The sequence below is a fragment of the Tiliqua scincoides genome, chromosome 4 (assembly GCF_035046505.1).
Source record: "Tiliqua scincoides isolate rTilSci1 chromosome 4, rTilSci1.hap2, whole genome shotgun sequence".
In the NCBI taxonomy this organism is placed as follows: Eukaryota; Metazoa; Chordata; class Lepidosauria; order Squamata; family Scincidae; genus Tiliqua; species Tiliqua scincoides.
Window position 1 is genome coordinate 173,851,351 of NC_089824.1, and position 144,179 is coordinate 173,995,529.

The following is a 144,179-nucleotide window of genomic DNA, read 5'->3' on the forward strand; positions in this document are numbered from 1 at the left end:
CATGACATCACTTCTGGTGGGTCCTGGCAGATTCTGATTCTAAAAAGTGGGTCCTGGTGCTAAACATTTGAGAACCACTGGGCTAGAGAATGCCTGTTTATAATAACTCAGCACCATTGAGAATGAGACTATCAATTACATGCACAAATATGTTTGTTAACCTGGCCTTGATACAGTGTTGTGAGACTCTGGAAATTACTGGCTCATACAAATTCACTGATGGTAGCAAGCGGTTCTCAGAGGAATACTGTATAGGTTTCATGCAATAGAAAGATTGGGGAATTCAGACATCTTTATATTCCTATGGACTTTTTTGTTTCTGCTTTCTAGCAATGGAAAGTCTCCATGCATCTGGGAATTCTTCAGGACACAGTGAGTTCAGTGGAAAAGAAGAAGTGAATGACCTGTTCCTGAAAGCAGTTATCGCCCCACAACATGATGAACTGAGGCTAGTAGCTGATTCTCTTCAAGAGGAAGAAGGAACTTCAAGAACACATCCTTTAGAGACAGGCCAGAGCCCCAGTAGTGCAAGAGAGAGCCAAATCCTAGAGGCTAGTCTCCCACAAACATCTCAGCAACATGTTGGAGACCACCAGTTCAGAAGTTGTCTCCCCACTGCCTCAAATTCATCAGTATTAACTATGGACATTCCAGAGGGACTGCAGGAGAGTGAATTAGTGGCAGAACAAGAAGACACTTGGTGCCCTACTTGCTCATCCTCTTCAGAGTCTGACTCTGAGCCAGAAGGCTTCTTCTTTGGGAAACCAATCCCAAAGCCTGGGGCCAGGCGCATTGCTCTCCCCTGTACAGAGCAGCAGCAGGCACTTGTCAAAGGAACAAGATGGACAGCCCGAGTGCGAGCCAACAGCAAACAATGTAGCATATGCTAAGGTGACAGTTGGTAACAGACAGCTGGAAAGAAGAGGGGAAAGGATAATCTCACAAGCAGGCAACTTATGTAGCAAAGCATGGGGGTGAGGGCAGCATCTTCCTATAGAACAAAGGAACAGACCAAATGAGCCCAGGATAGTTAACTCAAGAAGAAATTGGCATTTTTACTTTTGATGTAAGACGTAACGTTTAGAGCTGCTTAGTTTGCATTTCCCCAGTAATCAGGTTCTGTATTTCAGAGCCTTTGTGTTAGCAGCTTGCTTTTCTCTCCACTACCTGCAGGTTGCTTTATACTTACGTGATGTTCATGCCAACAAGCTGTTCTCTGTAGTAACCATTCATGATAGGACTTTTAAACACTCTCACCCTTTTCTGGGGGACAGAGGCTCAGCTTGTCTTCTAGGCCCAGTATTTCCATGGAAGTATGGAAAGCAAGGACAGAGGCAGAAGCTATTTTAAGCAGTTGGCTTTGGAATCCACCTTGGAAATCTCTCTGCTGAATTGGCTGTTCAGGTAAGGGTGGGAGGGTTGCAAGTGCTATGGTTTGCCTCTGGAAGCTGATGTTCTCTGCTGCTCCCTGCTGGCAGCATGTTTTTGTGGCCTGGCAATACTAATGTTAGCAGAAAATGCTGGAGACAAATAATTTGAATAATTTCAGGATCATGCTCTTTAAATGCTAGCCTCTGGTTTAAATACTTAGTTGCATGTATGAGTGACTTCTAAATCAATGGAGTTAAACTCTGTTTAGGATTTCAAGTAGCAGTAGGTGCTACCACTCCCAAATCCTAATACAATTAGGATAACATGAGCTCTACCCTGAATTGTCATCAGTTTAAAGTTTTTCATTTTAACACAGGTCCTCCTTCCTAAACAGCTCCAAACATTAATCTAATAATATTGTGGTGCTAAGGGACAAGCCATTACAGCATGTAATAGCACTTAGTTGCTGCACAAACAGATCAGATACAGAGAAAGTAAGCTACACTTCTCTTTGAAAAGGAAAAATTACAGTGACTAATAAACAGAGCCACATGACTTGTAAGACACACTACAGCAAGGATAAAACGACCTCCTGGAAAATCAATGCCCAGCACACACTGTGGATGTCCATACAGGGTAGGGGTTGCAGGCTCTTCTGCATGTGTTCCAAAACCTACCTACATATGCTAGAACACACAGTGGGACAAGCCCAAGATTTCCCAGCAGACAGATGGAGGTGGGTGGCGGCTGGCAATCTGCTGTCTGAAGAGACTGCTTCAATCAGCCTCATAGATGAGTCAGCCCAGCAGCTCTGTATTAAGGGGCAGAACCTCCTGCCACAATTTCCCCTACGCCTTCACCAAGTGCATGGAGGCCCAGTCACACTTCAGAAAAAGGCTACAGTGGTGGAAAGAATATGAAACAAAATTTTAGCCTGTATGCTGTTCTCTTCATTTTTTGTCAATTCTATGACGCCTGAGATGATTTCCATCTCATTACCAACTCAACCTCTCTACTCATGTATATTCAAAAGGTGCACAAGTAAGTAAACAGGTTAATGCTGCCTAAATCTTCTGATTTGAATGTGACTTAAATAGATGCTAAAAGAATGTTACACAATTATTACAGCTATCAGAATACTGACAGTATAAGGAAAGCACACTCACCAATAAAGACCACTTCAAGAGATCTCTCTCTCTCTCTCTCCAGTGGATAGTTTTATTTTTTATAAAGAATTTTTGTAAACAGTTTTCATAAAACAAATATTAAGACTTTCAGATGTCTAAGGCTGAAGTTTCACAGGACAAGAACCCCTTTTCCATTTGCTCTCTGCACACACCAGCAGAAGAGTTGGAATTCAACACCATAAATGCAGAATTAACTATGCTGCTATAAATCTGGGTCCGCCCAGGGTCCCTTTTTGGGAGAAGGGCAGGATAAAAATAAAGTTTTATTATTATTATTTTATTATTATTATCTGGAGGGGAGACCACAGGGCTAATCTTTTGTAACAGGAAGCCTCACCTACCAAAGCCAATTTAGCATTCTCATCCCAATTATTTTCCCACTGAGCTTCTTGGCCCCCTCAGGAACTTCTATGCCAAAAAGAAGTTCCTGCTGCAAGACTTGAGTACCAAAAAGGTTACTTATTATCTCCCCACATTCTAATCTCCACTCTTTTCCCTTTGTTCAGAACTACTATATTTTCAATCCTTCCGGCAACTGCCCTCATTATTTGACAGATAAGCCTCATTATTTGGGGCTTCTCATCTCTGCCCTGCCAGCTCTCCTGGCAAGAGATGGCTTCCCTGATACCATCCCTTTATCACTAAGTTCAAAAAACATGCCACTTCCCACCCCATTGATTCAGTCTTCCAAAAGTTCCTAGCCACACCAGCCAGATCTCAAGAATCTTCAGCCAAGTCAAAATGGTCAATGAAATCCTTCAACTTGCATTCGTAGTAGTTCCCAAACCTCCTCAGGGTGGCCTGTAGTGCTGCTTCCATTGCTTCCGTCATGCAGGGCTGTGTCTCCAGCAGCATGGTAGCTACTGCTGCAAAGTTGAGGAGAACCTGCTGGTATGCCTGTAGGGAAGAAAAAAAAGGCTATGTTAGGCACACAGACAACATCCAAGGACACATTCCAAAATACCACATTTCTCTCTATATACTAGCTGTGAGCAGACACTGTGTTGGTTATTAGTCTTAGCAACAGGCAAAGTACAAGAAGCAGGTAAGTGATAAATGCATCACCAAACAAATGCTGTCAAGATAGGTGCCGTTTCAAGCACAACTTTAATGCCAAAGCAGAATGGGTTTTCCATTGGTCACAGCTTTCTATCTTAAATTGCATGACATGCTCAAGATCACAAACCACCCGTCATATTTATGAGGGTGGTTAAAGAGGGACAGAGGTGGACTTGTCACATAATTTCAATATACAGTCAGCTTTCATCTTATGTGCAACAGACTCGTGCAAATTCAAGTATTCCGCCTGCTATTTGAATGTTTATACTCAGAGCATGCCTTGAAACAGGAGAATGGAGCTGCTGTTCCCTCAGTCTCCATGTGTCTCTCTCATACTGTGCCTTTAATTCTCAGTTGTTGGGCTTAAGGGAGTTTCAACTATAGGTGATTTTGGTTTTCGCACTGTCTTTGAAACACAGTCCTTGTGTAAGACATGGGGCCACTGTACCTTCATGAGTGGTGAGGATTCCTATCTATTGTAGTGATGACAACGACTGGGAAACCAGAGGATAGTAATTATATTTACAGAGACTTCCTCTTCAAAGGCCTATACCCTAATCAGTTCAAGGACATTCTTGTTCCAAATGTTCCTCCCACTTCAATTTCAGCAATTATAGCCAGCCTTTTGCATGTTCCCATTCTCAGGAATGTCTTTTCTAACCTCACATGAACTCTAAAATGGAAGGAAAAACAGCAAAATATTCTCGTGCAACACCCTAAACTAGATTGAAAATATGCCTGTACTGTTTCCTATAGGTTATTACTATCCCGTGTTGTGAACAAATGGGTGGAATATCTGGCTGCTGTTTCCATACTCTTGTATCCTTATTTCTTCAATTATAGGTCTAATTCTTTCAACATCCATGGGACCCCTTAGCTGTCTCCCTATACAGGGCCAGAGACATACCACAAACATACAGCACTAAAGGCCCAATCTTATGGAGTGTGCACCAGCTCACTGCCAGCACGCACTGTCGCAAACATGCTGTAAGGTGCATTTGTGGGCCCTAGCACTGGTGGAGCACCAGAGCTCCGCTGCTCAGCAGTTGCACAGACTGCTGAGCAGTAGGTAGGGGTGGGGGGAACTGGAGGGAGGAGGCATTCCGGGGGGAGGGAAGGAGACGGGATCGGTGGAGCTTTGCTCCACTGAATCCAGAGCCACTGTGTTGGACCGGCCGCTCAACATGGAGGCTCTTCATTCTATGCCGACCTTTGGGTCGCCGTAGAATCGACCAGGGGAAGGGGACAAAAGTCCCCTTCTCCAGAGGAGGTGGCGGCGGCTGCCTACAGCATGCAGGATACAGTGGCAGTCATTTTCGGCATCGTTGCAGCCCCGCACACTGGGCAGCTCAGGATTGGGCTGTAAATTTGTGCATCATGCACTTGCCTTCAGATATTTATACTGCTCTATTCCTCCAATATTTTGCTATTCCCTATGTTGTCAAGAGGAAGGAATAAAGGAACACTGCTTCTCATCTTCATTTCAGAGCAGGAGAAAAATATCTTTTTTAAACTGGAGTGCCCTCCTCTGTCCACTAGTCTCAGTTTGGTTATGGTTACCTGATGACAGATGAAGACTGACTGACTCAGTTCTGAAGCACGCAGGTGGGACTAAACCCTTCAAAAATGTAGCCTGGTGTCTTGCAATAACTAAGCCCAGATCGCAAGGTTTTTCTTGTCATCTTATTTAAGAAGTTAGGAAAATAGGAAGCTGCTTTATACTGAATCAGATTATTGGGGCATCTAGACTGGCAGCAGCTCTGTGGGGCTGCAGACAGAAATCCCCCCCCCGCCCTACCTGAAGATATTCAGGATTGAACCTGGGATCTTCTGCATGCAAAGGGCTTGCTCTACATTGAGCTACAACCCCTCATATTGTTATACAAGTCTATGATGCAAAATGAAGACAATCTTTCTGTGGTTAAGACTTTTTTATTTGGGAGGAAATAAAGCAGGAAACATATACTTTACACTGCTTTTATGTGTCCACCTTTCAACAACAGTATGAATACCCCTAGGAAGCAGCAGTACAAAAGGATCCAGAGATTCCCTCCCGCCACCTGCTTTAATGAGTAGAAATGGTAGAAAGGAATAGGAGGAGATTGTAATGTACCATAAAAGGAATGATGATTGAAAGCTGAACAAAAGGAAAATGAGGAGTAGGTATAATATTTGGATGTGTGTAATTTGACATTTGTTTGCTCAGTCAAGGACAACAACAGTTACCAGAAATATGATTGTGAAGGCAAAGGGGCATTCAGGTTGGGTCACCCTGGGTTTCAGGATGTTTGTCCTGCCTGCTTATGCACTCCACACTTGCCATAAATGAATTGGTTCTTGATTAAGATGACATTCCTCACCTTTTCAAAATGTGGCTATTGTTCCTCTGAAGAAAAAGGAACCTCTTTTTTCCTGACCTTCAAAAAGCCCTTTATATCATTCTCAGAAAACAGCATTACATTATCATAAGGCATCACCATAGCATCTTTGCCAATGGCTGCTGCCTCTTTTGAATGTTTTTTTTAAATATTGTGAGCCCTTTGGGAAAAGGAAACCATTTATTTAGATATGTAAACCGCTTTGTGAATCATTTTTGTTGAAAATATACTTTATTAATCATCCAATTCCAGAACTCCACTTATTCTATACACAGATAGTCTAGCACTATTGGGGAGCTTTGCTTTTTTCTTTACCTGCTCAATCTCTTCCTTCCTTGCCAGTATGGCTGTAGTACGGTCACTGGGAGTCCATGATTGGGCAGACGAACCAATTTCATCTCTAGTATGCTGGCAAGGAAAGTCTGGGTCCTCACTGCCAGCTGTCACCTGGATCTATAAGAGAGTTCCCAATGGGATGGGGGGAGGAGTTAACTTGGCCTAAGAGTATGCAAGGATTGCAATTTTGCTCTGCATCTTGCACAAGAAGAATGAGGACACTAATTATTCACCTTATAACAAAATCAAATTAAATGATCTTTCTGACCTTAGTGAGACCACAGGCAGTTCTAAAGTAAAACAGAAGTGGTAACTTTTCAGGAGCAGTGAGTAAAATCCAGGTATCACATTAATTACCACATAGTGCTTCATTAAGCCATGTACTTGAATGGATCATGGAAACAGTCCTATAATCCTTTGCATACACACTTGGCCCTACAGCAAGCAACTTCTGTATCAGGTAGAAAGATCTTAGAGATTGACAAAATGCATCTAAATGGGAAAAGGAAGGCTAAAGAAAGGGAAGAAACTCTCACTATCGTGGAGTGTGGATAGGCCAACTTCAAGATCAAAATACTTCTTCCTACCAGCTCAGATCCTTTTCTTCTCACAGGCTGTAAGTTTCCTGTAGCTTTTGGTGGGGTGGCTGCTTTATCAGCTGAAGACAAGTTGTCATGACTTTCAAGGGCTCGGGCCTCCTTAGCTTTCTTCTTGATCTGCAGGTATTCAGGAACAAAAAAAACAAAAAAATAATTGGTTGTGTATATCTGCAGCCAAAACTGGATTCTTTACAAATTAGTCCAGCAGGATGCAAAACAATTCATGAACTACACAATCCTTTACTGCAGGGGTACCCAAACTCTCTGGCGGGGGGGTGGGGGTGGACATAATCTCTTAGACACTGTGTTGGGGGCCGGAAAAGAAATAATTTAAATTTCAAATCTGAATAAATCTATATAAATGAATATATTAGAGGTGGAACTTACATGAATGAATGAAGGTTTTGCAATAGCTCAAGGCCTATAAAAGGCCATGCACAAAGCAAGGTTGACCTTTCCTTCGCTGCCGCTGCTGCATCACACATGTGAAAGAGCAAGCAGCGGAGGGAGCCCTCGTCCCACAGCTCATGGGAGAGGTCAAACAGTTGGCTGTGATGCTGAAAGCAGTTGCTTCAGGCCCACATTGGCTCCAGCAAGTGTCCGGCCAGCGTGGAAGGCCAGAGACTCATTGGAGACCGGGGACACCCTGCAGGCCGCATTGGGAGTCCCCAAGGGCTGCAAGTGACCCCAAGGCTGGGGTTTGGGCACCCCTGCTTTACTGTGTACCAGTCCTAAGCTCCTTGAAGGATGAGACAAAAATGCAACTATCAGTACAAAAGTATTTGCTTCCTGGTTGATTGTGTCCTAGTCAAATATGTGCTGTTCATTGGCTTCCCTGGACATTGGCTTCCCTTTTTTTTTTTTTTTTGCATGCATCCTGGTTATCTGCATCGCACTGTAACTGGGCAACAAATCCCTTGTTATATATCCTAAGCCTCTTATCCCAGCCCCAACCCTACCTTTGCGTTTTAAAAAGAAAAAAGTACATATATTGGGAAATAAATTTCTGGGATGTAATAACACAGATGCAAATGTCCAATACCGGGATGCATTTGACCAGGACACAGTTGCCTAGGATGCAATCATCCTGTCACTATAAAATCCTTGCAATACACAATATATATAATCCAATATAAAAACTATATTGCTCTAATTGCCTATCACAAATGCTGCTGATGAAAAAATGTGGGAAACAAAATGGTATTTGATGAGTGGAAAAGCAAGATAGCGAAATAGTTAGACTTTGCCCAGGAAGCTCAAATCCCTATGCAGCCACAAATGTCACTGGGTACCTTGAGCCAATCACTCTCCCTTAGCCTAGCCTAACTTAAGAGTTGTTGAGAAGCTAAAAACAGTATAACTCATATCCATATAAAACATCCTGAGCTCACTGGAGGAAGGGTGAGGAGATACATGTGTGACCAAGAGTGGTGGAGGAGAACCTCAAACTGCATCAACGCTCCCTAAATGGTCCTGTCCCTAAAAAGAACAAAATTCAATAATTTTATGATTTATGTCCAGAACTCCTTCAGCAGACACAAAGGATATTGATTTTGTTGCCAGTAGAGGTACCCCTGCCCAAAATTCCAGTATCATTACTAGTTTCCAAAACAAATGGCTGAATCCTTTTTTAAGAAACAAGAGGGAAGTTGAGTGTTGGTGGGCAGATCTGTGAAGTCCTTGGAATACATGTAGAGTGTGCATAGGTATAAAAGTATTCCTAGCTACAGTTTTTAGGAACAGTCACTCTTTCTGTTGCTGAACCAGAATGGGAGAGGCATGAAGTGTCTTACAGATTTTTCTTAAAATAACCCACGGGACAGATAGCATTTAGAAAGTCTCATTTGTCAAAAGACAAACACTCGCCCACTCCTTCCCCACAAAAATGCAAGAACTTGTCAACTTACATATAGTGGTACACATAGTACCACAAAGGGGAAAAAGGCAGGCACAATACCTTTCAGCCACATAAAATTATTGCTAGAAAGATAAATGCCAAACTCAAAAGCTCCACAAAGAATACCTGGACTGCAGTTATCTTTTTTCTTTCCTCTCTGGCACCATTACCCAGAGCCTACCTCCCATCAAGCACTTAAAACCATTTCACTGGATTGACCAGGATGACATACACCCAGAATGAAGCCACATCATACATTCTCACTTTCAGGGAAACCACTAGAAATGAATGCCCTTTTCCACCTACCTTGAGTGGCTTTGTTGTTTTCCCTGAAGTTGTTCTCATCTTTTCAGTTACTTCAGAGCGTATTAATTTTTTCTTCTTTTTCCCCTGTAAATTGGTTGTTAGTTTATAGGGCAAGAAGAAGGAGAGAGAGGAAAAAAAAAAGGAGGGTGGGGGAAGTTGCATCCAGGTCCTAAAAGAATGTTCTGAAAAAAACCCACAACAAAGACTTTGTATGGCAAATGGCACGCCCTTGAAAAAATGGGACTACATCAGTCCAACAGCAGTTATTGCCCAGGTTCTCCTGTAGATTGAATTTTCCAACAGTAACAAAGATGGATTGTAATGTTGGCCCTAGAACTGTGAATGCTCAGAAACGTATTTCTTTTAGCAAAAAAATCAAATATCACTTATACAGAAATAATCCCACTGCAAGGCTATGCACATCTTCTCTGATAAACCAAAGACATGTTAACAGTTTGAGCCCATGCCTGTTTCTGGGAAGCAAACACATTATGACCATCTCCTCTTACCGCTGTGGGGCTCTCCATAGAGTAGGGATGTGGCACTCTGTAAGATTTGTTCCTTCCTGCAAAACAGAGTAAGAGGAGTCAGGCAGCTTGTGGCTGTGTGGATGAGGTGGAAAGTCAACCCTCTCCTTACTGAGGAGGTGGGTTTAAGCATAAGAGTACAAATGGTGATTGTATTTAACAATCCCAGTAATACAAACATTAAACAAAGGGATGAAATTACACAGGCCTGAAATAATGGGCAGAACATCCTTTCATGCAGACTTTTGACCAAAACCTCTAGTCTAGTGTGGGTGTGGGCAAACCTTGACCCTTGGGCCATTTGCAGACCCCCAATCCAGCCGCAGAGAGTCTGGCCCATCGGAGACTGTTGGAGCCCGCGCCGGCCTGCAACTGCTAGTCTTGACCACCAGATGCGAGCTGAGTTAGAGCAAGGCCTTTTATAGTCTCTATGTGTTTTCTGCTTTTCCCTGGACATTATTTTAACACACACACCCATTGCTTCTAAATAACTTATGTCTCCATGTGTTTCTGGGTTGGCCTGGCTTGGTCTGCATGTTTTCACTGTGCAAGAGGTGTGTGGCAAGCAGTCCATAGTTCTCATGTGGTTCTACATGCGTATTACAAATAAGCTCAGTAAAATTCATTCATTCATATAAGTTCCATCTCTACAGTACTCATTTATGTAAATTTATTTAAATTTGAAATGCAAATTCCTTCCCACCCCTGACAGTGTCAGAGAGATAATGTGGCCCTCCTGCCAAAGTGTTTGACCTCTAGCCTATTCCAGAACACTCCTAACATTCACCTAATAAATTTACACAAGGCCCTGGTGTCAGCCAGGAATCTGGACCTGCATTCCTTTCTGTCACTGTGGAGCTTGCTTCCGTATAATTTAGCATGTCAAGCAAAGAGCATTACTTGGGTCAGAAAAGTTTGGTTTATGTCTGACAGGATGCCCCCAGGATTGTCATCTTGTGGTAAGAGGTTCCGGTCCAAACAGTTTAGCCTATTTCCTTCAACTGGAACACAAAGACTTAGGCCTAAATCCTAACCAACTTTCCCACACTGATCCAGCTGTGCCAATGGGGCATGTGCTGCATTCTGTGGTAGGGGGACAGTCACGGAAGCCTCAAGATAAGGGAATGTTTGTTCCCTTACCTTGGAGCTGCATTGCCCTTACCCCAGTGCTGGAAAGTTGGTTAGGACTGTGCCCTTATATCCTCAACTGCATTTGATACATAACATGAAGCTTATGGGGAAAAAAAACAACAACAAACCTTTGGGGGAATGGTGGTGATGCACTTTATGAGCTGAATACAAGGAAGGGAAATCTCTCTCTTGGCACCTCTCATGGGCTGGTTTCCTGAAATATTTAGAGTGGCAAAGACAGCAAGAATCGTTGCCAAAATTGTCTTCTCTCCTACTGTGAAAAGAAGCACACAGTACACTTGAGCAGCAACACTTATCTGGATTCAATGCAGTATCAATTAAGTGCACAGGGCACGAGCTGTTAAGAGCCTGACACAGGGGTTATCTACATTTCAGATGTATATTGTTTTTGCTCCTTCACAGTCAAAACAATTCTAGAAAATGTAATTTCATGAAGAGATGGGGTGGAGGGCTAAGGCTCTCTAACAAAAAGTTTGCAACACTCTGGCAAAATTAATTCCCGAGATTCATTGAGGGAAAGCCAAAAAGCTAAACTAGCTTAAGACCAAATTTAGGTCTGTGGTTCAGATGAAGCCATAGGTTAAGCCTGACACTAACTCAGAATATTCCCAGCACTTGCCACCTTGAATCTATCCATCTTCCCATTTTGCTACACAAGTCTCAATTTTCTAGGGCTCATTTCTTAATCCTTCCTACCCACAAGCACTGCACTGCAAAGAAGGCACAGGTTTATACTAGCTAACTCACTCTTCTTGCTTCTCCATGCCTTGCACCATCACCATTTGACCTGATCCAAGCACTACTCAATTGGTAAAACATAACAATAGCTACCGAGATGATCCCCACAAGTCCCTGAAACGGCAGCAGACTTGTCTTGGTGGGGATTGTGGTGAGCCCCCGTCTCGTCTTGGTGATGATCGCAGTGGACTCCGGCATCGTCGTGGTGGGGATTGTGGTGAGGATCGCTGTGGACTCCAGCCTGGTTGTGGTGGGGATTGTGGTGGACCCCAATCTCCTTGTTGGGGGGATTGTGGTGTGGATTGCAGCGGACTCCAGCCTAGTCGCAGTGGGGATCGTGGCGGACTCCTCCCTCGTCGCAGCGGGGATCGTGGCGGACTCCTCCCTCGACGTGACAAGGATCGTGGAGGACTCCTACCTCGACGTGACAGGGATCGTGGAGGACTCCTACCTCGATGTGGTGGGGTTCGTGGAGGACTCCTATCTCGTCGTGGTGGGGTCTTACCTCGTCGCGGTGGACTCCTACCACATCGCAGTGCACTTTGAACACGCAACTCCTTTGGGGCCCTATTAGTGTTAGAATGCCTTGAATCACTGCCGTAGCGATGCTTTGTTGAACATGAACAGCCATCAAACACTCTTCTGGTATCAGCTTTTTTATCATAAGCGACATGAGTACATAGTGGCACCTGGCAAGAGAGGTGAGCAATCAAATGGGACACATGGACACTTAGTCTCTTGAAAAGGGGTGGCAAACCTTTCAACTTTAGGGCTCTTGGACCTTTAACAATTGTGTAGAGAATTTCAGCAGGTGCAGCTTGTCATCTGTGAGATAAGCTGCACTTGCTAAAATTCCCTCGTACTGAATTGTTAAAGGTCCAGGAGCCCTAAAGTCTTTCAACTTTCAGTTGGTCACCCCTGCTCTAGAACATTCAACAAGACCTTCAAGGGGAAGTCCAAAGTTAATGAGATACACCTACACCTTTCCTAACGTGGACAGGACTTTGCTTCAAGGACTCCCTATTGCCTGAGTGACTGTCTTCCACTTATCTACATCCCTGTGACAGTTGTTCCCCCCCCCCCCAAACATATTTTCCTTATCTCACTTGAGGTTTTCCAGTTTAAGTTTCTCATTCTTTCCTTATAAAGCCCAATGAGGCCTTCTATTTACTATCAATCCTGTCTATTGACAAAAGCCATGACCATCTGCCCACTCTCCCGTTTCTTTATACAAACTCCAATTAACTTCCTTTACACAGCATATTTTCCTCTTCTTGCTCCTTTCCTGGCAGCTCTCTTCTCTGCATGCTATTTTCTTCCAATACTCATTTCTTCTTCTCCTTCCCTAACAGTTTTCACAATCCGTTACAACCAACTTACCAAGTCTCTGTCAGCCTTTCTGTCACACTTGTCAGCTTTGTCCACACACCGAGGTGGCTCCTGATAATCTTCCGGTGCCCATCCTCTGAGGTGCTCAGCATGTAGAGAAGGAGTTTCCCAAAAGTCAGTCTGAAGGGATGAATTGTATCAGAGAGGAATGAGGGCAGCAATGAAGCAAGCACACAGCAATGAGCAATATGCTCCTGGCTGGATCAAGGAGCTTCTGAATTACCATCATGCTTAATACCCTTCACAGAGAAAGGGACCAGAGGGCAGTAGCAGGTGCAACAGGCCCAGAAGATTTAAAAAGCAGCTATAGCTCCTGAGGGATGGGGAACAAAAAGGAAATTATAGTGGACCCCTGTTTTACGATGGGTTCACCATAAGATCAAATCACATTACAATAGACCTCCTACTTGCTTTGCAGGTAGGGCCTTGTCAATCAAAGAGGACTTTATATTCTCTTTCAGGGGTAGACTTCACCCAAGTGTGGTCCTGCTTGCTTTCCAGCAACAGTGTTCAACAAATCCTCTGGGTGGATTCCCTTCTTCCCTTTCCTTTCTCTGTTCTTAGTTGTTGGGAAAGAGAGGAGTACAATTCAGTTTTTCCCCATGGTTTATTTTCTCCCTCTTCAGCTCAATTTGCTGGGCACACTTATTCTTTAAGATGGGGGGAGAGAAACACTTCAGGCATGGATAACCCTATCACCACCACCTCCATCCTTCATCCTGTCACTGCTGACTATCTTGGCCCCTGTGCTGCCCGGGAGCAGGACTGCAGAATACCGTCCCCTCCAGCTGAATGCGACCCCACACTGGAGGGGCCTTCTGAGGGATGGAGGAGGCAGTGTGTGGTCTCCTTGGGTCCTCACAAGTCCTCTGGAAAGCCTCAAACGCCACTTCCTGTTTACATATCCTTGACTCCCCCCCCCCCCATGCCAGTAGCTGTCATGGCAGGGACTTCCATTACTGCAACAAAACACCACCACCCAAATTCCTTCCTTATGACAGGGACTTCCAATACAAATTTCAGGCCGGCCACAACTGCAGGATTTCAAATGAGTCTTTTGAGGGCTGCAGATACTAATGGATAGTAATCTGTGCTCTGAGTCATGATACCAGCCAGAAAGGAACAACCAAACTGGCCTATGCAATCCATATTTTCCTCCTTCAACTGGGGATAGCAAGTCCTCACAGTCCAATTTTTGATGGAAGGAAGGAAAGGAAGTTGGAAGGACCTGCAAACAGTTGGAAAATGTTCCCCATGCTCAAGCCCAGAGAAAGCCATTCCAACAAAAAGAAAAGGCTCTTCCTTTCTGTTTCTCTTCTCTTTCACTATTCAGAGACGCATTCTTAAGAAGAGCCAGCAGGTGGCACCCCTGATTCATAGGAAGTAGCAAGAGAACTGCTTTTAGCTCTCCAGTGCTATTCAACCTCTTTCATCTCACAGCACACTGAGAAGGTGCAAAAACTGCCACGGCACAGCATCAGTTGTGTTTTTTTTTTTGACAACTGACAAGGCACACCGCACTGCTGGACAGGCGCTTACATCCCCTATGGCCTGACTAATATACAACCCTCCTCCAAACTCCCACAGTACACCTGTAGAACGTTCACAGTACACAAATGTGCCGTGGGATAGTAGTTGGAAACCGCTGCTCTACAATCTCAGAACAAGATGCCTCACTTGGTCATGTGTGTCCTCAACTATTGAGCATTATTGATTGAATGAATATTACTCAGCATAAACTGCTATGTAAGGGAGCATGATTGAAAATGTAAAGGCAGGCAGTGAGCAATCCAAATCAGGATAATAGGTTTTTACCATGCCATAGCAGGATACTTTCTCCCTCAGTGGAGGTGGGTAACACAAAATGTTCCTTTGAGAACCATGAGGTTTTTGCCTCCTTAGCTGATAGAGGATCTCCTGCCCCACTCAGGGTTCTTCCAGTACATGCTGACCTTGTGCATTGGAACCAGGCTAAGGGAGTGAGCTCCCACGTTCTGCAGTTTACTTTGTTCTTATGGGTATGGTTATCCCAGGACATATTTTACCTTTTTATTTTATATTAATTTTTTAAAAACTTTAAAAACCCTTTCCCATCAGTTTATTATTCTACTATTTTCTTAACAGAAATAACAGTTCTTGAAGTAACAGTAATAACAGTTGTTTCTCTTTTTCAATGTCTTAGGTTGCAATCCTATATACATACATACATATAAGCCCCACTGAACTTAAAAGAGCTTACTTCTGAGTAGACATGCATAGGAGTGTCCTGTCGATGCTGCATTTTTATTCATTCAGAGACATAATTCCTACACTGGGACTGCCCACAACTGGGTTGACTCTAATCCTGAAGGAGGATATAAAGCTATCAGTGATTGACAGTGTCCTACCTGCAAAGCAAGCGGTAGAGTACCCTACAGGAGGAGGAGGAGGTGGTGGAAAAACCTTAATGGCAAATCATAAGTGCTTTTCCACGCTAATTATTCCTTCAGGATTTGCCACTCATGACACCAGGAACTAAGAGGTTATGATCCTAAGAACATTTATTTGGGAGCAAGACCCATTAGACCCTATTCACTTCTGGTCAAACTCAGATAGGACTTCACTATAAATCTCTATAAACATGAATGGATTCAGGATTCAAAAAGTTAACCCCACTATGCCCTCAAGGAACCAAGATGCATGAGGCTCCCTCATTTTTACCGAGGGAGTTTCTTTTCCTCTCACTAGCACGGGCACAGAATGAACATTGCTGGTTGTAGTCAGAAAGCCGGAGGACCCACTAGCCAGAGGTTTGACAGAGGTTTGATTATGATCTCCATCCTCATGATTGTCTGCCATTTGGGTCTGCAGAGATTTCAAAGGGAAAAATCAGAGTTAGAATATTCTAGGAAGTATGATCGGTTAATGGTACACAAATGAATGGCCTGCACAACCATTGCCTCATTTCTAAGATGGTCCAATCCCTTTTGCATATTGTCTTCCACAAACTCTTTCCTCTCAATTATTCTTGATCCTTCCTCTGCAAGCGGCTGCTTTTTTGCTCCAGGGGAAGTGTATGGCTGAAACACATCGAGGGGAAGCCAACAGTGATGCAGTGCTGGGCAGGTAACACAAGGCTTGCCAAACCATCAGCAGATCAGAGTGTGACTCAGTTATAACAATGTCCACCACTCAGAAGGCAACTGCTGGAGCCTTCTGCAGGACCAGCACCCTGGGCTGGTCTCATTGGTCAATGCTGATGACCAGAGGAGTAGATTAGGGTATACTAGAGTATGAACAGGAATGAGGGAATACAATTAAAATCAAGAAGATGCCCCAGTTCTCAGAAAATGCTGTACCCCAAAGTGTTCACTTCAACTGCACATGACAACAAAGGTCTCAATGGCAAATAGGAACATAATTACTGACAAAGTTTTTTTGGGGGGCGGGGGTAGCTGTTTTTGCAGTGGGCTTTTGGTACCAAGGGCATCCTGTTATTGAAGAGAATGGTCACATCCAAGTCAACAGCAGTGAAAAGGCATCATGTCAGAATTCCACCAAGTGCAACTGTGTGCCTAAGATTATTGCTGCAAGGCATTCACAAACACAGCATTTCATGCAGTTTGCTGATGTGCAAAAAGATCAAGAGAAAAGGAAAACAATGGTTCCTGCTGTTTAACATAAGCTAATGTAACAGTCTCTGCAAATAATTATTTTGTGTGTCTGGCAGGGCCGGCTTTATGGTAATTTGATAGATTTCACCAAGTTGGGCCATGTTCCTAAGGGGGTGTAGGAGAAATCAATAAATGGTCAAAACACATACTGAGGGAATGATACACCAGTGCTACACCAGGAGATCATTGGTTGAGAGATTATTTCCAGACAGCACAATGCCAAGCCACCAGAAGAGATGCTGCCTGGACAGAGGAAGCACTTGCAGAGCCTGCAAAGGCAGCACACGTGTCCCGCCCAGCTCCATAGCCTGTCCCTTCTGCTTCCACTCAGCCCTGTCAGCTGGAAGGTTTGCGTACACACACATGGACTGCACATGCGCTCAGTGTGATTTACTTTCTAAAGCAGCACTATCGCTTGCTCTGCACACGCTGCCTCTGCTCCTTTTCCACCTACCCCTCCCGCCCCAGCTGCCAGTGAACCCCTGTGCTGAGGTGGCGACAAAGGTTCTTTCTGGCTGCCAGTTCAACATGAGGGGAAGGGCTGCGGGGGGGGGGGGGACACAAAGCCTCAGGAAGGAAGAAATCGTGTCTGGCATTCTAGCCCAGTCTCAATGAGTCACACCATCAGCCACTCCCCTCGCTTCCAAGCCTCCCCCCTCCAAGCTCTGCCTTGTGCTGCTTTCTTTTCCCTGAGAAATCATTCAGTTGTTGGCAACCTTCAGTCTTGAAAGACTATGGTATCGCGCTCTGAAAGGTGGTTCTGGAACAGCATCTAGTGTGACTAAAAAGGCCAATTCGGGAGTGACAATCCCTTCCACACCGGGAGCAAGTGCAGTCTGTCCCTGGTCTGTCTCCCTGGCTATGGGCCTTCCTTCTTTGCCTCTTTGCCTCAGACTGTTGGCCAAGTGCCTCTCCAAACTGGGAAAGGCCATGCTGCACAGCCTGCCTCCAAGTGGGCCGCTCAGAGGCCAGGGTTTCCCACTTGTTGAGGTCCACTCCTAAGGCCTTCAGATCCCTCTTGCAGATGTCCTTGTATCGCAGCTGTGGTCTACCTGTAGGGCGCTTTCCTTGCACGAGTTCTCCATAGAGGAGATCCTTTGGGATCCGGCCAACACAGTCCTGGAACGTGCTGGAATCCCTAGCATGTATGCACTGCTGAAACAGAGACACCTGCGTTGGCTCGGTCATGTCGTGAGAATGGATGATGGCCGGATCCCAAAGGAGAAATTATAGTGCCTCATAAAAAAGCATCCATCCCTTCTGGGCTGAGTGGAAGCAGAAGGGACAGGCTGTGGAGCTGAATGGGACACGTGTGCTGCCTTTGTAAGCTCTGCAAGTGCTTGCTCTGTCCACGCAGCATCTCTTCTGGTGGCTTGGCATCGTGCTGCCTGGAAATAAGTGCCTATGAACAGGAACTTTTAAAGCCCTTTGAGAGTAGTCACAGGGGCAAGCAGGACCCTCCATGTGTTTTGAGCCCCATGGCCACTCTTCATGGGGGGTGGGCAGCTATGGGCTTCTTGCCTTTGGCCAGCAAGCCTCACCATCCTTCTTAAAGAAAAAGAGGGTTCATGGAGAAAGAAGAAAGCAATTGCTTTAAAAAGAGTCTTGCAATTTCTACTACTCAAGCTTATTAATACTTTTTGATATGTATGGTGCTCATTTTTGTTGTTGTCAGGCTTCCTTCACAGGTATAACCCAATTATCTCAAATCAATGAGAGGGTCCCTTTAAATTAAAGAAAAAAAGTCATTTTAACAACAGCCTCAATGCAAGAGAGAGCATCCAGGTAACAATCATCCTCTCTCCAGGCACTTAGAACAGCTTCACTCAAGGTAAGTGACTCATCCCTTCCCCTTGAGCAGGTGAAAGAAAGATAATCACTTTGCATTTTTTTCCCCAGCACTGTGGTCTGGGTGAAGGGAGGGGTTGCTGGTTCGGAGTGAAGCCTTTCTAAGCGCCTAGAAAAGACTGATTGATTGCTTGTCTGCCTACATCACAAAGGTCAGCAAGGCTGTTTTTGAATTGCTTAGCAAAGGGACATTGTTTTTTAAATGGATTTGCTTTAATGTGATTTTTGCCATACACTGAGTTCTGGGAACAGAACCCTCATGAATAATGAGACTCAAGCTGCACTTTCTTTCTCAAATACAGAGTTTTGTATTTCAGTCCCTATGGACCCAAATAACTTTGGGGAGTTAATAATAATATTAATACTATCTGTTAAAATTAAGTTACTCATAATCTTTGTGATTATCTGGTTCAGGACTCCTCATCCCTATGGGATGAGAATGGGAAGGTTAAAGAACAACAAGGTAGTGACAGAGTAGAAGGAATTGGGGATGGAAGCATGATGGGAAGCGATAGATGATTCCGCACAATGAGAGATTACAGGAATAAAGGAGCTAATAAGCAGCCTGGAGGATTCCATGTACAAGTGCTTTTATGCAGATGCCCGAAGTCTCTGAGCAAATACGGGAGAACTGGAATGTTTGGTGACTAGAGAAAACTTTATATAGTGGGCATAACAGAAACCTGGTAGAATGGGGAGAATCAGTGGGATACCGCAATCCCAGGCTATAAATTCTACAGGAGGGACAGGAAGGGGTGTGTTGGAAGTGGGGTGGCCATCTATGTTAAAGAAGGGGTAGAATCCCACAAAGTAGAGATTGAAGGCTGGTCCGACTTCACCATAGAATTGCTGTGGGTTAAATTACCAGACTCGACGAGCAATGTAATACTGGGGCATGCTATCGTCCTCCAGACCAGAAACCTGAATGGGACCTTGAAATGAGGAAACAGATCAGGGAAGTGTTGAGAAGAGCTAGGGTTGTAATCATGGGGGATTTCAATTATCCTCATATTGACTGGGTCAATTTGTGTTCTGGTCATGAAAGAGAGAGCAGATTCCTTGACTTGCTAAATGACTGTGCCTTAGATCAGTTAGTTATGGAGCCCACCAGAGGACAGGTGACCCTGGATTTAATACTGTATGGTACTCAGACTTGGTTAGAGATGTAAATATTACTGATCCGTTGGGGAACAGTGACCATGCTGCGATCTGTTTCGATATGCACACTGGGGGAAGAATACCAAGCAAATCTGACACAAAAACCCTTGACATCTGTAGGGTGGAATGAGGAGGCTAGTCAGAAGGAAGTTGAAAGGGAAGGTAAAAAGAGTCCAATCTCTCCAGAGTGCATGGAGGTGCATGTTAAAACAACGGTAATAGAGGCCTAGTGGAAGTGTATACCATAAAGGAAGAAGGGCTTGACTAAGTCCAAAAGGGGCCCACATGGCTAACGAGCAAAGTCAGAGAGGCTGTAAAGGGTAAGGAAGCTTCCTTTTGTAAATGGAAGTCTTGCCCTAATATTATAATGCCATTATACAAATCAATGGTAAGGCCACACCTGGAGTTTTGCGTCCAGTTCTGGTCGCCACATCTCAAAAAGGGTATTGTGGAAATGGAAAAGGTGCAAAAAAAAAAAGCAACTATAATGATCATTGGGCTGGAGCACCTCCTTTATAAGGAATGACTGCAGTGTTTGGGGCTCTCTAGAATAAAGGCGCCTAAGGGGGGAAATGATTGAGACATACAAAATTATGCAGGGGATGGATAGAGTGGATAAGAGGTGCTCTTTTCCCTCTCACATAACATCAGAACCAGGGGACATTTGCTAAAATTGAGCATTGGGAGAGTTGGGACAGACAAAAGAAAATACTTCTTCACTCAGCAGATACGTTCAGAGAATTCTGAAAAAGACTAAGTATAGTCCACTTTGGGTTCTCTATATATGCTCTCTATCTCCAGGGCAAGAAGGGGGCAATCATATAATACCAGTTCAGTTTCTTCAGTTTTCTCAGATTGGTAATCATCTGTGGTATCAAACAGGAATGGTACTTCTGTAAGTACTGCTGAGCTGAAATCATGTGTAGGCTGGTTGGCTTCCAGCTGCAGAGAAAGATCAGGAGAAAGAGGAGAAATGAGAAAAAGATCAGGAATGATGGATGTGCTAGAATCAGGTTCATAATTATGGCACAATCCTATCTAAGAGTTGCACAGGTGGCGCACGCACTCTACCAGTGCGAATCATTGCAAGAGTGCTGTAAAACACTTTACAATGGCATTACAGTTAGGTGCACTGGCAGGAAAGCCAGAGCCTTCCCTTGCATGCATAGGAGAGGACGCCCACTGGAACAGGTAAGTCCTGTGCTGTTCTGTGCAGGGATGGGGGAGGGCAGTGATGGGAGCATATCAGGCCCAGGAGGGCGCCCCATATCTTATCTCCCTTCCTGATTCTGATCTACTGATACGGATCAGTGTGGACTTGCTCCAGTAATATAGCTGGCGCAGGACTGGGTTGACCCATGGAGGCAGCTTGGGGCTTTCTTAGAGGCAAGGGGACAAAATGTCTCCTTACTCCAAGGTCACCTCCTCCCTGCTAAATCCCCTCAAGGGATGCAGCATAGCCTGTGTTTGCACTGCTGCATTGGCAAGGGAATTTAGGCAGGATTGGGCTGTAATTGACCAATAACTACCTAGTGAAAATACAAAATCTGAATGGTACATGTATGTACTCCCAACAGTCTTGAATTGCTAGGAAGTGAAAACAAAAAAATAAGCCTTCACAAAATTGTAGCATGCAAAACTCAAGCCCCTTTTGCCTTTAAAATTAGACCCCTCACCTTGTTTTCTATGCGACTGAAACAGTTCTGAGTTTAAGCTACATTTGTTAAAGTTTAGAGGGGACAAAGCTCAGTGGCACAGTACTTGATTGCATGCTGAAGGTCCCAGATTCAATCCCTGGCATCTCCAAGTAGGGCTGGGAAAGACTAGCCCTTGAGAGCCACTGCCAGTCAGAACAGATAATGCTAAGCTAGAAAGATCATTGATTTGACTCAAGATTCAGCAGTTTCACATGTTAAAAAGTTAGGTCTTTGCCACAAAACAATAAGGGTCTAACGTCTGATTTTTCTATAAGCAACCGGCCTAAGAAAAGCAACCAAGGCTGCTGATGAACAGACCATTAAGGATTTGTACAAAGCTTCCCAACAATTGTCATCTTATTCCAAAGTTTATCTCTACAATTTCAAGGACTAGAAATGTCCCCACTCTTAAGTGAATCTGTCAAACAACCTGCTCATTCCTCTTTTGGATTATTCCAAAGCACAGTACATTTTCCGGGGGCACAAATAATATTGGCATCAGTTACCTTGAAATCCCAAAGCTAAAGCATGAATACCCTATGTCAACATAATCTTGATAAGCAGCAACCACTAAACTAGTACCAAAATGCTAATAATCAGGAACTCAGAAATTCTCATTAAAGACACAATCATATTAACTAAGCCTCAAGAAAGCAGACTGGCCACTGAAAAGAACATGTTGACATGTGTATCTTTGGAGATACAGTAGTCTTCTGCAATATGTCACTACACCTTTTAATGCAGGGGTGTCAAACTTGTTTCATATCGAGGGCAAAAGTTAGCTTTCATGATACCTGCTGAGGGCCAGAAGTGACATCATTGAGCAAAGAGTGACACCTTTAAGCAGATGATGGCCAGAAATAAGTACTTTGTTCTCACACTGTAACTCATTAGCTGCAAATGACAGAAGAAAAACGTGCAAAATCTTGTTCATAGTTTCAAAATATAAAAGAGCCCAATTATCATGCTGGGACAGCCTAATTATAACAAGGGCCAGATAAATTTCTTCTGAGGGGCTCCATTCAGCCTGCAGGCCTTACGTTTGACACCCCTGTTTTAGCACATAACTCTATTGCCTGTAAAAAGCATTTGAGAAGGGGGAAAAAAAAAAGAGCAGGCTCGTCTTATGTAGAATAGGCAAGGCACCAAATTCATTCTAGCCTAGCCCACCAATGTGCTTGCCTGGCAAAAGAAGAACAGCAAATTGTTCATACCAGCAAAGGCTCTTCCTTTTTCACAGAGTAAGAAACTTCTGTGATTTCAGTTGGTTCTTGCTCTTTTATAGGTGCTTCAGAAGATGGAAGAGAGGCAGTTTGGTGAGGGAGGTCTTCAGCAGCCTGAAGCTTGAGGAGGAAGAAGTAGGAGAAACACACAAAGTTATACAACACAAAGTCTGGAGATAGAAAATTGTTCTGGGTTTATTAAAGCAGTGCTGTGGTGAGAGCCTAAAGCACCGGTCCAAGATTCTAGGGTTCAAACACTTCTTATAACACAAAGGAACAAAAACCAGAAGAGAAAAGCATACCTATCAATCACCATAAAGCAAGCAAATGGAACATGATCCCAAACAGTTTGTTTCTTGTTTCCAATAAAAGTCAACACATTTGCCAATAAAAGTTCTTGCAGGGCTAGGAGCATCAGGAAGAAAACATGAGCCACAAGGTCCTTTTATAAACCCAGACAGAACAGCTGAGCACTCTTGTTCCACCCAGCAGGGCCACTAGCATTATGTCACTCTGCCTCCTAAAGTGAATGGTGGTTTGATGGAGTTTGAGACTTCAGCATTTTAGCACAAGGAAAAGGGCCTAAACACAGCAGCAAATACAACTTACAAAGCAAAAATAAAATTTTCACCATCGAAGAGAAGGCAACAACACTGCAGCTGCTTGACCAAAACTAACATCCACCAGCCTGGTCTGAGCCCTGTGAGCTTGCCATCTTCTGGCTAATTTAGACCAGGAGGCAATAAGAGCTTTTAACCAGGGTAACAGGTCTCACTAGAGAAGATACAGCATAGCAAGCTTAGAGCAAGAGTCTATATGAGATGCTGTATAGACTCTAGTAAAGACATTGCACCATCTTGAGCCAAATAGGGACTGCGCAAAGCATTTGAAAAGAACAAAAAAATATACCAATTTCAGCCTAGCCTAGCTTAAGAGCTTGCTTAGCAAACAAGAGGTTCATACCTGCACAGGCTCTTCTTTTTCCATGGAATGAAAGTATTTTGCAATTTTAAATGGTGCTTGCTGTTCTGTAGGTCCTTCAACAGATGTCAGAGGAGGACTGCAATGGGAAAAGTCTTCAGCAGTCTGACTGCCTTTCAGGTGAAACTGCAGATTTTTTTTAAAGAGAAGAAAGATTCTGATGTATGGTCCTAAGGGAGGAGAAACTTCATCTGACAAGGCTCTATGAAAAAGACTTTTTTTTGTACCAATGCTCACTGAAAAATCCCCAAGAGTGGCTGAAGTCTTCTAGCAAATAATATTTCTATATGTGATGGAAGTTGGTTTAATTGGGAAATTAAAAGATATTTTAGATTAGAAATATGTGAAAGCTTGGAGTTGTTGTGTTCATTCATGGAAGTGAAAGGATGCTATTGGCTTTGAGTTGCAGAGATAAGGAAATGCTGGCAATTGTTCCCAGGTGCAGGGAGTTACAATTAAGACGATCAGCTGTAAGTGCAATTGGAATTTGGATTAGAACATAAGCCTGCATCATGATGATTTGACAAATCTGGAGTAATATCATTGGTCTAATAAGGCTCATGGAGTCCTTGGGATACAGCCATAAATTTAGATTAAGTTTTTTGCTCATCTTCATCAGGGCAGCTGACAGCAGACAAGAAGTGCCAGTATGGGCAGGAGGTCTGGTCTTGGGCAGGAGGTCTGGTCTAGAGGGTTGAGCCTCCATTTGCCTGAAGATAACATCAGAAGGTCGCCAGTTCAAGGCCACCGGCACCATGCGACCTTGAAGCAGCTGACAAGCTGAGCCGAGCTATTCCATCTGCTCTAAGCGTGGGAGGATGGAGAACAGAATGTGCGACCAGATCAAGAAAGAAACATTTGAATGTTGTGGTTTCTTGAAAGGTCGAAACCTTCTTTCAAATTGTAAAAATCCCTACGGGGATTTAAATCGCCTGCCTATGTAAACTGCCTTGAATAAAGTCTAAGGAGAAATCTGAGGACCAAGAAAGGCGGTATAGAAATACCTGTATTATTATTATTATTAATCCTGATATGTAACTTGCCTAAGTTTTAGCATTGTAGAACAGCTAGGTTTTTTGTTTTGTAAGTTGTGCCTTTGTGTACTGACTCTGAGCAAATGCCCACTGAATTGCCCTTTTCATCAGGTGAGTGGTGTTCTGATATGATAATCTTCTGTCTAGCTCTAAATAAAATTTTCTCTACTTGAATTGGTTTGTTTCTGTGGGAGAGATTAAGCTCATTAGAACCTGTTTTGTGCCCTTGAATGGTGCTATTTGCTTTTCTCTTCCTTTACTCTGCCCTTTTGAGTTGAGGGAGGAGGGAGCAATTGGGAGAGTTTTATGTGCTGGGAGAGTTGTCTACTGAGAAGGTTAGTGAAACCTGAGGTGGGTGGTCTACCCCTCAAAACAAACACCTCTGTCACACTCTACTCTTAAGAAACTTAACTGTCTTGTTACTAATAGATAAGATTAGTATCTATTCCTCTCTTTAAGGATACCCCCCTCACACATTCATGATTTACACTCATTATTTATCCCTTGAGATAACAGTGCATAAAATGATCGTTTGTGAGCACCAGCTCCTCTCTAGTTTCTTATATGGAAGCCAGCATTGTGTGCGTCTCCATGGACCTGTTAGTTCAGGCTGGCTTTTGTCCAGACAGCTACGCATTTTCTTGGTGTTGGCTGTCTTGGACATACCATTGCACAAAGAGTGTGTGGGTGAGAAGCACTGCACTCTCTCCCTGCCTACAGTTAACCTTCCTGATTCCTCTCACTTAATGCTTTTCTTTCACCTGACACTGAAGCAGACCTGGCTTGTCCACTTGAAGGGGGGGGGGGGGCTGAAGGAAAATGGGCCACAGAAGAAAGGAGAATTCAGCTCCCCTCACCTGTATGGTCCTTTCACTTGTAAAACTGGATCCTCTAGTCACCTTTTGATGCAAGCTGTGCTGATGCAAGCAAGCTGCATTGCAGCAGTGCAGGGGAATTTGCACTGGATTGGGCTGTAAGTGTCCCTTGTACTGTATAAAGAAGTCATGCATGCCTCATGGCAGTAGCATAACTGAGAAGAGGTAACAGGATCCCAGGCAGCACACTTCTGGATGGTGGCAATGCTGCCCCTGGCGGGGTCCTGCCCCCCTCGCTTTCCCCTGCATCCCTTCTGAACGCAACCAGAGGTGTTCCTGATGTTCTGGTTGTGCCTGGAGTGTGTTCTGAGGCCCAGGGATGCTGCCTGCTGCCTCCCTGGGGCCTTGGAAGGCCTCCTAAGTTCATTGGGAGGCCTTATGATATCCTCCCGAAGGACTTAAAACATCATTCACAGAACAGGAATAACCGGAAGTGACATTTTACAAGGCTTTCCTGGGCCTCAGAAGGCCTTAAAACATAACTTCCAGTATTGCTAAAAAATACACGCAGCCTCCCTGGACTCAAAGCACCCTCCAGGCGCAACCAAAGCACATCTCTGGTCATGTTGGGGGAGGTGTCCAGGTCAGGGGGAGGCCCTGGAAGGTGTGCCCCGGAGCAGTACACCTTCTAGCTACACTGCTGCTTCATGGGAGTACGAACAGGAAGCTGACTGATGGAAAGGCCTCTTTTCTAATTCATCCAAGTCAGTCTTATTTATACATATGCACACAGGTTGCTTTGACTTTATATTACTGATACAATATCACCTTACAGCCACAAACATGTGTTTGATGGTTAATGGTGACGTAGATTGTGTATTCTGCATTTGGAAGAGAGAACTGGCCAAGAGAAGCAGGGTTCCTAATTATGAATGTTACCAGCATCATTATTTATCTAGTTCAGAATACTAGTTTGCTGATCTCATAATACTCAGAAGAAATACAAATAAGTTCATTATTTTCTCAAAATTATTTTCTCAAAAGGTACCAATCTGGAAGTCCAGAATGTAACTATAGCATATCTATACACAACCTGAAACTGTGAAAAGGAGGAGAAATAATGTGTTAAGAGTAGTGGAATAATAAGTCAATGGGGCAAAATTGTTGTTTATTCAGCATATCCCACAAAAGACATGACTGGGGAGAATGTCCTCAAGTAAAGAACATCCCAAAAATATCTGCTAGCTGACAACAACTGTTTTCACATTTTCTTTCAAAAATCCAAAGGATGCTCAGGCAGAAAAAACTGTTGATTTAATGAGAAAGAATCAAGATTCCTAACTTGTACATGTATACTCCAAAAATGCATGTAGTTTAAAAAAAAACTCAATTCCAAAGAAGATTATATAGAAGGTGATCTCTCACCTCTGTCTCATTACGGATGGTTTATTATTATAAACTCTCTTTAATTAAAATCATATGATCTCATAATGCAAAGGAGAACACTTGACAACTACAGAATTAAAGAGAGCATGATGAAATCCACATACCACAGGGAAAATGAACAAGAACCAAGTTAAATATACATCCAAATACTGTACAAAAGAATGAAAGGACTGAAGGGGAGAAGCAATGAAAGCAATGTCATAGCATTCTTGGCTAAGGACTTCCTGACATCATGAACCTACTTCCCCAAGAACAGTTTTTAAGCTCTTTAAAAGGAGCTCCCCCCCCCTTCCATAAGGCAGCCAAACAGTGGCGTCACTAGGGTTTGCATCACCCGGTGTGGGATGTCACCCCTCCGTGCAGTGGGCGGGGCAACACCCCAGGTGGTGGGCATGGTGATGTACCATCACTCCGCCCACCCTGATTTTTTGGCTGTACCTTTTGATAGAACAAAGCTGGTTCTACCCAGTGCCCAGTTCAATTTAACAACTTCTGTTTAAACCAAATCACTGTCAGGATCCACCTGGCTTTGCAAGTCCCCAAAAAAGTTCACCTTATCAGCTGAAGCCTCTGTTTTGAGCCTTTTTAGTGGGGGGGGGGAGACTGCCTTCTGGAGCACTTGTTTAGCACCCGGTCCAAAGGATCAGGACCATTCTGGTAGCCTTGTACTCTCCTTCACCTGATCTTCCACACCAGCCAAGGCACGTTTGCTTACTCATGAGTAAATGTGACCGTGATGCTTAGTTTCGCTTTCCATGGGGCTCAATACTTTTATCTGCTTGGAGGACTTCCTTCTCAGGTGTTTTTGGGGGCTACACTCATTGGATCAGAACCATTCTGGTGGATTCCTCTCAGCCTGCCCTTTCTGATGGACTAAGGCACGTTCGCTTACTTGCGAGTAAACGCGTGATACAGTTCACTTTCACTTTCCATAGGGATCCATGCATTTTTTGTTCTCCAGTTTTTTGACCATTCATTTTGATAGAAAAGAGATATTTCACTTTGGTTTTTTGCATTGCATTCTGCTGGAAATTCTGCATCCAACGGTATATAATATGATGGGTTTACTCCTAACCACCGTGACTTTAGCATGTCACCCCCCAGTGCATTTCACCCAGTGCGGCCCACACCCCCTGCACTTCTCTAGCGACACCACTGCAGCCAATACATTTAAATCAGATCACTGTACAAGTGACATTTTAAAAAAAACAGCAACTTCCTAAAACACAGAGGGAGGTGAAAAAAGATTATTCAAACAACTCCTTATACTTAAAAGTACATCCATCAAAGGTGGGGCAAAAATGGTACAGTGGGTGGGAAGGCTAGTTTTATGGAAGAACAAAAATAAAAGTACTAGAAGTTCTTCATTTTTAAGATCACTTTTGTACGCATCTCAAGTTTCCTAGACTGCAAAATCTGTTATTGTAAGAAGAGAATTGTGTGTTTTCTTTTCTTTTTTTAAATAATGCAATACACAATCTAATGCTCATCTCCAATCTCTCTGGACATTAACAGACATCTGTTTATAGAAATCACTATCAAGAACACAGTTTCAATTCAGCATGCGGGGAAAAACATGCTTGTAGCTCACCATTCTTATCCTAGTTTCCCAAGTCTTGCTAAACAAACTTTGTTTTCAGATCAAAAGCAATCTGGACTGAAGATGCAACCTCAAAGACAGTTGATGTGAAGTAAGAGGGAGCAAAAAAGCAAGGCAGTAAAGGATGTGAAAAGGAGAGGAAACCCCTATAGAGAGACTTGGGAGGAGATGCAAAAACAAAAACAGGAGGATACAGCAAGGCTTCAGGAGGGAACTGTTTAATTGGAATTCCTATGGGCTTTTCAAGTAACTGGAGATCATACACAACATCTACTGAAGGAGGGCATTAGGGAAAGAGAACAAGTTTTCGGTTGTTTGTTGCTTGACATAGCAACAAATCATACATGCATGTGGCAGTAACTGAACCCTCACTGTTCAATATGTGAAGAATCCAGAGCTCTCTCTAGAAGTGGAAATCTTTAAAACGACTTGGGAAAGCCAGAGCGTTCTGGAGACCAAATTCCCCTCTCCCGGAAGTAGCTGATGTTTATCTGAGCCACACGGCTAAGTATGACACTCCAGTCTTCATTATATAATGATCTATCTTATACTAGAGCAGTAGCTGTTGCCTCTGGCAGACAGAAAGTCAGTTTGCTGTTTTAAAATATTCACATTTGGCACTTGTAATAAAATAGGCTTGGAACATGAAGGTAAGAGGACTGGTTGGAGATGAACTATAAGTCTATAATATACAGATGAACCCTAGATGTCCCTCTAGGGTGCAATCCTAACTTTTGTTTAGGCCAGCACAAGTCCCTTGTGCCGGCCCAGGAGGATCACAAACATGCTGTAAAGCACGTTTGCGCCTCCTCGGGAGTTGAGTGGGCCGGCACAAAGATGAACACTGGCCTGCAGAGGCTGCATCCAGCCTCTGTGCCGACTTGGGCAGGGCAGGAGTAGGCGGAAGGGAGGTGTTCCAGGACTGGGGGAGGTGGGGCTGGGAACCAGCTGTTATGCCAGATCCCAAACCCATTTCCGGAGCAGTGCGGAGCAACTCCAAGCCACTTTGTTCTCCTCGGACATATGCCACCTCCTGAGGTGGCGCAAGTTTGAAGAGACCCATTGGGGTTGTGGTGGCTTACCTAGAGGTAAGGGGAAAGAGCCTTCAGCTTGCCTTCAGCTGAGCCACTTCTGGCCTGGATACAGCGCTGGATACAGCGCAGGCCTCCTAGCCTGCCTGTTCCAGCACAAGACAAGATTGTGCTGCATGTTCTTATAACTACGGGGGGGGGGGGGGGAAGGAGATGGTCTCAGTCCCACTACACCAAAAGCTCACATATCTAGCTCAAATGGGGGTAGACATCATGCTTGACTTACATCAATATATGAAACTTATATGCAGGCTCTGCAATTCAGCAAGCAAAAATGATAGCAACTTTCTTGTAAGTTAGCACAGTAATTTTTAACTTTTTTAATCTCACAGCACACTAACAACTTACAAAAAACTAACTAACAATGCTAAAATTTTCAGGGCACCCCATCAGTTTTTTGACAACTGACAATGCACACCATGCTGCTGGTGGGGAGCTCACATCCCCAAAAGCCCTAATAACTTACCCTCCCCCAAACTCCCATGGCACACCTGTGGACCATTCACAGCACACCAATGTGCCACAGCACACTTGTTGAAAATCACTGTGTTAGCAGACGATCTCATGCACAACTGTACGGTTGTTTAGGAAATCAAGATTTATTTTGCCAGTTTATATAAGTTTTTAAATTTAAAATTCTAAATTTGTAATTGAAATGGTAAAGGATTATCAAACCACTGGTCAGTCAGTCCCTCTTACCAATGAACTCCCAGGTCAAAAGACGCATAGCTGGTAATTGGGACAGGTTTTTTTCTATATATTTTCTAAAACATATTCTGCACTGTTTCTAGTCAAGCCAAGGCAGAAAAACTTTGGAGGTGTTTTTTAAACTAGTCACCATCTTATTGTTTAAATTCAAGTTTAACCTCTTATTTGTTGACTAGTGATATGGGGCACAAAACTTCAGGCACACAAAAATTAATATGCTAACATTATTCAGTGCCTCTTTTTCCTCTTACAATTAGAATATGAAGGAAGTGTATACTATTGACTTCTCAAATCCTAAATATGTGTAAGTTTTCCACTTATAATTATTTCCAAGCAAAGCTTTGAACTCGTTTGAATGCACAGGGGATACATTCCAGTTGCTACCAAAGACACCCAAAACCACGAATACTGTAGTAGCAAACCCTATTCAAATCCCCCTCCCATTGTGCTCATGACTCACCATTCTTTGCAAAAGGCTACTTTTTCTTCTTCGTTTTGGAAAAGGAAGCAGAGGGCTGGAACCTAGACTTGTAGCTGCCAAAAGCACACTAGAAGATGCAACAGTGAGAATGCTAACAGGAAGTGGAGTCTAGTATTCTCACTGTCTGTTTCCTGTGTCATCCAATTCCTGTTAGTGTTCTTATGGTTATTGTTCTCACTTCTCCACTAGCATTCATTTCGCAGCTACAAGTCTAGGTTTTCACCCTTTGCTTCCCTTTCCAAAACATAAGGAAGAAAATTTTGCCTTTTACAAAGTATTTGCAAATGAAGAGAGAAGAGTTATGAGTGCGAGGGGGGGGGACGAATTGAGAACCATGGAAAAGCAAAATCACAGATATGGGACCTGTGAAGGGGGAGGCAACTGCCTATAATACTACTACTTAGCTTTTGTAGTGTTTTTTTGACTGTGTTAAATATTTCACACAGATCAGAAAATAACATTTAGGCTGCAATTTTACACAGTTTCCTTGAAGACTTACTGAACACAGTGGAACTTACTTCCAAGTATACATGAATAGAACTGCGGCATTAGAATGATGAAAAGACTTTTCATTCCAGAACTGTTCGTAGCAGTGTTTCTGCTGTACACACACACAAGCACACACACACACACAAAATAAATGAAAGCCTACCAATGCAGTTTTCTGTTTTCCTAAGGAAGGAACAGCCTTTCTGCCCTTAACAGGAGCAGGTGGTTCAACTACTGACGACAAATTAGTCACACTGGGGCGAGTCACATCTTGTTTGGTTGCTGCCACCTGTAGAATTTTCAGAATAGATGATGAAAAGGGGAGTTTGCGCAACACTCAAAACACAATAGAAACCTCTTGAAGTACCAAATTTGAACTACGTTACGAAAATGAAGAAAGAATATATACATTTTAATAATAACAGAGGATGCTCAAGTCTGGTGGAAACATCACACTTATGCTGTATTCTTATTCTGAAGTTTTTTAAACTGATTATGAAAAAGCAGAAACTAAAAGCCACTTCTATAATGAGCAAAAAACAAACAAAAACTCAAAACAACTTAAGCAATTACTGAGTTTAAGTAATTTCAATGGGACTTCTCCAGTCTCAGTTTCCTCTACATTGGATTCAACCAGTTTTGACATTTTTATTCTCTTTTGTTTTTCTGAAGTTTGAGCCCATATTTCTTTATGGACATTTGTAGCAGAAGATTCTCTGAGTTTGTTTCTGTTCTTGACAATTCTTGTTCACCAAGAAAGCAATTAGGGAAAAAAACTAGCAAAACAATTGCAGTATGTGGTTTATACCGGCACAAGTTCTTCCTTCACTTTTGTGAGTTGAGATGGTTGCTGTTGCTCTGAAAGCACTTCAGCAGATGGAAGAGAGGCAGTCTGTGTGGAAAGGCCTTCAGCAGCCTGGACCTGCAGAGATTTTTAAGAGTGGTGGATGAGTTGGGTGGATGAGTTGTGGTGTCCCAGAGAAAGGTGAGACTTGGCCCAATCAAGCTTTAAAAAAAAAGAACCCCCCCCCAAGAACCTTGATACTCCAAGAAATCTTGTTCCTAATGGATAAGATTCCTTTTACCTCTCTTTAAAAGACAACCAGATACACACACAAGACTGAGACCTTGAAGTCAACAGTATGTAAACTTGTGGCGACCAGATTCTCTTAAGTTCTTTTTATGGAAACCAGTATTTTTTGCACCTCCATCCACTTGTTAACCCAGGCCGACTTCTCTCCTGCTCAGTTCATCCCTTTAGCAAGGCTACTATCTCCCATGTGTTGCCTGCCTTTGAAATACCATTACACAAAAAATTTGATATAGAGTTCAATCTCAGAACCTGTTTTCAGCATTAAGTTGTGAAGCAATAATAAATAGAAAAGCTCTCTGAGCATATACAAAGTAACTCCCCTAAATAAGAATAAAAAAGAAGCTTCTCTCGAGAAGTCAAGATCAGAGAACACATGGCTAGAAAAGAAATGGCATTTGTTGGGAGTGTTAATGGAAGAGATACATTTCACCATATCTTCCCCCAGAAAGAATGAGAGCGAACACCTCAGTTTGTATTGGCACAATTTCCTCTTCTTCCTTTATTGGCCTAAGATTCTCCAAGGTTACAGATGATGACAAGGTCACTGCTAGAACACAGGGTGTCTGACTATGACAATCTTCAGCCTTGAGACCAGCAGTTTCCAGTTCAACCTACAGAGATTTGAGGAAAAGACATTAGTCCTCACAGTTCATTTTAAGGAAAGAAACTGGAATTTTTACAGATGACTCTCATAATCCCAACGCCAACAAAAAAAAAGGTAAAGGTTGTACTTTTAGACAAATGGTAGCCAGGGGAGGAAAGCATTTCCTCCCCCCACCCCCTCTGCACCCCAAGGAATCTGGCTCCTAATTGGAGCCAGGGGTATGTCCATGTTACATCCCTGTCGCATCACCTACATTGGTTCTCTGTCCATTTCTGAGGACCATTTAAAAGTGATCTATAACACTCTTACAGTGCAATCCTAACTTGTGCTGGAACAGACAGGCCAGCAGACCTGCGCTGTACCCAGTGCAAGTTTGGGGATGGCTGTGGCTCGGCCCGAGGAAACAATTCCCCTTACCCTGTGTCGCACTGCAGCAGCCCCAATGGGGTTACTCAGATCTGTGCCACCTTGTGAAATAGGAAGCACCATGATACAAATGTTGTAAAATAAATACAGGTGTGCCCCCTTATCCGCGCGGGTTCCATTCCAGAATCTCCCCTCCCATGGATAGCCCAAACCATGGATTTGGGCAAATGCCCATCCCTGTGGTCTAGACCTTTTGGAGGCAAGGGGAGCCTGGCCCCCCGCCCTTCTCCTCTGGGTCCTATGAGCTCAGCAGAGGTCACAGACAACCGTCCACTGCCGGGCTCAGACTGATCTTGGCAGCTAAAAACATGTGACTTCTGTTTCACGGAGAAACCAGAAGTGACATTTTTAAATGCCTTATAAGGCATTTGGAGGCCTGGGGAAGCCCTCTGGGACCCAGTGCCCTTTCTTTTAAAGTCTTCGGAGTATGAGGGGACAAGGTAGATATCCTGACTTCAAAGGCTAACAGACCAGAATGCCCCTTTTTCTTCACAATTTTATTTTATTTCTGTGTGACTAAGCAAACAAGTGCCAACTTACTCTATTCCTTTTTCCAAATGTTAAGAACATAAGAACAGCCCCTCTGGATCAGGCCGTAGGCCCATCTAGTCCAGCTTCCTGTATCTCACAGCGGCCCCACCAAATGCCCCAGGGAGCACACCAGGTAACAAGAGACCTGCATCCTGGTGCCCTCACTTGTATCTGACATAGCCCATTTCTAAAATCAGGAGGTTGCACATACACATCATGGCTTGTAACCCGTAATGGACTTTTCCTCCAGAAACTTGTCCAATCCCCTTTTAAAGGCATCCAGGCCAGATGGACATAATACTCCAGGTGTGGCCTTACCATCGATTTGTACAACGGCATTATAATATTAGCCGTTTTGTTCTCAATACCTTTTCTAATGATCCCAAGCATAGAATTGGCCTTCTTTACTGCCGCCGCACATTGGGTCGACACTTTCATCGACCTGTCCACCACCACCCCAAGATCTCTCTCCTGATCTGTCACAGACAGCTCAGAACCCATTAGCCTATATGTGAAGTTTTGATTTTTTCACCCCTTTAATATCACAACTAACTCTCTTTTTCAACCATACTCCCTTGCAGTGTATTAAACTTCTATTCCATTCTTTCCCCCTACACTTTCCACTCTTAAAAGCGGACAAGGAGGAAATTTTAGTAATTTGTGCTAGTATTTCCTGGAGGAGAAATTTACTAATTGATTTTAAAACATCTGCATCCTGCCTTTCCTTTTTGTACCAAACAGCCCAAGGCAGCCGCAATACACACACTGAAATACAATAACACTCAAATACAGAAACATCTAAAACAACAAAAAATAGCATGACAAAAACCACATCATAACAGCAAAAAAGTGGAATGAAACAGAAACGAGCCCCCCACCTGTAGGGAAAGTTCTGTTCTCAACTCAACAGGGAGGGGACTCCATAACTGTGGAGCCACTACAGAAAAGTTCTCTCTCTTTGCTGCTCCTAACTGAATCTTGGAAAATGACAACACATGCAGGACTGTATCCTGCATGTGGAAAATGACAACACATGCAGGACCTCAGGGAATGGGCCGTCTCATGTAAGAGGTGGCAATCCTTAGATACCCTAGCCCAGGGGTGCTCAATAGGTGGATCGCGATCTACCGGTAGATCGCGAGGCAAAATGAGTAGATCGCGGAGTGCCGACCCCCCCCTTCAGGTGCCTCTGGGAGGAAACGCCAGGAGTAAGGCCCATTGTACTCAATGGGGCTTACTCCCAGGTACGTGTGGCTAGAATTGCAGCCTCACAGCCTAATCCTAGGCATGTCTACTCAGGAGTAAGTCCTGTTATACTCAGTGGGGCTCAAGGTACACCAACATACATTGTACACATAAATGTTATATGTTATGATGGCGCGAACATTGTAAAAAAACTCTGGTAGATCTCTGGGCCTTGCTGGGCTTCAAAGTAGCTCTCGAGCCAAAAAAGTGTGAGCATCCCTGCCCTAGCCCCAAGCCAAGAAAGGATTTAAAGGTCAAAATCAGCACCTTGAATTGCACCCAGAAACAAACAGGCAGATGGCACAGTCAAAGCAGCTGCAGTCTGACATATTCAACCCATCTAGTACCCATCACCACATGGGCTGCTTTCTGCATTATAGAAGGTCCTCTACTTATTATGTAAGTCTAGACATAATTACTTATGTAATTTCAAACTTAAACAAAGCATTCCATAAGCCATAACAATAACAAACCCTTCCACTGAACCATGCATGTGCAGAAAGATCAGACTTACATAAGTGTGGCTAGAACAGAACCCTTACGTATAGGGAGTGCCTATAATTACAATTTCTGAATGATTTTCAAGGGCAGCCCTGTGTAGAATGCATTACTGTAATCAAGTCTTCATGTTACCAATGCATGGACCACTGTGGTCAGGTCCGACTGCTCAGATATAGTTGCAGTTAGCACAGCAGCTCAACATGGGCAAAAGCCCCCTGGCCGTTATCACCACCTGGGCATCCAAGAACAGCAAAGAATTTAAGAGGACCCCAAACTACAAACCTACTCCTGCAGAGGGAACACAACCCCATTCAGAACAGACTGATGATTCAATATCCACATGACTGATATCCACAGACTGATGATTCAACCCCACAACTCAAGAACCATCTCTTGCCAGGCAGCCAAGCGTTCTCCCATAACTACCTGGCATGGATCAGATTGCTTTGCTAAAGCTGCAGAATTCCTTTGGTCTTGTTTAGTTTCCTTGGGTGCTCCTGATGGCGCTTTAGGTTTTTCAAAATCACTTCCCTTTTTGTCTGTCTGTAACAGAGGAAGAGAAAGAGAAGTCTTTCAAGCTAACATACAAAAACTTAGCAGGTGAAGCTTTTTAAAAATTGTGATGAGGTGATGGAAAAAGTAAAGCTAGATGGTGTTTCTCTAATATTCTCCTGACAATATTTGCACACTAGACAGTTGACTAAAGGAACAGGAGTCTTGCTTGGAAAAAAAAATGCTAGCAAACCTACAACTGGATCTTACAGTGAGTTGTCATAAAGAGACACAGTAACAGACTACCTATGGAATGCATATGCATAATCTATGTTATTACTAATTCATCACACACACAAACCATGTGACCAAACTCTTGTCACATCAGACCATTCCTTGATTTCTACCACAAGAGAAGGAGATCTGGGGCAGTAGGTCACACCCTTACTGTAGAAACAGCCAGCAGAGGTTCATCTCTTACCGTTACACTGATTAAGTTGGAGGTATGTGAAGAGTTGCAGGAATCACCAATTTCTGTAGACATAGAAATAGGATGAAATGAAAATACTTCCACTGCACCCCTTGAGCTTGAACAACATTGCTCTATTACTCTTTTCAAGATAAGCAGATAAGTACTGGCATTTGAGTGATAGACTGATGACATGTTATTCTGAACCCCAGTTACAGGCTCCCTCCAAATCTAGGACAGTTTTCAGCAACCATATGCCCCTAGGTCCTCTTGCCTTTTGTTCTGATCACAGGCTTTGATCTTGGAGTCTTATTTTAAGTACTGTATACTGCTTCCCATCTAAATAAAAATATATCTACAAAAACATCTACACTTTGTGCCACAAAGATTTACAAAAGATCTACAAAAGATCTTTTGTAGTTGCCACAAAAGATGCCACAAAAGTGGCAAAGATCTACATAAACATCTACACTTTGTGCCAGAGCTCACCAGGTCCCTGCTCCAGAACATTTGAGGAAATAATATAGGAGAGAAGTTTTCAGTAAGCTTTTGTGCTTTATTATGAAGTATCTGATTGGATGAGGAGCTTTAAGGTAGGTTTGAATCCCAGAACACTCTTTATGAATTGTCTGCCACTGACTCCAGTTGTAAATCCTGAATCCTATGGGCCAAAGAAGTCCGTCTAGCTGGCTTGCCCTATGACCACTGCGAACTACACTTGTCATAGTTGGAAGCTTTTCCCCTAAATACCGCTGAAACACAGAAGCCTGGGAGCTGGCATTTTTGTCTACCTCTGAAGAAGTTTCATGCAACATAGTTTATTTATTTATTAAAATTGTATTGCCCACTAATTCGGCTAAATAGAGGCTCTACTGTATACCATTCTCCTACCCCCAAACAAACCTTTTGAGAAGCTGCTTTTAGATCCTTTATGAAAACGACCACAGTGGTAAGATTTCTGACGAAAATTTCCTTTGGGACGTCTCCAGTAGGAACCTCTGTAGGGAACTTTGCCCCTGTAGTTGCCACCACTTTCAAAGTTTCCAGGAAAATTATGATTGTAATAGTTGTCAGGTTGCCTGCAAAAACACAAACAGAGCCTCTTGTCTAACCTGCCTTCATTTTTGTTCATAAAGAGCAGCCAAAGGTCTCGACAAGGATCCTTGTTGGTGTGCAATGCAACTAAAAATGTTCCTTCTCCCAAATTTCTGAGCCTTCTCAATAAGGCACTAACAATTAGGACATTAACCCCCTCTTACATATTTCATAATTTTTGTGCCCAACCCATTACTGTTAACTCCATCTTTTCACCTAGCACAGCCCTATATTCAAAACCTGTTCCTTACATCCATGCACAGTAACTCTAGAACCCCCAAATCAAAGGGCTAAAGTAACCACCCACTGTCTGAGACAGGAGTAAAGAGCTGAGCAAGGCAAACTTATCAGAGGGTCCAGACTTGTTGCAAGAAGTTTTATACATCAAGAGAAATGTGATGAAGCAATGAAGAGCTATCAATAACTGAGTTTAAATGGTTAAAATACAAAGAGCGCATTCCAACGGGGATTCCTGTACATATAAACAGCCCTAGGAATTGGGGAAACAGGCATAATGAATAACGAGGTTACACCAGGAGTTCTTAAGCTTCTCAGGAGTGAAACTCCCAAGGTAAGTCTTTGTGCAGGTGGGGAAAAAGACGCGATCCCCCAGAGCATGCTGCCGTGGGAGCAGCTGTGTTTTTTTAAATGTAACTTACCTCCTGCTGGGGTCCAGGGAGCCCCATGGAGTGCTCTCCAGGGCTCCCCACATCTTGTAGAAAGTGAAAATAGTGATCATGACTCACTTCCAGGGATTGCATCACTGCCTTCCCCCGCCCCTTAAGGAGGCAGAGGCTGCAGTCCTCAGGCTGGAGTACCACAACGCCCCAGTTTGAGAACCACTGGATCACAGTCTGTATGTGAGCAACATACAAGAAGAGCAACAAGGAGACATGACAGAGACAAGATTTATTTTGATCTTTGCCTTTTCATATTGAAGGAAGATAAGAAATAAAGGATTCGTTCGGACATTTTGATCGGCTATTTGCCCTGCTTAGTGAGGAAAAACACCATTTGAAAGCCTATGGGTGGAAGCTTAGGCTTGTTTTATTGTTCAATAGCTATTGGCGCCGCAGATTGTAAGAAACTATATGGTTTTATTGTCTTTGTAACCTTGTAGTACTTTGACTATAAATTTGTAAGTAACCTTGAAAATAATTGTAATTAAAAAGGTGAGATAGAAACTTATTACAGCAATACCTTCACTTTCGTCCACTTGACTTTGTCTCTTTGCTCTTTCAGCTGTTTTTAATTATTGCCACAATTCACGTTTTGTCCACATGCCTTCCTCTTTTGTTTGATCATTGCTAAGTGCAGATACACTCCTGCAACCCCATGAGGTCTCAGCAAGGGAGGGCGACTTCAGGTACTATTTCCCTTAGAACTGGTCTTGGCCTCAGCTACTGTACCAGCATGAAAAAAGGAATAGGTTCAGTGCACCAACTGCCCAAGTGCCAGGGAGCATCAGCCCCAAGTCCAACTTCCTGGGTGAAGAGGGAAAATTGTGGCTGAGCTAAGACACAGGAGCGACAAAGCTCTGAAGCAAGCAGCTGAAAACAGCCATGAAGAGAAAGCCGAGCTTGGAAAGGAAGGGTGATACAGCAGCCAGGGCACACCTCAGTGGATGCCTAAGGCAGACACCTCCCTAGAATGCACTGCAAAGCTAAGAAAGCAGTGGCTGTGGTTCGCTTCTGGAAAAAAGCACTGGCAACCACTGCACAGGCCAGGCTACATCACCGAAGCCAAGAGCTGGCTGAGGCCACAGGCCCCCGGCAACACAGCTTCCAGGGCTGGTGACAGAGCCACTGCAAGCAGCTGAACAGATTCAGAGGGCTTTAATATATTCATAATGGGTCCTATGTGTGATAAGACAATGTTCTGACATTCATTTTTTTTATTTTCGTCCATGCTCTGGTCTCTAACCAGACAAAAGTGCAAGGTATTGCTGTATATAAAATAAATACATGTGTCAAAGTCACTTACCACTGTGAATGCTCCCATTGTTGTTCAGGGTAACACTGGTCCCACCTTGGATGTGGTTCATCTTGGCAAAACAGTTCACGTGGCCCATCTCGCCAAAACAGTTCACGTGGCCCATCTCTCCAAAACAGTTCATTAGGCCTACCCTTGACAAGTTAAAATATTTCAGATTGTTAGCACATCACAACGTACAAAAAAGTCTTACAGAAAAGTTTATCTATATTTATAAATGTCTATGCCACTTTACAGTGGCAACACCCAAAACAGCCTACAATTTTCAATCAAATAATGAAAAAGAGCAAAATATTAAAATCAGCACAAAATTTGTAGAGTATGGAAACTAATACTTACGACTGATTCTGAACACTTCCCACTGTGCACTGAATTAATCTTTATTCAAGCCAATGCCAATGCAGGAACCAGGTAGCTGGAGAGTTGTGAGCATGTTGTGGGCACCCTCAAACATATTCAAGGCAGGGTCTTCTATGATGTAGGGTTACGGAAACTATGTGGTAACGGAGTGAAAAGGCACAAAGAGACTTGGGGCCCAATCCTATCCAACCATCTAGCACTGGTGCAGCTGCAATGCAACCCTGAGGTAAGGGAATAAACATACAATTGGGCCCACAGAGGCTCACGCTTGGATGCTATCAGAAGGTTTTACTGGGAAGAAGATTTACAGAGAGCGTGAGGATCCAGTTGAGTGAGGATCTATTAGTCTTCACATAGCAGAACCCAAAATGACCTCCCTTGGCTTGACTCACACAGATGTCCATTGGTTTGGAGTGCAGCCACTCAGAGTGCCCTTCCTAGGGGCTACTGCTTTACCCCTAGCAGTAATAGTCCAGGTGAGAAGTGTTCCAGGCGACAGCAGTAGCTGGACACCACTTATTAATTTTCATAAAGACAATGCTCTGCCTCAAACCTATTTTTATTGTTTTTAATGTGGTAACTGCTATACATTAATGCTTAACTGCTGTTACTATATGTTTGTAACCCAACATTTCCCATTACACTCTCCGGGGGGGGGGGGGTAGGGAGAGAAGTTGGTGGAACTTGGAAAAGCAGCAGCCTTCAGCAGGCATAGCCTGCACAAATTTTGCAATCCTCTCTAAGAAGTAATTTAACAGGGCTGAAAAATCCCAGTAGTTTGATCACTTTACCCATTGCTAGACAACATGCAAGGAAGTCTAAATCAAGCTACAATCATTTTATAGAAAGATTACTCTTCCTTGGAGATGATACAGGCAGCAGCAGACAAGAGTAGAGGATGAAATGTATGATGATGAGTAAAGTGCCTAGGAACAGTAAGATTAAGGACACGGTTTCAATTACATAAGGAAACAGCTTCAGCATTTTTGCCTGCTAAATACAGTATTGATATTTAGGCTTTACATACTCATTTCTGATTCAGTGAACAGATTTTACCTAAACAGTATAAGCTAAATACGTGAATGGAAGCATGTATGGAATAGATAAATAACCTGGCCAAAGAAGATGCAGACAGAGGAGACACAATACAGATAAGAGTCATGACTGATAGAAAAACATGATAAAGAGTCTGAGATCAGAGTGTACCACTCAGGAATGTGACTACAGATAGTATCTATGGTTATGGAGCAAACGACAAGAGAAGAGTATAAAAGGTCTACTCTTTTGACTGTTTAGTGGAGAAGCCCCATATCACCCATGGTCATGTATGCTTCCTACATGATTTCTGAACTTTCCAATGAATTCCTTCAAATTTCATGGACGATGGGAAGTACAGAAATCTTGAACCCTTGGCACTCGCAAATCACTTTGTTGATTCGTTCAACAAGATAGTCCGTCACCAGTTGCAGGAGAGTACCAAGTATGTTGTAGTGAGCACACACAACAGTTCTGTATAAAACTGGGACTAAGAAACTAGGCTATCACAAGTTTTGCACAAGGTGGGTGCTCAAAAACCTCACAAATATTCACAAGAAGCAGCAAATGGAGTCTGCATTGATGTTCTTTAATGACTGCATATAAAAGCTTGCGCCACACTACAAGTGCCTCCATTTGGATGGTGATTATGTCGAGAAGTAGTGTTGTATAGTAAGTATATTTTGTGCATAATATAATTGTTTTCCTTTATTCTTCTTTTTTTAGCCAACTGTAGGTTAGTTTCTGAATAGCTCTTATATCAGATTCTGTTGCTGTCTACAATTCTCACCGCATCCCTGGTGAGAACAAGCTACACACAGTTTTACATAACGATACAAGTGGCTGGCATAGCAGAACAAGAACTTTAAAAATGATTTGCTAGATTAAGCCAAAGGTCCATCTAACCCAGCACTCTGCCTCTAAGTGGCTAGCCAGATACACATCCAGAAAGATGGAGACATCTATTCCTTGTTGCTGGATTCTAGAATGGTTCTGAACACGGAGATTTCATTCTGAGTTATAACTGTTAATAGTAACTGATTAACTGGTACTCTAAATTCTCTAATAAACCTATTAAAAGGTGCCAAGTGTCATAAAACATCCTGTGGCAAAGAATTCCAAAGGTTAAAGTGCATTTTGCTAGTAGTTTCTTAGTTTGTCCTATGCCTATGTAATCAATTTCACTGGGTAGTCCCCAACTGTTATTAGAATAAAACTAAACATGACTCTAAACACACCACTGGAATATCTGTGAGTTATTTTGTTTGTTGAATAACATGCATGGGAGGGTCAAAGTGGTCAGAAACTGCAGCAGTGGGCTTAGTACTTTAGCCCCTGCCGTGATTCTGATTTTGTTTGCACCACTCCCTGCAGCACACTAATTTTAATGGTTAAAAAAAGTGTCTACTGCTTTCAATGGAAGTTTTTTCTCATTAGAAATATTAGAGGGAGGCACACAGCAGGACAAAGTACTAAAGAGCCACTTACTCATCACAGTTTTAGGCCATTCTGGTCCGTCCCCCTCGTCGATGCTATGCGGGGGAGGGAGGAAGCTCCAACATAGTGTCTAGTATGACCTATTTGGAGATCTGGAGAAGAGTTCATTTATTCTCCCTCCCTTACCTGGGAGCAAGTCCCATTAAACACAAAGGGGATTACTGCCAAGTAGATAAGCATTGGATTGCACTGTTAATGTCATAAATTTTAAGTTTTAAAAAAGTTTATCTTCACAGGTTACATACAAGCTATGATGGGTATGTACAGTCTGAGATTAGCTGGTAGGAATTTTTTTCTGTCATCCGAACTGGCCATGGATGGCAGTTTTATCACCTAGACTGGCGAGGGAGGGAAAGTATGTTCAGTAGGTTTCAGGCATTAAAAATTGGTCACTTGTGTTTAATAAAGTGGCCCAAGTTAAACCCAAGTGTAGTCTGGGGTCTTCATTGGAGGAGGTGAGGGTAAATAAAATGCCAGATGCAGGAGAGCAGCAGCGAGATGCAAGTAAGCATCTTGTGGTCTTGTGTGCTCCCTGAGGCATCTGGTGGGCCACTGTGAAATATAGGAAGCTAGACTAGATGGGCCCTGGGCCTGATCCAGCAGGGTTCTTCTTATGTTCTTATTTTTAGATCAAAGCCTTCATATCTTTTTGGTGTTGCATTGACATTTTCCTATCATCACAGGGCTGAAAATGTGCTTTTTAATATGTAATGTCTTATACCATTCACTGGTGGCATGTGAGATTTTTGGGGTGGCATTAAAAAATAACAGTTTAAAAGCAGAAAATGTCACCTGACTTCTAAATTTTTGAGCTGGCTCTTAGATTCCAAGCAAACCTGCAGAGTCATGAATTAGGTGGCAGATAGTAAGCACCATACAAGCCTTTGCCCCAGGGGTCACAGGAACCTGGCACCAGCACCAAGCACACAGTAAAATATTTTAGTACAATACATGCATGATTTTTGGATAGATGCACAAATAAGTATCTGGTTTATGCTACTACAATGTCAAACAGCATTACACTTCCCTTATCTTGGATTTTAACAAAGATAACACTTCACATTAACAGAAATTAAACAGTTGAAAAATACTGAAAGAATCTATGGCTTGCTGGCAGTCCACCTTGAAAACAAATATACTTTTTCTTTTTTCAAATCAAAGAGAGAGTACATTACAGGTATAACTTTACAATCACAGAAGCAGAGTACAAGCTCTCTTAATTACCGTAGATACTCTCCTATAAGTCGACCCCACAGATAAGTTGAGGGCAGGTCTTGAGACAACAATCATGGAATTTTCTATGATTCTCGGGTAAGTTGGGGGTTAAACTTAGAGGAGTGTCTGACTATAGTTTTGTCTGATTTTACCCCAGGCCAGATCCTGAAAAATAACCTACCACTAAATGTTACCTAAGAACTGTAGCCTCTAATTTATTAAAAACATAGTAAAAGATCATAAGATACATTTTTATTCTTTTTAAATTCTGGTCTTCACCACCTTTTTGTAAACACTATCAGAGTAAGTGCACTGTAAACAACATACCAGTAGAACAGTGGGTCCCAACCTGCTATTCATGTACTCCCAGGGACACTCAACAGGACCTTTAGGGGTACTTGAAAAAGAATGGAATAATGGTAGAAAAAGGTAGGTCATGCTCCAGAATGCCTTGCAAGGACCAGCAAGGCAGGAAGGGAGGTAGCTAGTTGGCTTTGAAAGCCCCACCAACAGCTAGTTTTTGGTCATCAATTCATCTATGAACCAATGATTGAAAACCAGCACAGTAAAAAAGCTGAAACATAATATGGAAAGTGATCAATCACCCAGAATTTCTCAGTACACTTCTGGTGCAAAACAGTGCAAAGGCAGAGTCTTCTGTTCCTCAAACAGATAAAAAGAGAAAACACTGTGATAAATTCATGAAGTCTGGGTTTTCATAGAGAGGAGATGAGGGCTTGTATTATTACAAACATTTTGCTAATATGAAGGGTACAATTTATTATTGCCAAGGGATATGCAAGTGAAAAAGGTTGGGAACCACTGCAGAACCATGAATCAAATCCACCTTTAAGGTGTCTGGTGTGTTAAGCCAGAAGCTCTACATACAACATATAACACATAACTGAAAGTGTGCAATTCAATTTACAGCAGAGAGATGCAGCTGTATATATTTGCAACCCTTTTTACTCAGAAGTAGACCCACTGCTTTCCATGGGTGTTATTCTTAAGTAATGCTGCATTGAATTGTAGTTTCAAATGGAAAGGGGATCCCATCCTGGTATTGGAAAAAAAGACCTCTGCCTTTGCAAAAAGGAATCAGGTTGCAGCAGCAAAAGGGAATGGAGGGGAATAAAAGGTTAACTTTGGCTGGAACTGTTCAGAGTTGAAAGACTCTGCCCTCTGATTGACCCCGAGATAAGGAAAAGTGAGAATTGGAGCTTGATTACTTGGCAAAAATTTCATGTACTATACCTGAGTATCTACGGTAATTAAACAACATACATCACCTTGTAAACAAAATATTACACTCAGGTTCCTAGAGAGTAATGTTAATATGAGCTAAAAAAAAGATATGCTCCACTTCACCCCAGGTTAGTTTTCTGATTATAATACAAACAATAACTGTCAAAAGCTCCTGAGACTATTTACAACAATTGAAAAAATGTTCAATTGAATGCTCCCACAATGGTTGCCTTGGTCTTAAAATATAAAAAGAAGGTGGTGGACCTTAATAAAATGAAACAAGAAGGAAGCAAAAGAAAAAGCAGTGAACAAGCTCTGGGCCCTATAACAAGGCTACTACACCCTATATTACATGAGGTTGGGGCCATGAGCTACTGCTGCTGAACTGGGACTAGCAAGAATACTACACCAAGTAGTCAAAAAGACCTACACAATTGTCATCCACCAAGGAGAAAAACCATGTTTCTGTTGCTACAACATCCAATTTTAGATCTTCATTTCCTTTCACAACACAAGCATATGCTCAACTCTAACGTAAACAAATTCAGAAGAGGCAAGAATGAGGAAGAGAAACAGCAACAACTTACAGGCTCAGGAAACCAAGGATCACATCCTCTCCTGGGGTACATCCCCAACGGCTTGGGAAACTCTGTCTCTGTATTTCAATTCCTGCAGAGAAGAAGAGAAGAAAAATGATATGGTTTTTTCAGGATGCATTTGGCAAGACTAATAAATAATCGCCTTTCAGCAAACAAGCCAAATGGTTCAGCCCAAAACTCTTTCCCTTGCTCAGCTGCTGCAGGAAACATTAAAAAGTCATTACACATCTACCAAGAGCTGGTGAAACTGTATGTAGTGTATGTGTTAATGACTCATGACTAAGGAATCCATGCAGGCTGAAACTGTATTTGAAATTGTTCTAGGCCTAGGGCAGGGGTGCTCACAGTTTTTTGGCTCGAGAGCTACTTTGAAACCCAGCAAGGCCCGGAGATCTACCAGAGTTTTTTTTTACAATGTTCGTGCCATCATGACATATAACATTTATGTGTACAATGTATGTTGGTGTACCTTGAGCCCCACTGAGTATAACAGGACTTACTCCTGAGTAGACATGCCTAGGATTAGGCTGTGAGGCTGCAATCCTAGCCACACTTACCTGGGAGTAAGCCCCATTGAGTACAATGGGCCTTACTCCTGGCGTTTCCTCCCAGAGGCACCTGAAAGGGGGGGGGGTCGGCACTCCGCGATCTACCGGTAGATCGCGATCCACCTATTGAGCACCCCTGGCCTAGGGCATCAAATCAGAACAATCAAAGAACCCTACTGATCACAGAAGAGGTGCTAAATAATGTCAATATTCTCCAGATTCCAGTCTTTTCAAACCAGACTCTCCTGATAGCTTAGGACAAACAAATGTCTTTTGGTATTGCCAAATAATTCTGCACTGGGCTGACTATTCTGCTGATGCTACTCCCACCCCTTAACATGTCATGGCTCTTTAATCAAAACAGGAATTGCAGAGCACAGTGGAAGCAATCCCACATTTCCTGTTTCAGTTAAAGAACTGCAGAGGAGGGAGTCAGGTTAGTGGGCAAGACTGCTGCATTCTGATCCTCAGAGCATGGTAATCTGGCCCCCTTTCCTCCTCCAATGGGCTCTTTAAGTCATTTCTACGACATGTTGCATATGTGCAACAGGGATCAAATGTGTATACCTGTGGGCTGGGCACAAATGGGTTAAATAATGTACTGCTTTGTTTAAAAAGTTCAGTGGAGGAGTATGGTGAGGGTTAGAATGCAGTGATCTCACTCCTTCCACTGTGAGGGTTCTTTCAACAACGCAGGAACCAAGAGGTGCACTGGTTCATTTCAAGAGCCCTCACGGAAAAAGAGATGGGTAAGGAGGCTGGCTCTGTAGGCAGTGCACATCCATATGACATCCCCTGCAATCTGCCACTGATGTGGACAGCATCATTTGGCCTGCTTCTCCATGCCTAGTAAATCTCATATTAGAACAATACTTTGTCCATGCCACTTGTAAACTCCTCAAACTCAGCAGTAAACTCAGCAAAATAAGATGTAATTTAGAGCAACCATGAAATGAAAACTCAATGGAGTCTGACTACCATAACACAGGGCCGTGTGGTGCAGGTGAGGCAGAACTACCCCAGGAAGATTCATTCTGAAATGTTGTTGGTTCTTGAAAGAGAGAACCTCTATGATTGTAAAAATCCCCTTGAGGGATTTAGAAACGCCTGCCTATGTAAACCGCCTTGAATAAAGTCAGAGGAGTAATCCAATGACCAGAAAGGCAGTATATAAATACCTAGTTGTTGTTGTTGTTGTTGTTATCATCATCATCATCATCATAGTTCATGGAAAGGCACTGTAGCTGCCCTTATACCCGAAGAGACTCTCCTTATACCAGCTTTCTCAGGTTTAAGGAGAGCCTCCTTGGGCATAAGTGGGCAAGGCAGCTTGGGGTAGTTCTGCCTCACCTGCCATGATACCAGGAAGTAGACAGACAAATCCTGGCGCCCCCCCCCCCACACCAATCAATAAATACAGATCCTTGCATTCAGCTTTTTTCTTCACCAACTAGTGCTGGTCTAGAACATTACACATTTTTTCTTATCCTGTTACAGTATATTTTATACTGGTATTTTACTCGTATACGAGTATATTTTATACTTGTATTTTAAAAGCCGTATTTTTACATATGCATATTTTAAAAGGTTCCTCTTCAGCAGAAAATGTCTGCAATCTTATTTTAATAACCTTTTCAGGCCTATTTCCTCTTCTGCATAACTTTACTATTTCTAAATAAATATGGAAGGGAAAGTAGAAATTTTTAAATAACATTCTTAAGAGGTAAAAGGTAAGAAGTAACAGAAATTACATGGCGCAGGGGAAAATAAGACTACTATATTATTGATATTCCCACCAACAGCAGAGTAATAGAAGAACAGAACAAAATCAGAATCAGCTGGGGTTATTTTTAACATACAGCCCTATAAACCCTACAGTCTACAGCAGGGGTGCCCAATATGTCGATCGCAAGCTACCAGTCGATCTTGAGACGAAATGAGTCAATTGCAGGCTTCTCTCCCATCCACGCATCCCTAGGAGTGAGCCCCTGGCAGGCTTGTGAGCCCAGGGAGCGAGTCCAGGGAGCCTAGGGAGTGAGCCCAGGGAATGAGCACCTGGCAGGCTCCTCCCTGGGAGGAGCCTCTGGCAGGCTTCTCTCTCTCCCGTCCATGCATCCCTGGGAGTGAGCCCCATTGACTCTACTGGGGCTGACTTACCTTTCTCCTGTTTTTGCAGTGGTATGTATGGAGATCTGCCCCCCCACAACTTCCATCTGTTGGTTCTGTGTGCAAGGGGTTTTGCACTGGTCTTGCTGTGATGTCTATACAGAGATCTTCCCTCCCCCACACCTTTCCCCTGCTTTTGCACTGGTATATATGGAGATCTGCCCCCCCCCAACTTCCATCTGTTGGTTCTGTGTGCAAGGGGTTTTGCACTGGTCTTGCTGTGATTCTATATAGAGATCTTCCCTCCCCCACACCTTTCCCCTGTTTTTGCACTGGTCTGTAGGGAGATCTGCTCCCCCCCCCCACTTGTATTGGAACTGAGGAAGATCTGTTGAGGAGGTAGATGTGGTGTCAGCAGTGGCCCCTTAAAGGGTAAGGCCTGGCATCCAGCAGAGTGTGCTGCACAGCTGCAGCCACTTGAAGGCAATAGGGCCCTCAGGGATATAAGAGCAGGGTATAAGTGGAGCAGGGACCTGAGGCAGGAAGGACGCCACTTATTTATGTGAGTCAGCCTTTTCCTACATGAAGATAATTAAGTCCAAGTACCATTCCACCATGACTGATGAACATTTGGAAGTGTGCTTGAGGCTGGCCGTCAGCAGCTACTGCCTGACTATGCATCCTTGGCTGATTCACTTCAGTCCAAGTCATCAAAGTAAACTCAAGTAATTACAAAAAATGTTTATAGTTAATTATGCTGTGTTGTGCAATATTGGCTCATGCGGTTATGCAAGGTACACCAACATACATTGTACACATAAATGTTATATATTATGATGGCGCGAACATTGTAAAAAAACTCTGGTAGATCTCCGGGCCTTGCTGGGTTTCAAAGTAGCTCTCGAGCCAAAAAAGTGTGAGCACTCCTGGTCTACAGATATTGCAGAGCGGAAGTTACTCAATCAGTTCCTGACCAGCCTTGCTTGTTTTATTGTTTCTTTAGTTGGCCATGTTGGAGATTAGCATTCCTGCCTTCAAGCTGTATGACACACAGAACTGTTTATCTTTTAGATGAGGTTTATCAGTGCACCAAGATGTCCTATATCTCCTGTTCGCTTTTGTTACCTTCCCCCACAGTGCTTGGCTCCCATCTCCCAGGGAAAAGACTTGAGAAGCCTGAGCAAACTCACACATCCTGAACTTGTCAGGCTGGCACTGGGATTCAAGGAGGGGGAAAGCATGTACAGTATGCTGGCCTGAAGTTTTGGGAGGCTGCAGTGGATAAAAATAAGAGTACAAGCAAAACAAACAAGGGGCTTGCTGATTGGCTGCCAGCCCCAAGTGGTTCAAGTAACCATCTAGACTTCCTAGTTGCTGAGAAGACTTGCCTTAACCCATTTTTGCCTGGCCTATAGGTACCTGTTGCATATTTGCAAAGTTGGGCAGAAATGGCTTAAAGGAAGTCACAGAAAGGCTTCTGACATAAGAACTCATTCAGTCAGGGTGACCAGGCATCCTCTTTTTCTGGGTCATATCCTCTTTTTTAGCCTCCTGTCCTGGAAAAGAACTTAATTGTCCTCCTCCTCCCTATGAACAGCCCCTGCAGCAGTGCATAGTCTTGTGATTAATAAGATTAATCATTAATTATGACAATGTCATATATTTTTAAATTTAAATAATAAGTTAGTGTTTAAATTAACCAAATGAAACTAATAGATGAGTGTGTTTAGCTTTTATTTTGTCAGGTCCTACAATTTTCTTGGCTGTTCTACATTTTGGAGTGCCTCATCCTCCTTGGCAGTTATGACATCTGCAATCAGTTTGGCTAGATAACCTCAAAGGGTCATGCTCCTGTGTCAATCAGACACAACCCAATTCCATCTGGTGCCTGTGCGTGTGTCAGACACAACCCGGTTCAGTCTGGCGCCTCTGTGTGTGTGTAGATTTCAACACCCCATGTGCATGCAACAGTGGAGAGGCCTGGGCAAACACCACGTCTTTCAAGTTTGCAGTCAACTCCTTCCCAGCTCCACAAGAGTCAGAAGAAAAGTGCACCTGGAACAAGCAGCACAACCAGCAGCAGAAACTGCTTGTGGCCGGGGGACAGTGAGCAGGAGGCGCGGGCTGCGCTTCGCAAGCTCCCCCGCGCGCGCGCTGGAGAGCGGGGCTGCCCCACAGGCAACCTTCGTCAGGGTCGCCCAGCGCTCCCCCCACAACCCAAGTCCATCCAGCGGGGGTCGCGTTGCAGCTCGCAGAAGCCCCTCCCGGAGCAGGAGGCGTGCAAAAGCAGCCCCGGTCCGCCTTACCTTGGCTCCGGGCTCCGCCGCCTGCAAGCGGGAGCGGGCGTGCGAGGGACCGGGCGACCCACCGGCGGTGACAGAAGAAGCGGCAGAGCGCTCCCGGCCCAGACGCTCGGGGACTGCACAAGCCCGAGGCGGGGGAACTCGTCTTCCTGCAGGGGCGACGACCGCCCAGCACCACCCGGCTGCGAAGCGGGTACTGGCGCGCTCGCGTCTCGCCGCCCAGCCCGGCTGCTGCGAGTGGGACGGGCGGGCAGAGGCGCCCCGACGGCTGCGGAGCCCGGCGCCGGCGCCACCAGGACTCGCGATGCCTCTTGCAACAGGCAGGTGGCTCTGGAGCCCGCGCAGGCCGCAGGTGAGCTGCGCCGCCGGGGGGGGGGGGAGCTCGCGCCCTACGCTCTGCTGCAGTCCTAGCCACGCTTTCCTGGGAGGAAGCCCCACTGACGAGAATGGGGCTTACTTCTGAGTAGACATGCATAGGGCTGGGCTCTTAGGCTACAGTCCTAGCCACACTTTCCTGGGAGGAAGCCCCATAGACGAGAATGGGATTTCCTTTTGAGTAGACATGCACAGGAGTGGGTGAGGCTACAGTCCTATCCACTTTCCTGGGAGGAAGCCCCACTGACTAGAATGGGATTTCCTTCTGAGTAGACATGCATAGGATTGGGTTCTGTGCCTGCAATCCTATCCACACTTTCCTGGGAGTAAGCCCCATTAACTATAATGGAATTTACCTCTGAGTAGACATGGACAGGATTTGGCTTTCAGTGGGACAGCAAGTTGGGCTGCAAACTACTGCACACAGGACAGGAGCGAGGCTACAATTCTATGCACCCATTCCTGAGAGTAAACCCCACTGAAAACAATAGGACTTGCTTCTGAGTAACCAAGCATAGGATTGTGCTCTAAGATCCACCAGACAATTGGCCTGACTTCTGAGTAAAGATGCACAGGATTGCTCTGTCTGTGCATAAATTATAAACTGCTTTGTGAGCCTTTGTAGAAGAGTGGTAGATAAATACACTTAAGAACATAAGAACAGCCCCACTGGATCAGGCCATAGGCCCATCTAGTCCAGCTTCCTGGATCTCACAGCGGCCCACCAAATGCCCCAGGGAGCACACCAGATAACAAGAGACCTCATCCTGGTGCCCTCCCTTGCATCTGGCATTCTGACATAACCCATCTCTAAAATCAGGAGGTTGCGCATGGCTTGTACCCCATAATGGATTTTTCCTCCAGAAACTTGTCCAATCCCCTTTTAAAGGCGTCTAGGATAGACGCCAGCACCACATCATGTGGCAAGGAGTTCCACAGACCGACGACACGCTGAGTAAAGAAATATTTTCTTTTGTCTGTCCTAACCCGCCCAACACTCAATTTTAGTGGATGTCCCCTGGTCCTGGTATTATGTGAGAGTGTAAAGAGCATCTCCCTATCCACTCTGTCTATCCCCTGCATAATTTTGTATGTCTCAATCATGTCCCCCCTCAGGCGTCTCTTTTCTAGGCTGAAGAGGCCCAAACGCTGTAGCCTTTCCTCATAAGGAAGGTGCCCCAGCCCCGAAATCGTCTTAGTCACTCTCTTTTGCACCTTTTCCATTTCCACTATGTCTTTTTTGAGATGCAGCGACCAGAACTAAACACAATACTCCAGGTGTGGCCTTACCATAGATTTGTACAACGGCATTATAATACTAGCCGTTTTGTTCTCAATACCCTTCCTAATGATCCCAAGCATAGAATTGGCCTTCTTTTAACATCCTTCTTTTAACATCCACAAGGTCGCCAGTTCGAGGCCACCGGCACCGTGCGACCTTGAAGCAGCTGGCAAGCTGCAGCTGAGCTGTTCCATCTGCTCGGAGCGTGGGAGGATGGAGGCCAGAATGTTAAACCAGATCGGAGTGTAACACCTTGAATGTAGTGGTTCTTGAAAGAAAGAACCTTCTTTCAATTTGTAAAAATCCCTGCGTGGATTTAATAAGCCTGCCTATGTAAACCGCCTTGAATAAAGTCTTGAATAAAGACCAAGAAAGGCGGTATATAAATACTGTATATTATTATATTATTATTATTCTTCACTGCCGCTGCACATTGGGTCGACACTTTCATCGACCTGTCCACCACCACCCCAAGATCTCTCTCCTGATCTGTCACAGACAGCTCAGAACCTATCAGCCTATATCTAAAGTTTTGATTTTTTGCCCCAATGTGCATGACTTTACACTTACTGACATTGAAGCGCATCTGCCATTTTGCTGCCCATTCTGCCAGTCTGGAGAGATCCTTCTGGAGCTCCTCACAACCACTTCTGGTCTTTACCACTCGGAAAAGTTTGGTGTCGTCCGCAAACTTAGCCACTTCACTGCTCAACCCTGTCTCCAGGTCATTTATGAAGAAGTTGAAAAGCACCGGTCCCAGGACAGATCCTTGGGGCACACCGCTTTTCACCTCTCTCCATTGTGAAAATTGCCCATTGACACCCACTCTCTGCTTCCTGGCTTCCAACCAGTTCTCAATCCATGAGAGGACCTGTCCTCTAATTCCCTGACTGTGGAGTTTTTTCAGTAGCCTTTGGTGAGGGACCGTGTCAAACGCCTTCTGAAAGTCCAGATATATAATGTCCACGGGTTCTTCCGCATCCACATGCCTGTTGACCTTTTCAAAGAAGTCTATAAGGTTCATGAGGCAAGACTTACCCTTACAGAAGCCATGCTGACTCTCCCTCAGCAAGACCTGTTCGTCTATGTGTTTTGAGATCCTATCTTTGATGAGGCATTCCACCATCTTACCCGGTATGGATGTTAGGCTGACCGGCCTATAGTTTCCCGGGTCCCCCCTCTTTCCCTTTTTAAAAATAGGCGTGACATTTGCTATCCTCCAATCTTCTGGCACCGTGGCCGTTTTGAAGGACAAGTTGCATACCTTAGTCAAGAGATCTGCAACTTCATTCTTCAATTCCTTAATAACTCTTGGGTGGATGCCATCAGGATGCCATCTTTAATCTATCAATGAGGTCTGAAACATCTTCTCTTTTAACCTCTATCTGACTTAACTCCTCGGTTAGGAGGGGCCGTTTGGGCAGCGGTATCTTAATGATACCTTTTTGATAACATTACTTATTGATAACACTTAATGATAACATTACTAATTGCTAATTAATATGCCTGCCTAATTTCTTCCAATAAGTGATTGATGCAGTGTGTATTTATTGGTGTATTTATTAACTGGGTCCCTTTGGGGAGAAGGGCGGGATAAAAATAAAGTTTATTATTAAAGTTTATTATTGAGTTGTATAGTGCCATCAGCGTGCATGGCACTTTTACAGAGTATGAAACATCAGTCCCCAGGAGTTTGTAATCTAAAATTTGGAATAGGGGAGCAGGGCTGCTCCATCCATGAGGCCAACTGAGGTGGTTGCTCCAGGCAGTAATTGGCAGGGGTACCCACGACCCTCCTCAGGGCTGGCCCATCCATGAGGTGAGATAAGTTAGGCTGCCTTTGGCTGTGGATAGGCACAGATGGCACCCAGCGTGCAATGGCCACATCCATAGCCACCTCACCTTGCTCACACCTTCCTCCTCTGTTTTCGTGCAGCTACTCTTTAGAAATGGAGTAGTAGAGGAAGTTGGAGATGCACTGCTCCATATTCAAAACAGGAAGTTTCAAAACATCAGCACAGTAAAATGAATGAAGATTTAGGGCAGGGGTGTCAAAGTTGTTTCATTCAGAGGACCGAAGTTAGCATTCAGGGCTCCAGCTGAGGGCCGGAAGTGATGTCATTAAGCAGAAAGTGACATCATTAAGCAGCTAATGGCCAGAAATCAGACCCTGTTCTCATATAGAAATGCATTATCTACAAATGACAGAAGAGAAAGTATGCAAATTTTGATCTTATTTCAAGATTTGGGAAAGCACAATTTTCATGTGGGCTGCCATTTCAGCTGTAACACCTCAGAAGCTGAGAGCCAGATAAAAAGCTTCTGGGGGCTGCATCCTGCCCCTGGGCCTTATGTATGACACCCCTGGTTTAGGGTAAGGAAGGGCTGTGTGTGAGCAGGCAATCTTAGCGGGTCTGCTTCCAGTCCTGCTGGTGAAAACTGTGGCAGTGAAGCAGGAGAGAGGAAGCCACTGATGATACTGTCAAACTGCTGCTACCTCCTCTTCTCTTCCACAGGTTCCTATAAACTAGCTGGAGGGATCTGACCACCTCAGAGGAGGCAGCAGTGGAGGGGGGCATGTGCTAATTAGTGTGCCAATAAATTAAAAAGTAGACCTCAAGCACCCTGGGCCTGTTTATCTGCATGTGCTACCAAATGCCAGGGGTACTGGTGTACATCTGCAGTTGGGGGGCGGGGTAGAGCATATCAACTAGGTCTGTCCCCACCCATCTGCCACTCAACTTCATTACTCCTCTTTCTCTTCCTACTCTGTATGTCAGCTATGCCGGCTCTTCTGAAGGATCAGGAAGGGTAAAATAAATACAGTTCCAGCCTTGTTATACACAGATTTTTTTATACATGAATTTGACTCAACACAAATGGCTACTGCAAATGAGAAGGAATGTGCTGATCCCTGGAGAAGGGGAAAAATGCACCCCTTTAAAATCAGTTTAAAAAACTGAACAGTCCTTTAACAATAGCCTCCTTAATGAGAGAGAGAGAGAGAGAGAGAGAGAGGGCAGCTGGCTGACAATCCATCAATCCTTCTCTCTCCAGGGGACCCTTCCCTTCCTGTGAACACCTGAAGGAAAGGTGATCACTTTGCATTGGTGAAGGGAGGGACTAGCTTGGAGGAGGAGTGATTGATGGATTGTTTTCTTAATGACTCTTATCTTACATCACAAAGGTCAGTAAGGCTGTTTTTAAATCTCTGGAGCAAGGGAACTTTGTTTTTCAAATTGACTTGCAATCCATGTGAGTGCTTGGAAGGCAACCCACTCAAATAATGAGGTTCAACCTGTACTATAAGATTCTACTATAAAATACCAGTATTTTTTTAAAGTCACTTCACATGTAACTTTTATTGCTTCGGCCAGGGGTGTCAAACACATTTCATACAGAAATAGCATTCATGATGCCTGCTGAGGGCAGGAAGTGATGTCATTAAACAGATCATAACCAAAAATAAGCACCTTTTCTCACTTAGGAACTTATTAACTTCAAATGACCAAAGAGGAATTATGCAAATCTTGATCATATTTCAAGTTATAGGAGAGCACAATTTTCATGTGCACTGCCCTTTCAGCAGTAACACCTCAGCACTGCTCAGCAGCTGAGAGCCAAAGGGCCAGATTAAAAGCTTCCATGGGCTACATCCAACCCCAGGCTTTATGTTTGACACCCCTGGCTTAGGCGCCTTGCCTAAGCTCTCACCAACATAAACAGCGCTTACCATTCTTTGCGGAACCTCTGCAAAGCCCCTCCCTATGCTCCCAATTTTTGCCCCAGACAGCTGCTTCGGAGTTTTGTTGACCCAGCAGACATTGCACCAGGATTTCTGACGAGACACAACTGGCTGGCGCAAGGACTTGGGATGCACAGAGGGGCTTTGTGGAGGCTTCTTGGCGGAATGGTAATCACAGTTCACGCCAAAGAAGCCTTTGTCAGCCCCTTTGGGCCTTTGCTGGCTCAAAGTGGAGACCACTGTCTTAATTCATAGAAATTATGATATAATGATCCTATGAAATTATGGCTCAATGGAGAAGGGTCCCAAACAAACTTTGTACCCCCTGATAAAATTTCTCTTAGAAGCTCTGGCACATCACCAGTAAGAGGAGGGTGTAAACCAGCTGTTGAATCTCCTGAACCAAACTTTGGTGACTTTGATACAGTGACCTTGGACCCCAGGCTGTGACTTCAGGTAAAGGCTACAATAGTCACAAAAGCAAGAATCATAGGCTGCTTTAAAAGGAACCAAAAAGCTGCTTTGCTGTGTTACAGAAAACCTTGGCTTTGCAAACTGGTCCCACAGTGTTTATGTTAGGCAACAGGTGTGAAATGCAAAAGATAACAGGAAACCAGGCAACTGTATCAGGCCACACTAAGGAGATGGGCCTGACGTCCTGCCAAAAAATCTTATCACTTATGAAGTCATGTAGGTCTCCACGCCTGTCTTTGAGTATTTTGTGTTATACTGCTCTCTGCTGACTTTTGGAAATTTCTAGCCTTGAATATAGTGACTTATGGACTTCCAACTTATGGACTTCCAACTTACCCCCTGTAACGAACCTACATACCATACCTGAATGCTCTGTGTTTGTGACTGACAATACTCTCTCACTGTATGTAGCCATGTTCTGGGATCTTGTATTTGCTATCCAGTTGTTTTCTGCTCATGAAACTGAAACATTCTCTAATAAAAAATTAATCTGTTTTAAGAGTAAATCCCACCTATTTCCCACTTTTTATGTAAATTGTAACCTATCAGGTGTATGTGCTCATTTGCTTTGAGACTAGAGTCCTGTGAGCACGTATTTTATACAACTGAATACAGAGCCTGCAAACTTTCACTCCTGGTACCAAGTCAACCTTGCAACAACTTATGTCCCAGAATTCTGAGTTTTGCATATTCTTTAACTCTCACTGCTGTCTTTGTGCACAACCCTAACCAGGTCTACTCAGAAGTAAGTCCTATTTTGTTCAATGGGGCTTACTCTCAGGAAAGTGTGGTTAGGATTGTACCCTTTGTGTCTTAAGTAGCCATTCCATTCAGGTGAGCCTAGCATGTAGTACACTGTGACTTCTTCCTGACTGGCCTTGGATACAGGCAGTCTGCTTTAAACATCTGCTTTTCCAGGTTGGCTTTGGAAAGGGGTCCTACCTGAAGATGGGAGTCAGCAGAATTGCCTGTCTGTGTATCCTTTGTTCATTAATTGATAAATCTAACTCTACCTCTGGCTATGTTCTTGCAGCTGTCTCTTATCCTGTCATCTTTTTCTTAATACAGGTTGAGGTTCATTATTCACATGGGTTGGCAAAAAACTAAATCTACACTAAAGCAAATCCATTTAAAAAACAAAGTTCCCTTGCTCCAGTGATTTAAAAACAGCCTTGCTGACCTTTGTGATGTAAGATAAGAGTCATTAAGAAGACAATCCATCAGCACTTCACTCAGCCCCTCCCTTCACCAATGCAAAGTATCTTTCTTTCAGTGCTAAGGGGGAAGGGAGGGGTTGCCTGGAGAGAGAAGGATTGAGGGATTGTCAGCCAGCTGCCCTCTCTCTCTCTCTTTCATTAAGGAGGCTATTGTTAAAGGACTGTTCAGTTTTTTAAACTGATTTTAAAGGGGTGTGTTTTTCCCCTTCTCCAGGGATCAGCACATCCCTTCTCATTTGCAGTGGCCATTCCTGTTGAGTTAAATCCATCTATAACAAGGCTGGACCTGTGTAGCCACTATCCTGTATTCCAGCAGATGATTTATGTCTTCCTGGTCCCAATTATAATTGTTCTTTGATTGGTCCTGCCCCTCAGACCCTACATATATAGAAGTCATGTATTCTGTATATGTTGGTGTCATAATTCCCACCCACATGGGAACTCTGTTCAAGAGCGCTCTTATTAAACATGACTCAATTTTTTCTTCAGCCTAAATTATTTCTCCTGCACTTGCGGTGTCTCATGGGAAGCACCTTCCTGTGTTGGTAGCACTTCCCTGTGTTATCAGGAAGGCCAACCTTTGTATTTCAGAAGACAAGGGATGTGGATGTCCTGGTGCTGGTGAGAGCAGGCCCTGTGCTCTCTGAGAATTGGCACTCTCAGGGCCTTTTTGGCAGAAGGGCTTTGCTTCAGGTGCTAATTATAAGTTTTGTGTCATTTCAAATTTAGGTGACTGGAGTGTGTGTGATAGTTATTCCAGGTCAGAATGGGCTCATAATCCAATGTTGAATATGAGCTCAAAATGTTAGGGTGTCTCAATTAAGTGGCGATACCCTTTCTCAAGCATGTGTTATGGTACAGTATTTTTTATAGTCCCTTAGATTAGAGATAGGGGTAGATTAAATGATATATCTTATCTTTTCAGTTAGTGAAGTTTTAACTGCAGGCCCTCATTTAGGTCTATTGGAGGCTTTGATTCCCTCTCTTTCTCCCACTATATACTGGAGCACCCCTTCCCTAAGAGTGAGAGAATGTAAGTGGTGATGTAAGTCAGAATGCAGGAATATATATGTCAGTGGTATTCAAACTGGGGTATCGCGATGCCCCAGCCTGTGGGTCCTGGCCTCTGCCCCCTTAAGGGGTGGGGGCAGTCAGGAGACAGGGGGAAGGCAGCAGTGTGATCCGCAGGATTGCGCCACTCAGGGGGGCTGCAGGGGCTTGGGTGCACTTGCCCAAGCCTCCTGCAGCCTCCTGGGGGTGCGGGGAGCCCTGCGCAACCTTCGGCAGGGCTCCCCAGGTCAGGAAAAGTTAAAGCGGAGTGATCGCGCCCCACTCCGCAAAACCGGAAGCGAAGCACGATAGCTCCGCTTTCCCTTCTGATGGGGCTGCAGGGACTGGGATGCACCCTCCAGTCCCTGCAGCAGCTGTCCCTGTGTGTGGGGAGCCCTGCTCGAGCGCCTGCAGGGCTCCCCAGGTCAGGGAAAGGGAGAGTGGGGCGATCGTGCTCCGCTTGCCTTCTCCCTGCCGCCTCCCCCCCCAAATACTGTGGGTTTCAAACTCCCAGAGAGTTTGAAAACCGCAGATATATGTTTATATGAGAGGATCACTTCAACCAATTTATCTCCACTGGAGCCTAATTACTTTCTAGCTACAAGGAAGGACAAGTTACATCCACTCCTGTTAAGCATTGCCTGGAGCCCCTTATTTTTCCTGGGAGAAGTTTCACAGCACAGTGTATTTAACAATCATCTTTCACTTACAATTATATGCTGTTTCTTTTATTATTTGATATTGTTGCTTTTAGTCATAATAATTTTTCTCAATACACTGTTCGTAACTAAGTAAATTCTGAGCCATTTCCTATTCTCCTTCTAGTCTTATGATGACAATTTGTGGCTCATGTGCATCATGACCACATATAAGGTATCTAGATGTGTAAGTTTGGGGGCAATGCATATGTCTCCGTAGAATGTATATTGACAGGGGCCAGTATTTGCTACTCTGCCTCAGGTGTTGGGAGGTCTTGGGCTGGCTTTGGAGTGAAGCTAACAGAAAAAGGGACGTAGGAGTAAATAATGGAAGACTATGCAGTTGTTGCACCTACATAAACTTAGGTTTCTTATTACAATAGGGCAGTGATTTTCAACCTTTTTCATCTCATGGCACACTGACCAAGTGCTAAAATTGTCTGTGCACACCATCAGTTTTTTACAAGTGTGGCTGAAAAGGCCAATCCGGGAGTGACAATCCCTTCCACACCGGGAGCAAGTGCAGTCTGTCCCTGGTCTGTCTCCCTGGCTATGGGCCTTCCTTCTTTGCCTCTTAGCCTCAGACTGTTGGCAAAGTGTCTCTTCAAACTGGGAAAGGCCATGCTGCACAGCCTGCCTCCAAGCGGGCCGCTCAGAGGCCAGGGTTTCCCACTTGTTGAGGTCCATCCCTAAGGCCTTCAGATCCCTCTTGCAGATGTCCTTGTATCGCAGCTGTGGTCTACCTGTAGGGCGCTTTCCTTGCACGAGTTCTCCATAGAGGAGATCCTTTGGGATCCGGCCATCATCCATTCTCACGACATGACCAAGCCAACGCAGGCGTCTCTGTTTCAGCAGTGAATACACGCTAGGGATTCCAGCACATTCCAGGACTGTGTTGTTTGGAACTTTGTCCTGCCAGGTGATGCCGAGGATGCGTCGGAGGCAGCGCATGTGGAAAGCGCTCAGTTTCCTCTCCTGTTGTGAGCGAAGAGTCCATGACTCGCTGCAGTACAGAAGTGTACTCAGGACGCAAGCTCTGTAGACCTGGATCTTGGTATGTTCCGTCAGCTTCTTGTTGGACCAGACTCTCTTTGTGAGTCTGGAAAACGTGGTAGCTGCTTTACCGATGCGCTTGTTTAGCTCGGTATCGAGAGAATGAGTGTCGGAGATCGTTGAGCCAAGGTACACAAAGTCATGGACAACCTCCAGTTCATGCTCAGAGATTGTAATGCAGGGAGGTGAGTCCACATCCTGAACCATGACCTGTGTTTTCTTCAGGCTGATTGTCAGTCCAAAATCTTGGCAGGCCTTGCTAAAACGATCCATGAGCTGCTGGAGATCTTTGGCAGAGTGGGTAGTGACAGCTGCATCGTCGGCAAAGAGGAAGTCACGCAGACATTTCAGCTGGACTTTGCACTTTGCTCTCAGTCTGGAGAGGTTGAAGAGCTTTCCGTCTGATCTGGTCCGGAGATAGATGCCTTCTGTTGCAGTTCCAAAGGCCTGCTTCAGCAGGACAGCAAAGAAAATCCCAAACAAGGTTGGTGCAAGAACACAGCCCTGCTTCACTCCGCTTCGGATGTCAAAAGGGTCTGATGTGGAGCCATCGAAGACAACAGTGCCCTTCATGTCCTTGTGGAAAGATCTGATGATGCTGAGGAGCCTGGGTGGACATCCAATCTTGGGGAGAATCTTGAAGAGGCCGTCTCTGCTGACCAGGTCGAAAGCCTTTGTGAGATCTATGAAGGCTATAAAGAGTGGCTGTCGTTGTTCCCTGCATTTCTCCTGCAGTTGTCTAAGGGAGAATACCATATCAGTGGTGGACCTGTTGGCTCGGAATCCACACTGCGATTCTGGATAGACGCTCTCTGCAAGTACCTGGAGCCTCTTTAGTACAACTTGGGCAAACAGCTTTCCTACAACGCTAAGGAGAGAGATGCCGCGGTAGTTGTTGCAGTCACCCCTGTCACCTTTGTTCTTGTACAGCGTGATGATGTTTGCATCCCTCATGTCTTGAGGTACTCCACCTTCTCTCCAGCAGAGACAGAGGATTTCATGCAGCTCAGTGACGATGATCTCTTTGCAGCATTTTAGGACTTCAGCAGGGATGCTGTCTTTTCCAGGTGCCTTGCCAAAGGCAAGGGAGTCCAGGGCCACGTGAAGTTCTTCTAGGGTTGGTTCACTGTCAAGCTCTTCCAGCACAGGCAGGCACTCAATGTTGTTCAGTGCTTCTTCGGTGACTACATTTTCTCTGGAATATAGCTCAGAGTAGTGCTGCACCCAGCGTTCCATCTGCTGCGCCCGATCCTGGATGACCTCGCCTGTGGCAGACTTCAGAGGGGCAATTTTCTTCTGTGTTGGACCTAGGGCCTGCTTGATACCATCATACATCCCCTTGATGTTGCCCGTGTCAGCTGCTATCTGTATCTTGGAACAGAGCTGGAGCCAGTAGTCGTTAGCACATCTCCTGGCAGTCTGTTGGACTTTGCTGCGAGCAGTTCGGAGGACCTGCAGGTTGCGCTCACTGGGACAGGCCTTGTATGCTGCTTGAGCTCTCCTCTTTTCCTCAATGACTGGTGTCAACTCCTCAGAGTGGGCTTCAAACCAGTCTGCCGCCTTGTTGGTCTTCTTGCCGAATATGGACAAGGCGGTGTTGTATACGGTATTCTTGAAATGTTCCCATCTGTTGGATGCGTTTGCGTCGGCCGGGCCTGGAAGAGATTCCTCAAGCACTTGTGCAAATTCCTCCACTTTTCTCTGATCCCGGGTCTTGCTGGTATCAATGCGAGGTCTTCCTTCCTTTTTCGTGTGATACAGTCGCTTTGTTTGCAGTTTCACTCTGCTGCACACCAGGGAGTGGTCAGTGTCGCAGGCAGCACCATGATAACTGCGTGTGATCTTGATGCTGGGAAGGCTGGAGCGTCTGGTGAGGATCAGGTCGAGCTGGTGCCAGTGCTTTGATCTTGGATGTCTCCAAGAGACTCTATGTTGGGGCTTTGTGTTGAAGAACGTGTTGCTGACACAGAGACCGTGATGACAGCAAAACTCTAGCAGGCGTTGGCCATTTTCGTTCATCCTCCCAGTGCCAAACTGACCTAAGCAAGTGGGCCATGAACTGTTATCAGCACCAACTCTAACATTGAAATTGCCGAGGATGAACAATGGCTCTTTTACAGGGATTTTCTTGACAGTGGTGGCCAGGTCATCATAGAATTTGTCTTTGGCTTCTGCTGGAGACGACAGAGTCGGTGCATAAGCACTGATGAGAGTGATAGGTCCTGCTGATGACTGGAGCTGCAGGGACAAAATTCTTTCACTTCCCACAGTAGGTGGGATGATGGATTTCAGCAGGGTATTTCTGACCGCAAAGCCAACGCCATGTTCCCTGGTTTCGTTTGGTGGTTTTCCCTGCCAGAAAAATGAGAAATTTCTCTCCTTGACAGATCCGGAATCTGGCAGCCTAGTCTCTTGAAGGGCGACGATGTCCATCTGCAGTCTGCTCAGCTCCATGTCGATGACAGCTGTTTTGCGTGCTCTACTAATGTGGCTCTACCCAGTGGCTCTACTAATACAGTAAATAATCATTCCTCCCAAATTCCTGCAGGCCGTTTTTGGCCCACCAATGTGGCATGGCATACTGATTGAAAATCACCACAGTATGGTGTAGGAACTAAAGGGTAGTATGAAAGGCTTTATCAGAAATGTAGGGTTGGAGGAAAGAGACCTGAAAAACTATGATACAAGCAATTTGGAGAGCATCCTAAGTGCTCCAAATGCATTAACTCAGCAGTCCTTGCAAGGACTACTGGTAGTTAGATGTCTATTAGGGAGGGAGTGTTGAGGCCCTGTGATAAGCCTTTGTCTGAGCTGAGGCGAGAAACTTCCAATTGATCATTTAATAGCTGAAAAAAGACTTCTGAGACTTTCCATAGTAATACTTAGCCTTTCCTATATTTAAGACACTTGATATACTTTACAAACTCAGATTTACTGAGTTTACTCTTTTTCAAGGCATCTTTTATATACCATAGATACTCACCTATAAGGCAAAAAATTTCTTCCCAGAAAAGCAGCCTGAATCATTGCCCCGCCTTATCTCCGGGGCAGGCAAGCAGCAAGGGTGGGTGGGAGGCGAGTGAGCCAGCCAATCACTATTGTGGGAGGGAGGGAGCGATCTTCTGCTGAGAGGAAGCTGTGCAGGCTGGGGTGCTGCTGAGCGTTGGAAGCTGCCTGTGGGTGTGCTCCATGTGCTCCTTCAGGCTGTTGCCCAGCTGCGGAAGCTCCAAGGGCAGGGCAATTGCCACAGCAGCCATCAGCAGTACCCACAGAGGCGGCACCCAAGACAGAGCAGGAGACAATGAGCTGTGTGTGGGAGGGGGCGTCTGAGCGAGAGAGAAGCAGTCATTTGAAACAGCTGAGTTCATCTCCTCTTTCCTTCTTGTTCCCCCTTCCTACTGTATTTAAACTTCAAGCACTCCATTGGAAAGCCCAACTTGCTAACCCCCTTCCCATTTCCCCACAGATGAAGTTGGACAGGGTGGGGAAGGGGCGAGAGTGATCTTTTTAAAGAGAGAGAGAGAGAGAGAGAGAGAGAGAGAGAGGCAGCCTGCAGAAGGCTGTACCTTTGTTTCTTAAGCCATTGAAAGGGTTAAGTCCATCTCCTCTTTCCTTCTTGTTTTTGCCCCTCCCCCTTATTGAATCCAAACTTTAAACTCTCTGTTGCTAAGCTGAGGCTTGCTAGCCCCTCTCCCCATAATCATTCACCACTGATGAAGTTGTACTGGGGGGGAAGAGGTATGTATACATACTATGTATGTATACATGTATTTATACATACTATGTATATATACTGTGTTTTTAATAAATTAGTGACTGTACAGTTCTTAGGTAACAATTACTGGGAGGTTATTTTTCAGGATCTGGCCTCGGGTAAAATCAGACAAAATTATAGTCAGACACCTCCCTAAGTTAAACCCCTGTCTTATCCGAGGGTCATAGCAAATTCCATGATTTTGTATACATACATACACTATTTTTAATACTGTTTTTGCTATACTATGTATACTATGTATGTATACTATGTATAGCAAAAACAGTATTAAAAATAGTCTCCAATTTATTAAAAACTATGATGTATCTCATAGATCATAAAATACATTTTTATTCACTAATTTTTTTAATTGTTCTCTCAACAACCATTTGTAAACACTATCAGAGTAAGGCCACAATCCCATCTACACTTTCCTGGGAGTAAGCCTCATTGACTTTAATGGGACTTACTTCTGAGTAGACAAGCCTAGGATTGGGCTCTAAGTACACTGGAAACAGCATACCAGAACCATTAATGAAATCCTCCTTTAAAACCATGATTTTGGGCTCAAAACCTGCCCTCGTCTTATCTGTGAGATCGACTTATAGGCGAGTATCTGCGAGTGAGTGTGTGTGTGTGTGTGTGTGTGTGTGTGTGTGTGTGTGTAATGAGGCAGAGAAACTGTCTCTATTCTTGGAATTATTTTCTCCAGTGACAATAGCTGGGGAAGTTTTCTTTTTGGTTTTAGACTCACAGTACCTTTAGGGATAGATTTTATAAACATTCAGTTTGCTCCATAAACTGGTTTGTTGAACTGTGATTGAAAAGTGGAATATGCACGTTTTTAATAATTATTATTACACTATTGAAATCCTTCCTGCCCTGTAAGGTAGGTCCCCATATTATTTGATATTCCCATATTACAGATTGCAAATCCCCATACTGCAGCTTTGAGATTAGAACAGGGATTCATAGCTTTCACTCTTACTAATCACAGTGCTGCTGCAGTTTTTGCTACCCATTGTCTTTAGCAGTGCTTTTAAACCTGAGCTATGAATACTACTTATGGTACTTCACAGTATGATGAGTGAAATTTGACCCCACTGCCACAGGGACAACATGATGCTGCTGTACCTGGAAACGGTTGAGGCAGCAGTGTAGCAATGGTAAGGTGTGGTTGTGCAGTAGCCTGGCCCTTCAGAAGAGTCTTGGTTTGGGCAAGTTATATTCACTAGGGTTAAAACACCACACAGTTAAGTTTTCTCTGTGTTAGAAATAAAATGTCTTGCCAGCAGTTGTTTTACACAAAGTAAAATCTTGGCAGGCAGATGCTTCAACTTTGACAGGCTGGGATAAAACTTGGAGAGGAAAATGACAGACACAAATTTTGGCTCTTTTAGTGAGTAGAATTAAGGCAGCTGTCTTGTAATAATTTTCTGCAGAGATATTTTCATCTAAGCACCACTATGCTCCTCCCATCTCAGTCTCACATTTATAACCCCACACAAACAAGTTACATAAACCCGTTACAATTGATATCACATTTCCCATCATGTTAGACAAAAACACATTTGTGTCCATCCCACCAAGAATTTTCCTTTGCTAGTCAAAAGTCACCCCAACCCTCAAGCATGTTTACGTCACGTCTTTGGCATATATTTTAGTTATTGTTTCTTGTAAAGAAGAGATTAACTAGTATAGCCAGGCACTGAACAGTGACGAGATTTTCTACACTGTGCCTGTGTACAGTGTACAGCCCTTGTCCAAAAAATAATTGAGCTGTTTCTAAGGCATCCTATACTAACTGTCCGCTTGGTCTCTTTAGGCACTCCCTGCTAGAGCAAGTACAAGTTTAACCCCATAGGAGGCAGTGTAAAAGCATTGACAAAAGTATAGGAAGCAGGACAGCCATTGCTGCACTTCAAGGTACAGGTAGGAGGTTACAGTGAATATGTGCTGCTGAAGTCGCACTGGGTTTTTCTTGTTTGTTTTTCTCCTGATCCTATGCTCATGGTTCAAAGCTGATGCCGCTGGCAAAGTTTCAGGAGTTCCAAAATTCCAAAGTCCCCTGAGTTGTAGGAGCAGCATGTTAGTGAGATGAAGGGAACTGTGCTGTTTTGGGGGAAGCAGGGGGTCCTGTGGAGTGCTAAGCAACCTCACTGTATGTATGGATTACATAGCCTTTTGGACTGCAGTCCGTTTTCATTTGTCACACGTGAACTATAATTCCAACACAATTACCTTTCTCAAGTAACTACTTAATTTTAAACAAGAATTTCTTATGAGGATTTTCTTTTTAAAGTAAGCAATAGAAGTAAAGCACATGTGTTTAATTACTCCAGCCATTTCGTATCATGATGCAACCACAAACCACATCATTTTAAAAAAACATATTCACTTATATAAAACTACTGTACTGTATTCCATTGTGCCTGTTCCTATAGATTTTTGGATGTATGCCAAACAGGAAAATAAGCATGGGCAAAATAGCTAGTGTATCATACACTCCATTTTGATTTGTGATAAATATAGGCTAATGTAATGTGTTATGTAATGTTATGACTAATTGACTGATGAATTTGCTAAGTTTGTTCTACTCTATTGTTGTACCCCTGCCCAGAAGGGCAGCGCCAGTTGGTCCGACAGGGGTGGATTCTGTCCAGTGCCGCTGAGAACGAATAAGCAAGACACTGAAAGGTGGAAGGCTTTGAAGGTTCTGTATTCAACAAGACATGTCTGTGACCTCTGAGTGATGCACACTCAGAGGCAATTCTTTGGGCTTTTGATGCCCCTTTTATACATTTCAGTTGTCATTCAAAACACAATCCCCCCAAAAGGGTGTTAACCTTCCCTGGTAACATTCCACTGACCTCATGCACTCCTCCCCACCTTCTTAAAGGGAAGTAGTCTGGTTTCGGTTTGCCTGTTGAACATGTCCTGCTATTTCTGTTGATGCTATGATGATGCTATTGTCTGCAGTTTTTGTTAGCTGTCAGCAAACGGTTTATAGTGACATTCAGCAAAAGGGGTCTGTTAATTATAAAATTTGCAAGGCAGCAAGTCTGGAGCTTTTTCCCCTAAGTTCATACTTTGTCTTTGTTATGCACCCCCTCCCTCTGTCCTGTATTGATGGTTGTTACAGGTTACTTTGGGAGGAAAGAAGGGGGTCCAAGACAGGTAATTAGGTAACACTATAATTTGTTAGAAGTTTATATGTTGAATTATCATGCTACTGTTATGCAGGATTGAAAGAGACCACTAACACCAAACTGAGTTTAAGGCTTTTATTAGGAGGAATGGAACCTGAACCTTGTTCAAAACAACAACCTTGTTTCAAATTCCCCCAATTGAGAGGACCTGAGGCAGGCAGGCAGGCACTAGGCAGCAGGACTTGAGGCCAAGGCTGGATGGTCGGTTCCTGGTTCTCAGAGGCTCTCCCAGCTTGCTCCTTGCAGCTCGTTCTCTCCCAAGCTTCCCTGGTGGTCCTCTGCTCTTTGCTTGTGCAGCCCCTTTTATAGGCCTCAGTACACAGCAGCCTCTACCTTCCCTCTACTGCAGGGGTGCTCAAACTTTCAACTTTAGGGATCCTGGACCTTTAAAATGGTGTAGGAGAGATAATTTCAGCAGGAGCAGCTTGTCATCTGTGGGATGACAAGTTACACCTGCTGAAATTCTCACTTCTATACACTTGTTAAAGGTCCAGCACCCCTAAAGTTGAAAGTTTGAGCACCCCTGCTCTACTGGTACTGCAGCCTCCTCTCCTGCAGCAGTTTTCCCTCTAGTCCTCCTCAGACAAACTCAGATTGAGCCCAAGTTCTGCACATATCACTACCCTCTTTCAGCTACTCTCAGCTGCTCTGATGCTACTCATCATTTTAAACATCTTTAGCATATTGTCCTGCTTTTGCCCCAGCTCTTGCTTTGTAGAGATGGGAATGATCATAAAACAAACCTCTCTCTTAGATAAGTGCCCAAGGCTTGTGTAAAAACTTGCAAGTTTTGAGGCTGGCTTTGGGATCAGTTTTCAGCTTCTTCCATCATGTGCTCCATGTTTAATGTAACAAGACGCTCCTTCTCTTTGGCCTGAATTTATCAACTGTGACCAACTCACCACCTAAGCAATCTGTAAAAGAATATACTGTACTGTATACTATACATTCCATGAGTTTCCTTAAAGATGGCTTTTTAAAATGACTTGTAGCCCAATCCTGAGCTGCTCAGTGAATGCCTGGTACCACTCTTTGTTGTTAAGAGTAGCTCTTTGAAAGAGCTACTCTTTGTTGTTTGAATTCTTTCAAAGAATCCTGGTACCACTCTTTGTTGTTAAAATAAGCATGTCATAATTGGTGTGGTATCCTGCACCCTTGTTAACTTAGCCTTACTCTTTTTAAAATTCTACACTTTTGGTTAATTACTATAATTTCTTATACTGGTTATATGATTTAAAACAAACTTTAACTTCTTAAAACAAGTAATCATTTAATTTTGAACCTTCTTTTTCCAAGAATAAACTTAATTAGCATCTGGCATTTCGCCTGGGCCTGGCTGTAAATCAGACTGCTCTGTTGATCTTTGTGTGGTTATCTGGTCTCAGTTAGTACCATTTCTGTTGCTGAAGACACTGCTTTGCCTAATTTATGGGATTCCTCCCTTAAGTCTCAAGGCTGTTCTTCTCCTGTGGATCATTTTATCAGACTCCTACATAGCTGGAAAATAATTGTTTCTTTGTAATTTATAACTGAACTTATTATTTTGAGGCCTTTAACGAACCTGGATACTGGTGCCTCCTCTTATCTGATTCTCTGGTATGTGTCAGGGATCAGTTTACAGCTCCATAAAGTTTGTAGGCTTGTTTGTTTACCCTTTTGGCCAAAGAACCATTGTGGATTTTCACTAATGGGGATTTCATATGTTCCTCTGCTAAGCTGCCAAGCATTTATACATGGAGTTTTAATTAATAATGTAAAACTTTTAAATACTTTTGCACCATTATCCTAGCTTTGCATATCCTGCATTATCGGATGCAGGGGTTAGCAGGTGCACCAGGCTACAGGGTGGGTGGGGGCAACAACTTGCAGGCAACAGCACCTGTGCACAACTGTTGGGCTGCTGCCGGCAGCCCTGCCAGTGCCAGGCACTCCGGAGGGAGGAGGGGCAACAGTCACGGAGAGGGGCAAAACTACATGTTGCCCCTCCCTGCAGCTGAGATGAAAGGTAGTCTAGCTCGTAGCTTCCAGCAGAGCTCAAGAACCACAGGTGGCAAAAGGAGCTGGCCCTCTCCCCCTCCAGAAGCTGAGATGCTAGCCAGGGGCACAGACCTCATTCCTTCCTTCCTTCCACAGAGTCTTCCTTTCATGCACCTGCCAGCACTCATTCCCTCCGTGATTTCCTCCACCTGTCCTGCTCAACATGCTGCCCCCTGAAGCCCTATTTGGCTTAAATAGCAAGAGAGGTGTGTGGGGAGCGGGACAATGCTTGTTTGTGTTTAGAGAGGGAGGAAGAAGTGTGTTGGGGGGGGCTGTTGGATGCTGATCAGGACACTGGGTGTGAGTGAGAGAGAGATGGAGCCCCCAATAGGCAGGCATAGCCCCCAGAGACCCTTGTGGAGTCCAGCCTGGACTGAGGAGGCGTTTCCCCTTACGCAGTGGGACCAGTTGTTCACCACTCCCCCTGCCCTGTGCCACCTACTCTCCTCTGCTCCTCACAGTCCTCTCTCTACTTGCCTGCCCCCCTTATCTTCCTCTCTTCTCCTGGCAAGGCTGCAGCAGCCCAATTGTCTCAGCAATCTAAGCCAGTAGGGCTTGCTCCTGAGTAGACATGCAGGAGATTGGGCTCTGAGGCTGTAATCCTATTCACACTATCCTGGGAGTAAGCTCCATTGACTATAATGGGCTTGCTTCCAAGTAGTCAGGCAGGCTCCAAGGCTGCAATCCTCTCCCCACTTTCCTGGGAGTGAGCCCCATTGACTAGACTGGGTTTGCTTCCAAGTAGACATGCAGAGCATTGGGCTCTGAGTTGGCTGACTGTGATAGGTTACCTGCGCATGTGCAGGAACCTGAAGAGGGTAGCAAGCAAGGCACAGCAACCTGGAAGGCAAGTTGGAGCAGGAGCACTGAGCAGCAGGTGGTTTGGCCTCATCATTTATTCACAGAATTCCTCAATTCCACTTCCTAAAGGTAAGCTGCTGGCTCTTACAATTGTCTCCAGTCCCCTCCTGCACATCTCAAACTGTGTAAGGCTACAATCCTACCTTACTTCACTTACTAGGGAGTAAGCCCCATTGAACACAATGGGACTTACTTTTGAGTAGACATGAATAGATTGTGCTGTAAAAGTGCAATAAGTACTTTCAACAAATGTTTGCTATTTTAAAATATTAGCTAACATTTCTCACTCACTTTAACAAATAAAAAGACCCAATGTAATTAATTAAATTTGATGTTATTGCTGTGAGGGGGGCTACAGAATTTTTTTTGCACCTGGCAGCAACTTGGTTAGCTATGCCACTGCCCCCGCCCCATCTTACTTCTCCACCACCCAGTGGAGGACCATGGCCCATGGGCTTGCGCTGGGCCAGCTCCTGCGCTGGGCCTTTGGTAAGGCATGCAACAGTGCATGCCAGCAGTGAGCTGGCACTCAAAGATCTGGATCAGGCCCTAATTCAAAGCTATGTTGCTTTGCATTGCTCATTCACTTTCATTTAGCAATCTTGATGCAGTCATCCTATGCCTGTAGCATTGGTTTCACTTAGAGGCTGACCTAAAACAAGCATCTTAAAAAGCATTCTAAGATTCTTTTGTTGTTGACTAGCTCACTGCTAATGTTTGTTAATAGTTATTGCATTTTACCTTCTGATATTGAATTTCATGAACTGTAAATAGTCTGGGAAATTTTACACCATCTAAAACTGTTGCATCTTTTTTTATTCCTTTTACTTCAAGTAAAGTAAGCCTAACTGTATGATGATGCATCCATCAATTACTATGGTTACTTGCTAATAAATTCTATTTCAGGACTAGTGTCTGACTAGTGTCTCTCTTGGTTAACAGTGGAAAGTCCTGGGAGACAGAAATATTATTGCCCTGGTTTCTGAATGTTACACTTTTTAATGTTAGATTGCAGTAATTTCATTTTGCATAGAGATTGACCTATTTGTCCTATGTAGGCAGCAGAACAGCATTGTTAGCAATCAGTGGGTCTCACACATTTAGCACCTGGATCCACTTTCTAGAATGAGACTCTGTCAGGACCCACTGGAAGTGATGTCATGACCAGAAGTGATATCATCAAGCAGGAAAATTTTTAACAATTTTAGGCTGCAATCCTGCCCAAACATTCCCAGGAGTAAGTCCCATTGACTATCACTTTTAAAAGAATATACATAGTAGTTTGCTAAAAATACAGGTCTGTAACATTTCCCCAAATGCAGTCACATGCCATGGTAGCATCAAGTCTAATATACAAAAAATAAAACATTGAAATGAATGGCGACCCACCTAGTGGGTCCCAACCCACAGTTTGAGAAACACTGGTTAGCATATATCACATTGGAGGATGAATGAACCTCTGTTTGTGTGCAGCTGGCATTAATGGGTTCTCCTGTAATGGTGTCACTGAATGGATAAGGGACAGGTGTTGGTATCTGATTTTGTTATAGGGTGTGCTTCCTGTGTTTATGCCTCTGTCATGGGACCTGTTGTTGGCCAGCAGATATTTCATGTTGAGGAGGCTGAATATAGAGAAGGACAAACCTTCCACCCAAAGCTGAGGAGAGAGAAGTATCATCATCCAAGATGGTACATGGAAGGAAACTTTTAGCAATTTTGACTCTATTTGAGTCTATTCAGACTTTGTATAACAACTAAGGTTTCTGCCTCTCTGCTTTGTTAGATAAGGAAAATTCGAGGAAACAGTACTGTCATCAATCCTTGCTGATGTAATTATCCCTGTACTTGGCTCACATATTTAGCTGCACAGAACAGTCACCCAGTGCAATTCTTGCACTCCATGACCATTTGGTTCTTTCATTCACAGGTATAGACTCTTCTCATAGGCTCTAATGAGAACCCTTTGTTCCTGCTTCAGCACTTAATTACTCAGGATAGCTGAAGAGAAGGCTTTATGTACTGTACTGTTGTGAATTCTCACTGTACTTTACATGATAATGGTTACAAATGGTACCTCTCCCATCCCATAGTAGCCCTTTCACCCCACCTTTTTTGTTTCTCTGCATTCCTTCTTGTGTCTTCCTACTAAGCATTTTATTTGATGTATCTGATGAAGTGGACTGTAGTCAACAAAAGCTTGCGGGAAAATCAATTGGTGATCAATCAATTTTTAAGGTGCTTCAGACTCTTAATCATTTTTGCTGCCAGTCTAACATAGCTACTCCCCTCTGGATTTTAAGGGTTCCGGACATACCACCAGAAGTACCTGGTGATATGTCATTACCAATTACTTCCATATTGAGAGGCCAGACAGAATACCTGATACCACCTCAAGTACTACTGGTGGTAGGAGTACTAGTAGTTGATAAAACACTATTCCAGGGCAATTTGTGGTGGTAAAGCTTTGTGTGTGCAGGGACCCATGTTTTCAGAAGCTGGATGCATGGAAAGGGCCATGGAGGTGTGTACACTAGTTCAGCTTCTCTACCTCTTCCTGTGTTTGAAACTTTTATTATAATAATGTATAGCCAACCTTTGTTACAGCAAGCTGTACAAAGATAGGTCAAAAAACAGGATTAAAAGCCTAATCCTATCCACACTATCCTGGGAGTAAGCCCCATTGACATGTATGGAACTTACTTCTGAGTAGATGCATAGGTTTAGGCTCTAAGCCATTTCTGCCCAACGTTGCATATACGCAACAGTGACCAAATGTGTACACCTGTGGGCTGGACAAAAATGGGTTAAAGCAATATACTTGACATGCAAAAACAATAAGAGTAGCTGATAGTGTGAAGAAGGCAGGGGCACCTCTGAGTACAATTCACAGATGGCATGGGGGAGATTGTCAGCTCCCCCACCTGTTCTTTCCTATGGGTACCCCCTTCCTATACCTATATCTAGAGTTGTTTGTTTCCTGTGAACAAGATAGGATTACAGCCTAGATCTTACTGAACACATTGGGCTTACTTCTGAGCAAATAACACTGTTTTCAAACACCTCCAGTTCAGATTCCCCTGGTAGACTTTATTCTGCTTTTAGTGTCCAGTGGTGGGTAAAGAGAAGTTAAATGACCTGGGTTGTACATTTGCAGGGATAGTCAGCAGGTGGGGGAAGGGATAACCCCTCTTTCTGCTCAGTATCTCTCCCCTGCAAATAAGATAAAGTTTTAAAACAACCCAGAGTTTGGGGGTGGGGGGGAGAGGAGAAATCACTGGGCAAAATCAGGATATTATTTTTTACAAATATTTATAGTATTTTAATACTGCTCTCCTAAAAAAATCAAAACAATGAATTAAAATTTAAAATGTACCAATACAAAACAAATTCAAAACATACTTTCTAAAAGCAGTAGCAATAAAAACATCATCATTACTTGTTTTTGTAAGGTAGCAGACCTTACAAAATAGAAAGGGTTTTAATCCTGAGAGGGACCTGTTCAAATCTCCTTTGGGGGCAGAGGTGTTTCACAGCCATGGGACAAGAACCAACACCCCCTCCAACTCTGATACCTGCCAGACATCTCTCTGTGAACGGCAAGCCAGAGAACAAGATTTCACCACAGATTTTTAAGACCAGCAAGGTTGGTATGCAAGTAAGTGGTCCTTTAGGTAACATGAATAGTAAATAGTTCACAGAAATATAATAAACAGTGTGGGGGGCGGGGCTTGTTTCCTGTAAGCTGTGCTTTTCTGACTGAGGGACACCCATTTGTGTAACAAATTATAATTCATTTATATGTCATTGTAATAATCTGCTTTCAGCATTTAATCAGAATTTTTCAGCAAAGTTGATAGTTGTTAGGTGAAAGCACTTGTCCCCACCTAGCTCCACCCAGTCCAGTGGATGTGTTTATTTGATGCAGATCAGTAATATTTCTCATTTTCTGGAACCGATGCACTATGTAGAGAATGTAGGCTTACAGGCTATAGAGAGCTCTTTCTGCTTAGTGACAAGATGCTTGTAGTTGGAGAGCTGACATCAAGTGACAGTGGTTAAATAAAATATTGTGTCTTACCAAATTGGTTCTTACTGATTTAATTATTTGTACAGTACCAATCAATGTACAAAAAGGAACTGAAGAGAGTTGTCAGAGAATATCTCAAATAGCTATGGGCCTTTCAAAGAAGGGTGTGGGAGGGCCAGAGAAGGACAACTGACAAGGGGGATGGAGCTTCTTCCTTATGAAGGCTTAAAATGCTGGCCCTTGACTTTAGAAAAAAGGGCACTTGGAAGCATCTGGAGTCCTCGGTTATCATAACACAATATTATCTTCTTTCCATGTATTCTACAGAAGGCTTGTGTTGATTAAGTATCTTTCCTTGAGATGAACAATAGCCGCATTCTGAGGGACATCTGGAATGTCTCCTTATTGAGGCTTTGTGGCCTGCATCTATTTTATGGCCTGGCAAGCGAAAACATGGGCATCAAGACATTTATCTTGCAACCTGAAGTTACCACTCCTGAATTTGTTTCTCCTCCTCACATTTTGAACATTAGCATCCATTGATGCATTTGTCCTTGACTGAGCAAATGAGTACAAGTATCTTTCTACTCACCCTACACTCCCCCTGATCTACTATGAATCACTTAACCTTCCCTTTTAGTCAGTTTTCCATCAACACATTCTCCTCTGTATATAATGGACTCCTCCTGTGCTTCTTCCCCTTCCCATTTGTTTTCTGCTTTTTGAAACTGGGAAATATCTGTTCGCTGGGGTAATACAGTAATAAAAGTAATATCAATGTGAATACACTTACTGCTTTGTTTTGCTCCCAATAATTGTTCTTTGCTGCCATAGAAAGGGGGGTCTTTATTCTGCACCACACACTTGTGTTAAATTATTTTGAATATGTCTTAAGTCAGTTGCTAGACGAGGCAGCTGTCTTCTCATGCCTCCTGTCTTGGCCTCATTTTATTTATTTATTTATTCCTCCAGAAAATAGGCATGTATTCATTGATGAGCATTCTGCTGTCACAGTAGTTATACACAAGATAAGTCATAGTAAAACATGTTGAAAATGTTCCTAAAAACAAAATACAATAAATGTATATGTTTCTGTAAGAACTAAGTTTAACATTATTTAAGCATTTGTTATATAACAAAACATAAAGTTGATTTTTTTCAATATACTGTACATTGATAGTGGCATTGCTCAACACTTCACAAAAATTCAACACATCTAGCAGCATGATATTCTAATTGCATGATAAAATTTCTCACGGGATAACAACAGATTAAACTGCATCCATTAATTTTGCTACTTAGTGCCAGTTTCCTGCCTCAGAGACATAGCTAAACTTCTCTTGTGTTACATGAAAATCCCCTTTTTCCTTTTAGTTGTAATTTTCTCTCTATATCTGGTTATGTTACTAAAACATCATGCAGGCCACACTTCTCCCAGCACACTTTTCCAAAAACTGGTCAAGTCACAAGCTCATGGTTACAAAATCCACCTCCCTGTGATTCACATATTATAGGAAGAAGTCTGGCATAGTAAATCGTTGTTTAAGTGTCTCCTATTCATTGTATTGTTTTAACTCAGTCTCCTACATTACTGTATTCATTGTATTGTTTTAACCCAATCACTGCTTAAGTACCGTATGCAAACTTGAAATGCCTTCCTGGGTTGCCCATTCATTGTATTGTTTAAGTTCCCCCAGCTAGGAAGCCAGCCATTAGACCCCATTGAATTTTGCTGATAAGGGACATCCTGATCTTTTCAATGTTTACCCTGCTGTGTGGTAGTAAGGAAGCTACCATTCAGCTCAGCACTTTGGAAACCCCTTTTTAAGAGAGGGCTTCCCTGCCACATGCTCTCACTCTCTGGCTCCCCCTCCAAGGACACAAGGCATCTGTGTTGTGTCAGAGGGTCCTCCACACAGAACTCTCCCCCCCCCATCCAACTGCTCTACACACAGGTAACTATCTTGCATCTGGAACTTTTTCCCTTCTCCCCCCCCTTTTTTTTCTCCCCTTCTCTTCCCATCTTTAGTCAGCAACTGGGTTTGGCAGACCAGGGACCCCTAAAATCCTTCCCTACAACCTTTCCTTTTTCTAATTTCCTTGGATGCACCAAATACTTTTTACATGCAACCACCATGAAAGCTAGGTACACTAGATTCAAGTACTAGAACCAAGAAACATATAGTTATCATTTTTCCATGTGCATTATGTTTACCTTTGTGCTTTTGTAATAAAGCTATAATCTTTTATTAAAAGTTATCTTTTTCCCAGTCTCCTCCTTAAGCTAAAGGGAATTTCTCTGCATTGAGCCGCCTTGTTATCCAGCCTGCGATCCTGAGGTTCCAATAAGGGTAGTGTACTAATTTCCCTAAACAAAACAGCCCTTTTGGTAACACTTTCACACAGCACTCAGCTTTCTGGAACACTTGCCTTTCTGTGTTATGAAAGACATACAAAAGTGCCACTACAACCCTGTGCTTTTCTGAATGAGAGCCATTTCTACGCAAGGCCAAAGCACACAGATTTTCCTGAGCTTTCATTCTTCAAACCAAAAGGCATGGCACAGGCTAGATCACAATTTAGCTACTCTCTGGAGGGTGAATGCTGCAGTGGGCGAAAGGGATCGTTGTATGACTGTGAGTTCACTGAATCAAGGCTTGGGCTTACTACCCCCAAAGTCAACAAGTCCCCCTTTTTTATAGAGTCTATGAATGAGGCTGCCAATTTGCAATGATGAAGTGTGACGCACAAAGTCTGAGAAGGCTGCTGTTTGAAAATGTTGATTTTGTACAGAACAAGGAAGTAAAAATAAAGATTCTGGTAAGCAATGCTTTGTTGGTGATAGGGTGGGGTATGTGATACTTACAGCTCTTTCCTGTTTGTGAGCTTCATGCATGAGGCAGTCATCCTTCCTTCTCCCTGTCATCTTGCAAGTCTGATAGGTGATGAGAAACATGCTTGTTTCCTGTCACTGGAAAAGCCTTTCACAGAACTGTCAGGAAGGAGTTGATTAACTTGGCCTCCAGCTTCTCTTTTCTTCCTGGACTCTTTCACAAAGGGGATCTTGAGTTTCTTTCTTCTCCCAGAGCTGACAGGCACCCAGAGTCCACTGGTGTGTGGAGCTGGTTGCTCATCACTTGCCAGGCCACATACTCCAGCATGTCACATTTTGATATAGTCAGATATTTCAGTGGAAGGTGTGCCTCAAGGAAGCGAAGCAGTCCCTTTGGCCCTTCCAGAACCAAAAGAAGGTCATTGCTTTACAGAACAGAGAATCATGAATGCTGTTCACTCTGGGTAGAAGGGGATGCTCTTTATCAGTGGCTGCCTGCCATTCAGGAACAAAGCTCAGGAACCTGGATGCTACTCCTTTGATGGTCAGGAAGAGAGACCCTGTTGGCTTCATTTTAATTGAGGCTGAAGAGTTATTTTTTGTAACTTTTTGCTTTCTTGTGGACACTCTCTTAGCATAATTTGCTTGCTCACATACTTTAACATATACATTAAATAGAACTTTTAACCCAATATTGCATATAACTTCAACAACTGGGATTACATAAGCATTCTTTTAAATAGGTGACAAAACAATTCTGCACCCATCTCTCATTCTGTACAATTTGGAGTGGTTGACCTTTAAAGCCCTAAATAGCTTGGGAGCAGGTTTGTTGAGGGAATGCCTCCTTTCTATATGCATCTGCTCACCTCTTTCATCAGTGAGGCTAGGCTCCATGTTTCCCAAATTGCCAGAAGCACAGCTGGTTGTGACTGTTCTGTCTCAAAGTTCTGAGTTCTGGCAGTTGCCATGCTGCCTCAGATCTTGTCCTCTTGGTCTCTGCTCAGGCTGAATCCTTTTCATATCTACTAGTGCAGGCCTTCTTAAGTCATTATATTGGGTAATTTTTTACCTACTGCTCTTTGTCCAACAGCTTCCTGCCTAGCTTTGATGACCGTTGTAGCACAATTGTCTGTTTTACACATGAGGGCTACATCTGGGCAAGGCCTCCTGTTCTCCCCTAATAAACAGGAGGCTTTAACCATTTGGATTCTCAGGTCAAGTCTGCTTAGGCAAGATCTGTAGCTGCAACATCAATGGCTTTATTGGCAACAGTGGTTTTTCCTGGCAAGTTTCTCTTTTCATGGCATAGTTTCCTTAATGTGTGGCATGACTTTCTCAGCTCTTATCACCAAATTTTGTGCCTCTGGCCACTGTTAAGCAAAAAGTCACTCATACAGTCATTCTACTGATACATTTGGCTTTGAATTGATTATATTCTCTCACCATAATAACTCCAGGTGGTTTATTGTGAATTTATAGCTAGGGACCATGACATTGGCCTGCTGGATTTATTCCATCGCTGCAATCCTATGGATGCTTACCTGTAAAAGCTTAACCGAACACAGTAGGGCTTATTTCTAAGTAAACAGGAATAGGATTGTACCATCTGTTTATTGGTGTTTTAATGGTCTTATAATTTGATTGCTTTATATTTTTGTAGCTGTTTTATTCTTCAGTAGTGTGCTTCACTGGTGGTATTTTTGGGAGCCAAAAAGCAGAGTATGAATTTATATATTTATACACACAAACAGCAGGGATCTTGAGAATGCAGTCTATAGAAGAGAGATGTGAAGCTAGCAGATTGGTTTTTGGTTACTGACACTTGCAAAAAAAATTTTAAGTCACTATAGTAGCTATTAGGAGAATTAATGTTAAACGTTTAACAGCCAGCAGATGAGCAAAAATTTATTCTATGTTTATATAAGAAATTTCATATGGGAGCTTAAAATAAGAGCTTAATATAAGATCTAAACACACATACAAAGCAACAAAAAACAGCATAAATACCATGCAATTGTTGGGGGACAAATTTGTACATGGTCTGCTATCAGATAATCAATATCACTACCAGCAACAGTCTGAAAGATCTTTATTGAAGAGTGCACTGTCTGCAGAGACATGGTACATTCTAAGCCATTCTGTGTTCCAGGAAACAGCTCAAGAGACCCCACTTTTCTTCCTCGGTTCTTCCAGTATTTATATATCTTCTGACTCAACCATAAACAGGTATGAACTCACTTAATAACTCATCATGCAATTAGTCCTGAGAATTATTCTTGGAAGACTTTCTGGTCACCTTGACCACTATTGTTTGTATCTTTTCCTCCAAGTTTTATCCTGGCCTGTCAACATTGAAGCATCTGTCCTACCAAGATTATGCTTTGCATAAAAGAACTGTTGGCAGGACATTTTATTGTTAACAGAGAAACTAACTGTGTAGTGTTTTAATCCTAGTGATATAACTTAGAGAATTATATCAATGCAGTTCTTCTTATGTTCTTCTTACAACATAGGAATTTTAATTACAATCAACAAATAAGAGGCTAGCAGCATTAAATCCAGTGTTAAATGAGAATTTCTCCCAGAAAAGTGTATATAGAACTGCAGTTTTCTGCACACTTTCATGGGACTCTCATTGAACTCAGTGGGGTTTACTTCCGAGTAGACATTAATAGGACTTCACTATTTGATAAAGCATTACTAGAACAGCAGAAAGGGACTTGAAAGGGGTCCCAAATTCTGTCAACAGCTAATAAATGCTTTTCAGATAATATAGGAATGAGTCCAGTTTTAAAACTCAATTTTCATAGTTTGGTGGCAAGACTGAAACTTATTTCAGCGAAACCACGTTGGACATTTTATAAAATTGTGGTACAGTATATAAGTACTTCATAATTTTTTAAATAATATTAAAATATTTACTTCAGAAACAAACAAATGTTTACAGCTACAATCCTGAATGCACTTACTTGGAAAGGAAGAAGCTCCACTGAAATGTGGGGTTAATTTTAAAACTGTCAGTTTCCTTGGCAATTGAGAATATGCTTATAAAAGTTTTTTTTTAGCTTTTTTCCTCCCTGAAGAATTATTTTCCTTTGAAATTCTTGAATGGATTATACCTTTTATACAGCCAGGGAAATCTTCTGTGTAATTGTATTTACAATAGATGCAATGCACTTGATATGTGAGAAAAGGGTGTATTGCCTCCTGCAGGTTTAGGCTACCAGCCACTCCTGCACGTTAACCAAGTACTGTATATTGTAACATGCTAATACTCCATTTCTCTGAGCATGAGAAGTTCCAGGAGCTGCACCAGTATCCAGGTTGGGGCTTCCTTAGGAGAAAGTCACTGGCAGCTTTGTAATACTGCACTTGCTTTTATTTGCAAATTTTAGCATATTCCTGCATGCAACCAAGCTTCATGTTTTCTAAGCATGTCTGCAGTTGCTAGCTCTTTTTTTATCTCTCCTATAACAAATCCTAAATTTCCCCAAAACTGCTACCACACTCTTGCCTTTGTTTCACTCACTGAGAGATGGAGACATCACTTACACCTTAGCCCCTCCCACTCAGGTATGTGCTGATTGAGTTTACTGGGCCATTAGCATTTGTTAATTCTCTCCTCCATTCCAGGCAACTGGTTAAGCTTTGCCTCAGGGTCTCAATCTAGTGCCATGCTCATTCACAATAACAAATCATAGTTTTACAACAATATTTTTCTGAATTTCTTCATTAGCAGAGATGTTCCAAAGGATGGTCTCCTTCCCCAATTCCAGGCATATATATGTAACAGCTAAGTAAAATGTATAACATTTAAACAAATGTGTAGTAGGGTGCTATGACAATTCTAATGATGAATAGTGCAGCCTTTCATTTATATTCTACATCTCAGCATGGTCAGCCAGAAGAATCATGATCAATGGCACTGAAGGTTTCAGAAAAGTTCAGCAGAACCAATAGGAATACACTTCTGTCTAGTATTAGTAGAAGCGGGTGACCAAATCTGTTTCTGTCCCCAAAACCAGAGAGAAGTGGATCAAAATTAGTCTCATCTAGAAATCCTTGGAGTTGTGTTGCCCCCACATGATTATCAGAATTTTCTATTCTTGCATAATTATTCAACAAGAGGCATCAAGACAGAGTTTCTTCAAAATATGAACCACTAAAACTTTCAGGTGGTAAATCTGTCATATCCATTCTCCAAGAACAAGAGGTCAACTACTTTTGTTGCACTCTTGTACTTTATTTGGAAATATTTAAAGAAAGGTGTACAGGTGTGCATCACTTACTTCACTTAACAATGGAGTTCACTTAACAACTCCTCTGGTGCCCATTGTTCTACAATTAGGTTGCTAAGCAAACATTCAGCCCAATCTAGTGCCTTTGTAGTATAAATAGACAATCCCTGCTAGACACCACAGGCTACTGGAGACCAATTGCCTCTTTTTTGCATTAAAAGCCTCTTTGTTGTGTAAACAGATTGCCCAAGGAGATTGCCTCAATAAGGGCCTATGAGAGGAATTTTAGCAGGGGGTACAAAGTTTCTTCTGGGCCCCTTCCCAAAGAGGAAGGGGGGCAATGGGGGCAGGCAGAACAGGGGGGGCAAAATAGCGCAGGGGAGGGTGCTGACAGCCACAATAGTCTTTGGAATTCAGAACTACTAGGCTTCTTGATGCAGAGTTCAGGTCTACCTGACCATGCAGCATTAGAAGCCAGATAAAGTAATATGGAAAACCAAACACACCAAACAAAAGTCTCTCTAAAATTTTAAATATAGAAAATGGATTGCAGAATATTAGTATTATTGTATTTAGGCTCACACTAGAATGGATCAAAATGAACTTCTGCAGCAGCTGTAACCCAACAGCTGGGTCCCTGAGCTTCTATACACTCCTTCATGGTTATGGGATCCACAAGCCTAAGAACTACTATGGCAGGCCAGTTTCCTCCCAGATCTGACACTGTGTTAAGGAGGGTCATGGATGCTTTCCTCAGCCTGATGTGTATGGCTTGCAGCAGCAGTTAACACTGCATGCACATGGTTGTGCCCCAGCATTATGCGCTGGCAGTTAGTTCAGGTAAGATATGAAAATGTCAGGTCCCAGGAACTTTCTAGGTCCCCTCTTTTGGCTCCTGGGCCCCCTTTCTGACCCTGGCCACAGGTACAAATTACCCCCTTTACCTAGGCCCTGGCCTCAATCATATATGGAAGGTTGTTAAGCAAGGCAGGCCTGTACTTTCTCAGCCCCATGCTTTGGAAGGGAGATAGATATGGCTCCTGAATCCTACTATGTTTCAAATTCTTCAAAATAAAGCCCTCTGCCTGGGGGAAACTGCCAGGAGAAAATAAAGCCCTCCACTACAGACTGAAACTGCTGCATCCAATCATAACATGCAAATATTTTGTACATAGCAAACAAATTATGGGAATTCCATCTGCAGCATTAAGTCATGCTGGGTGAAACTACAAAAAACATAAGAGAATCACAATCAGATCTTCCAGTGTTTCTTGTTTTATTTTAAAGCAGCCAGCAAAGAACCAATTTTGATTGTAAAGGTGACAGTGGCATTAGCTGAAATGTATCAATGAGGACCAGCTTCTCAAGCTATGGGTCTCTTTCACCAAGAAGACCAAGGGATAAAGTTTCAAGACTTTTACTAGCAGCTTAAATAGTTTTGCTGATACTCAAGAAAACCAATCACATTAGCTCTAGCATACAGCGCTCACCACTTCCAGGAGAAGGAGTCTCTGGTGCATCTGTCTGAGGCCTCAGACTTCTACTTCTGTGTAAGCTGGAATTGTCTACCGATGCTGCTAGTCTTCTTTCTGCTTGTACTTGTAGCCAAAATTTTCTATTGCGTAAAGTTATTTTGCACAACCCCATTTGGCTGACCTGACTTGGCATCTTCTGAGACTCATCTTGTTCCTTGGCTGCAGTGACTCCAGAGAATACATTCTTGGCCCTTTCAACATGGATGATCTCATACATTTCCTGCAACCACAACACATTTTTCTCCATTTCCCTTATTATCCAGTTTTCTCTTGGTTCAGAAACAGGCATAAGTCTTAAACCCTCTCATAGCAGCAGAAACAATGCTCAGGCTAGACAAAGAAAGGAAAGGATTCCTCATTTCTTCCTGCACTATTTTTCCATTCTAAATTGCCTCCTGATGCTGTTATAAGTCCTGCAGTACACTAAAAAGAAAGTTTTCAGCAGCAAAATTAAAGTAGCGGGTGAGGGGGGTAATTTAGATTGAAGAAACCATGGGGGGTGAGCTAAATGTCCTAAAATTTAACGGTTTAACAAAATTGAAATATTGGAGAATCTGACTACAGATCTTTCACATCATGTAGTTTGGGCCTTGGTCAACATATGCAGCTTGCTAAGGATAAGATAGGATACTTTGCTTGCTAGGGTCAGAGACTAGATAAGATGGTTGTTTAGCAATATTGGTAGCTACCAATATTAGTAAAAACCAGTAACCAACAACATAACAATCTAAGGGGGGGGGAAGCTAACAATAACCTATCAGTTGAACTGATTATGAAAAACACTAGATCAGAGCTAGTGCTTACCAACTCTGAAAATGCACCAGTATGAAAGATGTCACACTCAATTCATCTGAAAGACTGCAAAGATTATGCTATTCAGACATTCCCTGATCACCTGGTAACAAGATTAGTCATCCTATTCCAGACCAGCCTTCTTTTCTTAAGCTGTTACTCTAAGGCAGTGCTATTCAAACTGGGGCATCAAGACACCCCAGCCTGAGGGCCCTGGTCTCTGCTGCCTTAAGGGGCAGGGGCAGCCTAGAGGTGGGGGAAGGCGGCAGCAGCACGACCCCCAGGATCGCACCGCTCAAGAGGCTGCAGGGGCTTGGGTGCACTTACCCAAACCTCCTGCAGGCTCCCCGGGGTGCAGGGAGCCCTGCCAGAAGTCATACTGGGCTCCCCGCACCCCAGGGAGGCTGCAGGAGGCTTGGGTAAATGCACCCAAGCCCCTGCAGCCCCCAGAGTGGTGCTATCCTGGGGATTGCGCAGCTGCCTTCCTCCCACCCCTGCTGCCTCCTCCTCCTGCCCCTGTAAAGACTTACTGGCTCTCAAACTCTCCCAGACTCTCCCAGAGAGTTTGAGAACCACTGCTCTAAGGCTCTAAACTTGTTTGTTTTCAGGCACATTTCAAAGTGCAAGTGATGGCTCTTTAAACGCTTTTATGATCAGGATTTGTGAAGAACTGCTTTCTCCCATATGAACCTATCCATCTACTGAAGTTATCTGACTCTCTAAGATAATAAGGTGAGGTATACAGGTTTAAAATAAGATAAAAAACACAAAATTCAATGTCCTTGACAACCTTTTATAGAAACGTTCTGTAAGCAATTACCAAATGGATTCTCATCATTCATAAACACCTGCTGCCAAAGAGATTATGAGGTGTCAACAGACCCTACAGGTCAGTTTTCATGTCAACACAAACTATGATAAAGAATGCACCATAAAAATCATAGACTAACACTATATAATACCACCATAGCACATAAATATGGCTTTGTGATACAGATCCTCATAGTTTTAGCATGCGGTACCGTAAGGTAACTTTGGGGTCCATCCTATCCAATGCTGCAGCACTGAAGCAGCCTCAGTGCAGCCCCACAATAAGGAAACAAACCTTTATCTCGAAAAGGTTTCTGTAACTCAAGCAGCATGCACCTATTGGCACAGCTACATCAGCGCTGGATAGGATTGGGCTGTTGCACCCTTGTCCATAGACTGCACTGCAAAAATAAAAAATCACAGATTTTGTACTGCCACTGTGGCTCCAAGGTCCAAGTCTTCATGGCTTTCACATGGAGATCATTCAACTCCACCACAGTTATGGACCTGGCCCCTGTGTTGCCCCAGGGTGCAAGTCCGCAATGCCACTCCCTTCCCCTGGGATACTTACCTAGTGACATGGGCCTTGGGTGTTTTCTGAGGCTTCCAGCTCTTTTAAACAGTGCATCCGGTTTCCCAGAAGTACTGCTTAATAGCGATCTGGATGCCTCAGAAGGCTTTTGGAGCACTCCCAAATGCCATGCGGGGCTTCTCCTGCCCATAAAATAGCTTCAGAGGGCTGGTGGAAGCAGTGCTGCAGGCAGAGGCGATGTGGTGGGTACAGTGGTGCTGCCCCTGCAAGGCCCACAGGCGCAGCTCCTGGGACTTTTGCCGCCCTGCCCCACCACTGCTGCTCCACCAGTTCACGGCTTGCATTATCTCCCACGTACTCTACCATAAACATCAGGAACCCAGTGACCTGCGGTGCAAAGAAACGGATCCAGATTTTGATTTCCGGGTTTTCCTTTTCCTTCCCATGATCCACACTGGTAGTCCGATCACGACTCGCACCCACATGGGATGCCACAAAATGAACAGGCCCCTTGAAAGCATTCCAGGCACCCTCCGTGCCACTGCACAGGGAAACTGAGTCGCCCGGCCTGTGAGGCAAGCAGGAGCCATGCGGTTTGGACAGCCAAAACGGTGACGTAGCTGGAGGGGGGCAGAGTGCTGGAGGGGGGGGCCTGAGCACTGCCTCTCGAGTCAGGTAGGCCCGGGCTCCTCCTCGAGGCAGGCGGACCAGGCTCTGCGTGCTCAGGCTGCTTCCCAGCCCGCTGGGCGTCCTTCTCCACCGGCGACAGTTGGGGGGGCGCCACCCTCTGCCGAAACCCCCGACACCCAACCACCCACGCCGAAACCCCCGACAACGGCACGAGGCGGCGCGCTCTCCTCGGCAGGCCTTACGACTTCTGCGGGCAGCGCCTTCACCCTCCACCGCTACCAGGCCACGACCACCGCTCGCGCTTTTGTAGGGCAAGGCCCAGGCGCCCCCCAGGGGGCCTTCCTCGCCGTTGGTCTTCCGGGCAACCAGCCTGCGAATGCCTGAAGAAGCGTCCGTTTCTTGTCAATCAAATGGCTCCGTTGTCATGGGAGCCGAGAGGAAGGGGCGGGACCAGACTTGGAAAGCCCAATTTGACCCTACTCTCAAGCCTTAACCGCCCTCGGGAGAGCTCGAGCAAGCGAGGAGGCGGGCGTTTCTTCTGCGCGCCAATCAGCTGCTCGAGAGCCGCCCCCCCTCTTCCTGTGGTGATCATCTCATGTTGACGGTGCGCCAGAGTGACGCCTCCATCTAGCTTCCGGTCTATACCTGAGGGATCAAGCCCTAGCTCTCCACCGGAAGTCCCGGTTCCTGAACTCCGATCTTGCCTCGCTCCTTCGACCTCGCGGGAGGAAGAGCAGAAAAATAGGCGTCCAAGAGTTACCCGGAATCTCGCCATACAGCAATGAAATTGTGACTCTACGTGATGGAGGTCGGAAGTGTACGCTCTTGGCGCAACTCTATGGTTTTAGCAGCTAGACCGGAAACGGCGGCTAAGCGTCGGCGGAAGTGGCCTCCTGAGTCGGCGTGGACGAGCGGCTCTTCCTGCTTAGAGGAGCGCGCGCGAGTGTGCTGGAGGCGGCGGCTATGGCGCCGGTTGTGCCAGTGGGGGGCAGCGGCGGCAGCAGCAGCGGCAATTCCAGTGGGGTGACGCCCGAGGGGCTGCGGGGCTGGGTCCGAGGAGCCTTCCGCTTCGCCACCGACCGCAACGACTTTCGCAGGTGCCGCGCTCTTCCCACGACGGCAGTCCGGCGGTGGAAGGCCTGGCGCAGAGAGGCCTCACTGAGCGGCAGTGCTGTCTGTACTTGCCCGGGAGGAAGCCCCGCTCACTATAATGGGGCTTCCTTCCGAGTGGACCTGCACAGGCTTCGGCTCCCAGGCTGCAGTCCTAGTCACACGTACCTGGGGGTGAGCCCTATAGATTGTAATGGGGCTTACTCCTGAGTAGACCTGCGTAGGACTGGGCTCTGAGGCTGCACTCCTCTCCACACTTACCTGGGAGTAAGCCCCACTGACTATATTGGGACTTCCTTCTAGACAGGAGTAGACAGGCACAGGCCTGTAAGATGTGGGGCTTGAGACATATGTTATAAAGGGGCCCTAAAATTAAAAAATGTGCATAAATGTGAAAACAAATCATTTACTTGCACACAAATTTACTTTTTGGAAATTTTGCTGTGCATTTGCTGAACCACTGACTAGACTTCTGCATAGGCATGAGGAGAATTTCATTGGATTTGCCCCCACACACACACCTTAATGGCCAAGCGCAGAAAAACAAACCAAAGAAGGTGTATCTTCTCGTGGATTTACTTGTGCACAATGTGGGAGTTTTGTGGGTGCAGGTGTTGATGCAGACGTCTCCGTTTTCATTGGAAAAGGAATGGGGGTGTTGAGAAGAAGGGGAGAAAAAATCTTGGGTAGTTTCTGACTCTTGTGACATCCCCTCTCATGTGCCCTGGTGCCCCATGGGGCAGACTTCCCCACTGGCAATTCTACTGGGTTTGGGGCTCCTGAAAATGTGGGGCCCTTATCATTTGCTGCTTTTGCTACTGTGTTAATCTGGCCTTGGACTGGAGCAGCCCACTGTGAAGTGAGAGGGAAGGAGAAGGACCCTGGGCTGGGCAGGCTTCATTTCTAGAAGTTGTGCCCTGCTGCAGATCCTAAAGAGTTCCTACAACTTAATAGGAAAAAAAATGTCTTTCCACTTTAACTTAAGGCCTGAGTTTCTAAAAGAATGAACTCCGGTCTGTGCTTCTAAGTTCAGCTACACTACAATAATAGTGTCATTATCATATATGTTATGATCCCCAGAACAGTGTGCATTTTGACCTACGCAGAACAAAAAAAGACTGGAAATTCAAGGGGGTTATTTGTAAGCAAGCAGTGAGGTTTGCTATTACCTATCAGCCATTAAAACTTACCCTGTGTTTGTTTCAGAAACCTTGTAGTCAACCTGGGTCTCTTTGCTGTGGGAGTTTGGGTAGCCAGACATTTAACAGACATTGACTTGATGGCACCACAGCCTGTTGCGTAGCAGAGATGGTGATACCCAAAGTTGTGTGAGTAGGACATGCTGTATGTTCTCTTAATTTGTCTTCTCTCAGTAATTAGTTAATTGTGAATTGGGGGGCATGAATAAACAGGACAGTCTCTGTGTTCCATGCAAGCATAGTTTCTTAAGCATAAATGTTTTAGAAAGACCTTTCTGGTCCACTGAAGCAGAGTGCCAAGTTACAGAGGTTGTAAGAGAGATCAAACTGTTACGTTGAGTCTTCTAATTAATTCAGAATGAAAGTTAAGTGTTTTCCTAATCTGAAATTGAATTAGAACCTTTTTGTAGATTTTCCAGTGTTGGTGGTGTTTTATTTCAGGTTAGGAATGCACTACTGGAGATGGCCATTAAAATTCCTATATTAAAAACCAAACACCAGTATCATAGTTAAATTCTTTTTTTCTTCAAAATGGCACATGTAGTCTTATACTTTTGAAATTCATGGTTGCCTTAAGTAGCCATAATTTTGAGAGCAGTTCATCTTATAGCAGCCACCTGTGACACTCCATGCTTTGCCATAAGTCAAAACACATTAATTTGAGAATTACTTTAGTCATTTTGTAATGGTGTCTAGTTTTTTTTATCTGTACTCTTTTTCTATATTATTGAAGATAGTTCACAAAAGGCTGAGGAATTATGAAAAGTGCAAATGGGTCAGTTTCATCCATTACCCATACAAATTGTCTAAACAAGTGACTCCAGTCACTAAAGCTCGATCAGATAAGAAACCTTAATAAATCCTGGTATTTTGTGTTGTTGATTGGACACACACTTTTCAGATGGGTTTGCATCTTCCGTGCCCTGCTTGAAGTATGCAAATATTGCACAATCTTCTAACAGCTTGTGGGGTGATGCACCCTTCTGCAGAGCAGTATGTTGCCTCCTTGTGCATATAAAGCATAGTCCTCTAACTTGTTTGTGTTACTTGATTACAGATGTGACTTAAACAGATCTGCATCAAGTGAAGATTTTCCCTCCTGCTGTAAGCCCACGGAGTTGTGATTGATGTTCTTACCAAGCAGCTTCTGCTTAGCAACTTGAAGTTACTTCTGCTCTAGCAGTTGAATTCAAGTACGATGGGTTGGAGAAAACACTGAGATAATCATCTGTATGTTTCATTATGTTCAGTTCATTAGGATGGGAACAATATGTTTAGAACTGAGGGTGCTGTATCAGTAGCTGAATTCACTTTTGCCAGAGATAGTTATTTAAGTATAAGTCTTGCTGATGGAATTAACCTCTATACCAATTCAATGGATTCTGAAGTGTGAAATAAAGACATGCTACTGCATTGGACTTCTTCTTTTTAATAGGAAATTTCAGCTTACAAAAACAAGGTAAAAAGAGTAAAGATTTACAAAAATCATAAAAACATGATTCATATTTCACACTCAAAGAGGACGTAACAAGCCCCAGTCCTGTGTTTTAAAGAGGACATTAGCTATTCAAAGAGAAAATACATTTTTAAAAAAGGCTTAAGTGAGCCGTAATTTTGTGTGAACAATTTTCAGTCGGTGTAAAGGTTGTGTGGCGCTACATGTTATGATTGTATCTCTTATGTAGAAAAGGAACTGCTTGGTGTTGCATAGCATTTTGGTGCCTTGGACTGCTGTCTCGGAAGTTCACAGGAGACCACTTCCCAATAAAGTATAATAAAAGTAGGGGTTAGGGTCTCAAAAGAATATCATGAAAACTTGTCTTGAATGTTCCCTTAATAATAGAATGAGTTTTCATTCACTAGTCTACTAGAGCCATCTCTTTCCTGCAAGGGGATAAAATGCTGAGTATTCAACTACCAGAGACCCACTGTTTAGCTAGCAGCTGAATCCAACCTAAATCCCTGCATGATGATGCAGCAGCACTGGTGCTGCTTCCGTTGTGTCCTGCAAGGGATTTTTGGCTGCTGGAGATATCCAGAGGTTAATGGGTCAACTAGAACCTGTACCAGCAATATAGTTGGCACAAGTCTGTTTTGATGTGTGCAGGTAGATCAAGCCTGGGAAGGGGGCTTGGATATGGTGCATACCAATGCTGCTGAGCCTTCCAAGACCCAATCTGCCCACTTCTTCCCCCTTCTGCCCTGCATGTGCTGGACTTACCTGCTCCAGCTGGCCTCCCAACGAGCAGCAGCAGGAAGGCTCTGTCCTTCCTACTGGCACTCTTGGCCTTGTGCCGTTGCACAGTGAGTTTTGCCCATGCAGGACCTCAGTAGGATTGGGCTGTAAAACTAGATGCTAAGGAACGAGGACACTAGTTCTGCTGGGTTGGCATCTGCTAATATCTTGGATTGAAAGAACATACTATTTTCTGCGTAATATGTTTTTTCATAGCTTTGGCAGAAAAGTGCTACCTGTTGCTCTGTACCACTTTATTATGAAGTTTTTGGATGATCTGTATTAAGCCACAAAGTGTGGCTCAGTGAGTGAAAGCTTAGCTGTATCAGTCACTGGGTTGCAGAACCAGCCAGCATTAATAGGTCTATTCTCCATCATCAACTACTGTGCTGAGAAAACTTTTGTAGGGGCAGGATTATCCATTGACAAGTAACTTTAACCCATTTCTGCCTGTACACATTTGAGCCTTGTTGGGTATGTGCAACATTGGGCAGAAATGGCTTAAATGCATATTTAAAAGACTGATCCAGAAGTCATGTACATTGCAACTGTAATAATTTAGCATTAACACATGGTATGGTGGAGCTCTTACAGAGTAATCAAAATTTATATATAGTGAATGTTTTACTGTGAAGTAGAATAACATTGGAAGGTGCTATTCTTCTGAAGGGATCTATTGAACTAACTTTGTGCATATTGCATTCTGAAATATCTGTATTCTCAGAGTGCTTTAATGATAAAAGCAACACCACTAAGTAGTATTTGAAATAAGCAGCAACATATATTTTCTCATGTTTTCAGACTAGCCTAGTACCCTCTTGAAATGCCTTGGAAATAAGTTCTGATAAGAGTGGAGTTTGTTTTGTGTATGTTTAGGTTTACACTTATGTGCAAACAGTGCCTAATGTATGTGCTTCTTGAAGCTGGAGCCAAATGAGATTCAGATACACTTAAGCTGTAGTTCTAGGATGTTATTCCTGAAAGCAGCATTAGGCAAAAGTTTCTGGACATTAACTACTGAAAGTCTCTGGTTCAATAAGGTCTGCTCATACTTCTTTGTTTGTTCTTTTTAGGGACAGCATAGTGGGAAGTCAGAAGCTGCCACCACTTGGCAATGAACAGTGAGAGGATCAGAAAGAGGCTTAGGGGGTGGCAAAGGGAAGAGCTATGTGCCTGCATGATGCTGGCTTAGCAGTCCATATAAATCAGTGGTGGACGCTGTGAGGAAGCAGTTAAGTGGGTCAGGTCCCTTTGCCCTGATGCTGCTAAGCAAGGATTGCCTCTTTCCCTGTCCACTATCTCACCAACTGCTGCTTGTCATTTCATTAGTGACAGCTGTGTTAATTAAATGTCTTTTAGTGGTAGTTTCTGTCCAGTTCTCTGGAGTACCCATTGACTTAATAAATTATTCCTCAGGATGAGCTTTGACTTACCAGTTGAAATAAAACTAAGTGGGACCATAGAGCCTGTTCTGCAAAGGTTGTGTGCTGCATTCCTTTGCCACAAATTTATTTCTGGCCTCTGCTATTGAACGTTTGGTGCTAAAATACCGAGTTCTGTCTTTAGTTATTCTAATCATGCTATTTTCCCATAAACTTCTTTCAGCCTTTTGGGGAATGATAATAAATTTGGGAGTGGAGTTGCAACTATGTCTCGTATGAGACAAACTGTTTGAGGAAGGGTTATGACATGGGAAGTAAGCATTTTAAAAGTATACAGTCTTATGAGGCTTTTTGCATCTCCTCTTCCTGCTGCTTCCTTGCAGTAGTGAGGCTGACTTCCCAGTGTACACAGGAGGGCAACTGAGGCTAGCAGAGGGAGGAGAAGCTAGGGCCACTTCTGCTTTTATAAGCTTGGCAATTGTAGCTTCATTTACAGTTCTCCAGCGTTATATCTGCACAATTTTCAAGAGATTTTATTTAAAAAGGATAGACATTTTCTGCAAATGGAAGTACCACAATACTTTACCATTCTTGGTATGTTTAGAATATTCCGTTTTTCAGGCTGTCACCTAACCTGAATTTGGAGAGCACAGGCCAATCCACACCAATATAGCATTTTATTGCATAGTTATGATGCATCTTAATCTATACAAGAAGCAGCCAGCCTTCCTGAGGCCTACTGACACTGGTGGGGTGTCCTTCAGAATATGCATATTAAAACAATGCAACAGGGACTGAATCTCATCCTAGGGGAGGTTCTACTTTTAAGAACAGGTATCCCTAGTTAGACAAGATGCTAGATCTGATAATGGGGCACAGTATTCCATAGACACTTCTTAATTTCTTAAGAAGATTCTTAATTAAGCACCTTTCTGTACAGATACTTATCTTTAAGCAACTCTACATATCATGCATATGCAATGCTGCAATATTACTAGCATGAAGATGTGAAGCAATTTTTTGCTCCTCTAAGAGGAAATTGGGGCAAGCATAATTGAAGAAAATCTGACATTGCAAGGCACCAGTAAGTATTTCAGAGCCTTTTCCAAACTGATGTCAATAGGTTGCTCCAGGCCTTTTAATATCACAACAATGAAGTACTTACTTAAAAAGGAATAATCCTAATTTGAAAGTTTTTACTAACAAAGATTTAACACAAAAAAATCCAAAGTTATGATCTACTTTTGAGCAAATCATTTGCATTATTAGAAATACAGTCTTCAGACACATACAGTAAAATACATCAAGTTGCTGGTAGGAACCGTTTTTCCCATTCATATACAGATATGAAATGTAAAAAAGCCAATGCTACTAAAGTATTGTAAAGACAAAGATTTGGGGTGGGAGGGGGAACTTAAAACTTGTGTGTCCCATGCAAAAATGTAATTAGATACAAGGCACCAATTTTTTCCCATCTTAAAAAAATTTGTTCACAAAGCTTTATCAGTAGGCAAAACTAACTCCATTCCAACTCTCACCCCATTCACACAAATTATTTTCAGTCGGCAATACTGTTGTAACATGGCTACAATTTGTGATGGGGGTATTTTGCTGACATTAAGAACTCATCCATTTTCTCTTATCAGACATACCTGGCACACAAAGCATATTCAGAACATGAGACTTTACAATCAGAAAGAGGCCTTCTCTATAGCAAAGAGACAACATTTATGCTTTTGAAAAAGTCTCCTTGTGAGTCCATAGGACACATTTAATACCAATTTTGTTTGTACATTTTAACGTGTGGATGTGTTATGGTTTCCCTGAAGTGGACAAAGTCATACTTCTAGTCTGGAAGCAACAAAAAAAGACATGCACAATTCAGCTTTGCAGTACAAGAAAGTAAGAGTGTTGGGATAGTGTCCTAACTCACTTAGCTTGTAAAATCAGTAGGCCTTAAATAGAAAAAGGATGCCATGAGATTAGTTTCCTCCCCCCCCCCAACAAATTTTAACACAAGTTAGATGATGCTGGTTGCAATTCTGTATTTAAAAATGCTGTATATATAATGTGCAAGCAACTAAAGGTCTGTATACTTCTGTGGTTTTATTTTGACAAACCACCAAGGTTGGTTCCCAAATATTTCACCTCCTGTTTTAGAAGGTTAAGATTGTAAGGTTTCAAGGTAGAGAATGCTCAGCTTGGAGGCTGTTGTCAAAAACAACCCTTGTGCAGAGTTCTTCCTCCCTGCCCAGTAACATTTAGGCATGCCCATCTTGTGACATTATCACAAATGTTTCCCACGGCTGGAGGCAAGGGAATACACTGTACAAAACAAAATAAAATGACAAGGGGATCTGATTTTTTTTGGCAGAAGAAGGAATGGACTGTAATGGAAAGAGCTCCCCAAAGTTGGAGGGGGTGCATTAGTCACTATTCCAGAGCCATATAGAGTTTTGATCAGTGGCTGCTTGCACTTCTAAAGACTTCAGAGAGTCTGAAATTACAACAAATTAATAAAACTCTTAGCTATCTTAATAGGCTTGTACTGAAGTGAATGTACTGTATTTGATTGTTCCACGTAGCTTTATTTTTCATGACCAGTTTTAGATGTATGCACAGAACTAGTTTTGGTTCTGTTGCATAACTCTAAGGCTGTGTGTGTGTGGCTGGTTGCAGCTCAGTCTGAAACATGTTTACTCAGAAACAAATCTTACCAGGACATGCTTTCTTGGAAGCATTTCCAGGATGCTTGTAATCTTAAAGGGGAATGAAACTGCAGGCATCCACTGCTTAATAATGGTTCGCTTAATGACAGACTGCATATATGACGGTGGTCAAAGCACAATAAAAATGCTTTTAATGAGGCAATTGTGTCTCCCATAGCCTGCAGCAGTGTCTGTTTACACAACAAAGGCAATAGATTGGACCGAATGTTCACTTAATAACCTAATCACATAACAATGGGGATGGGAGAACATATCCCCATCGTTAAGTGGTGCACACCTGTACTTTTATGGATTAACAGCTGTGGGAGAACTTTTGGACATATACTGCAAGCTATGTGAAACCTTGGGTGAAGTCAAGCGCTGATAAATGTTTTTAGTATCAGAGCTGACTAATTAGCTTCAATTAACATGTACACAAACATAAGAGCTGAAGGGGGGATTAACACAGGAAGACGTTATCCAATTTGTTACTCTGTTAGGCTTCCATTATAATGGCAAGATACAGAATTATCAAGAGAAGTCAATGTAATTAATTTTTCTGCCAACCAGGACACTTTAAAACAGTGTACAGCATAGCAAGAGCACTGCTTGCAATAGACAGATATAAAAGAAACAGCATAAAAATGCTATACGGTATATCGCTTCCAAATAAAAGCTAATTATTACAGAAACCTCACAGTGTTGAAAACAGCAAGCTCAAGTACAGTTACTTCCTTCTCTACCAAGGTAATTTTTAATTGCACATTTTTCCACATTTCATGGGACTCCACTATTCACACAAGAGGCTACTACTGTTCAAATCTGCTTGGAAAATATGAAGCATTCCTGGCTACTTATATACCCCTCCTCCATCCCTGGGCATCTAATTAAGGTGTCAACTGATCCTATCTAAACCCAAATATGGTTGCCATACTCAGTCAAAATAAGAATATAATAGGGTTGCCAGCTTTTTCCAGGCTCTATGCCTGTGATTTGAACAGTAGTTCAATACATAGACAATAGCTGGTGATAATGTTTATCTTTTTGCATCTTTTTAGATTGTGAGCCCTTTTGGGACAGGGAGCCATTTAGTTATTTGATTATTCTCTGTAAACCGCTTTGTGAACATTTAGTTGAAAAGCGTTATATAAATACTGTTATTATTATTATCTTCATAAATAGAAATCAGATGAAGCTTTTCACATCAAGTTGTAGTTGAACAAATAGGGTGTTTTTTTCTGGTATGTTGGAAGTGAGAAACATGGCGTCACAGTTGCATCAATTGTAGTTCTCCATTATAAGGATTCAGTTTCTTATATTTAAAACTAGGTTAACAGTAATGTCTTGCTTTCAGATAATGAATAGGGCAGTTGGATTTTGTTAACTGAACATATTTGTAAGGATGCTTCCAGATGGGAGGGTTTTTTTGTTCTTTTAGTGCCAAGTGTGCTGATATCAGTTCACCTAATACTTGTGAGCTACAAGTGGACTATGCCGATCCCTGCTATAACAAACAGCAGGCTAGGTTCTAGTAAAGTAACTGCACATGGTATAGTCCAGGACTGGCACCTGCATGTTTTTCCACTGTCCATGGTTGCATGCAATGGCCTGTGCTCTTTTCTGAAGGCATTTCCCAAAGTACATCTGTGTTGTCCTAATAGGAGAAGCCCAGAGGCAGATAAACATGGGTATCTAATCATTACAACTGTAAGATTAAATCTATCATCTTTTATGAAGCTTAGCATCTATAGCAACTAGGTCAAATTCCACTTGTTTTACAATGAGGCTGCAATTACTTCTGCAAGATTTTAACTGGCCCATTTCTTTATGAGTATCTAGGAATCTAGATATTTCTTGATAGAACTAGTTTCTTTGCCAAATCAGCCCTCCAACTGAAGTCACAAATCTAGAAAAAAAACTTAGATGCATTTCATGTGCTTTACTTTGGTAAGTGTACAATGATTTTGTGTTTTGCCATCAAATCAGTTTTGAGTTTAAAAGAGCAACTTGTTCAACCACCCAAAAACCTACATTTTCTATCTACATCTTTTCCTGAGAGCTGCAACAGTAGTAATCAAAGAGGTCAACAGCTCTAGCCTTCACCACCACAGATAGTATATTACTGATTTTTTAATATCTTGTTAAAAGGATGATGTGGCTGTTCCCCAGGTATGCTGTGGTGGTAACAGAGATGCTGGAGGCTGGAAGGGTGAAGGAACTAGAGGACTGAGGGAGGAGATAAGAGTGAGGATGACTATGTCCCCATCATATTTCAGGTGAAGAGAGTTGTCCCCAATTATAACTCTAAATTCTTCCCTTCCCACCCAAAGAGGAAATCCACTGGGGTGATAGTGTTTCAGATGCAGAAGATCTGAACCACAATCGGTCACCTGTCCCCTCCTTTATCTGAGTGATGGCTGCTATATCCCTGATCATTCTGTGCACACGAGAGGCAAAAGTCAATTATGTTCCAAATATCAGCAGGCTTTTTTTCATCTTTAATACAGGAAACCTAACAGCTGTGAAACTGAGTGGAGTCACATGATCAATTCATGTGGCAATCCTCATGTAATGGCCAATACACAATGATATATTTGAAAGGTCATAGCTACTTGGTGAGAACTGCAATAGTTAAATAGGAAAATATGGAGTGCACACTAAGTTCAAATCTTAAGTTTTGAGGCTGCATCCAAACTTGAGGCAACAAAGCCTGTGCACCTGATCTTCCCTGTCATCTCCACAGGCCCCTGAAAAGTGGTCAGGCACTGCTTCCAGTCCAAGGATTTCTCCTCCTACTGCAGCCCTTTCCACCACATTGACACTCCTCCTGGGGTCTGTCCCCCCCTAACATTACCAACTTTATGGGAGGTCAGGGAACTGTGGTGAGAACAAGCTGGGATTATTCCTTCCACAGGCTTTGTTGCACCTCTTTGGATGCAACCCATTATTTCATTAGCAGATTCTGAACAAAAGTAAAAAGGTAAGAAGAAAGAAAAGGAGTTTCTGTAATTTCTAGCACAGACCCAAAATGAAATACGTGACATATACTTTAGCTTTCTAGATGGACATAAATTTCTCTTTTGTCTAACACAAGGCAAAAGATGACATCTGTTTCAGCAGCATTATACAAAAACAACAAACAAGGACTGGCAAGCACATTTTTCTCAAGTTAAAATATCTGTGTGGGTTTTAGTACAGTATAACTCCATCTATCCAAATTATGCCACGATCAATGGGGTATATTGGGTATGTTATTTATACCAAGAGGTGTAACAACTATTCACCACAACAAAAGAGCAAGGATTAAATGGGATTCTACTGTACCTGGTTCATTCCTCTTTTGGAGGAATGTACATATTTATGGCCAGTTTGATGGCTTTGTTTCCTGGTTGTAATCAGAAGGATGGATGCACATACTTTTCCATGCCACATTATGTTTCTCTTTGAAAGAAGATGAATGGTCCTAGACATCAGAGGCTGTTACTCTTTGCTTTGTTTGGAGAAGGGAAAGGTTTACAAATACACCTGTCTTTAAAAAAAATAGATGTTCTGCTACAATCGCATACTACATAGTTGCACACAGTAGGAGGCCCACTTTTCTAGACTGTGGATCCAAATAATTCTCGCAGCTGTATTTGTTCCTGTCAAGATAAGTGAACTCCAAAGGCTTTAAAAAAAGAGCCAGTTGACTGAGATAGTAATGCTTCCTTTCAGGGGAGTGTCAGTCTTTTGTCTTTATCATTGTGTTTGGACGGCACCTGAGCTTGAAGTTGTGTTTCTGAGATACTTGCTTTGCCCTGCACAGTTCTTTGAGTATAAAAAAGAATGTAGGCCTGGGTTTTGCATACCTCCTCCACACTACATACATTCAGTTTGGAGTCATTGCAGTGGACCCAAAACCCTAAAAAGAAGAGAAAACACTGTGTATAAATGTCAGGACCTTATCTTACAAAATCATGTTTGGATTACTTCATAGAGAATTAACCCCCAAATTTTGAGGAAGACAATCCAAGTCAGTGATTTACTGTGCCACTTCTGAACAGATACCAGGAAGGCTCCAAAGAAACAAACAGCTAGTTCCATGCACCCAAGAGGACTTTGGGATTGTTACATGATGCTTCAAAAACAAGCCACCTTTGAAACATAGGGAATTGTCAAAAACAGTGGTAAGCCATGTTCCACTGCCCAACACAAATAAAAAACCCCACTAGGCAAGCCCACCCTTTGGGTGTACCTAAAGCAAGACTTTTAAACCTTTTGGAGGGAAGGAGCACCACTTTTCCAAATATCACTGCACTAATGATGGTTACTGTATGGAAGCAGGCAGCTTGCCTTACAGTTATAGCTGCAGCATAGAAGATGCTTCTTCAGTAAGTCCAAGTACTGCTTGTCAGATTGTGAAGTACTATCAGTGTCATATTACCACTTGTTGAAAAATACCAACCTAGAAGGCCCCTTTGGATCTCAGCCATGGTATCATTAGGAGGCATAGGGTTATTGTGGGGGGGAAAAAAATCAGGGCCATCTTTGTCCAGATTGCTGAGAAAATGCTGAGCTAATTTTTAAGGTGAATGTAAGAAAGTATTCCAGAATAAGCAAATGAGAGTAAAATATCTTCAACCATAGTCTAAACAAGTTTGCTTTATATACCTTGGGAAGCACAAATATCAATTCATCAAGCAAGCAAAATGGATTACTTCAGTATGGTTGTGAGGCGGAGGGGAGAGAGACAGCAGACACTTTTAAGAAGTGAGCAGTAAAGTCAGAAAAGGCTATAAGCAAAGAAGAGGAAAAGCAGTTTCCGAAACCTAGTGCTACAAGTACTTCTACAAGATAGATTAATAGCAATACATTACAAAAATTAAGCTATAAATTGCTATGAACAAGTAGTTATTTAAAAAAATTATAGCAGATCCACAGAATGCAGTAAATGGAAAATGTTCCCTTGTAATAAGGCACACGCACCTCCCTCTGTGTTGTAGCAATATGCCGTGTAATGTCCTGAGCCAAACCCTTTCCCGTGATGCATCACCACAGCCGAGAGGTCATAGACAAAGGTCTCTTTGTCAAGATAGGAGAGAGTGTCCCTGCAGCAGTAAGGTTCCATGTTTAATACCTGGTCAAAGAGGACATGGACCCCAATCTTCTCACGGTGATTACGTCCAGACCACCTGCAATACAACGTATTGTATTGTATACAGCAGCAACTTTTAACACCATCAAAAGAACCACTTTTTTAAAAAGGCAAAATATCAAAGGGGCTGACACAGCAAAGCAATTTGGAGCTCTGGGTAGTGGGAACTGCTGAAATTGTTCTTAAACTACATTGCTTCTTACGTTTTCTGAAGTCGTATTATAATAGGTCATATAATATATAGTACAGGCTTTTCTGTTCAGTAAAAACCAGGTGGTTTTAAAAACATTATTTCTACAACAGTTTCACTCTTACAATAAATTTTGGCAAATGCTCAAAGAATCAGAAAATAAAACACAATTTCTGAAATTTCACTAAACTGGTGAAAAAACTCAAGAGTTATTCTGACTATCACTACTCTAATAGTGTTACTAATATAGTAGGAAACTGTCTACAAAAATTTTGTTACCAATTAGAGAACAAAATAAACATTTCCAAATTCAGAGGGAGATTTTCTGCTTTTTCCTCTTTTAGAATTTGGTGATAAGCAAGGCAATAATATTTAGCATTTGCATAGGTTTTTTTTTAGTTTTCAAAGCACTTCACATTCATTACCTACAACAACCTTGTAAGGTAAGTATGGTAATGATCCCTTGTAAGGTAAGTAAGGTAATGATCCCCTATTATAGGAGAGGGGGTGATGGGAAATGGCTGGCCTAAGGTCACCTAGCAAGTTGAGAGCAAAGGCAAGACTAAATCTGGTTTCGATTTGCAGCTCAGTCTCTTAGTTGCTATGCCACACCAGACATATACTGTACTGTTTATGGACATGTTGGTCGAATAAGAAGAACCCTCGTTCTTGGGCATCAGTACTACAAAGAGTTTTTTCTGCAAATAGACGCGCCTACGATACAGCTGAGTCTGATCAAAGAATCTTCTTTTAAGAGGCTATTCAAAATTCCAAGCAGATGGAGATGCCAGAACAAAACACACTTTGTGTGTAAACTCAGTTCAGAGGAAGCCAGAATTGGGCCTCTTCACCATCAATTTAATAGAAGACATATTAACAGTATTTAGTTAACAGTTAAAGATATATCACACTGATACTACTATGGGAAACATTTCTCAATCAATTGTACAGTCTATCCCAATTTGTTTTGGGGTAGAATACACACTTAATACAGCTGCTGTTCAAAAATGCCTTTACTGAACTTCAGTTACTGAACATTTCGGTTACAATTTCACCAGTGTTAACAGGTGAAATAGAATATAACTGAACAACTGCTTCCAATACAATACACATGTTGGAGAGCTGCCTTTCCTGGTCTTTGCAAACCTATACTCAGCAGCAGTTGTATTGTTACTGCTTCCAACAATATGTCCACTCATTCCATCGGCATTCCTAATCAAATGGCTGAACAGATCCTTCCCATACCCATACCCCAGGGTGACGTCAGAGGGCTTTACTGCAAACCTGGGGTGGTGGTGAAGGGAAGAGATCACTGTCCTCAGGATCATGAGTACTTGAAAGTATTCCAGCTTAGAAAAGCTTGTGTACATTCTTAAATATTAGAATAATAATTAGCATGAATTCCAAGCACTGTACTTGGAAAGATGTGCACTGTTATTCAGGTCCACAAATGCACATTTATGAAGATATAAAGTGGATCCTATTTTATGAGAACTGTGCAAACACCACACATGCTTCCTGCTGTGGGCCTCCAATCTCTGTTTTACAAGTAGCTGCTTCATTTGCTATTTGCAGTAGTCCTGACGGAGAATTGGAAGGGAATATGGAACTATGTTCCCCCTTCTCTTCAAAGCAAGAGGACACATACAAATTGTGTACAAGTGCTATTAAATAAGTGATCAGTAATAATATGATATTGAGGCCACTGAATATGAACATGATCCCTTATTCCCCACTACCATTCACCTGAATCGTTTAAGGTGCAGCCGGAGGACCTGAGGTAGTCTGTAGATCATTAACTGCTTTTTCGCTTCACTTAGAATAAGGGGTTTGGGAGAAGACTTCCGTCGTTTGCCTGCATGAAAGTTTAAGAAAGGCACAAGAGAGAGGATGAGTTACAGTCTTTTGCCTTCAAAAGATTTGCACATGGGGCCTTCTCTTGTCCACTTTCAGTAACAGCCATGTTCTATACCGGGGTATATGATAATGCTAGGAAGCATGGACAGAATTTTGGCTTAGGTCTCTATCAGCAACTTTTAATGACCAATTTAATCAGGTAAATTTATTAGACACTGGAAACCATCTTTGTTTTTGAAAGCAATTTTTCAATCCCCTATTTTCATTTTCATGCTTATGTTAAAATGATTTGCTGCACAATGTAAGCATTTTTATTCAGAAGAAAATCCCACCATGTTCAATAGAACTTATCCAAGAAATGAGAGAGCAGTGGAAGGGCAAAATTGTTTTAAAGGTGCAGATTTTTTTTTCCAATTTAAATTTTTTAGCTAAGTCTACTGAAACACACACAGTGGATACATCATTCAGCACCACAACAGCTCCTGAACAGAATAGAGAGGAAAATTAAAATAAGTAATCTCTGCATTTTATTAATTTACTTTAATTCAAAACTTCTTAAACAAAATGTCTGCATATGCTTCACACATTTGCAGTGTGTTTTACATTGTGAAGACCAAAGCCACTGTAAGACTGAAATGCACTTGTATTATTTGTTTTTCAGGAAAGGCAGAAGGCAAATAAAGAAGGCTCTCTACTCTGACTTGTTTTTGCTCTCTTAATCCTTCATTCAGTTAAGCTCTAAAATCCATGCTATTAGACAAATATGGATTGTACAAAATAACTACCAATTAGGCTAAAATGCAAATCAAACACAAGTTACATGGAGAGCCCAATTCTATCCTCCCCCTACCCAGGTGCAGCCACACCAAAAAAGGCACGCACTGTATCCAGTGGGGGGGGGGATTGCGAGGAAAGGGGAATTATTTCCTCTTACCCCTCCATAAGCCTCCTGCTTGCTAATGGGACTCCTCAGACATGAACCAGCTCCTGAGCTGGTGCAAGTCAGAAGAGAAGAAAGGTTTTTTAAAAAAAAAAGAGGATAGGATCTGGTGCGTGCCATTGCTGCCAGATCTACTCCAACCTACCCCTATTCCTCTTCACCCAGTTTCTCCCCGTCCCCACCACTTACTTGGTCCAATGGGTGCAGCAGGAATCGGCTGTGGCATTGCGGTGCTGCTACAGCTTGCAGAAACGTGTAAAATGGCTGCCGATGGTGCACTGTGCATGCTGTCAGCAGCCATTTTGAAACAACAGAAATGCCTTCTGCTGTTGCAAAGTGCTCTGTCTGGCAGCCCAATCCTTGATAGGATTGGGCTACAAGGGGAGGTTCAGATATGGTTTGGTATGACATGAAGGAGACCTGGTCAAGACACACCCTCCATCTCCTCTCTGATTTCCAATTTAACAGCAAACCATAGTTTGCAAGTACAGACTAAAAAAAAACATGATTTCAGCAAACCTTTCAGATAGGATCAAACCATGGTTTGCAATCCTGCTTTGGAGAGCTTGTGCAAAACATAGTTTGCTGGGTTGGGTAGAGCTCTAAACTATGCTTTGATCAAGGAGCAAATTGCTTGTTAAGTTCAGCAGCAGTTGAAAAGGAACAAAGGGATCATCTTTCCCTTGATGCATATAATGGCACGGGGTTTATTCCACAAGAGCATGGCAGAAGGCTGACAAAGCTCTGGAAGGTTCTGAAGTCAGCTCAGTGCATGTACTGAACATGTACATGTGACTGTACAGAGACCACAAGAAAGAATGTGCATTTCAGATACACAGGCAATCCATGGGTTTGTGTGGCTTCCTTTTTCCTCTAGCTTCTCTCAGAATTCCCAAATAAACTCTAAGAGCAGAGCAATGTCCCAAACCATGGTTTGTTGGTTCAAATACACCACCAAACCACAGAGTGTCCAAGCTGTGGTCTTCAAACCAGCTTCACACTGTGGTTTCATATCTTGGTTTGGTAGCAATTCACAAGACTCTGATTTGTTGGATAGTGTTTAATTTTTAAAATATATATCCTGCCATTCTCAACAAGGACGCAAGGCGACTTACAAACCGAGTAAAAAATGAATACAAGTAAAAACCAGTAATCACAAAAAAATAAAAATCCTTACAATTGCTATAAAAAACCAGAACAAGGGCAACCTCAATGAGTCATTAAAATACACAAAGTTTGTGAAGGCCTGACAAAAAGGCCAGGGAAAAATTGCTGCTGCTGTTCCAGGGAGGAAGTTACACAGAAAGCCCTCTCACAAGCCAACGCTAATGGCTTCTAATGGCAGTAGAACCTGCAAGAAAGCCTCTCTAAAAGTTCTTATTGGGTGGACAGTTATAGGTGAAAGAAGGCAGTTCTTCAAAAGAAAAAAAGGCACATGAAAATACAAGTGACTTTTGCTAAGTGCTTAAGACTACCATGGTGCTGGACTGGACTTTCTGCAATTAAGATCTATTCCTTCCTCTCCAAGTCACCCAAATGTCATTCAAGCTTTTTATTAGTGCCCAAAACAAAAATTCCAAAATTCTGCAAAATAAAATCACCATAAGTACATTGTAAACTGCAATCTGTGACTGCCCCAAACCAAATACTCTTGAGTGCATGGAGGAGATCTTCCTGTACCACTATCCCTCAATGTGGTAGGAAAATAAACTCTGCCAAGGATGGTCCCAAGCCCGGCTGCAAAAGGAGGCTGCTAACTGGTTAAGAGGCACTTTTTCAAGTGGGTGCTCCTCTTTTATTTAGCAGGGGGAGAGTAACTGGCCCACCTCACCCCAGCAGTGTCTTTTCTAGTGGCTGTCTGCTGGTGTTCTTTTGCATATTTTTAGATTGTGAGCCCTTTTGGGACAGGGAGCCATTAGATATTTGATTTTCTCTGTAAACCGCTTTGTGAACTTTTTGTTGAAAAGCGGTATATAAATACTGTTGTTGTTGGTCATCCTGCCACAGTGACCAGAACTGGGAAACCAGGGAAGAAACCATATGGAAATCTGAACTATTGCATCCAGGGCAGCCGATGTACCAGCACCAGGGATCCAGCCAACTACTAGCCAAAAAAATAATGTTCATGATAGTGAAACTAGAAATTTGCATCACTGCATAGAATGTGTGAACTGGACACTACATTGGACAGAAGAAAATCATCACCATGGAATTGTCAAAGTGCAAAATGTCAATCACTGCATTATCTGAAGTATGTCTCACTGGATCTGGGACACTGACTATCCACCCACAATCAATGAAACTATTCTATTTCGGGGGCGAAAAACAAGCTGCACCTCAACACACTGAGGAAGATCTAAGGAACCAGTGATTGACCATCCATGAGGCAAGAAATATCTCCAACTATCACCAAGAATGGAAGCATATAATGAATGACACACGGATCCCAATAGCACCTAACTGGTTGAGAGGACAACCTGTTCTCCAAGTGCCAGCTAAGGACTGAAGAAGAAGGTAAGAAAAGAGGGAGGGATTTAAGGGCAACAATAGGCCCTTGCAATCAAATACAGTGCATGTACATCTACCCAATTTTTGTAATTTATTTCAACCTCTAAATGTTCTATACTGCCACCACTGTTACTCAATGGTAACATTTCTAAAAATGGCAGAATCACTTCTCTGTGGACATCATTGTTTTTCCTTAGTGAACTATTTTCTAGAAAATAACCACTCGAAGAGAATAGATGTTTCTCTTACAAAGAAGTAAATTTCTGTCAAGAAGTCTTGAAATTCCAGTATCCTTAACCCATCTGGTTAGGATAACTTTTCTGTCTCAACCTAGTAGAAAAATTATATACTGTATTCTTTTCCTTATTTTCTTTGTGGAAGGAGGAGAAGAGAACAGAGAAACTGCTTCAGTTTTGTAAAGAAGTGAGAAGGTTTGAAACTGTTTTAAATATAGAACAAATCCTTTTATTGTTCATAATGTACAATATCAACCATAGTATATACAGGTGCAACCTATTTATCCACTGATTTTTTATCTGTGGATTTGTCTCAAAGAATCCAGTGGGGAAACTGAAAGTCGAACACACCTTTGCCTCCTTTGCCCTGCGCTGGCGTCTTGCTTTCAAGGCAGCCCAAAACACTGCAAAAAGGCTCCCCCTCAAACAGACAGGGAAATAGCCCTGGAGCCATTGTAGAGGTTCCCCTTTCTAAGGAACAGTAAGACTCCTGGAGCCCCTGAGCCAGCCAAGGCTGAAGAGGGGAAGGGGGGGTAGAAAACCTCTGTAGCCAGAGCACGTGCAGCAAGGTGGAGCACACTCACTCACACACACATAGGGGCAGTTTTCGGTAGCAACAGAGGGGATTGTTTTAAAAAACCCAGGGAGTGTTTCCCAATTTCCCCTCCCCCCCCACTTCAGACTGAGATGGTGCAGGCTCTCCTCGCTCCAGCCTACAGAAACAAAACAGCCCAGCAAGCAAGTCTTCCCAAAGCATGAGATTTAGGATACAATCCGATCCACACTTTCCTGGGAATAAGCCCCATTGACTAGAATGGGACTTACTTCTGAGTAGGCAAGCACAGGACTGGGCTCTCAGGCTACAATCCAATCCACACTTTTCTGGGAGTAAGTCCCATTGACTAGGACTTACTTCTGAGTAGGCAAGCATAGGACTGAGCTCTCAGGCTACAATCCGATCCACACTTTCCTGGGAGTAAGCCCCATTGACTACAATGGAGTTTACTTCTGAGTAGAAACGCATAGGACTGGACTCTTAAAAGCTCAGCATCCCACCTGTGAAAGAAGCAGGGACAGTTGGCAACAAGGAGGGCTGAGTATGGAGCAGAGGAGGGGGAAGAGAAGGAGCAGAGGGGAGGGGATTGATAACAGCTGCCTTAGCTTCCTTCCAGCCCCAAGTGTCAGGCTGCAGTGTATTTGCGTAACTCTATGGAATTTAGCACAACATGTTTTTTCTTAATCACACTGGGTCACGGAATGGAACTCATGAGCATAAATAGGCTCCACCTGTATAGACACACATAAATATGGGCATCTTTTCACCAATCTGAATAGAGTTTAAAAATCATGGCATAATTGAAACTACAACATACACATAAGTGGATGGGTAGGTGTATATATGTTGAGAGGGATAAAGAATATAGTTTATTATATATGCATGTATTATACACACACGTATATCAAAGTGTCTCTCAACAATTACAATAGGCAATTCAACCTGCAAGTAACATAACAGTTCTCCACTTACTGTTGCACTGGTCACAAGCATATATCCTCCCTTCCAAAGCTTCTGTTTCAGTGAATTTGGCCAACATTTCAGTCAGCATGCACTCCATCTGATTAACAGGCACAATCCCTTTGTTGATGGAGTGATAGCGTTCAGGAAATTCCAGGGAAAGGTCCCAGAAAGGTTCCACAGTATTGGATTTATAGTTACATGTTATACAGGTGACCTGGCAAGAAAATATTTATCTGTTAAGACACACATTTCTAGAGACACGTTCTCATGAGAAACTAAGAGGCTGGTGGGCAAGGCTTAGCAACTAGGACAATATGGCCTGTTCTATGCTCTGACTGACCTAAGACTGTAACCATCTGTAAAGTAGAGATCATGCTTTGAAATTATTAGATAAGATGCATCTCCAAAAGGATTTATATTCTTTGATTATACATCCTTTGTATGATTATCTCATGCAAAATGGATTTAGTTGCACTGAAAATGTGGCTATTACAACTTCAACTCTGCCAAGATGAAATTCTGAATAAAATGAATAACTTGTTTAAATACAAAACATTTCAAACTAAATTGAATTTTAAAAGACTCAAGTCAATTAAGTAATTTTATCAACTTGATTTACTGAGAAATGTCCACACCAGCACTCTCAGATTTCTTCGGCACAATAATGAGTTGCTTGGTCCAGCTCTTCCATTTATTTGCATCTAAAAAGTGTATTTTATATTATATATTACAATTTGGTGGATAATCAATTTGATTTTGCCAACTAATAGCCCAATAGTATCCCGCACTGGTGCATCCTATGATGGGGACCAGGCTGGATGGGAGAGATAAGGAAAGAAAATTTTTATTTACCTCTCTAGTCACTAGCTGATTCCATATGGGCTTAACTCAGGCTATTTTGCTGGCATAGATCTGTTATACAGGAGGCAGCATACGTCAGGTCTGGGACAGGGGTACAGGATTTGGTGGCCACTACTGCAAAGATCAGCCCCAATCCACTCTCACCACCAGCAAAATCAGGGCAGCAGTCTGTGAGCTGCTGTCAGTGGTGCACAGCTTTCTGGGTCTTGCACCAGTGCTCGCATTCTGCAGACTGGCGGAGAGACTGCCGCTGCAGCATACCACACAGATAAGTCTGGGCAGTGAGTCACATATCAATAACTGAAGTGCTCTATTCAAGCTGACAGATCTAACTTCTGAAGAAAAAATAAAAGAGGCTCAATACAAACATATGGTTAGCTTACATGTAATGGCAAAACACGGTTTGATGTTTAAATGAGCAAGCCTTACTTCACACAGTGCTACCCTCACATGCTCCAGTCCTCTCCCCAAGTTGTGGTGATGGGCAAGCCATAGTTTACCCATCTGAATGCAATGACAAACTATGGTTTACAATGAACCATGAAATTGGGAACATAAGAACAGCCCCACTGGATCAGGCCATAGGCCCATCTAGTCCAGCTTCCTGTATCTCACAACGGCCCACCCAAATGCCCCAGGGAGCACACCAGATAACAAGAGACCTCATCCTGGTGCCCTCCCTTGCATCTGGCATTCTGACATAGCCCATTTCTAAAATCAGGAGGTTGCACATACACATCATGGCTTGTAACCCATAATGGATTTTTCCTCCAGAAACTTGTCCAATCCCCTTTTAAAGGCATCCAGGCCAGATGCCATCACCACATCCTGTGGCAAGGAGTTCCACAGACCAACCACACGCTGAGTAAAGAAATATTTTCTTTTGTCTGTTCTAACTCTCCCAACACTCAATTTTAGTGGATGTCCCCTGGTTCTGGTGTTATGTGAGAGTGTAAAGAGCATCTCTCTATCCACTCTGTCCATCCCCTGCATAATTTTGTATGTCTCAATCATGTTCCCCCTCAGGCGTCTCTTTTCTAGGCTGAAGAGGCTCAAACGCCGTAGCCTTTCCTCATAAGGAAGGTGCCCCAGCCCAGTAATCATCTTAGTCGCTCTCTTTTGCACCTTTTCCATTTCCACTATGTCTTTTTTGAGAACTGGACACAAAACTCCAGGTGTGGCCTTACCATCGATTTGTACAACGGTATTATAACATACAAGTAGGAGGCTTGCTCAAGTAATGCAAAATAACAGTTTGACATTTTATGTAAACCAGTACCTAGTGCTTATTTAGAGAGTTATACAGCTGGGGCATCTGAAACAATTAAATGACATTTGGCAATAAGGAAATTCCTTTACACAAGTGTCCTCTGGTGACTAAATAGATACCTGGCCTGAAGGATCTAACTGGTTGACAACATGACCCTGTATAAGGCAAATGGAAGAAGGCAAGAGTGCAAAACAGAAAGAAATAGTGTCATATTTATGAGGGACAAAATGCATTACTAAACAAAATAAAATAACTTTTAAAAATATGGGGCACTTTTAGACATTCCCAGTCAAATTCGATACAGGTCCAGCCTTGTTATACACAGATTTTTTATACACAGATTTGACTCAACACGGATGGCCACTGCAAATGAGAAGGCATGTGCTGAACCCTGGAGAAGGGAAAAAATGCATCCCTTTAAAATCAGTTTAAAAAACTGAACAGTCCTTTAAAAATAGCCTCCTTAATGAGAGAGAAAGAGAGGGCAGCTGGCTAGCAATCCATCAATCCTTCTCTCTCCAGGCAACCCCTCCCTTCCCCATGAGCACTGAAAGAAAGGTGATCACTTTGCATTGGTGAAGGGAGGGGCTGAGTGAAGCGCCTTTGTAAGCTCTTGGAAGAGGACTGATTGATGGATTGTCTTCTTAATGACTGTTATCTTACATTGAAAAGGTCAGCAAGGCTGTTTTTAAAATCACCTGAGCAAAGAAACTTTGTTTTTTAAATTAATTTGCTATAGTGCGTTTTTTGCCATCCATGTGAATGCTTGGAACAGAACCCACGCGAATAATGAGGCTCAACCTGTATAGACACTATAAGAAGAGCAAGGACTCTCACATCATACTCCTAGTAATTTGTTTTTCTATTTGAAAAAAACCCCAGAGTGAGTGAGTGATTTTGAGTGGATAAATGGTAGAAAGAGAAAGGTAAAGCAGTTGTCTCCCGCCAACGCTTTAAGCCACCTGCAGTTCCTTTGCAATACAACAAAAAATGGGAAAAAGAATTGCAAAATTACACACTATGTGTAGGTTGGCTTATTAGAAGAACATGTTGAAAAATGCCAACTTTCTCTTAACAAACATTAACAGATACCACCTTTGTCAGGTACATACACAAATATTTGGCTATTAATGTTGTCAGAAAGTCCCTCAATAAGATGAGAGAAAGGGTAACATGCATACCTGACTGAGTAGCTGCCCATGAAAAATGGTGTTCACCACCTTCAGGACCTGCTTCGTGAGCTTCCTCTGCGAAAAAGGGATGAGGATCCTACGTTTTGTTCCTTCGGATTCCAGCTCCTGCTGCACTTTGTCCAACAATTCACAGAGAAATTCCTGAGCATCTTGCTGGTCATAACCTCGAAACGCTGGAATCAGACTCCACACAGAGTGCAGCATGGCAAAAGGAGATACCGAGGCCCATTTCCCAGACCACATAACTCTGAAGAGGGTGTGCAGTTCATGACAGAGGGAGATGTGCTTTGAACTTGGCTCCTTGGGCTGTATTAGTTCTAAACTTTTGCTTATTGAGGACCCGCCATTTAAGCCAGCTGGCAGGCTCTGCCTGCCATATGAACCCAGCTGATCATTCCTTCCTGATTCAGTAGGAACAGGCCCATTGACCAGCTTTCCAGACATTCTAGACTTTCCATTCACGGTCTTAGCTAATAGTTCTTCAGTTTCACAAAGCTCCAGCGTCAAAAAACACTCTCTAAACTTCTGGAGGTGACTTAATACTTGCAGAATAGAATTCATGTAACATGTATTTCCTAGGTTTTTTAGTCCAGTCACCCCAGGAGTCATGAGGGGCTTACGCCGGATGGAATAGAACTGTTTGAATTTGCTACTCTGCACTCGTCTTGAGGTAGGAGAACTTGGTTCCATATCTCTGAACTTCCGAGGAATCAGATTCTCTCTGCGAATGTGTGACAAAAGCCTGGCACTTTTTCTAGGAGGAGTGTTTGCCAGTTCCTCCAATAACCTCCGCTTCATCTCCTGACGCCGCTGCCTAGCTACTTCCTTTTTCCTCTCCAGTTCTTCCATTTGCTTCTTTTGTTCTAGCTTTAGCTGGCCTCTAGAACTCTTATCAAACCAGGTCCGCAGTGCTTTTGCAAGCAATGACTGCCGTCTGTACCAGAGAGCTGTAAGCATCTGAGGCTGTCCCTGAGGGGCCCTCTGATGGCTGCACACATCCTCCCCCAAAGCCATTGACCGCAGTGTCCTACCACTTCTTGCTGATGGATCATGCTTCTGACTTTTGATTGCAGATAGAGAACTTCTTAATAGTTTCAAATCACCCTCGGGATTATCATTTAATACATAGTCTTCACAAAGGTAACAAAACACATAGAGATCATTAACTTCCATAGCCAAAGGATGTCTGGTCTCTTCAAAGTGTTTGAGTGCATGGTCTTCAATATATCTTCCACAGGCCACATGGGAGCATTTCAAGCAAGCCCAAACAGATTCTGTGGTGTTGCAGTCCATGCAGTGCCACTTCTGAGGGTTCAGAATAGAATGGTCCTGGGCAAGTCGTAGCCGCCCAACATGTTTGCATCTATCCATGTCTTACATAAGGCTCCACTGCTTTAACCTTGCAAAGTAGACAGAAGGGGAATTAAATCACAGAAACACTGAAATAAATACATTCAAATTCTATAACATGTTCTTCAAAGTATTACTAATTTAAACAGCCTAATACATTATACAAAAATGAAAAATAAATGAACTGAACAAACTCTAGAGATCTTACTAATGATCTGGTCAGTACAAGCTCCTTGTAAGTTCTTTTGAAGGAATGCAGAGGCAGCCCAAGACCTTGGGGTGCCCAAGGGGAGGTGCCAAATGCTATTCCTCCTCTTCAAGTCAGCAGCTTTTCCTCTTGTCCATGCTTTATGCAGACTGTTTGAATTGCTTAACTTCTGAATGCATGAATGTTTAAATGAATAAATGTACATACAAAAAAGCAAATTTTTTTTAAAAGGATACCAAACTGTTCCAGATACAGTGCTCACGATCAGTGATATTCACAGCTTCTGCTGCGAATTCACATAATCAGTTTTCCCAGATCTCAACCCTGAGGAGATTATTGTTTTTTTGATAAAATGTAACACCTATAAAGTGGCCCCATTGACCAAATAATGTCTGGTATGTGTACACAACCTTTAACTTTGCAGTAGGGCAGGAATTGATACATACAAAGAAATCCAAAATTCTGCACCAGAAATATTAATAAATTCCATTATGCAGATATAAGATTATGTAAGTTACACAGAACAATTTTCCACTGTGTTCATTTAGCACATTTAGATCTTTAAAATCAACCCAATGACAACATGCAAAATAGTGCACTTAAATATGACAATCACTGAAGTACAAATTGTGTTTTCAGCACTGATTTTACACAGGTGGTTAAGAAAATCAATACAATACGTCCAAATCCATATACAAGTTTAGTATGATTTATTCAGTTTTAATTTTTTTAAAAATTTTGTTTAGATTACAAGCAGCGTGAATGCAGATCTGCCATTCTTTATCCTACTGGTATTCTGTCCACATCTGAGTGAAAGCTCCAGAGTTAGACTCACACTGAGTGTAGCAGGAGGGAGGACAAAGACATAACCCTGAATTAATTTACAGTGGCTACTGGTAATTTAAACAGCTGATTCTGCGGGCTAGCTCCCTTTTTGCTTAGCCCAAAGAAGGTTAGGCAAGAGGAGGTGGTCAGTAGGAGCTGTAGTCAACAGGAATTGACATGTTGCCTATTCCCTACTATAATACCCAAACTTGGTCTCTCATTGGTTTTTGTCCGATGGAAGACATTTGTCATAAAAGCAAAGTCATGCCAGTCATGCCAACACACACTTTGTTCATATATAAAGAAAAAAAAGCCCAACTTTTTCTCTCCATCACAAGAGGCTTGGCTGGCAGAAAACACCACACCACTGTACACATGGTATAGTGCATCACTAAGAATTTGATCTGTTCTTAGGTTGTGTCAATACTTATTTTGTGAAATGGCCCTTTAAGAAGCCCCCATGACACTGTAAACTTGGCCAAATCTTAACTTTCTATAATGACTGAAGATCTGGGCAACACACACACTCAGAAAGTAGCTTTATTACAGTCTATGTTTGTACCTGCAATTATTAATGGTAACATTTCTTTAACCGCGTCTGCCAACATGAAGTTGTAATAATAACAAGTTTCTTAAGTACTTACCTGTACAATTTAATATCTTTATCCTATTAAGTCAAGAATGTTAAGCAAAATTTTACAAAAAGACTGTAAGTGGTCTCTTTTATGCAATTTAATCAGTTACTTGACTAAAAGCCTAGGATACAGTATTAGCAGGATATAATTATACATTTAATGCTACTTAGGAATAAAGGAGATAAAAGAAAATGGCTGCAATGAATGGAGCCCACATATATTCAGTCTATTAGCTCCCTGAATTCATGGGATGTTTTCCTCTGCAGTTGCCAACAATGTAAAAGGTCTGCTTGCTCAGGCTGTTCACGTGAGTCAAGAAGAAAAATTTCAGGCCGCACACAAATTAACACAAGAAACAATACTCACCGATTCATATTTAAATATTCTCGCAACTTAGTGACCAGAGGCTGGAACATCCCCATTTCAGTCATTAGGAGCTTCAAACCTTGAGGAATTTAATTAAAACTTCGATCTTCATCAGAAAAAGGAAATGCAGCATAAAAGTCCTAAAAAGAAATATTCCTGTGAAACAATCATAAAACAAGGCTGTTGCATTAAGCTTTCTAATATGAATTGCTCTTCTAGCACAAAAACTACCGAAGAGAACATATTTTTTTAAAGATGGACACAAAGCTAATCAGAAGCCACAACACTGACACACCCACAAATGAAGAAATGAAACATTGCCTTTTCCAATCTTTATTCTATAATGCTTTATAAATCTATCCAGTTTGTTAATCATTTGATTGAGTTGTTCTAGGGCTTCTAACAGCCAATCACACTGCAAAGCATAATCTATGAAGAAGAAAAAAGCAACCAGAAATCTGCACATCTTGGATTACTTTAATTTGAAAGACAGAAAAAGTGGCTTTATGGAAAAATTGTCATGAATCCCATTTTGCTTCCCATGTAATTCTAGAATACCTGTGCATGTACTAATTATAATGAAGTCCACACTAAAAAAGAAACTCAATTTAATGAGAGAGAAAGGGCAGAGTTTATGAAGAACATTTTACAAGGTATGAATAATTTATTTGAAGTATCAAAACCAATCACATTACCAATATGGGCAAAATGAATACATTTTCATCATCTTTTCACAAAATGAATTGTTACAGATGTGCTTGTGATGGTACTGATAAGAGGAAAGCTTCCACCCACCACAAAAACAGCTGCAAGAATGTAGTGAATCATTCCGCACATTGTTCTGCACTCACAAGTGCAAGTTAGCTTCTCCAGGAGACTCCTTTTGTCCTAGAGGCAATCCAATTTCTTCTCTGACATCTAACCCCATGGGAAATCTCACTATTTGCAAGTCTTTAGCCTCCCACTAAAGCAGATTTCAGTAGATATGCCATAGCCAAAATGGGGTTGGCCAGGAGTGGCACTTTAGAGAACTCTCCATTAATTTTAGCAAAGACCGGTGTGGAACCAGGCTGACAGTGGCTGCAAGAGTGCAACCACTGTGGATGCGGTTCCAACCACAAACACAACCAGTGCCGGGGGAGTGGGTCATTGTATTTTGTCTCTAACTCTGCTGCCAGTCCATTTCAGTGGATGTCCTCTGGTTCTGGTGTTGTGCCAGAGGGAAAAGAGCTTCCCTCAATCCACCTCTATTCATCCCATGCATAATTTTATATGACATGTCCCTCCTTAGGCACCATCCTTTACACCAGAGGTCTCCAAACTTTTCGGCCGAAGGGCCGCATCAAATATCTGGCATGATGTCAGGGGCCGGAAAAAAAAAATTAAATATAAAATTTAAATAAATACATTAGAGATGGAACTTAGATGAATGACTGAAATGAATGAATGGGCTCAAATGTCCAGGATTTCTCCAAGCACCAACACAGCCCAAGAAATAAAGCACACACACTTTAATTTCCCATTCCCCCACCCCACAAGCACAACTCTGGTTGTGTTTGGTCAACTGGACCAGAGGCTCTCGGGATTAGACTGGCCACGGGTCGGATAGAGGCTCTCTGCGGGCCGCATCTGGCCCCTGGACCGGGGTTTGGAGACCCCTGTTTAGACTGAAGTGCCCCAAGCATTATAGACTTTCGTCCTAAAGGAGATGCCCTAGTAGTGTCTTGAACCAGGGTCATGAACAATCAAGAGCAATCTGGGCCATGCAAGAAGGTCAAGATTAATAAATCTAAAGCACAGTCCAGACTGGCTTTTCGGCTAGTGCAAGTCCCCTGCGCTGGCCTACGAGTGTTGAAAGCGTGCCATAAAGCAACTTTCATGATGACTTCTGAGCCAGCCAACTTCTGTTGTCAGGACATGCACCAGCCTGCTGGTGCTGGATCTGCCAGCAAAGAGGGTGAGTTTACGCCAGCTGAGGGTAGCTAGGGTGTTTGGGGGAGGGAGACCCGTAGACAGACCAGGGCTGGGACTGGCCTCAGCACCTTAGGTCTGATCCTCCATCCAGCCTAGTATTACACCAGACTGCTCGGATTTGCATCAGCAAATTCACTGGCGCAGATCCAAGTAGCCCCACAGAGATGACTGGTGAGCAACATGGAGTATGGAGATAAATTTCCCCTTATTATGACTTGCGCTCCATCCACATCCTAACCTGCACTGGATACAGCACAGGTCACTTGGCTTGCCTGTTCCAGTGTAGGCTAGGATTGAGCTGCCAGAAACATGGCAAAAATTTAGGAAGACATCAGGAAACTAAAATGCAAGCCATGGTGCCCATTTCTTCATCTCTTAAATCATCGTCGTCAACTGAAACACAGTCTAAGAGGACATGTATTGGCATTTGCTTACATTCATCTCTCTTTATCCTCCCTTGACTTTTTTCTCCAATGTCAAAATTTAAATTGCTAACTTCTCAAGACAGAGATCTTCTTTTCATTCATGTTGCTATGCAAAATGTCTTGTACATCGATGCTGCTAGTATATAAAATAAATTAGCCAGAAACTACCGGAGTGTAAATCTGACTAACTAGCAAGTTAATAAAAACTATAGAATTTGGAGATTCTTCACTTCCCAGTGGCAGCACTGAGTCTGCCCCATCGCCATTAGTGGTGTTCAACTGCATGGGTGCCCGGTCCTATACCCAGTATCGCCAGCTATAGGATATAACATATACCAAAGTCCCTCTGGCATAGCTCCGGCCATGCTAGTGGAAATATCCCAGACACTGGCACATTACACCAATATAACTTCACCACTGGCACAACTTCAGCTGGCAAAAGTTTCAGGATGGAGACATGGATAGTATGGGGAGAAGTTGGTGACTGCCATATCCCAAACACCCTCCAGATAACAAACACACACCAAACGTCAAGGGAATGCTATACCAACACTGGAGGTAGAGTAGGAACAAAACAAACAAAAAACCCACACAGAAGACAATGTGGCAGGGGAGAACACAAAAAAAGGGCAATTTCAACTACCCCACCCCACTACCCTACACACTTTTCTATGGCACAGACAGTGCTCTGCAGCCAATCACATCATAGCAACCCCAGCATATAAATTCCAGCTAGGGAGACCAGGCCTCAGATGACAGGGTGCATGACATGGGGCTATAGCTTTCTGATCTCTTATCATACAGAGTACACAAATGGTTACTATGGGGCTGGAACTATAGAGAACATGCAAAGCAGGGCTATGGAGTTGGCACACAAAGCTTCTGACTCCAGCTCTAACGCCACCCAAAATTGCTTCTGATTCTGACTCCACAACTTCAATTAAGCAGGGCTATGGGAGTGGAAGTCACAAGCAATTTTGGGTAGAGATGGAGGCTTTGTGTATCAACTCCACAGCCTGGAGGTGCAAGGTCTGCCTTTAGTGTGCTAAGTGATCTAACAGCATGCTACCTTTACAACACACATGGCAAGATACTTTGTTAACACTTGTCCGTTCAGAATTCTTATTCTGACCCAGGAGGATGCCATACATAAACACTCAAGTGCAACCACCAGTCCAACAGGGAAGCAAGGGTGGCACACCCCACAGGTAAGCAATGTGAGGAAGGGAGTCTTGTGCCATAACGTATTGATGGAGAATATCTGTCCCACGTCTCCACTTCAACACTGCCAAAACCCCCATTCCACATACTGTTTTGCCTAACTAATGCTTCCTTTGCAACAGCTAATAGTAGTAAGTGTCTGTTCTCCCTAGGTGAATGCCAACCATTATCACTGCTGGTCAAACTTGTCTGGAGCCCTTTTGTATTTCAGGAGACCAGCATTGTCACATGGGGCAGAACAATATTTTATCAGAATTCCAGTGCAATCCCCAACAACTGAGGGAAAGGTACTGCATTTTCAACAGGGCACCACCACATGCACACTCAGGTGGCACCACTCTCATAAACATAAGTGTGCATCTCAATCAATAGTCTTGTGTCTATGGCTGCAATCCTAACCACCTTTCCTGAGAGTAAGCCCCATTGAACAAGATAGGACTTAATTCTGAGTAGACCTGGTTAGGCTTGTGCCCTTAGTATCTCTTTGCGCTCAACGGGGCTTTCCAACTGGGCAAGAGGACACAGGACCATCCACATGACCAGCCATGCAGATAACTGAAGATACTCACAGCATGCCTGGAAGCAGTGATCAATAAGATGCTAGCCATTTCTTTGTGGGGCTGCTAACCTATTTACAGCGTAATCCTATCTTACGCTGGAACAGGAAGGCCAGGAGGCCTGCGCTGTATCTAGTGCAAGACAGATGCCATCATCACATCCTATGGCAAGGAGTTCCACAGACCAACCACACACTGAGTAAAGAAATATTTTCTTTTATCTGTCCTAACTCTCCCAACACTCAGTTTTAGTGGATGTCCCCCGGTTCTGGTGTTGTGTGAGAAGGTAAAGAGCATCTCTCTATCCACTCTGTCCATCCCCTGCATAATTTTGTATGTCTCAATCATGTCCTCCCTCATGCACCTCTTTTCTAGGCTTTTCTATGCACTACTTGGGAGCAGACTAGGATTTAGCATATCTGTCAGGTCCCTGCCCTGCCCCCTACTCCCCGCCCACCTGCTCCTGGGATCACTCTCCCCAGACCCCTGCATCAGCCAAGTTCAGCCGACGCAAGCCTCCCCTTTCAAGTCGGCGCGGAAGCTGGATTCAGCTGGCGCGTGCCAGCGCAAATCCCTGCACCAGCCCAACCAATTCTTGAAGAGGTGCAAATGTGCCTTATGGCATGTTTGCCACCCTCCTGGGCCGGCACAAGGCGCAGTTTGGATTGCACCCTCATTTGAAACAGACCGCTACAGCTTTGCAAACCCCATGACAGACAGTGATATAACTGGGGCAACCAGATTTCACTGACATCTGCTAGTTTGCTATTTACTATACCAGGGATGTCAAACATAAGGTCTAGGCACTGAATGCAGCCTGCAGAAGTTCTTTATCTGGCTCTCAGGCTCTCCCAGCACCACCTTCAGCAGCTCTCAGCTAATGAGCTAAGCTGAGGTGTCACTGCTGAAAAAGCAGCCTGCATAATTATTGGGCTCTCCCATTGAAAACATGATCAAGATTTGCGTATTTTCTGTCATTTGCAGCCAAGGAGTTTCTAAGTGAGAAAAAAATGTTTCTTTTCCTAGTTATCACCTGCTTAAAGACATCACTTCTGGTTTAAGAACATCAATTCCAACCCTCAGCAGGCATAATGAATGTTGTTAGGTCTGCTGTATGAAACAAGTTTGACACCCCTGTACTATACAAAGACACAATAACTTTGCTGAGATGAGATGGTTTACAATTCATAAGAACATAAGAACAGCCCCACTGGATCAGGCCATAGGCCCATCTAGTCCAGCTTCCTGTATCTCACAGCGGCCCACCAAATACCCCAGGGAGCACACCAGATAACAAGAGACCGCATCCTGGTGCCCTCCCTTGCGTCTGGCATTCTGACATAACCCATTTCTAAAATCAGGAGGTTGTGCATACACATCATGGCTTGTACCCCGTAATGGATTTTTCCTCCAGAAACTTGTCCAATCCCCTTTTAAAGGTGTCTAGGCTAGACGCCAGCACCACATCCTGCGGCAAGGAATTCCACAGACCGACCACACGCTGAGTAAAGAAATATTTTCTTTTGTCAGTCCTAACCCGCCCAACACTCAATTTTAGTGGATGTCCCCTGGTTCTGGTATTATGTGAGAGTGTAAAGTGCATCTCCCTATCCACTGTCCATCCCCTGCATAATTTTGTATGTCTCAATACAAAGACATACAAAATTGTATACATACAGAATTCCACCCGTGCAATTCTTCTGATGCTGCTCTGTCATTGAAACAGTTACAGCAGTGTTTCTCAAACTGTAGGTGGGAACCCACTTGGTGGCTCGCGAGCCAATTTCAGATGGGTCCCCATTAATTTCAATATTTTATTTTTAATATTTAGACTTGATGCTACCATGGTATGTGACTGCATTTGTGGAAATGTTACAGATCTGTACTATTAACAGGCTACTATGTATATGCTTTTAACAATGATAGTAAATGGGGCTTACTCCTGGGTAAGTGTGGGTAGGATTGCAACCTAAGATTGTTAAAACTCTTCCTACTTGATGTCACTTCCATTCATGACATCACTTCCTGTGGTTCCTTCCATCAGAACCTGTGGGTTCTGACAGATTCTCATTCCAAAAAGTAGGTCCTGGTGGTAAATGTTTGAGAAACAGGGAGATCAAAGAAAATTTTTGACTCAATCATGTTTGTTATTGCTTTGTGAGCAGATAGGAATCCTTGCTCCCCACCCACCCTTGTCATTTCTTACCTCAGCTGGCCTCATGGTGGGATACTGCAGAAGGAAGCATTTTTGCTTACAGTCTGCTGCATGCTCACTCTCCGACCCTTGGGGGAGGACAAGCCCTTTACTGGTCACAACCTGCCTGTTCACTGATGAATGATGCCTGCCATGATGAATGAGGCAAACAGTTGGGGTAGAGAAGAAAGAGGGCATGATGTCTGCTAAACTGGCACCTGCTGAACAGCAGCCCCAGCAATGCGGCTAGATAGATGGGCTGATTCATAGAGAGCAAATGAGCAAGGTTAGCTAGGTACTATTTTAGACTTCTTTTCCAATCACTAAAATTCCTTGTTGCACCTTTCATCTATACCTCCCTCTTCCTTTCCCTGCTCAAGTATATCACTGTGCCACTGGCCACTACACAGAATCTCTACACATTGTTTTTCTTCCCTTGTGCATGCAATTACACATGTTTTAGAAAAGTATTGCTGCTAACAACCGGTCCACCAAACCAAGGTATCAGATCAGTTTTACTAATTATGGTTTGCTGTTCTGTTCAAATTTCAGAAATCTAAAGACACCCAGATTCAGCTTTGTTTGAAATAGTCATGCACAATATATAAGCCCATTCACCAGGACTCCAACATTGATCAGTACAATGTGCAAGCCAGTATAGGTGGGACAAAACTGTGTTTTTGCTTTTTGGCGCAGATTCAGGCATTTTCCAAAATTAGAAGTGCAAAGCAGTGTTGTATATTTTTATTCAAAATTTACATTATAAATTATAATCACTTTTAAAAGTGTACTAGATAGGTGATATAGGTGGTATAGTGTCAGCAGATGCAGCCATAGTCATTACCCATGCACCCTCCCATTAAATAATAAATAAAAAACAAATAAAATTGTCTTCTTTTCAAAGATTTGGGAGGAGGTGTTTACTTTTTTACAAAAATGAGCAGAAAACAGTGTTATGCATTTTTATTTCGTTACCACCATTTTCTCTCACCTCTAGCCATTATTCGCTTGTTGGTATCTATGCTCTCTGTGGAATATTCCAGAAGCATCACCCACATTTTGAAATTCAGTTTCATGGGTTTTCATCTCCTACTCAACATGCTAGCTGATTAAAAACCCTACCATTTTTTGAGCATTTTCCTTTGAAAGAGTTTCATGAAAAGCTGCCAGCTGCATCCCTGCCAGCAAACTATTGCCTGCACTAAGAATGAAGTCAGGGTATTTCATTCAGATATAGGACACTGAAAAAGTGAGATACAGCCAAGAACAACAGAAAGATGACCTTGCCAAGGAAACGGAGTTTGGCCAAAGAATTCAGAGCAGGTGCTGACAGAAAACTAATATATCATGAGTGGTTGGCCAATGGATAAAATTAAAGTAAGTCAAGGGTCACAATTGATCCTGTCACCACAGCACTATAACAGGTCCAACAGCAGTTAGCCTTTTCCCTTAGCTGGGAATGACACAGAAGACTGCACTGTGTGCTATATTATGGTAATATGCAAATCTGTGAACCATCAATACAGCCAAGCACAAATTCTGCTTCAGACTTTACTCAATGTGTATGTAGTAAGTTATGTTGCTTACAATGTCTTCTTCATACTGTATGTTGGAAGTCACACAGTAAGAGATACATTTTGTAATGACTAAGGAACCCTTTGAATGTTGCCCTAGTCACATGGGGAGATGCTTTTCTGAGACCAGGTCCTGCACAGTGGGGACAACATTAAAAATAATCCTCTCCCAGAGCTGATGAAAGGGCAACCATTTCACAGTGCAATGCTAATGAATGTCTACTCAGAAATAAGTCCTACTGTGTTTAGTGGGGCTTACTCCATAGAAAGTGTGATCAAAGCTTCAGTTTTACAGAAGCCAACTTCCTGCTTACAAGAAGCAATGATAAAATTATTCAAAAAGTGATGGCTCTTTCCTCTGTAGCAATTCTTTTGTTATGTGCGGTTTGTATATTGTATGAGAAAGTTTTTATTTATGATTTCTGTTTTTTATATTAAGACAATGGTGAATTTTGCACTGCCTATGACCAAAGTGCTAGAGAACCTAACGTTTCCTTAACTGTATTATGGACAATTTTTAATATGTGCCAGTATGTATTTCTGAAAGAATTTTTTATGTTGCTTGTGAGGTTTCTACAAAGATTTATATGGGAACCAAAATGTTCTATATCAATTTTTAAAAATATGACCTGTTACGTGAAAATCCCCTTTTGCCTTTTAGTTGTGATTTTCTCTCTATCTGGTTATGTACTATGGACTAAAATATCATGCAGGTTAAACCTCAGCACACAGGCCACAATCAGGTCAAGTCACAAGCTTACACAACCTCCACCTCCCTGTGGTTACACATTATAGGAGGAAGTCTGGCATCTTAAATCCACCTCCCTATGGTCACACATTATAGGAAGAAGTCTGGCATAGTAAATCATTGTTTAAGTGTCTCCTACATTACTGTATTCATTGTATTGTTTTAACCCAATCACTGTTTAAGAAGTGTATGCAAAAGTGTCTCCTAATCCAATCACTGTTCATGCAAACTTGAACTGCCTTATTCATTGTATTGTTTAAGTTAAAGGTAACTGTCTTGCGTCTAGAACATTTTCCCTTCTTTCCCCCCTTTTTTTCTCCCCTTCTCTCCCCATCTTTAGTCAACAACTGGGTTTGGCAGACCAGGGACCCCTAAAATCCTTCCCTACAACCTTTCCTTTTTCTAATTTCCTTGGATGCACCAAATACTCTCCACACGCAACCACAAAGCTAGGTACACTGGATTCAAGAATTAGGACCAAGAAACGTACACTTATCACTTCTCCATGTGCATTATGTTTACCTTTGTGCTTTTGTAATAAATCTATAATCTTTTATTAAAAGTTATCTTTCTCTCAGTCTCCTCTTTAAGCAAAAGGGAATTTCTCTGCATTACGCCGTCTTGTTATCCAGCCTGCGATCCAAAGGTTCCAATAAGGGCAGTATAATAATTCCCCTAAACAAATCAGCCCTTTTGGTAACAGAACAAATAAAAGTTAGCCAACAACAAGTTTCAGCCATGACACCCTGTCAAGAGAGGGGCGTGCCAGGTCTGTCAGAAAGACCCACATAGCTGGATATTTAAATTATACCCCAATGGCATTAGACTTGCTCTGAAAAAAGTAGATCCTACATGGCTACATGCATTAGGGGAATTTAAAGGGCTCCTAATGCATGATACTATATCAGCTCTAAGTCAGGACAGAGATATTTAAATTATTTAGGACAACAATCAGTGTTTGTCAGATGCTGGATTATCTCTTTTCAAAATTATACAATATTCTTCTAATCAAACAAAAAATTTAAGTGAAAGTCTGGAATGCAACCAAGGCAAAGAAAAGTGAATTCAAGGTGGATATTCTGAACTTTAACCAGGTATTAAACTTGTAAAATGCTCCCTAATGTCTCAGCTACATTTTCTCAAAATAGACAAGCCCCCTGAGGGCTTTTAGGAGACTATGACTAATGCAGACAGAAGTTAAATCAGCATGGTTTTACGATCCACTTCCATAGTAAAGTGTACTTTAAAAAAGAAAACAGCCTAAAAGAAGTGCACCTTTACTGAATGCCCTTGCTTTCTTGCATGTACTTTTTTGGTATTGTGTCCTGAAGAGTTATATATTTCTTAAAAGTTACTAACGGTATTGGCATTGAGGAAAAAAGCTGATATCTTTTTAAGAATATGTTACTATTCTAAGCAGATATTCAAACCCTGTTTTGACATACCCATCCCACCTTAGATTTACATGCTTGACTTAATGCTTGCGTGCACAGAGCCCAATACACAGAGCACCCTATACAAAAGTGAAGTCTCCTACTGTTAGCAAAATCATAATCCCCCACCGAGCCCAGAATTTAACTTCAGCATGGAGCTTAAAGTGTAACCATAAAGCTCATTATACATCATCTAACCTTCCCTGCTGAAATAACTTCTGCATTATGGACTGAAATGTGCATCAACATAAACTTTAGCTAAGTGTTTCTCAGACTTCTTGAATATGGGCAACTGTTTCCAGACTGACAATCTGGATAATTGTTTTCATGCTGCCATCATGCTCAGCAAGCTGACAGTTCTTAGCTACCGTTCCTGTTTGACAGCTGGTATGGGGAAAAGATGGGGTCCTCACTTCCTCAGCAGATTGAGTTTCAGGGCAACAGCCAAGACAGGAGCAACTCTAAAGATCCTGGTTTGAGCTTCAGATAATTTAGTTCTCTCTTTTGGTCACAAGTGTGGGCAGTAAGAGATGTGGAAGCCTGCACTTTGTTATAAGGGAAAGAGGACACCTTCCTTGTGCGAGGCCTGTTGGTCTAGGGCAGGGGTAGGCAATCTAAAACACTCAAAGAGCCATTTGGACCCATTTTCTGGAGAAAATAAAACCTCGGGAGCCATAAGTCCCATTATAGTCAATGGAGCTTACTGCAGCATGAGAGCCCAAGCATGTCAACTCATTATAGAGTCTCATTATAGCCAATGGGGCTTACTCCCAGGAAAGAGTGGATAGCATTGCAGCCTAAGGTAAGATGAGTGCGGGACCCAAGGCGACAGTGAGTGCCCCGAGGCCGCCTTGCTGGCAGGGGAGCTGCTGACTGAAGCGGGGGGGGGGGGGCTAAAAAGGCAGCCCTTCCAAGGCACGGAAGAGGTCCTGCCAGAAGGGAGCCGAGCAGAATGCAGGCAGAGAGGAGGACGGTGCACCTCAGGATGGTGAGGGGAGAGGAGGCAGCGGCGGCAGTAGCAGCGGGGGGCGCCCGTCACCTGAGTCCACGCGGCACAGCTCGCTCCCCTCCCCAGCCAGGCTGAGAAAAGGCACGGAAAGGGGAGGTGCCTCCTTCTCATTTCATAAGCCTTAGGGCGGGGAGCACTGGGGCAGAGCGAGCACTTCGCGCGGGAAACTCTAGTCGGGTTCTGAGGGGGCACTCTGTCACCCCCTTTGCCACTTTCTCCCAGACTCCAGAGCCACAGCAGGCAGCTGAAAGAGCCGCGGGTTGCCAACCCCTGGTCTAGGGGCACAATTCTCAATTTGGGTGCAAGAGGGCCCAGATTAAAATCCTGGAATGCCTTTCCTTTATTTAAGGAATGAACACTTTTATAACTATTACTAGAAGAAAACTCTGGTTATATTCCAAAAGACAAATGTCTGTGGTCATTTCCACAGACAAATGAACATAGTAGTCTGAAAGTCAAGATAAAAAACTAAATTCTAAAGAAAGATAATCTAAAATCTAAGAGAGAGTCATGATGATGTTTTTTGTTGGCATCCTTCAGTCTAGGAAGACTATGGTGTCATGCTCTGAATGGTGGTTCTGGAACAGTGTCCTCTCCAGTGTGTGAAGCCTGGATAAAGCAGGTATGGAGGATAGGCTGTTACCCATGCAGCAAATCCCCCCTCTCCACGTCGCTGAAATGGTCCAATGGAAAGGCAGAGGCCAATACGGTTGGTTCCAGCGGCGTCGCAGGAGTTGCCAGGGGAATGATGATGTAAGGCAGTGTTATTCAAACTGTGCTCTTTAGGGCAGCGCCAGGAACTCAAAGGGGAGGCATGGGATGTCCTCTGGAAGATACAGTCACACCCCTGGGCAGTATAGAAGCCTGTCTTCTGCCCATCATCTGCACTTTTTTTTAAAGCAGAAGAAAGGGGAGTTGCTCAGCTTCCAGAGTGGCTGCTGCCACCCCACCCTCTTCCTAGCATGCTCAGCTTGCAGTCCTTAACCCTCGATGATCCTTGTCTGGTTGGTTCCTAGTTCCCAGCCTGGGATCACTTCTCATCAAAGTGAAATCTCACTTTTCAAGCCCCTCCCTCTTCCACTCCCCCCTTTCGATCTCCAAACCTTCCCGATTTCCTCCCCCTCCCCAAATAAAAGGCTTCCTATGTGTATTTTACCAGTCATCAGGACTCAAAGTTGCTTCCAAGCAGTTGGCAAAGGGGGAGGGGAGAGACAAGCACACACTTTACTTGGCCAGGAGCAGACAAAAGGTACTGTTTTTAAAGTGATTGATTAATCTTGTTGTTTGACTAAAGAGGAAAGGCTGTACTTTTAAAGTGATGAATCTTGCTATTTGAAGGGAATACTTATCAGCCATTGATGAAGTGTTTGCCAGCCCAATCCTATCCACACTTTCTTGGGAGTAAGCCCCATTGACTCTAATGGGACTTACTTCTGAGTAGACATGCATAGGCTTGAGTTGTGCATCTCCTAGTATAGGAGACAAATCAGCTTCCTAACCAAACCCTAATCAGCTCTGATATATTTTCATGGTCTATTTTTGTTTTCCCCACCAGCTGTTGGAAAAATTTAATTTCATTAAATTAATAAAGGGGTCAATCCTATCCAAGGAGAATGGGGGAAATGACTAGTTGGATTGGGGTCCACAGGGACAGTGTGTGTAATGTTGGTCAGACTGGTTGTTCATAAAGTTAATTTGATAAAACAATTATATTGGTATGCTTACAAAGTTTTAAAAAATGAGTCCTCCTGGACCAGACAAAATTTACCTACTCCAGCATCCTGTCTCCTGTCTCCAACAGTGATCAGCAGCTGATCATTTATAAAGCATGTATATTGCTGTGTATTAATAACATATTTTTAAGATCTGCATTTAATTAATGATATGATTAATATAATTATTAATATAGTTAATATATATTTAATATTAAATATATTATATATAATAAATATTATAAATAAATATTATAATATTATAATATTATATTTAATATATTTAATATTTCTGGCCACTTCCTGTTTAATGATGTCACTTCCAGCCCTCAGGAACATGATGGGGAGTCATGGCCAACAGCCACGGCGGTCAAGGGAGCCACTGGCTGGAAAAGTTTGCGTACCACTGATGTAAGGGTTTGGAAGATCTAGGTTCAAATTCCCGCTTAGTGACCTTAGGCCAGTCACTATCTCTCAGTCTCACCTAACTCACAGGATTGTTGTGAGGACAAAAGGAAGGGAGGAACTATGTACACCATCCTGAGCTCCTTGAAGGAAGGGCGACATAAAAACGTGAATGAATGAATTCACCTCACAATCCAAATGTGCCATGGGAAGCAGAATAGAGAGGGTCAAGCAAATTCCATTATTGCACCTGCTCCTGCAGTCAGGAGTATCCCCTCCTATTGCAACATATCATTTATGGGGTGAGATGCAGGTTATTTACAAAGAGAAACAAGCAAACAAAAATAAAGAAAAAAAAATATTTCCAACTAGGAGGTTTATATATTGTACAAAGACAATAATCAAAGTAAACCAAGTAATATGATTCTAAGGTGCAATGGCTACATAAATGGCTCTCCTCTGATTTTTTTTTTTTTTTTAAGTAACTAAAGTAATACATCCCACAATGCTGACTTGCTACCCAGGTTAACTGACAACCATTGTAGCCAATGAGATCAGTGCATTTTGGGTAGGGCAGGGGCAACTGGCTCCTATTTCCACTAATGGTATCTCCTATATAACTGTTTCATACAGTGCTGGGCTTTCCAGGAATGGATCCCAGCACTGAAACATTACTCTATGTATTTTTAAAGGCCCATTTTAAAAAGTCATACACTGTACAAAAACAAGATTTGTGTATCATCACTATTTAAAAACTTGTAGCTAACTTGTAAAAGGGCTCCAAGCACGTATTTCCTAGCATCACCATCTGAGACCATCCTTTACTGAACACCATTTTCACCAAGAATTGCAGTTGGCAAATCACATTATATAACTTAATATTACATGACATAAGGCCCCTCCTTCTTGATACATACCATTTTAAGTACAAAATATCTGATAGATTCACCACTAACACGTCTGCTGCCATTTCAGTAGGACTAGCCCTTCCCACATTGTAAGATTCATAACAAGACCAACTACTCTGTCTGTATGAGGACAGACAGCTTAAGAATGAGCTGTTTAGAGAACAGCATCCATGTCTGTATTAAATTGCTCACACTGAACCCCTGGGGCAGCACAAACCATTTAAAAATAAATCACCATTAACTTGTTTTTTAAAGATGCTATAAAAACTTTACCTTCTTACCATTAAGAAGGTGATTAATAGCTGCTGTACTACACTGCATTTAAATCACCTAGAAAGAAGCATCAGAAAAACCTCAGAATTTAATTTTATGAAACGTTACCATTTTGCATCTCATTTCTTATATTAAATTGTTTGGCATAGTTTAATACTAGTGGTATTAAATACTAGTGGTAAACCCTGAAGCCTGACAAATAAGATTTTGATAATAAAATTCCTTGAAAGTAAGATTTTATTCCAAATCATAAATTAATGAGCTAGGTCAGTGGTTTTCAAACTGGGGTGTTGCGACACCCCAGCCTGAAGGTCCGGGCTTCTGCCCCCTTAAGGGGCGGGGGCAGCGAGGAGGCAGCAACACGATCCCCAGGATCGTGTCGCTAACAGGACTGCAGGGACTGGGGTGCACTCACCAGTCCCTGCAGCAGCCATCCTGGGATGCGGGGAGCCATGCGCGAGTGTCTGCAGGGCTCCAGTCTTCTAAAAGTGAAAGTAGAGTGATTGCGGTCCACCGCCGCAAAACCAGAAGTGGAGCATAATCGCTCCACTTTCACTTTTGACAATAAGAAAAGGAGACAAAAAAGTGTTGGAGATGTTTTCAGTTACTATTTTAAAAGAAGAGAGGACCAAAGAAGGAAAGGTTCACCTTATCTGGACTTTGTTCATCTGCCAGACGACTATACAGGCTTGCGTCGCATAACAACCTTCCACTTAACGATGGGCCGCAGAAAGGATGGTGGTTGAAGCACAACAAAGAGACTCTTAATGAGGCAGCCAGGACTCCCACAGCCTGCAGCAGTGTGTCTGTTTATACAACAAAGAGACTCTTAATGAAAAGAAGAGGCAATCTATCTCCAGTAGCCTGTGTAGCCAGCTAGTGTCTGGAAGGGAGTGCCTGTTTATACAGCAAAGGCACTAGATTGAGTTGAATGTTCGCTTAACAATTAAATCACATAATGGGGATCGGAGAACATATCCCTGTCTTTAAGTGAGACACACCTGTAATAATCAAGTGTTACCTGAACATTGTACACTGCTCAGTTTTAAGAACAAAAGTCAACATCAGGTTCCCACAAGGCTATCTTCCCTCACTTATGACAGATTCTACTGCACCTCTCAAATACAATAGAGCTTTCCAGAGACTGTCCTACCTTTCATACCTCAAGTTCAGTTCAGGTGAACACAAATGTCCCCTAACCTCATACAAACAAGTTTCAACTTGTCTCCTGCGGGGCACCAGGATTGTAATTGTAGCTCCTAGGAGACACAGGAAAGCTCTTTTCAGACATTCTACTACAATGGTTCTCAAACCTTTTAGCGCCGGGACCCACTTTTTAGAAAGACATTCTATCAGGACCCACTGGAAGTGTTGTTATTAACCTGGAAGTCATGGCCAGAAGTGACATCATCAAGCAGGAAAACTTTTAACACTGCCATACGACAAATAAAATAAAATAAAATAAATAAAAAAATTTACTGTAAGTATATGTTTAAAACATTATTTAAGTAAAGAACCTTCCTAACCCTCCCAAGCAGTTGCTGATCAATTAAAAAAAATTCCCTAAACATCCCAAAGGCTGCAATCCTATCCACACTTACCTGGGAGTAAGCCCCACTGACTATCTTTGTTAAAAACATACATAGTAGCCTGTTAATAGTACAGATCTATAACATTTCCCCAAATGTAGTCGCATACCTTGGTAGCATCAAGACAAATATATTAAAAATAAAATATTGAAATGAATAGGTACCCACCTGAAATTAGCACGCAACCTACCAAGTCTGAGAAATGCTGTTCTACCAGCCTGTGTCTTTTAAAAAATTTTCTAGAGAACCACAGCAATGGATATTTGAAACCATGACGTCGTTAGAGCAAGTCTGTAAAAGTACAAGAATGCCACCTCTGCAGAGAGCAAGATGCCCACCAATTTGATCTGCTCGCCTATATTCACCATTTAATTACGGTAGGCACTTCAAAAGACCAGCTACAGTGAATCAATCATTAAGGAAAGCAGATGTGGAACACATTCCAATAAAGATAAAAATGCCTATCAGCTAGTGGCAGACTAGAGGTGCACTACATTCCATCACACTAGATTCTGGCAAGTGGTACTCTCTCTTGCCATTATGACCTCAGCCAATCCCAATCCAGATCCATAAGAGAAAGACCAAGGCTTGACCCCAAATCTTTATGGTTAAACATCACGATATCCCCACTCCCCTCAAAGTATGTTTTGATTTTTTTCCCCCATCATCCCTGTGCATTTTCTACCAAGATGCTTGAATCAGCACAACAGTCATCTGCTTCCTCTACCACAAAGGTAAGTATCCATCTACACCCACACTAGATATGGGAAGAGAGTTGTTACATCCTTCCTGACATATGGTGAATTATAACACAACATGGGGGAAAGTATTTGGAATTAAGGAGATAAGCTTGACCCAAGCCTGTAGAAAAGAAGAATTCAGAATAGTAAAGTTCTGGGACTACAATATCATCTTTCTACACTGACCTAGAAATGGATTGCACACTTAAGCTATGAAGTTTCAAATAGGAAGTTAAATGTTACAATATCTGAGATAAAATAACTTCATGGACATGCAAATTGCTAAAACGACAGGATCCAATTTGTAGAGAAAACAGGCAAAGAGATCTTATAAAAAGAATTAACTATAAACCTAAAAATAACTTTTAAAGGACCTATCATGTTTCACTATTACACAGATCAGACTGTATACTTATTTAATGCTCCAGTTTTCTAGAATATTCTACTTGCTAAAAATTGGTGCAGCAGGCCCTGCACCAGTCTAAAGTGTTGCAAACATCAGCCTGAGCAGTGGAGGGAGGAGTGAGTGAAGAGGGAACAGCCTCGGTGGAACAGCTGGGAGCGAAGGCAGCAGCAGGGCAAGGAGAAGGAGTGGAACACCTATGGGCCAGCTGCTGGACTCCAACTGCCTTTTCTCCTCCTCCTCCCCCACGATTTCAGGTACATCAGCCTCTGGTTTGCCAGAGGCACGAGCCAAAGGGCTCTTTGCCAGTGGATCAAGACTGTGGATCAGGAGACTGTATGATTCTTTGCTGTGGCCCTTGTTGCTGAGTGGCTCATCATCTTGGATCCCTGATGACCAGCTCTATAATTTATAATTTATAAAGTAGCCGCCTTGAGTGCTCTTTTCTGGAGTGGAAAGGTTGGATATAAATTCTGCAAATAAATAAATAAAATAAATATCCCGTAAAGCACATGTGTGACAGAGTAAGCAGTGCAAGAGGGACGGCCTGTGCAGATCCACCAGCACTGCAACCAGGCCCCCGGACGCCAGTTGAGGCACGTTTTGAGCCAACCAGCAGAAGTCTTGGGAGAGGGTGGCAGAAGACTGTTTCAGAGGCAGGGAGGGGTGTTTTGGGGCAAGGAAGGCCTGGGAGGGGCAGGAACAACAGAGGCCTCCTTTGCCATATCCTATCCTCCCTCTCAGGTCTTGCTAAAATAGCTGGTGCAGATCTGAGGAGCCCCATAGGGCAGGCTGAGGTGTTGCTCAGCGTTAGGGGAAAAATATTCCCTTACCACAAGCAGACCTCCAGCCTCCACCTAATCTGCGCTGGATACAGCACAGGCCATGCAGCTTGGCTACACTAGCACAGGTTAGGATTGGGCTGTGAGTTGCAAATCAGGTTTTCCAAGTTTGAATGTCACTTCAGCCAAGAACTCACCGGGTATCTTAGGCAGCCTAAGCTCCTCAGCTGCAAAATAATATTAACCTTACGGAGTTGTATAATCTTGATTACATTACAAGATTACAAGCCATTACAACATGTGAAATGCTTTGAACACACAGAAGTGCAATACAAATGCTAAATATTATCATTTCACAGTTCTTGATATACTACTCGTATATTGAATAGTCACAACACACACTGCAAACCTAAGCACATATATGTGTGTGGTATGAAATTCACTGGAAAAAATTATTTGTATATAAATGTAGTTGGACTGACACACTAGTAAATACTCTAGCATCAGGCACTGTAAAAAAAGCTAAAGAACATTGGGCAGTCATCTCCTCACAATGCAACTATCTTGACCTAACTATATATTTTTACAGCAATAACAGCATATTACCTATTACTGCAAATGAATGTGTGTGTACAAAACATATACTTTAAACTGCTTCTACTCCTGATAATAATAGTAACGGTTATTTTATAATGCCCTGGTTGAAGACCAGGAAACAGAGAGTGGGTGTCAATGGGCAATTTTCACAATGGAGAAAAGTGAAAAGCGGTGTGCCCCAAGAATCTGTCCTGGAACCGGTGCTTTTCAACCTCTTCATAAATGACCTGGAGACAGGGGTGAGCAGTGAGGTGGCAAAGTTTGCAGAAGACACCAAACTTTTCCAAGTAGTGAAGACCAGGCGTGATTGTGAGGAGCTCCAGAAGGATCTCTCCAAACTGGCAGAATGGGCAGCAAAATGGCAGATGCGTTTCAATGTCAGTAAGTGTAAAGTCATGCACATTGGGGCAAAAAATCAAAACTTCACATATAGGCTGATGGGTTCTGAGCTGTCTGTGACAGATCAGGAGAGAGATCTTGGGGACAGGTCGATGAAAGTGTCGACCCAGTGTACGGCGGCAGTAAAGAAGGCCAATTCTATGCTTGGGATAATTAGAAAAGGTATTGAGAACAAAACAGCTAATATTATAATGCCGTTGTACAAATCGATGGTAAGGCCACAACTGGAGTATTGTGTCCACTTCTGGTCACCACATCTCAAAAAGGTCATAGTGGAAATGGGAAAGGTGCAAAAGAGAGCAACTAAGATGATTACTGGGTTGTAGCACCTTCCTTATGAGGAAAGGCTACGGCGTTTGGGCCTCTTCAGCCTAGAAAAGAGATGCCTGGGGGGGGGGACATGACTGAGACATACAAAATTATGAATGGGAAGGATAAAGTGGATAGAGAGATGCTCTTTACCTGCTCACACAACACCAGAACCAGGGGACATCCACGAAAATTGAGTGTTGGGATGGTTAGGACAGACAAAAGAAAATATTTCTTTACTCAGCGTGTGGTTGGTCTGTGGAACTCCTTGCCACAGGATGTGGTGATGGCATCTGGCCTGGATACCTTTAAAAGGGGATTTGACCAGTTTCTGGAGGAAAAATCAATTACAGGTTACAAGCCATAATGGGTATGGGCAACCTCTTGATTTTAGAAATGGGCTCTGTCAGAATGCCAACGCAAGGGAGGGCACCAGGATGCAGGTCTCTTGTTATCTGGTGTGCTCCCTTGGGCATTTGGTGGGCCACTGTGAGATACAGCAAGCTGGATTAGATGGGCCTATGGCCTGATCCAGTGGAGCTCTTCTTATGTTCTTATTATAATTATCTATCTTTAGATGGGCAATAGCCAAGAAATGATCTCAGGGGTATTTGAGATCTCAGTCACACTTGAAATGATGGATGATAGAAAAAAACAAAATTTAAAAGTTTTAAGTTATACACTTAGACCAGTGTTCTCTTCAAAACTCTTTTGTTAATACAGTATATAAAAAGATGCCTTATATCCATCAAACCTGGTAAAATTTTGTTCATTCTTAAGTACAGTTGCTTGCTTTACTTCTTTATGTTAATTCATATTTATCTTAGCAAAACCTTTTAAAAGCAATTAACTAATCTCCATAGTAAGTTGACACAAAACAAATGCTTGGTTAACTGCAAAATAAGCTTGCCAGGAGAGTTTGCCAATATGTTACAATTACAAAAAAAGAAAAGAATCCAAGCAGACTGTGGTGTCATTTTTTTCTTAGAAATAATGAATAAGCACCAGCTGCCTTATTACAAGAGGTATGGTAAGCTAAGAGACATTTTGCTGTACAACTATTATATATAAAGGATGCGTAAGCCTCTCAATATGCTGATTGGATTGTCATTAATTCAACAGTTGCAAAATCAAGACAAAGAAGCAACTGATTATCTGCCAGAGTTGTATTTATTTTTTAAAGAATTTTACTTTACTATTGTATTAGGAGAAAAGAGGAATATGACATTTTCCAGTGAAAATAACTGTTATAAGAAAACCAGACTTTAGATAATACTGTATACACTACTAGCAGTCTTGGCATCCAGAAGCAGGGTGGGAGGGAAGAGAAGCAGCTTAAAAGGTATTGTTTATTTAATGCCATCAATGTACATGGTCCTTTAAAGAGAGTGAAAAGGCAATCCCAGGGGCTTACTGTTTCAATATGAATGGGAAGAAGGGGTAAACTAAGGCACATGCAGTTGCTTCAGTTATACATTGTATGACTTAGTTACCATAGAGAATGTGAACTAACGTATGGTGACCACTGCTTCGTAGAGGCTTTTAGGAAGAAATCTGAAGGAAGTGAATGAGGCAACAAAGGTGCATATCCTTCTGTAGCCATACACAGATGAAGTAATACAAGTGCCATTCTCCTGCTTCATTAGGTTCCAACCAGTTCCAAGAGACCCAAGTTGACTCTCCAAGTTTTGTGGAGCTGTTTCACAATAACAAACCACAGTTTACAAATAAGTACATTTAAGAACGTAAGAACATAAGAAAAGCCCCGCTGGTTCAGGCCATAGGCCCATCTAGTCCAGCTTCCTGTATCTCACAGTGGCCCACCAAATGCCTCAGGGAGCACACAAGACAGTAAGAAACCTGCATCCTGGTGCCCTCCCTTGCATCTGGCATTCTGACAGAGCCCATTTCTAAAAACAAGAGGTTGCCCATACCCATTATGGCTTGTAACCCCTAATTGATTTTTCCTCCAGAAACTGGTCAAATCCCCTTTTAAAGGCATCTAGGCCTGATGTCATCACCAGATGCTGTGGCAAGGAGTTCCACAGACCAACCACACGCTGAGTAAAGAAATATCTTATTTTGTCTGTCCTAACTCTCCCAACACTCAGTTTTAGTGGATGTCCCCTGGTTCTGGTGTTGTGTGAGAAGGTAAAGAGCATCTCTCTATCCACTTTATCCTTCCCATTCATAATTTTGTATGTCTCAATCATGTCCCCCTCTCAGGTGTCTCTTTTCTAGGCTGAAGAGGCTCAAACGCTGCAGCCTTTCCTCATAAGGAAGGTGCCCCAGCCCAGTAATCATTTTAGTCGCTCTCTTTTGCACCTTTTCCATTTCCACTATGTCCTTTTTGAGATGTGGTTACCAGAACCGGACGCAATACTCCAGTTGTGGCCTTACCATTGATTTGTACAACGGCTTTATAATATCAGCCATTTTGTTCTCAGTACCTTTTCTATTGATCCCAAGCATAAAATTCTGCATTGTACGTTTATAGAGCATCCCTCAAAAGAATATTCTAAGATACCGCCATAGAAAAAACCCACACAAAACAATAGCTCTGTCAACTATCAGTATGCAAAAGTATCCAAGTCTAGATTTTAAAATAGAATTACACAAGCCATGTCAAACCTCCACAGGCAACAAATTCCAAATTCAAGAGGTGCAATAACAGCTGGAAAGCATGGAATTTCAAGGACCACTATAAAGCAAAAGGTTGTCAAGAAGTCAATAGTGCAAGACTTCAGAGGGAAGTCATGCATATAGGGCTGCAGAGTGTAAGGGACAATGAAAAGCATACTAAGCTGTAAAATAATTTCCCAGTTAAAGCAGCCCAATGATTAAAAATTTAAGGCAATCAGCACATGGGACAAGTAATAATCCAGCAGAATTTCTCCCAGGAGAAGAAAAGCACACGTGCATGTGCACACACATATGATTTTACTCCCCCAATCCTTACCCTCAGCTGGATAAAATCTCCCAGTTTAGAACAGACCTTGGAAAGTGCTTGCCTCCTTGGCTGCCTCCAAAAACCAGTTTGGAGTGAAAGGATATTGTGCATTTCTCTCTCCTTGTTTGAAATAATAATCAAAAACTCAGTACCTCAAGACTTTTCTATTTAAGAAGGTGTTTATTTAAGATGTGATGGGTTGGCACTTTTAACTCACACAATATGGGAGCCAGGGGTTCGATCAATTTCACCATTTTAATTGCTTTATGTTTAATGTTATAGGATTTTCATTTTGCATATTGTATTATGTTTCTTATGTTGTTAGCCATGTTGAATGCCCCAAATGTGTGAAAGAAAGGCGGGATATAAATAAATAAATAAATAAATAAATAAATAAACCTGATATGCACACAGTGAGCATTATGAGCATATTTGAAAATCATAAAGAGAGATAAACGCTATGGAACTCCCTTCCCCTTGACTTAAGAATGGCTCCCTCTCTTGAGACCTTTCGGCAAGGCCTGAAGACCCTTCTGTTTAAACAGGCCTTCTGAGTTCTTGGCCTTTTAACATCTTTTTAACATCTTTTAATATTTTTTACAGGCCTGATTCTTTTATGACTTGCTGCTGCTCTATGCTCTTTTTACCTATTTTTTTTACTCTGACTGCTGTTTTTAGTATGTGTTAATATGTTTTTATTTGTTTTTAAATTGTTTTTAATATGTTGTAAGCCGCCTTGAGTCCCTTCGGGGAGAAAGGCGGGGTAGAAATAAAGTTATTATTATTATTATTATTATTATTATTATTATTATTATTATTATTATTATTATTATTATTATTATTATTATTATTTATGCCTAGTGTCAATTTTCTAGCAAATTGTTCCAGGGAACAAACATTCCTTTATCAAACTTCCAGAGAGATATTTAAAAGCCACAAACGTTTGTAACCAATTCTGCTGAGTCAAAAGACAATGGATTTTTAATAGAAGTGACTTACAACTATGTACACAGGTTTTAGAAAACAAGGTTACAGATTGACAAGACAGTATAGTAAACTGCAATTCATGAAAAACTGAACGATCTTTAAAATATGCCAATAAAAGTATACCAAACAATTCAGTTGCTCAGATCTAGATCTCTATTAAGCAGGTAAAGCTGCCATATTCATAATATTCATCTGCTCTGATACTTCCTAAGACAGACCTGTTATAAGTGCGTAGCTTACCAAAGAGTAGCATATGAAATCCTATACTTATGAATCACTGTTCAGCCTGAGCTGGCTGCAGTCAATAATATACAAACTCCATATAAATTCCCCTGCGTTATATATAGCCAGCTTGCTATATAAACTTGTTTAATCTGTAGAACGATAGCAGCAATTTCCGTCTACATTGCTTTAAAATTCAGCCATTAAATAAATGTAGTACCAGAGTAAGGGTCAAACCTGTTCACACCACAATAATGGAAGGATTATTTTGGTGCATTTATTCTTTTAAAAAAAAAACTTTTTGAAATTCAACGGAAATAGGAAGAGAGAATCCATAGGGGTCACAGTTGCTGATCCTCTGCCAAAGTCTAGGGAACAAAGCTCTAGAGTCTAGAGTAGACTAATGGAACAGAAATGCAAACCACATTCTTTTCTCAAATTTTACATTTAATATTTCTGATCATATGTCACTCCTCAAGTCATCTGAATGTTCATAGAGGTTCTGCAAGAAAGCTCTCTACTCACTGTCCTTTTATTAGAAAAAAGATCTTTAAACACATCTTGTGAAGGTTTTTCTTCATAACATGAACTGTATATGAGAGAAAAAACAGCTGTAGGCCAGCATTCATAAGAACATAAGAACAGCCCCACTGGATCAGGTCATAGGCCCATCTAGTCCAGCTTCCTGTATCTCACAGCGCCCCACCAAATGCCCCAGGGAGCACACCAGATAACAAGAGACCTCATCCTGGTGCCCTCCCTTGCATCTGGCATTCTGACATAACCCATTTCTAAAATCAGGAGGTTGCGCATACACATCATGGCTTGTACCCCATAATGGATTTTTCCTCCAGAAACTTGTCCAATCCCCTTTTAAAGGCGTCCAGGCCAGACGCCAGCACCACATCCTGTGGCAAGAGGTTCCACAGACCGACCACACGCTGAGTAAAGAAATATTTTCTTTTGTCTGTCCTAACCCGCCCAACACTCAATTTTAGTGGATGTCCCCTGGTTCTGGTATTATGTGAGAGTGTAAAGAGCATCTCCCTATCCACTCTGTCCATCCCCTGCATAATTTTGTATGTCTCAATCATGTCCCCCCTCAGGCGTCTCTTTTCTAGGCTGAAGAGGCCCAAACGCTGTAACCTTTCCTCATAAGGAAGGTGCCCCAGCCCCGAAATCATCTTAGTCGCTCTCTTTTGCACCTTTTCCATTTCCACTAAGTCTTTTTTGAGATGCAGTTACCAGAACTGTACGCAATACTCCAGTTGTGGCCTTACCATTGATTTGTACAATGGCATTATAATACTAGCCATTTTGTTCTCAATACCCTTCCTAATGATCCCAAGCATAGAATTGGCCTTCTTCACTGCCGCTGCACATTGGGTCGACACTTTCATCGACCTGTCCACCACCACCCCAAGATCTCTCTCCTGATCTGTCACAGACAGCTCAGAACCCATCAGCCTATATGTGAAGTTTTGATTTTTTGCCCCAATGTGCATGACTACACTTACTGACATTGAAGCGCATCTGCCATTTTGCTGCCCATTCTGCCAGTCTGGAGAGATCCTTCTAGAGCTCCTCACAATCACTTCTGGTCTTCACCACTCGGAAAAGTTTGGTGTCGTCTGCAAACTTAGCCACTTCACTGCTCAACCCTGTCTCCAGGTCATTTATGAAGAGGTTGAAAAGCACCGGTCCCAGGACAGATTCTTGGGGCACACCGCTTTTCACCTCTCTCCATTGTGAAAATTGCCCATTGACACCAACTCTCTGCTTCCTGGCCTCCAACCAGTTCTCAATCCACGAGAGGACCTGTCCTCTAATTCCCTGGATCTAGTGCTTGGTTCCTTGGAATCCTTGGATTCCTCTGCACTAGATTCCTTAGATCTAGTGCTACCCACTGGAACAAACTGTAAGGCAACACTTGGTCAAACATCCAGAACAAGGAAACACCATGTGTTAAAACTGCTCTGCTGATATTCTAAAGCAGGGGTGCCCAAACCTCGGCCCTGGGGCCACTTGCAGCCCCTGAGGACTCCCAATGTGGCCCTCAGGGAGCCCCCAGTCTCCAATAAGCCTGTGGCCCTCCAGAGACTTGCTGGAGCCCACACTGGCCCGATTCAACTGTTTGACTTCTCGCGTGAGCTGTGGGATGAGGGCTCCTTCCACTGCTTGCTGTTTCACATCTGTGATGCAGTAGCAGCAGCAAGGGAAAGGCCAACCTTGCTTTGTGCAAGGCCTTTTATAGGCCTTGAGCTATTGCAAGACCTTCATTCATTTATATAAGTTCATCTTTAATATATTCATTTATGTAAACTTATGTAAATTTATTCAAATTTTAAATGTGAATTCTTTTTTTCCCTGGTCCCCAAAACAGTGTCAGAGAGATGATGTGGCCCTCCTGCCAAGAACTTTGGACACCCCTGTTCTAAAGCAGTGGTTCTCTAAATGGTGGGCTGCAACCCACCAGCTCGTGTAAAGGTTCCCCCATCCCTTTATGGGCAGGGGAAGGGGAGAGGCAGGGAAGCAATCCCCAGGATCGTGTCCCTACGGGGGGGGGGCAAAGCAGGGTGCTTTCACTTATTTTATGTAGGTAGGGCTGCATCAAGCTGCAGGAGGTGAAGGGACATCTGCACAGCCCTCTGCAGTGCTCCCTGAGGCTTGGAATCATCCGCAACAGCGGGCGCAATGCACTTACGTTTTGCAGGAGGTGCTGTGCATCCACTTTTAGTGAACATTCCAAGCCTCGGGAGCGCTGCAGAGGCCTGCGCAGGGCTCCCCACACCTCCTGCAGCCTGCTGCAGTCCTACCTACATAAAGTAAGTGAAAGCACCCCCCTTCACCCCCCATACAAACACAATCCTGGGGATCACGTTGCTGCCCTAGCCCTTCCTCCACAAAGACTTACTGAGGGAATAAAGATCCCTCAAAGTTTGAAGAACACTGTTCTACAGAAAGTATACAAGGGTGTTGTGGCCTGTATTTCTTGACCCAATCTCTAGAGCAATGTTTCTCAAACTGTGGGTCGGGACCCACTAGGTGAGCTGCAAGCCAATTTCAGGTGGGACCCCATTCATTTCAATATTTTATTTTTAATATATTAGACTTGATGGTATGGTATGTGGCTGCATTTGGGGAAATGTTACAGACCTGTACTTTTAACAAGCTACTATGTATATTCTTTTAAAAATGATAATAAATGGGACTTACTCCTTGGTAAGTGTGGGTAGGATTGCAGCCTAGGATTGTTAAAAATGTTCCTGCTTGATTATGTCACTTCCGGTCATTACATCACTTCCGGTGGGTCCTGACAGATTCTCATTCTAAATTGTGGGTCCTGATGCTAAATGTGTGAGAACCACTGCTCTAGAGTGGGTGTTTTAGACCTGGACCCATTTTTCATGATGACAATCTGTCCAGGACCCACCAGAAGTGATGTTATTAACCTGGAAGTGATGTCATGCCCAGAAGTGACATCATCAAGCAGGAAGTGACATCAGTGTGATGCCGATGGCGGAAGTGATGTCATTAAGCAGGAAGGGACATCACTTCCAGGTTCTCGCCTAGGAACTCATAAACTTCAAATGACAAGAAAAAACATTCCAGCACAGAAGCTTTTCCAATTCTCTGTCCCATGCTACCAAGCATTCCACCTGTAAAATTCAATATACTTCTTGTAATGAGGTGTGTGTGAAGGGTGTGCTTGCTTCTGGTTAATGTTGAACATGGCATTGATACATTTTGAATATGCCCATCAGTGTTCATGGCACTAACTAACTTGAAGCTTCCTACAGATAGAGCAAAACCAGACTTGTCTGCACACCTATAGGACTGGAGTCTTCCATCTCACCTAGCCCTACAGATCACCTACATGCTCAGTCCACTCACCCCAGTTCCCCCCACCCCATCTCTCCTAGCCCTCTGATCATCCACATGCTCAGTCCAGTTCCCCCACCCCTCCCTCTCCTGGGTGTGTCAGTGCTTTAGTTTCTTTATAGGAAGAAATACACTTTCTGCATTTTGCTGCACATCAAAACTTTCACCAAGTGAATCCTTCATGGGAGGAAGATCCTTTTCTGAGCCCTGAATCCTCCCTCCCAAACTTTGTGCAAGAAGCTTTTCAAAGGAGCCCATCCAAGGCAAGGAGGGGAAGGGGCAGCTTCAGACTCCCACCTGAAATTCAAGAGACAGGCTCTGTTCTGCCCTGCCAACACAGCCATGCTCAGTGGAGAAATGAAACAGGTGCTGCCTTGCTCCTTTACGCCTACACATGCCGCTCTTTTAGACCCCGACGGAGAGAAGCTTCTCCCATACATGACCGTTGCAGGCTTGGAAAATGGTGGCACCCACTGCCAGAATCCAAGATGGCGCCACCCAGCTCATTTTGGCAGAATCCAAGATGGCGCGACCCAGCTTTTTGCGACCCACCCAAAATTGGGTCATAACCCACCGAGTGGGTTGCGACTCACAGTTTGAGAACCTCCACTCTAGAGCATGAATAGAAATACACTGAAATAAATTCACAGGATGAATTCCTGTTGCATCTGTTTCCCTATCCCTCTATTCCCCTACAAAGTTGTCACTAGTTTGATTTGCTATCATGTTTTTTCCCATGGTCAACTTAATATGCAAATATGGCACATTTTGCTAGAACACTGCTTCTCAGATCCTCCTAAAATTATATTATCACAATAGAACAGTGGTTTCCAACTGCATTATTCTAAGGCAGTCGTTCTCAAACTTTTACCACCAGGACCACTTTGTAGACTGAGAATCTTTCAGGACCCACCGGAAGTGATGTCACAACTGGAAGTGACGTCATCAAGCAGGAAGAATTTTAACAATCCTAGGCTGCAATCCTACCCACACTTGCCCAGGAGTAAGTCCCATTTGCTATAATTGTTAAAAGCATATACATAGTGGCCTGTTAAAAGTACAGATGTGTAACATTTCCCCAAATGGAGTCACATTCTATGGTAGCATTAAAACTAACATATTAAAAATAAAATATTTAAATGAATGGGGACTCACTGGAAATTGGCTCACAACCCACCTAGTGGGTCCTGACCCACAGTTTGAGAAACATTGCTTTAAAAGAAAAACTCTGCTTAGACATCCCTCCTACCTTACTTTTATGAAAAGGCTTTGCTGCCTTATATTCTACATCTCATGTTAGGCTGCTTTTACGTGAGAAGGAAGCAGAGTCAGTAAAAGATGGCAACCCTACTATAGAGATGGAGTACTGAAAAATGTGTACAACAATAAGCAAGAAACACCAGATTAAAAAAATAAGATGCAACGAAAGTGTTGAAAGACCAATATCCATAAAGAAAGTTAGGAAACCAACATTTTTCTAAGCAACAGAAGTGACCCCAGTTTGATATTACTTTCTAACATAATCGCACAGGGATTTGCTATATTCAGATTAACAGCTCAAACCTATCCAAATCTACCTCCCACGCACTGATGCAGTTGCACCACTGGAGTACACACTGCATCTTGTCCGGAGCAATCACAGAGGTCTTCTCCAAGAAAGGGAACATTTGATGCCTTGCCCTGGTGTAAGCCTAAACTCTATCGGGAAGTCATCTGTCCATGGCAAAGGAATGATCATAATCCCCTCCACTCCTAGATCTTCATACACCTGCACAGCAGTGAATACCAGATCCAATGTATGCCCATGTACATGCGTTCAGGCAGAAATTTACCAAAACAGGCCCATAGTTGCTACATGGGCATGAAATGAAAACGGGCCATGAAATTCTGAGTTAAATTAGGGCCTCAGTGTGAACAATGAATGCCCCAGCACCAACAGCTGGGGACATTCCAATGCCATGCCCGAGACCACCTTTGCCAGCTTAGGCAGGAAGCCTATTAGGCAGCATAGTAGGCAGTACACCAACAAAATACCAATCCTGTCTCACCCAATCAGCACTAACCATAGGCATTCAGATCTTGCACACCTCTGGATAGGAAACTAGATAGAGGGATAAAGTCACCAGAGACTATCGTGACACCACCCCCTGCCTCAGCCTCATCCAAGCATTGTGGCAGCCTTGGCTGCTGCACTGCCCAGAAACCAGGTAGACAAAGCTGCATGAAACCTATCTCATCCGCCTCACTCAACCAGTCTCCATTATGCACACTAGGTCAGCCTCCCCCTCCTATTTATTGGCCATAAATTATTCTAGATTAAATTCTCATATACAAGTATTTCAAATTAAAGACCATATATAGCATTTTAAAAATTGCCTTAATATTTTTTTTGTTAGAATTCAGAGCTTCTACATTACTTACACCAAATCAGATGGAAAAATGTCAAAAGTTCAAGACAGGTTATCATATTACACCTTTGTAAGCATCTGCCCTAGATTTAAAAAAAATTACATCTTGTTCATTACACTAGTTACTAGAACTCAAAACAACATTAATACGTCAAGTTTGTAACATTCAGAAAGCCAAAAATACAAGAACCTCAACTCTTCATGTTTGCATTTCAAACAGAATGTGGATGTTAGACATAATTTAAACTGTCATTCACAACTGTCTTGCATTCAAGGCTTTTCCTGCCTGAATATGTAAAAGTGAGGGGAAGTGGCAGAATCTGCTCCCATAAAAGCTTAATTACACAGTCCACAGGACACTTGTATAATAACACCATTATACATGAAACTATAAGTGAAAAATTCATTCCTAAAATGCAGAACTCTACAATATGTATGAATTATTAAAAGAAACAAAGGGTGCCATTGGGCTGTACAATTTTAATTATTTGAAACAACAAATACACTATTGAAATATTTCAAGATAATTGCATAATTTTAGGACATGTTTACATTAGTGGCAACCCCATCTCAGGAATGCAAGAAAGCATTACACTGAGTAGGAACAATTACAGTTCTTTGACTGTTGTGGTTTCTGCTTCCTACCCTAATCCACACACAGAAACACTTTGGGCACATGGTATAGTTGTAGACTAAAGACGCTTTGGGGAGTAAATCGGTTGCCAGTTCAACTCTCCTGAAGCAGCAATAATAATACAGAGCCCAATCCTAACTAAACAAGCAGCACAGCAGTTCCTACACCAGCGGAGGGTGTCACAAAGGCATGTCGCAATACCCAGAGAGTAGACAATGCTGGTAGGTAGACCTGCACTGCTCTGCTGATGCTGAATCCAGCCTGACAGCAGCTGACAGAGGTAAAGTTTGTGCAGAGCAGCAGAGGGGTGTGGGGAGAAAGGAGGGTGGGATGGGGGCATAGCAGGCCCAGGAGGGGAGCAGAATCAGTGGTGTCGGCATATCCTAATCCCCCTCCCCAGCCAGTAAGTATTACACCAGGTCACTCAGGCTTTTTCCAGTTAA

The 144,179-nt window shown here is 42.9% G+C and overlaps 5 protein-coding genes across 6 annotated transcripts in view; 3 read left to right on the top strand and 2 right to left on the bottom strand.

Moving 5' to 3' along the window:
* The window catches only part of PRICKLE4 (prickle planar cell polarity protein 4), a 26,399-nt gene extending 23,840 nt beyond the window's left edge, over positions 1-2,559 (top strand). For both annotated transcript variants that reach the window (XM_066625648.1, XM_066625649.1), the window contains one exon: positions 331-2,559. In XM_066625648.1, coding sequence (XP_066481745.1) covers positions 331-890 — 560 coding nt within the window. In that variant the 3' untranslated portion in view covers positions 891-2,559. The remainder of the gene's footprint in view (positions 1-330) is intronic.
* Positions 2,560-3,275: 716 nt separating this feature from the next.
* Positions 3,276-86,148, bottom strand: LOC136648534 (uncharacterized). Its single transcript, XM_066624650.1, has 22 exons — positions 85,917-86,148; positions 82,866-83,130; positions 45,551-45,632; positions 39,603-39,740; positions 37,428-37,603; positions 36,537-36,589; positions 35,990-36,106; positions 32,721-32,867; positions 31,972-32,085; positions 31,327-31,452; positions 23,482-23,625; positions 22,510-22,638; positions 20,427-20,540; positions 15,640-15,783; positions 12,931-13,059; positions 11,644-12,239; positions 10,920-11,065; positions 9,643-9,698; positions 9,134-9,217; positions 6,919-7,047; positions 6,311-6,448; positions 3,276-3,455 (listed from the first exon to the last, which is right to left on the bottom strand). The coding sequence occupies exons 2-22, from the start codon at positions 83,125-83,127 to the stop codon at positions 3,276-3,278; spliced, it is 3,204 nt and encodes a 1,067-aa protein (XP_066480747.1). The 5' UTR covers positions 83,128-83,130; positions 85,917-86,148.
* On the top strand, positions 50,173-79,379 carry LOC136647460 (uncharacterized). The gene is made up of 2 exons (XM_066623012.1): positions 50,173-50,871; positions 79,287-79,379. Exons 1-2 carry the CDS (start codon positions 50,173-50,175, stop codon positions 79,377-79,379), a joined length of 792 nt encoding a protein of 263 aa, XP_066479109.1.
* Positions 86,149-86,551: 403 nt separating the features above from the next.
* Positions 86,552-89,396, top strand: TOMM6 (translocase of outer mitochondrial membrane 6). The gene is made up of 3 exons (XM_066625668.1): positions 86,552-86,771; positions 87,991-88,112; positions 89,041-89,396. The coding sequence occupies exons 1-2, from the start codon at positions 86,638-86,640 to the stop codon at positions 88,085-88,087; spliced, it is 231 nt and encodes a 76-aa protein (XP_066481765.1). The 5' UTR covers positions 86,552-86,637; the 3' UTR covers positions 88,088-88,112; positions 89,041-89,396.
* Positions 89,397-96,225: 6,829 nt separating this feature from the next.
* Positions 96,226-111,397, bottom strand: USP49 (ubiquitin specific peptidase 49). Its single transcript, XM_066625669.1, has 5 exons — positions 110,006-111,397; positions 106,703-106,907; positions 101,380-101,488; positions 99,275-99,480; positions 96,226-98,210 (listed from the first exon to the last, which is right to left on the bottom strand). The coding sequence occupies exons 1-5, from the start codon at positions 111,386-111,388 to the stop codon at positions 98,020-98,022; spliced, it is 2,094 nt and encodes a 697-aa protein (XP_066481766.1). The 5' UTR covers positions 111,389-111,397; the 3' UTR covers positions 96,226-98,019.
* Between the last annotated feature and the right edge of the window lie 32,782 nt (positions 111,398-144,179).

Coding starts and splice junctions, on each gene's coding strand:
- USP49 (XM_066625669.1), bottom strand. CDS start 111,388: ATGGATAGATGCAAACATGTTGGGCGGCTACGACTTGCCCAGGACCAT. Junction 101,489..106,702: donor TGCTTGTGACCAGTGCAACA/GTAAGTGGAGAA, acceptor ACTTTCATGCAG/GCAAACGACGGAAGTCTTCT. Junction 99,481..101,379: donor CTGCACCTTAAACGATTCAG/GTGAATGGTAGT, acceptor GTTGTATTGCAG/GTGGTCTGGACGTAATCACC.
- LOC136648534 (XM_066624650.1), bottom strand. CDS start 83,127: ATGTATGAGATCATCCATGTTGAAAGGGCCAAGAATGTATTCTCTGGA. Junction 37,604..39,602: donor CAATGGGAGCATTCACAGTG/GTAAGTGACTTT, acceptor GTGTTTTTGCAG/GCAACCTGACAACTATTACA. Junction 36,590..37,427: donor TAAAAGCAGCTTCTCAAAAG/GTTTGTTTGGGG, acceptor CTATGTCTACAG/AAATTGGTGATTCCTGCAAC.
- LOC136647460 (XM_066623012.1), top strand. CDS start 50,173: ATGTGCATGCAACAGTGGAGAGGCCTGGGCAAACACCACGTCTTTCAA. Junction 50,872..79,286: donor GGAGCCCGCGCAGGCCGCAG/GTGAGCTGCGCC, acceptor TCTGTGTTCCAG/GAAACAGCTCAAGAGACCCC.
- TOMM6 (XM_066625668.1), top strand. CDS start 86,638: ATGGCGCCGGTTGTGCCAGTGGGGGGCAGCGGCGGCAGCAGCAGCGGC. Junction 86,772..87,990: donor GACCGCAACGACTTTCGCAG/GTGCCGCGCTCT, acceptor TGTTTGTTTCAG/AAACCTTGTAGTCAACCTGG.